Below are 135320 nucleotides of genomic sequence, written 5' to 3'. Positions count from 1 at the left end.
GTGGGACTCCCTCGGTTCTGTTTATTACTACGTGGTATCTCGGGTCTCGCACAGTTGATGGAATCCTAGAGTGTGGGTTGATCCATGGTTCCTGTATTGCTATAATGTGGTGTTCCTCCGGGTCTAAGGCTTGTAGAAAGCTCCTTTGGACCTTGTCTTTGCTTCTGTTCACATTATACTGAATGATTGATAGTCTGTTAGTGTGAGGCATCAGGACATGTTTGTGTCTGGGTCCGTTTGGTCTTGCTGTTGGTCTTGCTGTTGGTTTTCCCGTCCCTCCTCCTGTTCTTCCCTTTGGGGTTGGCTCCCTATCATTTGGTTGATTCTCATTTGTCCATTGCTCTGCGCTGCCTTGTACAAGAACGTTGGTCTCCCTATTGCTGGCACTATTTGTGGCTCCTCTTGTGGCCGGGGTCTCTTATTCGGGTGGGTGGTTCTCTCTGGTTGTTTCTGTTCACCTACTAGGAACCTGGTTGGTGTTGTTACCCTTGCTTCCCGCGCTCTCCACTGGGCTGATAGTCTAACTGGGCATTGGTTTGACCATGCCGGGTGTTTTCTCCCACATGCTGCGCATCTTGTGTCCTCCTTCCGTTTTTGGCACTCTTGGGTCGCGTGATCACCAGCACAGTGTGAGCAGACTGGTGTGGCTTTGCTACACTTTGGGGCAATATGTCCGTACTGTTGACAGTTGAAACATTGAAGGATTCTGTGGTTGCTCTGATGGATTTCTACATCCAGCCTCTCAAAGTCCCAGTACAACCCTTGGTCTAAGACCTTGTTCGCTTGCTCTGGTGTTGCAACCCATAAGATCAGCGAGGAGGCCCTCTTGCCCTCCTCTATCTTCTTCTTGACCCACGCTGTCTTTGTGATCTGTAGTCCTGGTGCTGTTACCTGGTTTTGCCTCTGGAGGTTTGGTGTATCCCTTTGTGTATCAAAGGTTCGTGGGACCCCATGCGCAATTACCATGTACTGTTGATGGGAGACTTTCGCTGTGCTCCCGATCTTCAGTGTCCACTCCTTGTTTATTTCGAGGGCCTTCTTGTCCTGTACGTGTGCTGTAAACAGCTTGACCCCTTTGTTGTCTGCCCTTGCCCCTACTATTCCCTTTACTCCGATCTTCTCGACTATCTCCCTCCCGGTCATCTTTCCTATCTCTTCCTTCTCTTTCTGGTCCGTAATATGGACTCGTAGTACTGTGCTTTGAGGGGGGGTGGGTTGGCTCGCGATTGTTGCCCAGGTCGTTGGGCCCTGGGTCTGTCTCGGGTCTCTTTGAGGGTTGTTTCTTGCGTTTCGTGTTGCTGCCTCGATTGCCATGTTGATCGTAGTGCTTGTTTGTCGTTTGAGCGCCTTCAGTCCCCCGAGCAGTTCGCTCATTACTCCTTTCAGTGCTCTCTCCGGAAACCTCCCTTCTTCTGCCGCTACCATCTCTTCCGCCTTCTTGCAGAGCGTCCTCCACTCGTCTCCCCCTTGCTCTCGGTCGTCTACTGCCGTCGTCGTCGCCATTTTTCTAACCTATTAAATAGGTACGAGTTACGTAGTAGTAGAAGACCAGCACGAGTATATAGTAATATATTAGGAACTAATATATTAATTATGTTGGATGTCTATCTAAGCTAAAGGGGAGAGAAGGTATCTCCCTATAAGCTAAGTTATTATAGATGCCTTAGGCTGCTAGATCACTTCCTAATTGTTGACTCCTTTTAAGATGCTATATCTTAACAACTCGGCACCTTAGCGCCTAGAGCTATTAGATCACCTATAACTTGACCTTATTGCTCTAACGAAGCCGGATAGCGCTTAAGATATATACGGTATTATCTACGCTATCGAGACACGCTAGAATAGCTATATCGATAGTGCCGAGAGAGCCGCGTACCTAATACTAGCTATCGACGGGTTTATACGCCGAGAAGTCGATAGCTAGTATAACTACCTACGCCGCTATATAGAGCGCGGTATAGAGCCTAGTCGTAAACCTCCTTCGATCGTATACGATGCCCTTACCGCTAACGATTAGACTATTATTAAGCGATATATCGAGATCCTTCGGCCGTTAAAGGACGTAACGATGACTCTATAAGGTGATACCGGCGGCAACTTCGGTATAATCTAGTAGGTACTACCTACTTTCGCTCGCGTAATATAACACTTCGAAGAGTAGCGAGAGAGGTATCCACTTTAGCCACTACGGCGTCCACTACCGCGGTCTCGAATGACGGCTAATATAACACTTAAACGAGTGTCGGATAAGGAGCTCGAGCTGCCCTTAACCGTAGAGGGTCACTTCTCTATAGCGATCAACCTTGCTTAGTAGAAGATAAGTGAATACTTTATACGATTAGACGATATGCCTATGTACGAAGCAGTAGTCGTATTACACCTAAGAATAAAGTGGCGTTAGCTTGAGTATAACGAAAGCGATAGCCGCTTCGGTCCTACTAATACGTAGATTATAGGCCGTAAGAAAGAGGTAACGAAGCTCTAGCTAACCTACAAGCTAGTCACGATCAAGAAGAAGCAGCTATAACAGTCCTTACACCTTGCCGTCGATAAGGGCTTCGTCGAAGATCACGAGAGCGACGAAGATTGCGCTTAACGAGGGCTCGATGAGATAGAGTAGTATATACGCCTACCGCGGTGCTCTGAAGCTAAGCTTGCTATTACTGATTCACCTATCAAGTATTAGGTTGATAAGCTACCGTAATGGCCCAATCTAGCACGAATAGCGCTCGATATCTACTACTGCCCTATAATAAGTAATGAGCCGGAGCGACAGTTTAGTCAAGTAGGTGATATTCTTACACCGAAGCGAAGGCATATAGCAGCAAGCACTATCAACAACCCAATGACCTTGAAAATCTGGTGCAAGCAAGGGGTGATAAAGATTGAGAAAGAGCTGTTCAATAGGGTGAGAACTCCGGCAACAACACCTCCGACAGCAATACCAGTAACGACGACGATATAGGTCTTGGCACGTCACAAGTTGAGCAACCAAGGCAAGTCAGATGCTGTGTATTCACTTGCAAGGCAAGTCACGAGCTAGCAGGGTACAAACAATCAAGTCATTCACCTCATTTTTGACTCGTTTGTTTGTTGATCAGTCTGTTTGCAGCGTCTCTACCAACATCGTCGGGCGAGTCTACATGGCCATCTGCCGGTTGTTGCAGCGTCGATGCGACTTTCAGACGTAGTTTTGGGAGTTTGGACGGTAGGGCATCGACGTGCTGCTCGTCGGTATGTTCCGCAGCCGCAGGATGTCGAGCATGCGCTTGGCGATGACTGGTGGTATCACTCTGAGCAGCGTTGGTCGAAGATATAGTGCCTGAAGGGCCCGAGGTGGAGGTTGGAATTGGTGTTGTACCAGCAGCAGATCCGCTGGCACTTTTCGCAACTAGAGCAATGCTCAGGCGACCTGCAGCCTTTTCGATACCATCTCGCGCCCATTGTCTTACCGCCTTTTCCTCCGAAGTGTACTCGTCCTTGATGATCACCTGCGTCCACATCTTTGCTTTACGGCCTTGATACTCCTGACGGAGCTGACTATCCTTGGGCAAAGCCGTTCCTTTCCAGTCAACCTTGAATATATCACCAAATATCATCGCGATCTGCTTCCACGGAAGTTCGAACTCACTTCTGGCAACGTGAACCACATGTCGCTCTGCAGGTTCCCATCGCGCTGGCATCTTGTTGCTTATTGGTGATGTGCATTACCTGTTCCATGCCCTGGCGATATATTTGGAGCCATGATGTTTGCTCTAAGAGTAGCCAGAAGGTGGAAGATCGTGACGGGAGGACTCTGGTCGTTCGTAGAACAGTTTCCGAACATTCGATCAGCAGGTGGGATGAGTTACTCTACTCTGCGAGAATGACAGCTTGTGGTCTGGCAACGCTTTCGACGTCACTGCCACTTCCTGTCAGCGATGTGCACTTGGTGAACGAGGCAAAAGGCAAGAGCGAGCTGTGCTCGGCCCGCGTAGATAATGAAAGGCTTTGATTTGGGAAGAGCAACCTCGTTGGAGCTCATACCTCAGAAGTTGTTTCAACTTCACTTCATCTGCCAGCAACGAACTGGTCTACTGGTGCAACAATGTTAGCACAGATGGAGGTCAAAATGGTCCAATACAACGCACCGCGCGCAGACTGCGATGCAACGAGGCTCCGTTTGTGCAATACAGCACGGGCGTGAACGATCGATCCATCATGTTTCGTCGTGGTCCCAAAACAGTGTTCCACCATCTCACTATCGACTCCGACCACTTGTCGACTGGCTGCAGGCGGCTATGTATAGTCATGTCTGGACCCCTGGACCCTTAGAAAAACAAGGGATATTCATGCGGCTCGGCGGCTACACGACAGCTCCTGCATCGTCGATTCGCTGGCTTTGCGCCAGCACGATGACGCTGCACTGCGGCTGCAGGCGGGCCGTGTCCACGCTTCTGAGGAGCCACAAGCTTCGCCGCACCCCAGCAATCGCCGCACCCCAGTGACGGTTTATCATCAACACCACCAATATTGCTCATATCAACTTGATTCTTTTCCCAATGTGTTCGCAGCTATCTGTTTCCAGATGCTTCATACTCATATCGCGTAAAAACACGTTGTGTTGCCGAGAGGTTGGTGTTGACGCTTCGGCATGGGATTTTGGTGAGAGCCCCACCAAAGCTTCATGCGCCCGTGTCGAGATTCACGCGTTTCTTGCTTTCTCACCACCTCACCACATACAACAACACACCATAGAGCCCACTATAGTGCCCACAGGCTCTCAAATTCAATATAAGGGTGATCTACTATATGATATTGATGCTGCTCGTCCGATTCAGCGCGTTACGACACCTACAACACCCTAGGTATTCCCTATACGACACCCGTCTCGACACCCATCTCGAAGGCTCTTAAACTCGGCTGTTAAGGGCTTCATAGCTGTCCGAATACACCGCTCAGCATCATGCCCTCCTACGCTTGCCTATATAGATGAAGAGAAGGAGCCTAAAGAGATGCTACTACTAGACAATAGAACTTTCGACTTATTCGAGGACCTTATACTATAGCTATTAGGATAGGCTCTTATATAGGGCTTCGACCTTAAGAAGCAGAAGTAGAAGAAGACAGGCAACGATAGTCCTTTAGGCGATCGATATAGGCTCGAGATACGCTATTATCGTAAGGGTTTACTTAATAAGCAATTATAAGCTAAATAGGCTACTAAGCTAAGTAAGTACCGGTCTAATAAGTATAGATGTCTATAGAAGATTACTACTGTTACTATACAGCTCAATTCACCTATCGTTAATAGAAGAGTCACTAGGCCCTATAAGTCACGCCTACCTTCTCAATCTTAATATCTAGAGTATAACCACCCTCCTTCTAAGCCTATTATATTGCCTAGAGCCCGTACTAACTCTCGTAACAACATAATCGGTATTCTTAGTTAGATATAGGGTCTGTCTCGAATAGGCGTACGCCCTACTTAGATTAAGGCCTTTATCGACGATAACTACCCTAGTATTCTTATCTATAAGAGAGATATTAAGTATTACGTTAGAAGTATAGGAAGTTATTATACGGGCTTATATAGGGTGTTTCAAAAGTAGGTTATATATTATATATGTCTATCTAGAATAGATAAGTATTGCTCTTAAAGAGGCTATAGGTGTAAGGGCGCGCGTATTATAGGGTCCGAACGAGATAGTTATTATTCTACAAAGCTACGAAAGAGGGGCGCGAGGCGCGGCGAAGTTATAAAGTAAAGCTAAGCCGCGCTAACCCGATACGGAAGGTCCGCGGTTTAGCCGGGCCGACGTAGCTATAGTAGGGGGTCGCGGGCTACCCGTGATAGTATCCCCCCTTCTAAAACACGCCTTAGTCCTCTAAGCGTTATCTACCTTATAAGGCCACTTGCCTATCGAGCTCTATAATCGCGCGAACGCCTAATCATCCTCTAGTACCCTATCGTTATCCGATAATATCGTATTCGCTCTATTAAGACTATCCTCGACCGGCTTCCTTCGAGAAATATATTGCCTAGTTAGCTAGCTTGCCCTAGACCTACGTCTATCTTCGGCTAGTACTCGCGTATAATCCTTATAACTAAGGTTAGGTATTATTATAGGCTCTATAGGCTCTACTCGAGTATCGAATATATACGGAGTAGATTCTATTAGAGGTAAGGCTCGAGGCGACTTATTCGTAACGGTGTCTTTCGGAATGACCCTAATCGTGTTAAGCCCGAGCACCTTAGTAGCTAGTAGGGACTAGTTAGATAGAGCTACGAAGCCTATAGGCGTAGACAACTCCGGCCGGTTATAGTAAAAGTCTATAATAGCGGCGGCCGCGTGTTTAGGTATATCCTCTATAGGTTACTAGGTCTTACTATCCTCCTCGTTCTAATATCTAGCCCATTTCACCTTATACTATATATCTACCTTACGCTTATGCCCCTTCTTTACCTTACCTATCCGCTTACGGGTATATATATTAAGGATCTTTCCTACCTCGTATATATACGTAGGTACTACTACTATATCGGCTACTATATTAGCCTCGGTAGTGTTAGGTTCGATAGTTATCGGTAGTAGCGGCGCTAGATACTACCCTTTAAGTAGTAGGAAATCGGGGTGGTCGGCTCGTTATAGTAGTAAGGTATAGAAGTAGTTATTAAGTCCTGCTAGAGCGTCTAATAGTTTTAGTCGATAAGAGAGTCTAGCCGGTATGACTTCCGTAATCTAGTAAGGGCCGGCATATTTCCTATCTAGCTTCTTAGATAGTCGAGTCGTACGGATGTTCTTAGTACTAAGATATACCTAATTACCTACCTTATAGTCTAGAGGAATGCTTCGGTAGCGGTTTGCTACTTCTACTTAGAGAGCTTATAACATTCGTATATTCTCTTAAAGGTACTTATAAAGCTCGTAAATTCGACGTATAAAGGTTTCTACTAATCGCGTATCTAGTCGCTAGAGAGTGGTTAGTCCTCCCTCCTTTCTAGCGTTTAGGTCAACTCGCTCTATAAACTTAGGGTTGTAGCCTAAGGTAGCGTAGAACGGCGATATACTAGTAGTCTCGGACAGGTGATTATTAATCGCAAACTAAGCAAGGTATAGCTATTCTACCTAGTCATCCTATACCTTATTAGTAAATATACGAAGATACTGTTCTATTACCTAGTTAGTACGTTCTGACTGTCTATTAGTTTCTAGGTAATACGAAGAACTTAGCTTACGATTTATACGGAGTATCTTATAGAGTTTCTTCTAGAAGGTAGCAACCTACTACTTACTACGGTCTGATATAATAGTGTTAGGAAACACGCGCCGACAGAACATATGTTTAAGGAAAAGCCTTGCCGTATTCTATACTGTTATTACGCTAATAGGGATCAGCTCGACTTCCTTAGTAAGCCTATTAGTAACGGTCATAATGTTGTTATAGACTATACCGTTAAGAGTACTATCTAGGAGTCCGATAACAAAGTCGACTATAATATGTTTCTAAGGCCGATCTAGAATAGGAAGTAGCTATAATAATCCTAGTAGCTAGGAGTATAGAGATTTTGTTATACGGTAGGTACGGTAATTCGCGGTATATCTACGTACGGATCTCGCTAATCTAGGCTAGTAGAATTTACGTGCTACGAGTTTATAAGTACGAGCTCGTCCTAGATAGCCTACTACTAGAGCGTTATAGTTTATCTTGATTATCCTAGTCTATAAGGCTTAGTCATTTAGTACCTATAAGCTCTAGCCGTCGTATTGATTTCGAATATATAGTAGGTCGCTATCTACTTTATAGTATACTAGGTGAATCTTCGCTCTCTATAGTAGTGTAGGAGTACGGTCTTTCTATAGGTCCTTAATCGCGGTCTTAAGCTCGTTATTAGTTACGTACGCCGTCGACATTCGATACTCGAGTTCGGCTTCCCGCTAACTTTTACGCGTCGCCGGTTATTTAGTAGGCGTATCTCGTTCTATAGGCATAAACTCTTTAGCTTTAGGGTTTAGCGGTACTAGTTCCTCTTCTTCCGGCGTATCTTCTACTATTACCTATAGTAAGGCGATCTTAAGGAATCGCTTAGGAGGTAGTAATATCTGATGCTAATACTAGTTCCGAGGGTCGTCTACCCCCTACGGAAGGTCCTAGCTACGTCTCGTTAGGCTATCTAGCTTTATCCCTTAAAGTCCTAGACGGTATATTATCTTAAAGTTAAACTATAACAAGAACTTAGCCTAACGCGCTTATCGCCGATTTAGCTACTTTGTCTTTATAAAGTATTCTAGGTTCTTATAGTCGGTATAAATCTTGACTAGCTATAAGTCCTTATTATCTACCTCGTAGGCAAGCTCGGGTCTCTATTCCTTAAAAGCCTTGATAATAGCTAATAGTTCCTTGTTATAGATTTTATAATTGCACTCCTATAGACTTAACTTCTTCGAGTAGAAGGCTATAGGATGTAGTACACCCTTCTCGTTATACTACGAAAGTACGCCGGCGTTCATAAAATCTAAAGAATCTGTCTCTACTACCGTTTCCCTACCTAGCACATAATGTGCGAGTATACCGGCTTTACTAAACGTAGCTTTCAAATTGTTAAAGGCTCGTTAGCAATCTAGTGACTATTAAATCCTTCTGTTCTTATGATTACTTGGTCCGTCCGACTTAGTTAGGTTTATAAGAGGAGTAGCTATACGCGAAAATGCTTCGATGAACCGCCTATAGAAGTTGGCAAATCTAAGGAAGGCCTAGACATCCTTTAGGTTCTTAGGAGCTTCCTATGTCTAAATACATTCGAGTTTCTCGGGGTCTATCTCGATGCCGTTAGGGGTTATAATTAGCCTAAGATACTTCACCTTCTATTAGTAGAATTCGCTTTTGTCGATGTCTACTATAAGTCCTATATCGCGTAGCTTAGTAAGAACCTTCCGTATATATTTAATGTGCTCCTCTAAGGTGTCACTAAAGATAAGTACGTTATCTAGGTAGGCCGACATAAAGTCGTCTAGGTGTTCTTATAAGACCTTATTAATATATAATTAGAACGATACTAGTCCGTTATACAAGCCGAATAGCAATACTAGACACTCGTAGATGCCGTATCGTATCGTAAACGCTATTAACCACTCGTATCCTTTAGCTATCCGTAACTTATTAAAGGCTACTATAATGTCTAGCTTTATAAAGTACTTCTTACCGTATATACGGTTAAGCGTCTCTTATATTAAGGGAATCGGATACCGGTTCTTAATAGTGATCGTATTCAATCCTCTATAGTCGATATAAATACGTAGCCCACCTCTAGGCTTACGTACTACTAGCACTAGTATAGGAGACTAGTTCGTCTTTTGCCCTACTTTCCGTACCTTCCCTTTAGATATTTGCTCGTCTAGCTATTTCTTAACTATCTCGTTCTCCTTCTTAGCTAGGCCGTAGGGCTTACGGTATAGTAGCTCTTATAGACTATTAGGCTTAATATAAATCTTATGATCTACGCCTAGTCGGTAAGGTAGGAGTCCTTTATAATCCTTAGCTAAGAAAGCGTCCGTAATATCGTAGTACATTAGCGGTAACTTCTCCTTCGGGTTGTGATTAAACTACTTGTTCAAGAATTGGTCTAGATTATTAGTAGCTATTGCACTTAGCTTAAGCTCTCCGCCGTCGCTCTTACGCCTAGTAGGCATAATATAGAAGTACTTAGCCCTAGGCCGGTACGCGTACATCCCCTACGCGCGTTAAGAAACGCCCTAGTAGTCTACTTCTTCATCGTCTATGTCTTCTAGGTCATATAATAAGACGTTCAGCTCTACCCCTCCTGCTATAAAGCTCGCTACTTCTCTAGTAAAGGGCTCTAGTCCGTACCGTACTAGTACCTACTTCTTCTTCTCGCGGTAGTTTAGGGATTATACTATTATTGGTGTCTTATTCTATAGATAGTGACCAAAGTAGTAATCCGACCTAAATGCTACCTCGCCTATCTCCTAGAAGATGTTTAGGTTGTACGCTATAAGCTACGGTAGGCTAAAGACGATGTCGTATTCGAGGTCGGTAACGTAGTATAATATTTACTCGTAATAATCGCCTATAACTACGTCTATAGGGGCCGCGTGTATAATCTACCGCGTAGTGGCCGTTCTATCTCCTAGTGTTAGTCGTCGGCTTTACGTTAAAGGGATTAGGGGTATTGTATATTTACGTATAAATTTCTAGTTAAGAAAGAGAGAGGTAGAAGTAGAATCTATAAGGCCTCGAGCCTTTCTATATTATATCATTACGGGTAATACTATATAAGGGTGTATAGCTAGCTATTACTTATCTAGTACGTATACCAATATCTTAAGCTCCTTACTATAGTCTATTACCGTCTCTTACGTTCCGTGTCTCTTAATCTTATACTCTTTCTATCCTAGGAAGTTCGGATAACCGCTATCTACTACGCTTAGGTAGCGGTCGTACTATTTCCCTACCGCGGATCGGCGGCTAGGGAACTAAGGTTCGCGTTCGGATTCGGCGTAGTATTACGTAGACGCGGTAGGCAATAGTCGCTATCGTACCTATATATTAGGTATTTAGGGTTAGTCGATACGTAAGAACCTATACGGTAGCGGTAGTACTTACCCTACTTCTTAAGGTCTTCGCGCTACTTACGGTTAAGCGTAGGTAGGTTCTATAGATATGTCGGCAGATCCTCCTTCTTCTTAGTACTAGCGTACTATAGTAGGCGCTATACTAAGGCACCTACTATACCGGTAGCGGTACTAGTAACTACGTTACCGTTATTCTAGTTATTCTAGCCGCTATTACCGTTCGAGTTACTATTACTACGGGGGCGCTCCTTCTACGGGTATAGTCGATCTGTCTCGTAGAAGCTCTCGTCTAGTACGGTATACTCCTTAATAACGTCTTATATACTATCTAGGCGGCGGTCGACTTCGCGGTCGCCGAAGGTCTTAATAAAGTACTTACGGTTTAGTCGGTTACGGAATAGTATAAGCTCGGTCTTATCGGTCTATAATATCTAGGCGCGTAACTTCGAGTAGCGTATATAGAAGGCTATAAAGGTTTCGCCTTGTTCTTACTTATAGGTAGTAATATTAACTATAGCCTTAGTTCCCTTATTACGTATACTATATTAGCGTGTTATCTAATCTAACAACTCTTCTCTAGTCTTAAACTCGTTAAAGGACTACTGTCTAGGCATAGGGATCCTCGGCTTAATACTTCGCTAAGGATCACCTTACGTCTACCTATATATAAAGCGTAGACTATCTGCCTTAGTACGGAAGGTTACTATAGTTAGCTTTAGGAGAACACTACTATACTAGCTATCGAAATTAGGGTCGTTATCGTTCTTAAAGTGCTTAGGGTTAGGTATACCCTTACCGATCTCTATACTACGAGTAAGGGTACGGTTAATAGTAAAGAGACGTTCTAGAAGGTTAACTAGTAGTGTCTAGGTACGGGTATTACGTATTCTCGAGTCACGACTGTTATTAGGTCCTAGTCGCGGACGGTCGTTATTACGTCCTCGGCTATTATCGCTACGGTCATCGTCGTCTCTATCGTTATTACTACTACTGCTACCGCCCCCTCTACTAGTAGCTTCGCGATACCTACGTAATAGCTACTCGAGTAAGGTCTCGCGTAGGCGGGAACGAGAGGGTCGGCGGCCTAAGCGGCCCCTACCTCCGTTCTATATAGTATCTCCTACTTGAAGCCGAGCCTTTAGGTCATCGACTTCTTCTTATAGGGCCTAGTTCTTCGCCTTAGCATCTTATGCCTTCTTCTTCTCCTTCTCGTAGATCTCGCTAAACTGCTTATATAGGTTATTAGCTTCCTTATATTTCTTCCCTAGCTCTTATAACTTAGCTAGGTCGTAATCCTTCTTACTCTTAAGATCTACTACCATTTTCTATATAACAAGCTCTTCACTTCGTAGCATCTTATAGATGCGGTCGTATTCGGTATATAGCGTAGTATACTAGATGTTCTAGAGGTCGTTAGCTCGCTCTATTATATCGAGTTGTCTACCCTTAGTAATCGCCGTATTAACTACTTATAGTACGAAGTCGTAGGTAGTCTTCGGGTATTAGGATATAAGGGTCGTAAGGTTGTCTAGGGTAACATTCTAGTATTCGGATACGAGAATATGTTCTACCTCGTCGAGTAATAGATACACCTCGTCTAGGTCGCCGCCTAGGTTCTCTTCGAGCTTAAACTCGAACAGTTCTATAAAGTCAATCTTACTACCTTCTTCTCGCTCGAAGGCCTTCTAGTAAGCTTTATTAATCTCTTGTTATAGCGCGACACCGGTGTCTACTATAACCCGCCGGTTATCGTCCTATGTCTAACTCTAAGGAAAAGAGGAGAGGTCGGGGAAAAGAGATATACGCTACTTGCTTTTGCCCTTAGGCTTAGGTAGCGGTAGTATACCGCCGTTCGCTATTTATAAAGTTATATTATCTAGGTTTAGGGGAGGCGTAACGGTGCCTATATCCTGACTGTCTACGAGCGCGCGACTACCTACTAATAGTATCGCCGCGTTACGTTCTCTAGGTATCTACGCGCTATACGCCTTACCGTGTTCTATATTCTAATACGGCTCTACGCGTTCTCGAGTTCTACGGTTCTGTCTGTTCCTATTATTACGCGTCCCTTACCTAGATCCGCGATCTAGGTAGTAAGGTAGAACAAACTATAAGGGCGCGCGTACTATAGGGTCCGAATGAGATAGTTGTTGTTCTACGAAGCTACGAAAGAGGAGCGCGAGGCGCGGCGAAGTTATAAAGTAAAGCTAAGCCGCGCTAACCCGATATAGAAGGTCCGCGGTTTAGCCGGGCCGACGTAGCTATAGTAAGGGGTCGCGGGCTACCCGTAACATCCCTATTCCTTCTAAACACTAGAATTGTAAGGTCTGCTCCCTTATAAATATAAGGAAGTTTAAAGGACCTGCTATAGAGAGGAAAGGGGAGAGGCTAGCCCTTATCTTTATTGATATCTATAGGCCTTTTTAGGGCGTAGTCTCTAGGCTAGGATACAAATATTAGCTTAAGATTGTAGACAACTTCTCTAGGAAGAAGTGGGTAATCCCTTTAAAGGCTAGGAGCGACGCTCCTATAGCCCTACGGGATTAGAAGGTCTAGGTAGAACGGTAGTTAAGGTACTTTCTATCTACGATCCGTAGTGATAGTATAAAGGAAATTCTCGCCTTACTAAAAGAGTAGGAGAAGGAGTTTAGTACTTAGATAGACATAACTAATGCCTATAACTCTCTTTAAAATAGACCTATAGAAAGGTCAATTTAAGCCTCTAAGAATATAGTCCGGGCTATACTTAAAGACTCTAGTATACTAGTTAAGTTCTAGCTAGAAGCTTTATAAGTATAGACTATAATTAGAAACAGACTGCCTAATAGTCCGATTATTAATAGTATTGCTCTTTTACTAGAAGAAGCCTTTACTAGCTAAGTACCGTTAGTCGACCATTTCCGCGTCTAGGGATGTAAAGCTATAGTCTATATAGACCTAAGAGCCTAACCTTAAGGCTTAAGGAGAGACAAGTTAATAAACCGAGGAAAAGAAGCCGTGTTTATAAGCTACTTAGAAAACACTACAAAACAATAGCTGTTCTAGGATCCCGACATAAAAGTAATAAAAGCGTATAGTCACGTCGACTAGTTTAAGAATAAGAAGGGGGGAGATATAGATCTTGGTATCACCTGTACTAACTAGCTGAGTCGAGCGCTATAGCGTAGTCCTATTAGGAGGAAGCCCTTTAGGGCGAAATTTTCCGATAGGGGATTATTAGAGACACCGTTACGAAGGCTAGGAGAAAATATTAAGGCGGTTTTAATACTATCGAAGGCCGATAACGGTAGATCTATACAGAACCTACCTAAGTCATTAATACTATAGTAACCGCTATTTATATAACTTTCCCCTCCCCTAAAGGACATTAGGGAATACTAGAAGTTTAGAGATTAGGATACTCTAATAAAAGAAAAAGAAGATGTCGTTCAGTTCGACCTATCCGAATACCTAGCGCCACCTTAGGTTGTAGGTAATAAGAGGTTAAGGGGGGACGGAGATAATAACTCTAAAGAGTATAAGGCTAAACACTATAAGGCTCTTATAGCCTAGATGTTCTATCTAGACCCTATAATAAGCTAGGTAGAGGAGATTCTAAACGACGTAGAAGAATATACATTTGCTACTATTAGGCAGGCTATAGCCTATTAGTAGGAAGTGCTAATTCCAAAGTCCTATAAGGTAGCCGTAGGAGACCCCGAATAGGGATATATATATAGAGAGAGGCAATTGAGAACGAACTTATTGCCTTAGTAAGCAACAATACCTAGGAAGTAGTTATACCGCTAAAGGGTACGAATCTAATTACTTCTAGGTAGGTCTTTGATATAAAAAGAATGATTAGTAGAGCTATTAAGAAGTTTAAGGCAAGACTAAATATAAGAGGGGTTTTATAGAAATATAGAGTTGACTTCGAAGAGACCTTTGTACCTACTATTAGACATAATACTCTCCGAGTATTTATAGCAGTAGTATATAAGAGAGATCTCGAGATGCACCTAGTAGATATAAATAATGCTTTTACCTAAAGTAGCCTTCTTAAAGACATCTATATAATCCTACCCCTAGGAGTTAAAGCACCTCTAAATATAGTATTTAAGGTCCTACAAAGCCTTTATAGACTTAAGCAAGTAGCTAGAGACTAGAACAAGCTCTATATTACGAAGCTAGAGAAGATTAGATTTACCTAGTCCTAGGTAGATCTATGCCTACTTATCTATACGGATAGAGACCTTATAGTCCTTACCTATATAGATAACATACCTATTATAGCTCCGAAGCTATTAGATGTTTAGTGGTTTAAGGCTAAGCTTAGAAAGGTGTTTAAGATTAAAGATCTTAGTGAACCTATAAAGATCCTTAGAATAAGGATTATAAGAGATAGGTCCTAAGGCACTTTAAAGCTTGATTAAGGACACTATATCTACGCTAACTTAGCCAAGATGAACATAGCTAGAGAGAAGGCTACGCTAACCTACTCACCTATAGAGAGCTACGAGCATTTAGTACCTACGGCACCTATAGATAAGAGGTGTAACAAACAGGATTACTAGAGCTATAATAGTACCTAGATGTAGCTAATAACAATGATAAGGCTAGACTTAGCATTCCCCCTTAGAAGAATTAGCTCATTTGTTGCTAATCCCTCGTAGTAGTATATAAAGGCTTTAAAGAAGCTCTCCCGATACCTACGGTCATACCTAGACCTAGGTCTTATATATAGAAAGGGAGGGGGCAATCTCTAGGGATACTCGGACTCTAACTACGCTATAGACAAAGTGGATAGAGTCTTAATTCTAGGATATATATAGTTCCTTTATAGATCACCTATGTCCTAGATGAGTAGGAAGTAGAAGTCTATTATAACATTAACAATAGAAGCTGAGTTTATAGCTATAAACGTAGCTATAAAGTAGTCACAATTTCTTGCTACTGTCCTTAGGGAAATAGGTTGCCTAGAACTAGTGGGAAAGAGCTCTTTCTAGCCGAGTATAAGGGTAAGTAAGGGCACTGTTAACGAGCTAAGGCTAGTCAAGCTTATAGGTAATAACTAAGCCGCTTTGACACTTGTTAAAGATGCCTATATATATAAAAGGTCAAAGCATATTAATGTTATATATAACTATGTTAGACATCTCTAGTAGTAGAAGAAGATTATAGTAGACTACTACTATATAAAGGACATAGCTACTAATAGGTTAATAAAGCCCCTTAATAGCTAGTAGTTCTAAAACTTTATAAGGTAGCTCTAGCTTACGTAAAGGGATTGTAGGAGACTATATAGCCTAAGTAGGAGTGTTAAGAACATATAGGCCGTAGGACAAGTATGTAGGTGTAGGTGTATTATATAACTAGATCACGTGACTAGGGTTTACTAGCCTATAGGCTAGTAAATATCCGGACACCTAGTATCTACCTATACTAATACCGGCGATACTATATATAGATACACGCTATTCTATTAGGTCCTTCTTTGTCTTTCGTATAATCCGCCGTCTTCTACTACTACGTAACTCGTACCTATTTAATATATATTAATAAGGACATCTAGGCTAAGCTTTATAAGCTCGGCGGTAACTTCGTATAGGTACTACGGTAAGATATAGCGGGTAGGACTTATTAGATTAAGTTAGAGCTTAGTAATTAATTTATAAGTAATTAGCAAGTTATATTAAGGTCTACTAACGAGTAGTTATTTAAGGAATAGCGTAAGGAGCTTTATTAGAAGTATCTATCGATAGTAACCTACCTTTAGACCTAGTAGTAGCTATATATAAGGCGGTTTACTTATTACTATACCTCGGAAGTCTATTACTATAACGAGAAGGCTATATCGCGTTATAAGGGTGCTTATGTCAGGGCGAGAGCCTAGCCTATAAGATATAAGGGTGAAAGCGAGAATGTAGGTACGAAGTATAGATATAAAAGGGTATAGTATGATTACTACACAAAACAAAAGACGAAGGAAGCAAGAGAGGCCTAGGGAAGGCCAGATATTTATACGCGACCCTCGCGAGTACGTGTCCCCGTATTAATAGGGCTAACCCGTACGAAGCCGCGCTTAGTAGCTTTGCTCAAAACCTTATTCCAACCTGCCCTACGTTCCGAGTCTTCCACGTGCTTCTTCTAGGGTCTAGCGCAGTCGCGGGTACTCGCGGGAGTGCCGTGAGTCACATAGTTACGAGCCGAAGTGAATCTATTAAGGTTTAGTAGAGGGGTGAATTTAGAGGGCTAGGTCCCGTAGTGAATATTACGGGGCATATAATTCTTAGCGCTTATACACTAAGCTAGACTATCACTTCTTAACGACTTCTAAGTACTCTAAGGCTCTTCTGTCCCTACCTTCTGTACTCTCTATAGGGAGACTATAATAGTAGCCCCCCCGAACAAAGCTCAGTTCCTACGAAGCCGTAGTAGTTCTATATATCGAGGATGTTCAGCTTTAGTACTAGGCCTAGGCCTAATGTTATAGTCGATATACTATTAGTAAGCCCCGTCGAAGAGCTTAGATTCGAAGAGCCTGCCGATGTTGACTTCTAGGCCGTCTACGCGGGCGTAGTATTCTTCGATTGCTTAACGATTGAAGATGATATATTAGATAGGTTCCTATAAGGTATGCTACTTAGGGCAACCTTACTATTCGACTTTATACTTAATCGGCGGTAGTCCTTTAACGTCGTTAGGCTCTACGCGGATTCCCCGGATCTTACGGACGGTATAGTCGTTAGAAGGTAGGTTAATAGGCTCGTCGACTTCTACTTTATCGGGAGGACCTAGTATGTCTTAGTTTTGGTTCGGGAATAGGTCCTTAGCCGACGGCCGAAGGCGTACGGGATAGAAGACGTCGTAGATCTTTATGTTCGTAGGAAGAGCTAGACGGTAGGCGTATAAACTAATACGCTCGGTGATCTTAAAAGGACCTAGGTTCTTCTAGTTTAGCTTCTTAGAGGGGCGGTCTGTCTTGATGTTCTTAGAGTTAAGGTAGACTATATCGCCTACTTAGTAGTCGGGAGCTAGCTAGCGACGACGATTAGCTTGATCCTCGTAGATTGCTTATACGTACACTATCTCGTCGTGAACTTCTTTATAGATCTGTAAGAGTATAGTAGCGAACTCGTCTACTACTTGCTCGTTTACGTCTTCGGTAGGCGGGAGAGGTTCTTCTAGTTCTATACCTATACGAGGGTAGTAACCTCTCGTAGTATAGAAGGGAGAGTAGCTAGTAGTCTCCGAGTCCTAGTTACGAGTAGCGAACTCTACCGTAGGGATATGCTAAGGCCAATCCTTCTAGTAGTAGTCGACGAAGTAACGAAGGACCTACTCGAGGATAGCGTTCGTAATTTCGGTCTAGCCGTCGGTCTATAGCTAAAAACTGGTCGAGAGGTTATACTTAATACCTAGGATAGTATATAGACGCTTCTAGAAGTGCGAGATGAACTAGGTGCCTCTGTTAGAGGTGATACTATCCGGGAGGCCTTAAAAGCGCTAGACGAATTCGTAGAATAAGCGAGTAGTCTCCTTTACGGTTATGCTCTAGCACGGGATTATATACCGGTCCTTAGAGTAACGGTCCACGATCACTAGAAGGGCCTTTACTTTTACGCCGCTAAAGGTCTTACCGTAAGGAAGATCGGTGATAAAGTCTATAGTAATGTGCTTCTACGGACGATTAGGAGCCGGGAGAGGGTGTAAGAGACCGTAGGGACGGTAGCGGTTAGCTTTAGCTCTTCGGTAAGTAGCGTAGTTTAGTACGTAGCGGCGGACGTCCTTCTAGGAATACGGCCACTAGTAATACCTGGCGAGGAGCTTATAGGTCTTAGCTACGCCTAGGTGACCCCTAGAGGCGGAGTCGTAGATAATTTAAAGAATCTTAGCTCGGATATTAGAGCCTTCGGGCTACGGTACGTAAAGCTTCTTACGGAAGTAGACGACACCTCCCTAGAGCTCGTACTCGGATAGCGAGAAGCCCGGGAATGTCCTCGCGCTAGATTCAAGGGCCTAAACTAACTCTTAGGCGTCTATGTCGGCATCGTACGCTATTCGTACTCGTGCTATAATGCCTTCGGGCTGCTCCTTATTATTAAACCCCTTAAAGTCTAATTCGGATAAGCCGTCGGTCGTTACTAAGCCCTCTTTATCGTTGTTCAAGTCCTTAGCGTCCGAGGCGTATTCTTTAGGCTCGGATTTATCGTTACTCTCGTTAAGGTAGGTAGGAGCGAGTACGAGAGTAGTAAAGGAAGCGGCGAGCGTAGGCTAGCCGTTCGATAGGTACTCTCGAAGCTCGGAAGAGAGGTTATGCTCTTTAATGACTTGTTGCCCTACGATTTGCCGGCCCCCTCTTCGATTAACTAGAGAGTTACTAGGGCGGCGGGTAAGGGCGTCGGCTATCGAGTTGGCCTTACCGGGCGTATACGAGATCACGAAGTTAAACCGGGAGAGGAACTCGCTCTAGCGGGCCTAGCGACGATTAAGTAGCTTGCTCTTTATAAAGTAGACGAGGTTCTTATAGTCGGAGCTTACTTAGACGGGCATAGTAGAGCCTTCGAGCTCGAGGCGCTACTCTTCGAAAGCTTTAACGATAGCGAGAAGCTCCTTATCGTAGATCTCGTAGTTATACTCCGTAGCGGTCATCTTCTTAGAGAGGAAGGCGATAGGTAACTAGGGGGATTTAGGCGAGCGGCGTTATAGCAGGACACCGCCTACTACGCCGTCGGATACGTCGGTCTCTATACGGGTCTCTAGTTCGAAATCGAAGTGCCGTAGAAGCGGGTTCTTAATAAACTTCGCTTTAAGCAAGTTAAAAGCCTCCTAGCATTCGTCGGTCTAGGCGAACTTCTTACCCTTACGCGTAAGCTTCGTTAAAGGGCGTACTACGCCCGAAAATGCGTAGATAAAGCGGCGGTAGAAGTTAGTAAAGCCTAGGAAACCCTAGACCTCTTTGACGTTCGTAGGAGCATCCTATTCGACGATAGCGTCGATCTTCTCTTAGTCCATCTTAATGCCGTCTACGGTAATAATTAAACTAAGGAACTTGACTTCGGTCTTCTTAAACTCGTACTTATCGATATCGAGCTATAAGCCGGCGTCTACGAGCTTCTAAAGGACCTTATAGACGTGCTCGCGGTGCTCCTCCTTAGTCTCGCTATAGACTAGGATGTCGTCGATATAGGTAGTGTAGAACTGATCGAGGAACTCCTAAAGGATATCGTTAATAAAGTTCTAGAAGGTACTAGGCCCGTTATAAACGCCGAAGGGTATAACGAGCGACTCGAACAGCCCGTAGCGAGTACGGAAGGCTATAAGATACTCGTGTCCTTCTACTATTCGTAACTTGTTAAACGTAGCGATGACATCGAGCTTAGTGAAGTACTTAGCCTTAGAGAGGCGCTCGAGCGTCTCCTAAATTAACGGTATTAGGTAGCGGTTCTTCTTTATAATAGCGTTTAAGCCTCGGTAGTCTACGTAGAAGCGTAGACTACCGCCGGGCTTCTTAACGAACATAACGGGACTACTAGCGCTAGAACGGCTCGCTCGAATAAACCCCTTCTTTAGGTTCTCTTCGAGGTATCTCTTAAGGACGATAAGCTCTTCTCGGGACATAGAATATAACGGTCCGAACGGTGTCTCTATACCTTCTTCTAGCTCAATCTTATAGTCGTAAGGGCGATAAGGAGGTAGCTCGTCTACGGCTTTAGTATCGAATACGTAGAGGATGTAGTGTACCTAAGGAGGGACCTTCGTAGTAGGGTCGGTAGGTATACGCTTCTTATCGAGCTTCTTAAGGGCGATGTCGATATCGCGGAGAGAGGCGGCGAAGACTTAAGCTTTAGGCTACTTAGTAGTAGTAGTGAAGGTAGCGGCGTTCACCTAGAAGATCTTAGTATACTTAGGACCGCGCTAAGGCGGCGGAGAAGGCGGAGGTGCCGGAGGAACTTCTAGAGGGAAGCTAATAGTAAGGGAAGTCTAGTCGATAATAGGTCGGTGTCGTCTAAACTAGGGGAGGCCGAGGATAAACTTCTGATACGGTAGGGACGTAAGGAAGCTAGTAATCGATATACGCTTGCCTCCGAGGGTGATTAACGTGTATATAACATAAGTAATCTTACTAGTAGTAGTCTCCGTGCCGTTAAAGAGTTTAAGGGTACGAGGGTACTTTAGTTCCTAGGGTTCGAGGTTAAGAGAGGTCGCGAGTTTATAGTCTATAAAAGACTCGCCTAGTACGCTAGTGTCTATAAGAGTGAGATTAGAAGAAGAGAGTTTCTTTGAGCCGATATTTATATTCGTAACGAACGGTTTATAAGCGTAGTCCTTGCCCGTCTCGTCGTATAGGTCTAGCTATACTATATTGATCCTCAACTTCTTTCCTCTCTTTACTTTCGGTAAACGTTATTCTTAGTCTTTATCGCGTCGATAAGGAAGACCTAGGCTTTTTCCTACTTAGCGGGAGTAGTAGGAGTAGGCTCGATAGCGCCGATAGCGCCGCGAACCGGGTTACGGGCGTTACGGGTAGCGAGCTACGGATAGTTAGCTACGATATAGCCTAGACCGCCGTAGTAGGTATAGAGTCCGGCCTAGCGACGGCGAAGCTTCTCTTCGGGAGTGAGCTTACCGTTAACGAGGCCCTAGACTCGAGGGACGGCGGTACTAGCGCTAAGATCTATAGCGTTACCTATAGAGACGGGAGGGAGAGCCGTAGGAGCGGCGGCGCCTAGTAGAGTAGCGAAGTGGCTTCCGGGACTACGAGGCTAACGACCTTAAGAACGGGAAGCGAGGAGAGAGGCGGTATGTTTTATATTAGAGTCGAGGCGCTAGTAGGTCTCGACGAGCTTACGGAAGCTTATAGTACCGACGTCCTTGTCCTTAAGGGCTCGAAGAAGCTCTACTAATAAACTACGGCGGAGAGTGCTCTTCTTAGTCTCTTCGTTATAGCCGGTAAACCCGATGTCGCGGTTAAAGGCCGCGAGGTACTCGGCGAAGCTCTTGTTCTTCTAGAGGAGGTTATAGATAGCGTTCTAGGCGGTGGCTCTACGGTCTAGATCACTAAAGGTAGCACGGAGGTCCTATATTAAGGTAAGGACGTCCGGGCAGCCGATAGTCTACGTAGCGTTATCGATATAGTGTTATACCTAAGCCGCGGCGTCTCCCCGAAGGAGGGAGAAGACGTACGTGACTTTGTCCTTCTCTTACGGAAAGTAGTCGGCATTAGCTAATAGCTTAATAGTGAGCTATGTCTTAAATGCCTTAAACTTACTCTTGTTACCGTCGAACTCGTCTAGGTCGTTAACCTTCTTAGAGAAGTGCTAGCGGCGGTTATCGTCGGCGTACGGGGCGAGGTTCTAGAAGGTGTTTATAATACCTTAAAGGTATATTACTTAGTTGTTTGCTTGCTCGACCTACTAGGCGGTCTCGCGGAAAGAGGAGACGGTACGGTTAATAAGAGCGTAGGCGGTATCGGGGTTAGCGTTTGCCTAGGTACCGAAGGTAGCGGCGTTCGAGAAGGGGATATTAGTCTACTCACTAAAGTGGAATAGAGTGTCTTAGTTGTCGAGGTTAACACCTCTATCGGTAGCGTAGTTACCTATAAGGATGACTCGAGTAGTTAACGGTTTGTTAGTCTTTTATAATGTTAGGGCGAGAGCCTAGCCTATAAGATATAAGGGTAAAAGCGAGAATATAGGTACGAAGTGTAGATACAAAAGGGTATAGTATAATTACTATACAAAACAAAAGACGAAGGAAGCAAGAGAGGCCTAGGGAAGGCTAGATATTTATACGCGACCCTCGCGAGTACGTATCCCCGTATTAATAGGGCTAACCCGTACGAAGCCGCGCTTAGTAGCTTTACTTAAAACCTTATTCCAACCTACCCTACGTTCCGAGTCTTCTACGTGCTTCTTCTAGGGTCTAGCGTAGTCGCGGGTACTCGCGGGAGTGCCGTAAGTCATATAGTTACGAGCCGAAGTGAATCTATTAAGGTTTAGTAGAGGGGTGAATTTGGAGGGCTAGGTCCCGTAGTAAATGTTACGGGGTATATAATTCTTAGCGCTTATACACTAAGCTAGACTGTCACTTCTTAACGACTTCTAAGCACTCTAAGGCTCTTCTGTCCCCACCTTCTGTACTCTCTATAGGGAGACTATAACAGCTTATAACTAGATAAAGCTCTAGCTCAATTATAGTGCTCGGAATGACCTATATAATATATTTAGTTAGCTCTAGCCTATATAGTAGTAGGCTTATAAGAACTACCGTAGGTTACGTAGACGAGTATTAGTATATACTAGCAACTACTACCTACTAAGTCGATAAGTATATCTCCTCGGCCTATTTACTATTAACTATACTTAACGATATATAAAGTAGGCTACTACCCCTAGGACTAAGGGAGTTCTACCTTATTTAATCTAGATAGCTTAAAGCTCTCTTTACCCTATTTCTTCAGCTCTAAACGCCGCGGAGGTGCCTAGCTACATTAGGCAACTCCTAGGTAATAGTAGCCTAGGCTACGGTACTAACGGCGCCTACGGCCCTATAGGCGAAGCCCCCCTAAGACAACTAGTAGCAACTTATAGAGGACGTAAAAAGTATAGAAACTAACGATTAGCTCCCTTACCGGTCTCTATAGGTAATGATCACTTAGCTACGTACGGCGCTTATACTATCGTATTACCGAGGGCAACAAGAAATAAGGACGACGTCCTAGGCGATTAGTAAGGCCACCCGGAATCAACACCCCTATAGCTAGGCATCAGTCGCGGTATCGATACTAGGCCCCCGCCTAACGTACGATATAGTTACGATCCGCATTGTAGTAAAGGAAGACTAGGCCGAAGTTACGAAGCTATCGAACAAGGAGCTCGCCTAACGAATTAACTAACTAGGGGTGGTCGTAGTGAACTAACAGTCTAACGGTACTCTATAGATCTATACTAGCTCTACTACTACTAGGAGGCACCTAGAGGTATAGCTATAGTAGGCATCTAAGGTTACGGTATTAGCGAAGGTCTTAACGAAATAATTTACGATCCTAGTCTACGATATACCTAAGGAGTTTGACCTAACTAACTAGGGTCACCTACGCGCTCTCTAAGAGGGCAACCCGGTCACTCTTAACTCTCTAATCTAGAAGGCGACTTGGCTCTATAGGAAATGGCCAGAAGGTAAGAAGGCCTCGGCGCTAATAGTATAGCTATAAGACGCGAAAGCGGCGGATCTAGCGATAGAACAAGGCCTAGTCTAGTAATATAGCCTTAAGATAGTAGAAAAGTACTCCTTATCCTTTCGTGTCCTCTAATACTTCAAATGCTAATAGTATAGACACCAAACCTATACGTGTATAAATAAGTAGGCCTACTTAAACTATATAGGAGACTATATATCTAGGGACTATATATCGACTACGAGACGGTACGCGAACTATCCGGGGCACTACCTATCGTATAGTACGGAATGCCTATAGCGGAAACTAGCGAAAAACAAGGCAATCATAAACAGAACCGTCGCCCTAAGATTCTACGGCGACCGTAAGGCTAGCCTATACCGGAACTAACTAGCGGCGGTCGGGTATAAGCGCCCTAGGGCCGAGAACGATATAAAGGATACGTAACCTAGGGCGTACGGGAGGCTACGTACTCTACTAGCTACGGCGAGGGAATCTAACTAGGCCCGGCTCCCCTTTAGTATATAGCCGATAGGCGTAGACTAGGACGTATAGGGCAGTAGGACATAGGACGATATAGAGGAAATGATTGTTAATACCGATAACTAGCCTCGACACGCTTAGTATTATCTAGTATAACGTTAACTATAGCAAGGATATAGTCTAGAACCATTTCCTATACGAGGCGGACCCGCGCGTCTACTACGTCCTTATAATCTAGGAGCTATAGATTAACCCGTACTATAAGAGACTAACGACCTATAAGTCACTAGGCTATACGATATACCTACGAGGCGACGGCAGACCCCGTACGTACTTCTATGTTAGTAAGGATATACTAGAATCCGACTAGGAGGTAGTATACTACGTAGATAAAGAAGGCGGGGGCGATATTACCTCCCTCTACGTAGGTAGTACCTAGATATACAACCTATATATACAACCGCTAGCCTCGAGGTCTAGCCGCGACCTAGGGGTCTATAGACACCTAGACAGTACGCTTAAGAGACAAGGGTGCTATATCGTAGTAGGAGACTTCAATATATACTACCCTTCCTAGGAAAGCCTTATATAGTCGTACCCTATAGCCGACGAAGTACTCGACTTGATAGCGAGTAACGTAATTACCCTTAATACCCCGAAGGACCTAGGTACCTAGAAGAGAGGGGGACTCTAAGGCACGATCGACCTCTCCTAGATCTTAGATAGCTACTACTATACGGTAACCTACTATAGGATCGAACATAAACTCGAGGCGTCGTTAGACTATATACTAGTTAGGACCTCTATTACGATATAGATATAACGTATACTAGCGAGAACCCCTAAGCTAAACTAGGGAAAGGCCTACTAGGCTAACATCTAGGCGTACCTCGATAACTCTAAGAGGCTAGTCTAGATCGCGTAGCAGTAATACAATAGTAAAGACGAGATAGACGAAGTAGTCTAGGGGTTGATAGACGAAATAAGAAAAGCGACCTTACTTTACGTTCCGCTTACCTAACTAACGATATAGTCTAAACTATACTAGACGCCGGAGTGCACTACGGTAGTAAGAGAAGTAAGGAGAGCCCGCCGGGTATAGACGAGCAGCTATAGCGAGGAGGCCTAGAACGTATATAGGGAGGTATACTAACAGAAGAAAGCTATAATACGAAGGGAGAAAGTAGTCTGCTAGAGGGCTATAGTAGAAGAAATCGCCGGCAAGCTAGAGAGGATATAAAAGCTAGCAAAATGGGCCCGACAGGACCCTATATAGGGCCCCTCCTTCTCTATCCTAGCGCTATAATCGCCTAGTGGCCCGGTTAGCGACCCCGAGGCTAAGGCGCGTCTACTAGCTAGCAAGTTCTTCCCGCCCCTAGTCGAGGCTAATCTAAGCGACATAAATAGCTCTACTCCCCTAGCCCCTAGTATCGCGGTCTAATAGGAGGTGTCCGAGGGAAAAGTTGCCGCTATACTAAGGAAGTTACCGGCGAAGAAAGCCCCGGGGCCGGATAGGATCCTAAACGAGCTACTAAAGAAGTGTAGAGATCAACTAGCCCTAGTAGTTATAGCGATCTTTAACGCCTACCTACAGACCGGGTACTACCCGATAGCTTTTAAACAATCGACGACAGTGGTCCTACGTAAGCCGTAGAAGGAAGACTATACGTAGGTAAAGTCGTACCGCCTAATTGCGCTCCTTAACACTCTTAGGAAGGCGCTTAAGAAGCTAGTTATAACGAGACTCTCCGAGGCGGTAGAGGAACACTCCCTACTCCCGGACACCTAGATAGGTGCGCGCCTATAGCGATCGACGCTATCCGCGATAGAACTTATTACCTCTTAGGTAAAGGCCATCTAGTATAAGAATAGGGACAAGGTGGCTTCCTTACTTAGCCTAGACATATCGGGAGCCTTCGACTACGTGTTATACCCGCGGCTACTCTATATCCTAAGGTCGAAAGGACTCCCTAAGTGGCTTGTTAACTTCGTACGGTCCTACCTCCAAAACCGTAGTACGTCGATCCTAGTCGGCTAGTATAGAAGCCCATTTTAAGTAGTCTATACTAGAATCCCGTAAGGCTTAACGCTAGTACCTATTCTATTCCTCTTCTTTATAGCGACGCTACTCCTAGCCCTAGAATCCTAGAACACCGCTACGAGCGGCTTCGTAGACGACACAAACATCCTAGCGTAGTCTTCCTCGACTAAGGAGAACTATAGGCTACTAGAAGAGAAGTACAAGATCTACGAGGACTAGGCTAGGAGGCACGGGGCTCGGTTTGCCCTAGAAAAGTATAATCTAATACACTTTACGCGCCGGCCACGGTTCTACAATATGCAAGCTTCTATCTAGATATAGGGGTATACGACTAACCCGGCAAATTAGCTTAGGATCCTCGGACTATAGGTAGACCCGGCGCTACGGTAGAGGAAGTACGTATAGGCAATATTACGGAAAGCTAAACAGAATATAGCATTATGCTAGAGGCTTACTACGTCTATATAGGGGGCGGACTTCCGGTAGTTACGACTTCTATATACGGCTATTATACGGCCAGTCCTTACCTATAGTAGCTAAGTGTAGTCCTTAGGCGAGAGGGCCTACCTATCGAAGGGACTCGTCGCGCCGCTAGCGAAGATCTAAAACTAATGCCTAAGGAAGGTTACCGGGGTATATAAGTCGACACTAACGAGGATACTTAAGTACGAGACCGCTATACCGCCGATCGACCTATATATCTAGGGACTACGGACCTCCTACTTAGGCAAGTCGGCATAGTACCTAGTATAGAAGGTCATCGCTAGTATAGTTATAAGGGCCCGCGAATCAGTACTAGCGTATAGGGGCATTCGACCCGGAAACGAGCCGAACTACCGGGTAAGGGACGAATAGCTAGTAATATAATAGGAAGGTAAGAAATCGTTTGTAGAGTAACTATAGAAAGAGAGGTGGAACAACTAGGTTGTAGGGTATAGTAGACGCCCTTAGCTAGCGGGACAATCTAAGGAATAGTTAGCTATAAAATCCGCGGTTAAGCACCCCCCGAAGCTTATCTACTACCGCCTTACGAGGGTATAGAGTAGTATAGTAACCTAACTACGAAGCGAACATATCGGCCTCTAGGGGTACCTATTATAGAGAAAGGTTCTAGGATACACGAATACTAGCTACCCCTACGGCTATCGCTCCTAGAACGTACGGTACGTACTCCTCGTCTATCCGAGGTGGTCGCTAGGAAGGGGGGAGTAGATAGTAAAGGCGAGGAACCGGACGATTAGGGCACTTCTTAATAACGCTAAGGACCTACGGCGCATTACGAACTAGATACTAGAGAAGGGCTAGCTAGAATAGTACCGCCTAGTAGGAGCAGTATAGGAAGAGAGGACACGACGTAGCGCGACGAGACCGGCTAGGAGCGGGGGCTAACGGGGTAGTAATATAGACTACGTACGTTTAGAGGGAAAGCTAAACTAGATAAGGAGTAGTCGGGGGCGGGAAGGGTTTTCACCTATTCGGGTTTCCCTTTGTACATAATAATAGATATATACCTATATAGGCCGGATAGGGTCCTAGAATAGGGGAATAACAAATCTATCTATATACTAGCAACTTAGTTAGCAACTTCTACTCGAAAGTAAGGCCTATCGTGTCTAAGATAGGTGTCTACGGTATCTACGACTACGTATTATAGGAGGTTACGAAGACAGTCGCCGAAGCTAAGCGTAGGCTCCGTATTAAAAGAGATAAGAAGGGCAAGCTATATAAGTACTCTACATTTACCTATACGTGTTATCTTTATACGTATAACGGCTACTATCGCCGTACGACTAGTTTGCCGTATATACACCGCAATATATAGCTACTTAAGAGAGGAGGTGTTCTATAGATAATAGACTTCGATATTTACTAGTATATCGATCGCGCTATAGTAGGTACTATACTATATAAGCCTCTAATAGAGCCTAATCGACGATCTAATAAGCGTAGAAGAATTGATCTACCTGCTCGCAATCTAATAGTAGGTGTTATAAGCGTATACCGTAGTAATATAGCCTTCGAGCTTACTAATAGGAATGGCGTACGGAAGGCTAAGGATCTACGGCTATCGAGCTTTTTACTAACACCTTAACCTACTACTTTGTAGCGGAAGGCTATAGTACCGGATAGTGTGTTCTATAACTATAAGACTAGCTATACGACTCGAGCGTACGCGTGTCGGAAGTTAATACGTAATTACGGTCTATAGTATTATAAGGGAGATGTTACTTATAACAACGTTGAAGGCAATCCGAGTGCTATATTACCTAGAGGGCTATCTGTAGCGAAACTACCTGATCGAATGGACGTACTAGAAGGACAGTTAAAGCAGCTCACCGAGCTACTAGTAAGTCAATAACAACAATAGGCTTAATAGGCGTAGCAAGATCAGTAGTATTATATATAGTAAGAACGACTATTGTAGCAACCGTACGGCTACGCGTCCACTACGCCTATGCAGCAGTTCATTCACCCTTAGTAGTAGCAGCAGTATTATAACGACAGCTACGTATACGCGTTAAATCCTTCACGCTTTGGTAAGAGCTGTGGTAGGAACCCACTATAGTAAGTATTCGTATGTGATTGACAGCTATTTCTAGCGCTCTCATTGGCTGTCGCTGGAAATGCGCGCAATCGCGCCGTTGCAACGTGTGTCAGGGGTTTTGCCGCTGCTTTTGAGGTGGTGAGAAAGCGCTGCTATCGCGCTGATGTCGCAAGCGGGCTTACAGTCCTGGGCATAGTTTTTACAACCCCTGTATTTACGCTAACCACTTCCGGCTATCCATGTCCATCTCAGAAGGTGTTGCTACCTTCAATCTCACTATCAAGAATGGGCCAAGCTCACACCTCAGGACATACAACGTATATGCAAGAGTATGCGAGAACGCTGCGAGGCAGTAGTAGCCAACAATGGAGGACACACCAGGTGGTGAGCTACGCCAAGCAGTGGATACATTCTTCCTAATGAGGAAAGGTGGAAGAACAGGGGTTGTAATAACTATGCCCAGGACTGTAGAGACGGGAATTTTCGACCACCCCCCAAAGAACCAACAACGCATTGCCCTATGACATTCATATTACCTGAGCTTCATCTTCACACCTATATCTGGCTGCCTGGTAAGTTTGGTGTTGATGCACCGTGTCGTTGTGGTGCAGTGTCGTGGTCGCCCAAGCCCATATCTCTGGCTTGGCGCCGGGTTCAAGCTCCCAAGCTGGGAAAGCTGGGTCAGAAACCCGAAGTTCAGCCGATGCGGCTTCAGATTTCGCACCTCAATCTGAGCCCATCAACAACACCACAACGCAGCGATATATCAACATGAAACATAATTATTCTGTATTCGCGATGCTATTCTGAGCAATTTGAGCTACATATCGTGTATTTTGAGCGTGTGTGGCAATTGATACAAGCCAGCAACACCATGTGTCGGAACGCGAGAATCCGAGCTGGGGTGCGGCGATTGCTGGGGTGCGGCGAAGCTTGTGGCTTCTGAGGATCGTCGTCGATGCATCGATTCACCGATTGCTGACTTTGCCCAAATCTCGTGGTCGGCTTGCATTGATGTCTCTTCTTTTCGCCGCATCGGTATTAGCAGCAGCCACTGCTATGCACTGAGCGACTCGTAGTATTGTAGTCATAGGCGAGCGGACGAGTTCTCGATCATCGTGCGTGGTCAAAGTTCTAGCCAATAAAGTTGTGCATGTCTCGGTAAGCAGCTGACCGGCGCTAGCATCATCGGTTGAACGACCCTCGATCAGCGTCCGCCAAGCATGCTGTTCAGATCGAAGCTGCTTTGCACCTATCGAGCCGATCGTGCGATATGACTTCTCATGCATCGAGCTTGGAGGGAGCCTTCCTGCAGCGACCGTGTCCTCGCGGGCGGACTCCGCTGCGGCGCTGCCTTACTGGTAGTACCATGTGTCCGATGTGCTCCCTGTTGCAAGATGCAGCGCGTGATGGCTGTACCAACTGACGTTGCTGGAGCCCTATTCTGACCACCCAATCTCGATGGCAGTGACTGCGCTCTATCAGACGCGGTTCCCTCAGTCGCAACTTTTGCCTCTTTTCGCAACAAATCGCATACCATACCCACGCCTTCATCACGACACCCATACCCGTACTATACCAAGATTACCGGAGAGGGTCCCGATCTTGTCTTGCGAGGTTATCTGACCCTAGACCATATGGATTTCCAGACGTGGCGAGAACATACCTAGCAGAACTCATGGCCGACCAACTGCCTCAGCCGATGATTGTTATGACCCCGCCAGAACAAGCGCACACCTCATCGTCGTCCCATCCCCGCCGACCGCCAGCCCATCGCTCTGTATCCCTCCTCCACTCACCGAGGACGAAGCCCCCGACGCCCGTCAAGGACGCCAGTGACTCTTCAAGCGACGATCCCGCAACAGGTTCCCGCGCCACCGCCGGCAGCAGCGACTCGCCGTCCAGTCTCGCACCGTTAGGCAGGAACAGCTCGGGCGAGAGCAGCAACGCTGACAAGTGGTTCGAGAAGTCCAACAACGACGTTCGCGACACCTCCTTCGCCGATAATGAGCCGCCATTCTTCATGCGCAACTCGTCCTCGTCGCAAACACCACCAGAGGCCCAGCAACAGATGCGACAGTATCTCGGCATTAACGATGCATCAACTGCCCTGCCGATGCGAACAGGACTCGCTCATCTCAACACAGATGGTAGCAGTACAGAGGACTTCCGAGGTGTTATTGATGATCTCACAATCGAGAACAAGAAGCTGAAGAGAAAGCTGAAAAAGTATCAGAAGCTGCACGATTCGCACCTCAAGGACGAAAAGCTGTTCGAGGTGCGCATACATGGCCTGCCTGCGGAGAAAAAGCGAGAGCTGGAAGACACGCTACGCAAGTTTGCCGCCAGTCTGGGAACTGGAGCTTTCCCGGCGAATGGATACGCAGGACTGAAGCCTCTGCTCGAAACGCAGAAGACGGCCTCATCGCAGACCTCGCTGCAGAACACTGATTCTGCCTATGCCTCGATGTCCATGTCAGGCCAAGGTTCGAATGCTCACTCCGGAAACGAGAGTAGACATCAACCAGTGCCCACGTCGACAACACGGAGAAGCATGCGATCCAACATACAGTCGTACCTGCATCATATTCCGGAACGATTACTCGTGCAGCCGAACCCTGCGAACATGACGGAGCGCGCGAAGAAAAAGCTTGTTGCCAGACGACTTGAGCAGCTCTTTGCTGGTAAAGGGGCGGTTGGCGGCCATCAGCAACCGATGCAGCAACAGGAGGTTTCGCACTCTGCCGCGCGGGCAGATCAAGTCGAGAGCGAAGCACAAGGTGGAAGCGCCAGCTTGGAGGGCGTTCGAGAAGCCCATATGATGTCGCGAGCACACGTGGATCCAGATGCTAAACAAGACAGCTATGGTGATTCGCCAGAGAGAGATTTTGCAGAGAATCAACCAGGCAGGCAACACTCAGTCCTCTCGAGGAGCAACCTTGCAAAACAAAATGAGCAAGATCTTAACGAACAACGACCCACGAGGCCGCTGGATCTGGACCCGGAGCGTGCCCAAGTTCCCGCTGAGAACATCCGGTATATGCGCCACCTGGGGTTTTCTCCCCCTGACCCAAACGACATACCCGAGGATGGACACGGCTGGATCTACCTCAATCTGTTACGGAATATGGCACAACTACACACCATCAACGTGACGGCCGATTTCGTGCACAAGGCTTTGACAGAGTGCAGCTCAAAGTTCGAGGTGTCTGCTGATGGCAGAAAAGTCCGGTGGAAGGGAGGCCGTTCCATCACACATTCAGGCAGTAGCGCAGGCGGATCTTCCATGGATCGCACCAACACACCGGACGGTCAAAGCCCACGAAAGCGGCCAAAATTGACACACCGCGAGAGCGCAAAATCGTCGGGATCGTTGGCTAGGACACTCCACCAGCGCGATCAGCCTGAGGCCAACAAACTCAACTACACCCCCCTCTTCTTCCACAAGGACAGCACTGATGAAGCCGACTCCTCCGACGACTACGATGACAGCGATGAGTCTCCATTCCTTGCACCGGCAGGCGACTCATTAGGTATGACCAGTTCTGGCGTGCGCACTATGTCGTCCAAGAAGCAAAAGACTCGAGAGGACGGGCCAATTATCTTCTACAATAACGCCCGCTTCTGTACCGACCTCAGCGGCGATCGCAAAACCGTCGGCAATGCCAATGCACCTCCTTATACACCTGCCACTGCAGTGCCGCTTGGGGTTCCGCAAAGGAAGGCAGAATCGTCGCGAACAGCTGAGAAGCGTGGTCCTCTCGCAGAGGCTTCTGAGTTGCCGGAGCCTATGGATCTGAGCGATAATCCAATCCCGGTCGATCTAGAGCTATCTTTCCCGGCCCACAGTCCACGAAGAAATGATCTCGAAGCTTCACTGAGGAAGAGCGTCCAAATGGAGGTCACCGGCATTGGCGGTGTTTGGCCAGCCGATCACTTTGCGATTGCTGTAGAGAGCCGGCAGGCTCGTTTGGATCACACTGCAGCATCGTTGGAAAGCCTGTCGAAACAACGCATCCCTAGCAGGCTAGCTGGGATCTTGCAAGATGATACTTCGAAGCAGAGAAGCCGGGCTGCCGTACAGCAACGAATCATCTGGACCAAGCAGCAAATCCTCCCACCTGCGGAACTACCGCCAGCACTGAGCTTCATGCCATTTGGCGAGGATTCTTTGGGTGATGATTATGAGAGTGATGCGGACGAGGAACTTTCCATGTCACCCGGCTCCCTCCACGATTACCCACTCGCTGCATCTCCGCAGCCCATCAAGCTCAACTATGCAGCCGAAGAAGAAGAGTACAGCGAGGACGAGGAGTCCGACGATGGTTCGCTCGATCTCCTAGCTGCTGCTCGTGAACTTGACCCTGCTGCTATCCAAGCGCAAGAAAGAGAATATGACGCAAACATGGCTGATCGCTTAGCCGAAGAAATCCCAGCTGGCAGTAGTGCTGCGACGGCGGGAGGAGGAAGTGGCTTCGCCAGCCCTGCGGCGGATGTCAGTCGTGAAGAGTATCGCCGCGCTGTGCGTGAGGCTCTTGCGAAATGTCCGGGACCGAATCTGAAGCGGTCGAAGACTGCTGACAGTATAAAGGTCGAGGACCCTCGTCATGCATCGTGCAGCGAGGACGAAGACGATGACATGGACGATGTTGCTTCGTGAATAGTTGTTTAGCGTGCACTATAGCATTACAGATATCATTGTATACCCTTGCGGAACTGCTCCTAGCATCGTCAATCTCGACCTGATGTTCAATGCCATGTGCTCAGTCGGGCCTCCGTGTGCGGTTCACTAGCGAGCCGAAGAAGTGGGCCGTGTATATCTTAGAGTTTGACTAGCCGTTGCGCCCACCTGCAGTTCTGGCAAAGCATTACAGTATCGGCTGAAGCACTTCACCAGAACATGTATCTGCAATCAATCACACATGGCTGTATCTCCTCAGCTGTACGCATTTGTTGCAAGTCGTGTTCGAAGCTGTTGCATGGACGCGTGTTGAGTGCGGCAGGAGCCCTCTAGGCGAAACGTCGGCCGACCGGTGGCGCGGAGCACGACCACTAACATCTCCTCGACTGCACGAAGCGATTCCCCGACAAACGGTATCAGGCTGTCTGCCTCTGGAGTCACACGAAAAGTCGCCCAGAATGGATCCTCAATTGGCCGCAATGGATACGCCGCCATATGGCGAACCCGTTCCGCCGCAAGCAGAGGTCGACGACTTTCTACGGAAGAAGCGCAAAGCTCGGGAGCACAAGGCGTGTTATCCGTGTCGCCAACGAAAGGTCAAGTGAGTCGCAAACCCTTGAATCATGGTTGATTGGCATCGATGCGCAGTCCACTGATCTTGAGAAGGTGCGACCTTTCGCGACCATGCCAGACGTGTCGCGATCGGGATCATCCCGAGCTGTGTTCTTATCATCCTCCCAACAAGAGGCAGAACCTCGATGGCAACCAACAGGCCCCCGTTATGCGACAGGATGATGGTCAATTCGGCGGTCCAGGTGGCAATTACGTGACCCTTGGCAGGCACGAATTCGATATGCTGTGCCACAAGCTGAATGGCTTGGAGAACTCGATAGCAGATCTCAGGCGCGAGATTCGGCGCAATGCGCATGATCAGAATGGCCACCAGGACAGTGATGGCGCGCGTAGGCAAACGTACACTGATCTTCATGGACTGCACACGAAGAATGAATCAGTAAGTGTGCGTTGGGAGAGTTTGCTCTTTTGCACTGACATTGTGATAGGGCGAGATAGTGCACCTGGGTGGTGGATCTGTCCCAGCAATGCTATACGCGATGAGCCATGGCCAGGCTTTGAACGGCGGAGAGCAGAATCAGCTCCAAGAGTTCTTGGGCAAGTCTGTGCTGCCTCTCTTTGGTCTAGACAACGAATCCGCAACGTACCCATTCGTGGATCTCTGGGGGCTTCCGCACGGGTCTCTACAACGCGCTCACGAACTCGCCAAAGCACTGCCTGGAGATAACCAGATGCTTAGTCTCTTCCGCAGCTACCGCGATCTAGGCTACATTATCTATCCTGGTATTGCCGATCTGGGACAGCTCGAGCAAGATCTTTCATCCTTCCTGATTGCTCGAGGCGCATACGTAAATCCTGAGGATGGTGTTACTGAACAGCAGATTTTCGGAAAGAGCTTCTACTGGTTGGGCATGCTTTTTGCAGTACTCGCAAGTGGTGCGCAGTGTAGTGCGCTGACTCGAAAAGAGCGCGAACTAACATCTCAAGTCTACGGTACGTCCCATCACCCATCATTGCCACCATTGCAGTACTGACCAGCGCAGTGTGTTGTGGCTTCGAGTGCTTGCGCTTCACTAACTTCCTTTCTCAACCACATCTGGAGAGTATCCAAGCTCTCTTGATCATTGGCAATGTCATGACGAATAACATGGTACGCCTTGTCCCATTAGAGCCGTTCCATCGGCCAGTGTCTAATTTCAGACAGAATGCTGGCACTGCTTGGTCCTTACTCGGCTTGACAATAAGACTTGCTCAAGGCCTGGGACTGCATCAAGCGTGCCCTCCACACATCCCCGCCGATATCGTGTTCCCACGATCGAAGGTCTGGTGGGCCATCATTTGGCAGGATAGCTACCTCTCCATTACGTATGACCGGAACGCCGCTTTGGATGTCAACACCATGCCGATGCCGCATCACTTTGGACCTGTCAGCTCATACCACTCGTCAATGTACCGCATGTGCAAGATCATGCTCGACATCGTTAGAGACCGGTCAAGAGTCTCGAGCTCTCGCGAACAAGTGGCGCGTGTCAATCAGCATCGCGAAGAAATCGCAGCGGTCATGAAAGACGCCACTGATCATCTGCGAGACTCTCGGTTGTGCACCACAAGCCAGGAGACGCTCGAGCACTGGGCTCTTTACCTACACACGAGTTACTCCATGTCAGAGCTGTGTCGACCTGCAATCAGCCCAAGCACGAGCAACGAAGTCATCAAGTCATTTAAGCAGGTCTGCATCGAGAACCTCATCAACACAGTGGAAGCATTCCTCGGCCTGAACAACATCACCATCTTCGCGAGACAGTCTTGGGCCGCGATACACCGAGGCTTGAGCTGCGCGCTACTACTTGGCATCCTGGGCGAACACTCTCGCAATGAGCGTGCAAGAAAGCTCATCGGACGCTTCGTCACCCTTATGACAGACATAACATCCACGGTCGACCCAGGCGAGATATCGGCGCCTGTTCAGAGAGGTATCGCTGCTTTACGAAAGCTCAACATTGAAGAACCTCGCCACTCCAGCTTCGACGGCGTCAACGACGGGACATCGATCACCACCGATGGCGTGATGAAGATTGATCAGACGCAGATGTTCACGCCTTCGAACTCTGGGACGGAAGCGGGCGGAGGCGAAGAGGAGCTGTCGCCGTACTCTGTATTGAACACGATTCTGTGGGGTGGTAGTGATGGGGTGCCTCCTGGCTTGGAAGTGCCGCATCCCCAGTAAGAGTATTGTCAAGTTGATCGAGGAGAAAGGCGTTGCTGGATAGGTGCCTGAACTTGCTGGAGCGAGGAGTCTGGAGGTAATCGAAGAAGTTGGGAAGCGTCAGTATCGCCCACAGTGAGTGTATAGTATATTGCTATGAAACATTGTCGTTTCAATCTCTGCTCGGACAAGTACTCTGTCCTTCGACCTAAGGCACTCTCCTGGCCAGAGCACAAAGCGTGGCGACCATGGGGCCCATTGAGATGTTGAAGACTCCACAGTGAGATAGATAGCAATTGGCGTGCAGTGTTTGTCGCTCCTACCTTCAACATTCACTCTACCGTTGCCAAGAACCCGCTTGCAAGGATACTCGGCACCTTGAACTATTTCGGCAGTGGTTGTTACCAGGTATTTAAGAATAGCTGTTTTTTTCGAAATTTTCATCGTATTGATCTCGATACAACAGCGGCCTATACCTATAGGAATCGAGTCTACCTAACATCCACGGGCTGCGTGTACCATGAAGGCTTCGGGAACTGCCTCGCGCAAGAACCGATTCTGCCACGCCACATGCCATGGCATGAAGCTCGCTACCCACGCGATATCTGTGACGACGAAACATACCAACAGTACCTGAGCGGCGCTACTCTGTATAGAACGGACAGAAGTCTTGCACAGGCACGTCGAAAGTATGAGCTCTGGAACAGACCGGAGTCCTCAGTGCATCGCATGCTCATCTGCCAGCCGCCCGCGGTCGCCGTCGATATCCTTTTTCCGTGCAAGCACAAGTCTGACAATAACGCGGCTCCATTGTCGTTCCATGCTGGTCGCGGTGCCATAGGCGTTACGGCTGGTGAAGTGTTTCAGTATGTGGTCCGGTCAGGTAAAGGGGGCGGCGAGCGCAGTGGATACTTCCTTCCAGAACCGTACAAGGTCAACAAAGCTGTCATGCAGTCGCTGCGGGGCTTCTGGACGAAAGCATACACTGCTGGATATGACGCTATCGATGCTAAGAAGGACTGCCACGAAGGCGACTATGGTGACTCCAGCTCTTGCAGCGATACTTCGAGTGAGAGCGAAGATGAAGATGAAGAATAAGAGATCGAAGAGCGTGACTTCACTGCGACAGTCCTGATCTGATCAACGATGGTCATCAAAGGCTGCTTCGGAGGTGCAAGTATGGCTTGGAAGGCTTGTCGACGAGTATCGTCGCCTTGGGTACTGGCCAGGGCCACCCTACGGGCTCTCTGCAGCGCGGTGCGGCTACGCTGAAGGTAGCCCAATTCTCCATGTTCGCTTTGATCTCACCGCGCGCAGGACGGCCTCTACGTCCTACGCTCTGCCCAGTCCCGTGCGAATGCCTTGGGTATGGTCTCATCCCTCATCTCTCATGTCGCGTGGTCTCGTCCTCAAGAAGTCTTCTTCATCTCCACTTCACACCTCCACTTCAACCATTCTTCTTCTTCTCCCACTCTTCCGGCGTAAAGCACTTCGGCGTCCAAGCATGTATCGCAGCAATCTCCTCCTTCAGCGTCGCATTCACGAGTCGATGCCGTGCTAATGTGGTCTTCTTCGCGAACTGCAGCGACACGATAATCGCCTCGAACATCTGTCCACAGCCACCTGCGAGGGAATGTTATCAGCCATGTCGTGCCCTTCCTTGCATCTTTTCACATGATCTTATCAGATCCTCCCGGACGCACCTGACAGATCAACGATCTCGACGTGCACGGCGCTCAACTTCTCGCGCAGTGTTGCGCCGAGCGAATCTGGTGTAATGCCCGAGGACATCCGATTCTGCTCGGCTTCAGCGTCTGTTCTGGCGCTCATGTTGGTATATGTTGGTATAGGTCAATTGTGAAAGAGAGGGAGTGGTTGTGGTGATCGAGGCTCCGAAGATCGGCCAGCAAGCTGTGACGTGCGATGTGCTGCTGGGAGAGCTCTCAGCCACACTTTGAATCTTGGATGCACAACAGCACCAGCCTCAAGCATCGATTGTTTCACTTCTTCGCAGAAATATTGGTGTGAAAGTTGTTGATGTTTGCACCAACGGCGAGAAGACTGTACAGCAAGATGAGCTACCCAGCGGTGTCGGCACCCTATAGTAGGGCTGTCGTCAATGCCATGCGCAAGCTGTGAGTTCATCGGTCAACAGATGGGAAGATGTGGATGCTGATATGTGGTTGAAGGTATCCTGAGGCGTTGGCGGATAAGAGCTTCGATAATACTGGCTGTACGTTATGGACGGTGGTGTAAAACAGGGACAAGTATTGATATGCTTCAGTGATGCTGGAAGCACCATTCGACCCCCTCCGCCGGCAGATGAACTCTGTCCTCCTGACCGTCGACCTCACCAAAGCAGTCGCGGACGAGGCCATTGAGCGCCAAGACTCTATCGTCATCGCATATCGTGCGTACACCCAGCAAGAATGCCCTCTGTAGGAGCCTGACACGAAATGAAGCGTAGATCCCATCATCTTCAGGGGTCTCAAGAGTTTGACCCTACAGGACACCCAACAACAAAGCCTCCTGCGCCTCGCAGCTGAGGGCATCAGCGTCTACAGCCCACACACAGCAGTGGACTGCGCTCGAGGAGGCCTGGGCGACTGGCTCGCAGACATCGTGACAGGCACACCGACCGATCCCTCTGAGCTCGACGATGGCAACGTCTCAGCGCAGCATTCACCTGAGAAAGGACAGACACCCGCCGAGACCTCCAACGATTCCTCCGAGAAGAGCTCCCTCCTCGCCCCAAAGCGTCCCGTCTACATGCTGCGACACCACCCCTCCCAACTCGACACCAACGACCGCGCTCTCAAACTCAACTCCGGCGGCCACAAACGCTACCCCATCACCAAACCCGGCGTCGAAGGCTACCCCGGCGCCGGCATGGGTCGTATCATCCGCTTCGCCGAACCCGTGCCCCTGACCGAGATCATCGATCGCATTGGCCTCGGCCTCGGAAACCCCAAAGGCTTTCCCATCGCCGTGCCTCAAGGAAAACAAGCCTCGGACATGCAAATCTCCTCGATCGCGCTCTGCGCAGGCTCCGGCGGAGGACTATTCTCGCAGGCTGAGAAGAATGGGGAAGAGGCGGATCTGTACTTTACTGGGGAGTTGTCACATCACGAGGCATTGGCGGCGATCGAGAAGGGCAAGTGTGTTATCACGCTGTTTCATAGTAATACCGAGAGAGGTTTCCTGCACGGGGTGCTGAAGCAGCAATTGGAGAGGCAGATCACAGAGGAGTGGGAGAAGCTGAGAGCGGAGGAGACGGCGAAGGACTGGGGCAGTGAGGATTTGAAGGAGGCGTTCAAGGAGGCGTTGGAGGATGGGCAGGTGGAGGTGTTTGTTAGTGAGGTGGACAGGGATCCTTATGGGATCATGATCAGTAAGGATGAGATCTGAGAACGTGGGATGAAGATAAGGTGATGGTTAAGGGGATGGTGTTCTACGTGGCGGAGTGCATGATCTTTGAGCAAGGATGGATGGGCGGACGACTATGGAGCAGGCACTGCTTTCGGTAGATACCCATCAGGCGAGGGACTGCGGGTGTGGATGTTTTGCCCTCTGTAGCGAAACACGAGATCGGCGGATCAAAGTGCTTCCGAGATCGAGAGCTCAGATGTGTTGACCACCCGGGCACTTTGTGAACACTAACAAACCCTGCCATCGCATTGACATTCCGGCCATCGAGCCAGACTTCACTGCCAGGAGGCTTGTGCACGGCGATGCTTGGTCGCTTGAGCCCGCTTCGCTCTCTCTACGTCTTAAGACAGATACTACAACATCGCTCTTTCACCCTGAGTACGCAGCGTTTGCAGCGTATCAGTAGCGGCGATGCGAGGGTACATGACTTCGCAGAAGCCTTCGAGTACATCTCCGGCCGGTGGCTGTACGTACATTGCTCCATACCCGCCCTTACCTGACAGTTGCTTATACGCTGTAGATACAACGAACACCTGCGCTTGAGCGAAAGACGCCTCAAGTTCAACATAACTGCACTCCTGGATGCTGGAGCACGATCGATAGGACGAGTTACATCCGATGTTCGATCATTCAGGAAGCTGGCTGAGGGCGGCTTCAACCGAGTCTTCGAGCTTACAATGCATGATGGCGTCCAGGTCATAGCACGGTGGCTGTACCCAATGACTTAACCCAAGCAACTCACGACCGCAAGTGAGGTCGCTACGATGGATCTCGTTCGAAGTCACGGTGTCCCAGTGCCTAAGGTGCTTGACTATTCGACTGACGCTGCTAATTCGGTCGCTGCGGAGTACATTTTGACGGAGAAAGTCTGTGGCCGGTCTTTGGGTGATGTGTGGTTCACCATGTCCGACAAAGAAAGGCTCAAGGTTCTGTCTGCTGTTGTTGACAACGAGGCGAAGCTCTTTGCCATCGATCTCCCAGCGAGCGGTAGCATTTTCTATAGCGAAGATCTCCCACGGACCATGGAAAGGGTGGCACTTCCCTCCAACGAACGCTCATCGAAGACGCTATGTGTCGGCCCTGATATCTCACCAAAGTTCTGGTTCGCGGAGCGCAGCCAATTGGGTATACAGAGAAAACCATGTACGTCCTTCCCCCCTTTGCTTGATTATCTGACTGATGTCTTTTCTTCACAGTTGCAGCCGTAACAGAAGCTCTCCAAGGCGCCGCTCTCAAAGAGATTGCTTGGCTGGAGACGTACGGAAAGCCTCGCTTCCCCCGGGAACGTATGTACCGAGACATTACGAACTTTCAAAAGTCGCAACCTGAAGAGCACCTGGAAAGTCTCCGAAAGTACTTACAGATTGCACCATCTCTGGTGCCGAAAGAATCGTGGCTCAGCAAGCCAACACTCCGTCATCCCGACCTCAATTCGAACAACATTTTTGTGTCCGACGACTACGAGGTTGTGAGTATCATTGATTGGCAGCACAGTAGAGCACTACCATTGTTCCTACACACTGGTATAACTCACCACTTCCGAAACTTCGGAGACTCGCAATCGGAAGCCCTGGTCAAGCCTGAACTACCAGCAGATCTTGATGAGATGCATGACGACCGCCGAGGATATGAGCTCGAGAAGTATCGTAGACGACATGTACATTTCTACTATGCGGGCGCCACTGCTACTAAATACCCGCGTCATTTCGATGCCTCAATGCACGAGGGCGGACTCTTTCGACGCCGGATCGACGAACACGCCGCACAACCCTGGGAAGGTAACAGCATACCTCTCAAGGCAGACCTCATCCATCTGACACAAGAGTGGTCGCAATTCGCGGAGTCACAAGACGGCCCACCTCCTTGCCCACTCAGCTTCGAAGCGGAAGAGGCCGAGCGAGTTCTGCAAGGAGCCTTGAAACAAGAAGAAGCGGACAATAAGTTGGAAATTGTGCGAAACTACATGGAAGCTGGAAGCGACGGCTGGGTCTCACTGGAAATTACGAGCAGGCTAAAGTCGAGTCTGCACGAATGAAGGCACAGGTACTGGAAAACGCCGACAATGACGAAGAACGTGAAGAGGTAGAAAGGTACTGGATGTTTGACGACTTCGATGAGGAGGAGTAGAGTAAGACGCAACGCCGGATCATACGGATAAGCGGACTTCTTGTCGGATGCACAATGCCTCAGTCACCATCTGCAAGTCCTTTACACGCCATTGTAGAGCAAACGGTTTTGCTCTCCCTTCAAGTTCGAGATGACGTCCTTGGTGCTCAACTCCTGGATACGGCTGCAAAGTTGCGCACCATTCCGACTTCCCTCCATACCCAACAAGTAGGCTCCAACACCAGCGACGTGAGGGCAAGCCATAGAAGTGCCAGTGATGGTGTTCGTGGCGGTAGTCAATCCGATCCAAGCAGACGTGACATCAACTCCAGGAGCCAGCACATCAACGAGAGGTCCGAAGTTGGAGAAGTCTCCGCGACGATCGTTGCGGTCGGTGGCGCCGACAGTGCAGACTTGTGGGACACGAGCTGGGGTGAAGAGGTCGGTGTCGACGTTGGCATTGCCAGATGAGACAGTGACGAAGACGCCAATGTCTGCAAGGGCTGCAGTAGCCTCGTCGAGGAAACCGGTATCGCCTGCACGGCGATCGGCGCCAAGAGACATGGAGACTACAGCGCGTCCGATGCGGCCCTTCGAGCGGACGTCGTTGGCGATCCAGTCCATACCGGCGACGAGGTTGGAGAGCGGGCTGCGGCCTGTGCGGTTGATGACCTTGACGTCGATGATGGAGGCGCTTTTTGCGACACCGTAGGTCCGGCCTGCTGCGGTTCCAGCACAGTGAGTTCCGTGACCGTTCAGATCGCCGTTTGCTTCGTCGGTGACGGCGGAGAAGCCGAAGGAAGCGCGGCCGCCGAAGTCTACGTGGTTGAGGTTGATTCCCTGGGCAAATCAATGTTAGCAAAGGCTTTCACAATAGCACGGCAAGGTCTCAAACTCACAGTGTCGACAACATAGACGAATGTCCCAGCGCCAGCCGAGTCATCGTACTTGTACGAAGTCGTGCCTCGAGTCCTGCTCGAGATCCTGGCAAGGCCATATGGTGGGTCTGTTTGCTGCGTAATAGCCTGAATCTCCACCATAAAGTCCTGCTGAACTTTCTCGACCGTGTTCAATGCATTCAATTGCTCTGCGACCTCAGGTGCAGCTTCAACCTTGAAGCCCTCGAAGACATCGTTGATACGGAACTCCTCGTCTGGGACGAACTCTTCGACACCGAGAATGCGAGCGACGTCCGCTTTGACGGTCTCAAGGTCTGCACTTGGAGAGGCCTTGATGAGGTATTGGTTGGGGATGAGGTCGGCCTCTTGGCGCTTGACGCGGACGAGGTTGGAGTGCTGCGATGGAGCTGCGAAGGCTGCTGGCAGAAGAGCCAGGAGATTGAAGAGGCGGAGCATGATAGCTACTGTGCGTTGTGATGTACTGTGGAGTTGTGCTGCTTGATCTGATTGAGGTGCTCCTTGTGGCGAAGGCCATGTTTATATACCACATTCTCGAGTCCTGAATGTGTGCTCCTCGCTTTGAGCTCGCTTGAGCACATCTCTTTCCATTGCAGTGTCGTCTTGGAAGATCGACAAAACCACGAGACTGTTGTTCTTGCTTCCTTCCTGATCAGGAAGGAGTGAAGCATACCATTCCTGGGCGCTGCTACGGTTCGTATCGGATAGCGCTAAGGACCTTCTCCAAAAGCTTCGCATTCCACCTACCAGAGATTTCCACAGAATGGCGCAACTCTCCGCACGGTTCCTTGGTGCTGATTTGTGGACCGACGATGATTTTCTCGTCTTGGGTGCTACAAGTGTCGACTTCATGTCTTGTCAGTGTACTGGGCGCATGGAACCGCTCAGGCTTGGCTCGACTTCCTACAGCTATGCTCTTCTCCGATTGGTCAATGACGATATGAACCAGTTCAATAAGGTACCACTGCCTGCCGGCTTTCACCAAGTACCTATAGATCAACAGCAGAACAGCTGTGTTCTCTTCTGTCGTCACATCTGCTCGCCTGCTCGATCGATTCCGGAATTGTGCCTTCGCAAATTGCTAAGGCCGCTGCTGCATGTTTATCCCGGCCACCTTCTGTAATCGTCGAAGCGTAGTTCCTCAGCTTGAACTACTCTCTGCTCTCGTGAAGGATCATCCAATCTCAATACGAGGTCCAGCATCGATGAGAGTGTGTGACTTCACCTGATGGTGCAACTGTGTGATTTACACCCAGGGTGTGTCTTTTTCAGGAGAAGACTGAAGCTGGCGCTTGATTAAAGCCGTGGCGAGACTCGTAGAGGACTGGCTGGTCTGTCCAAGCCAACTGTCTGGTCTTGACTGTCCACCTCCTATCTGACATGACTTTTCTCCCAGGCATCCCGTACCTCTTCCGCAGGGTCATGTATGTACGCCCATCTCTGAGTTGTCGGATCACTCCATTGGTTCGGTGAAGCAGTAAAATGCTCTCCCCTCGCCTCGGCCTCCATCAACTAGTCCCGTGCCCTTTGCTGAGATCCATCGGCAAGGTGAAGTGTGTACATGTATCGGTAGCTGGCCTCTTGCATGGCGTGAGCGCGAGGGATGCGAACAGATTCCCAAGTCTTGATAGCATCCGGTAGCTCGCAAGGTGACTTAATCAATCGAAGTGCTTGAGCCAGACCGTAGGCGTCTTCGATGGCGATCGAGGCGCCTGCAGCCATAGAAGGGAGCATGGCGTGCGCGGCGTCGCCAAGCATGATCATCTTCTTGCTCGGATGTGACCAGCTGTCGAGCTGCTCTATGTCTTGGACCGGCCACTTTGATATGCTTTTGACTAGCTTCAGGATCTCCAGTAAACTACACCATCAGACGTTAGTGCCAAAAGTGCAAACGAAGGGGCGAGGAGCTAACGTTGGATCCCAGCCTACATAGTAGGAGCGCATGATCACGAGAGACTGTCTTGACCAATTGTCCCATCCGCACCGGTCTCTTTGGTCTGGTACAGTAGTGACCATATTCCAGTCCTCGCCACCCTTGATAGGATATGACATGACATGAGTCTGATCGCCCACCCTGCCTTAATCATTAGCACACGTCTATACTGTGTTAGTACATAGGTAGCCACCGACCACAGACATAGACTGTCGAAATCCATATTCTTCGCGATCAGAGGATTCTTTCGCATTTCTTCTACCGAAACGCACGCTCTGTAAGCAGCGAAGCCATGATTTCGTAGTGAGATTTGCTTCCCTGTGATAACGTGCCTCGCGGACGATTTGAGACCTGCAAACCCAGGGTTAACAGCGTGCTCTTCGACAATGACACAAATTGTGCACCTACCGTCAGCAGCAATCACGAGGTCAGGGAAGACCTCTCCTCCGGTCTTGAACCTTATAGACGGCCGCTCTGGATTATATTCCTGAACCGTGCGACCGAGCTCAATGTGCACTCCCAGTTCAACTGCTTTCGCGTGTAAGGCTCCATGAAGGTGAGCTCGGTGAATGACCCGATATGACACACCAAAGTCCTGTTCGAAGTTTGGCTTGTACTTAGTCCGAGCAATGATCTTCCCATTGTCCCAACGTTTCCACCAAAGGTTCTGAGGATCGACTGACATGGCCGTCAGCGAACCTGCCATGCCCCATCTGTGCATGATTGTTAGGGAGTTTGGAGGGACCTGTATCCCTGCACCAAGCTATACACTCGTCAGCTAGTCGTGAACTCAATCTTCAGGTCTGGAACATACCTCGCTCAAAGCTGGTGCGTCCTCGTAGACATGCACGGCATGGCCATCTCGGCGCAGATCAATGGCAGTTGCCAGACCGCCGACGCCTGCTCCAACGATAGCGATATTCAGACGCACCGGTGCTTCGACTGGAGGCTCGTAATCAGATGGCTTTTCACCTCTCTTACTTTCTTCTGCTCGTTGAAGGTATGCCCATGAGTCGGTGGGAAACGGAGCAGGCTGCTCAGGGATTGAGTGTCAGCGACTGTAGTTGAAATGTTGCCACTTCCTACTTACTGTCGTGGGGCAATGTATTCGCGGCATTGTGGGCTGTGCGATGCGACAATATTGAAAGGCGAACAAGGCTCGAGTTTGTGAAGCTGCACAGGGTCTCGGCTAGCGCTGTCAGTTGGGGTTTATGTTTCGGCAAAAGCTTAGAGAGGCTTCGTGCTCTTGTCGATCATCTCCATCCTGCATACGCCACGCTTCCCCATGGGGTCATTGCGATGATCAGGTCGCTAGGCGTGTGGTTCGCAGATCGATTCTAAGTCGTATATCGGAAGCCTAATTGGCCCACAGACTTTGATATTACTTTTTGGAACCATGCCCAGCTATCGTGTGGCGATCCTGGCCTATTTCTGAGCCCCGATAGCTTCGTATCATGCAGCTTTCACTGCAACGTGCGTCATGGGCACACCAACCAACGTGGCTCTCGTCTCAGCTGATGGCGGGCTGGATACATGCAAGGTGTGCAGCCAGAAGCAAGAGGTCTAATCACAGCGTACCGAGTATATCATTGACTAAAACATCAGAGCGAAGCTTGTGGATCGTGTCGCATTGCTTCGAATAGTGCCCTCGACCTGATCGTGGCTTTCGGTCTCCAGATCTTCACAACCTTGAGATCTGCCTTCTGCAAGAGATCGACCCACTTGTTCCGTGGGTTCGCGGGAGGAGAAGTTCAGCACCATCGTGAAGTCTATGTGCGCTACGACTGGTGTATCATCAGAAGTGTCCTCAGACAGGACATTCTCGTTGATCAGAAGGATCGAGTGCTTGCCCATTGCTTCTCGTGTCTTCGCCAGCACTTCGTGCGCCTGTTTGTCAGGCCAATCGTGGAGTACAGTCTGCATGTAGAAAGCTCCAGCATCCTTGACAGGTTGTCGCTCGAACATGTTGTGCGGCATTACTTCGATCCCAGGCAGCGATACGCCTTGCACGACTGACGGCAAGTCCTGGAGAATCATATTGCAGGCAAGGTCGGGGAATTCCTGCTTTAGTCTGGCAACGTCGTGTCCAGACCCGCCTCCGATGTCCACGAAGGCGCCGGATGATGCGCTAAATCTATCTTGCACCGGGAAGATGTCGAACCATTGATTGTGGTCATCATGTCGAGGCAATGACATGGTTGCGTTGAAGGGCCGCTGTCTTTCCTCTTCTTCGCAAGCCACTCGAAGTAGTGCTTTTTGGTATTGTTGGCAAACTGATGCGGAGCATCATAGGCATCATCTGGAGTGATGTAATTCCGGGCTTGGAGATGCATTATCTTGTCGCCTTGTGTTTGTTCGTCTAGCTGGTACAGCGTCAAAGGTTTGTTTGAGGCAGCAGCAAAGGCGTCGAAGATGCCCATGCCCTGTGCAATCCTGACTATTGGTAGCGTCCGGGAGGAGAATATAACCCTGTTCACGGTCTGCTCAGGGCGCTCCAATGCGACACGCAGACGCTCCATTGCATCAAACAGCTGTTCAGCTTCACCATCCTGTTTTGCTTCTTGAGTAGGCCGTCTCAACAAGGAGCCTGGCTTCTGCGAGATTCATGGCCATTCCATGTGTGGGAAATGTGTTGACGAACGCCATTTGCCAGTGGCTGAGGAGGATGAAGTGGACGGCAAGAAGATGCGACTATTGACGGTGGCGGCTCTGCGATCTGCATAATGAAGAGCATCGAGACAGTGCGGTGTAGATGGACATGGGGATGATGGAGAACGGGAAGCAGCAGACTGTGTGTCTGAAACATACGCTAGATCGAAAGGGCGAAGTGCCTTGGCGGCCTGAGCAGTGTGAGACATGCCTGCCAGCATCCTCGAGCCAATTCAAGCATCACTTTTCCATTCACCAACACCCAAGGCACGTGCTTCCATGCATGTTCTGTACTACCACGATTCGACAAGATGACACCACTTGACGGCGAAGGCTTCCTGCCAATTACAGTTGTGATGCATTATGCAGCTCATCTGCAAATAGGCCACGATCCCGCGTTCATCGATCGCCCAGCAACGAGCAACACATGTATTCTGCCGGCCGAACCACTTCGGTAGAGGACGGCGGAGCATCAATGGTCGAAGGAGGTACGAGTCAAAGTAGAGACGCGAGGACCATAAATGATCATGTGCAAAGAGTCGCTTGCTGCGTTATATCCCCGATCGTCAGGGTGAATGGATGCATTGTCAGATGGCTTACGGTTTAGCCTCTGCATGAGATCTGGCGACTTCGGTATAGACAATGTGAGTGACTGCAAGCAATTCAGCGGCATAAGAAACCCTCCCTTCTCCTCTCCTTGTCTTCCTTAACTTGTCATTAACACCACCAATTTGCCCTCTCGATACCACCTATCAACACAATTTACGCCCCACACTCCACGGTATATAGACAGCAAGATGAAATACACTATGGCAGAGACTCTGGAAGCCTTGGCCTCGGAAGACTTTGTCACCGTCGGGCAGGATAGCACTATGCAGCCGTCCAGCAGCTGTCGTCTGCACAGATCAGACACCGGCCCCACTGATGCCACGGGTGAAGTACTCGAAAATCACATGACCATCTTCGCTCCTCCCTCGCCTCCATATTGGACGCTACCCCAAGCGGGCGAAAGGAGTTTGTACACAAGCCAGCTTGGCTACACCTTTCCCGGCGACGAACACCTGCTGCGAAGCGGCATTGGCTTCGAGAATGCCGGAAGGGATGCTGGGTCAGATCGAGACGAGAGGCGGACACCAGTTCAGACAGACAAAAAGCTCACAATGCCAGAAGCGCCTCCAGCAGATAGGCACCCAGAGCAGAAGATGAGGAAGAAGCAGGGGAAAACGCACGGTCATTTCAAGAATGGCAAATTCGTGCGCGACGACGCTGCCGCTCTGGCAGAGCCTGGTTCTTTGCAGAGAGGGTGGATCTATGCCACGGGAGGACGCAAGCTGAGCAGGATCGTCGCGCGGTGCAAGATCGCACCTGGCATCCTATGCTTCTACATCGTGGCCAGATCTAAGGACACTCCGGCAGACGTGGTAGTGGCCTGCTTGCTCATTCTGATTGGTAGCATCTTACTACTCACCTCGGAAGCATGGATTGAGAAGGCGATTGATGACGGTAAGCTCACATGCTGAAGGTTCGAGTGAATGCGCAAAACTGATCACATGACAGGGTCTGAAATGGTGAAAGGCATGGGAGGATCAACAAGAGAGCGCGTCGCACGGTAGCGCTTCAGAATTACAGCAGAATTCTTCAGCGTTCACCAATGCTCCCGGTCTTCGACGCTGTTTTGATTGCCGAGTGGTTGCTGAAGCGCAGTTCACATGTGAAGCACGCGAGCAGACACGTGGCTGACTCCACCTCGCGACTTTCATCACTGGCTACACAAGCATCAGACATTTCTTCTCATTCAATTTCTTTCTTCGTGTTCCACACATACTACTGATCACTACACCTCCGACCGCCATCATGACCATCAACAAGCCGGGTCCACCACCACACGCCGCTTGCGACACTACCATGCATACAGACGTACCATCTTCACACTACATCTCCGCGTCTGAGACGGAGGACTCCATACACACAGTCAGTGAATATGACTCTGCGGACGAGTCCGATGCAGCATGCGACACTCCACCAGAGACACCACCAGCGTCACCAAAGCTACCAAGAGCAGCACCACAAGACCTAAAGGAATATCCGATTCGCACATGGCAAGATTCTACAGGCTATTTCAGAGTCGAAGGATGCTTCGTCGAGCTGAGGGGCGGCAAAAGCCATATTCAAAAGGATGACGGAACCATACTCGCCCTTCCGATCGACAAGCTGGCCGCGCAAGATGGCGAGTACATCGAGAGCATCACCAGTGGCCAGCCAGTGCGCAGCAACCTCTCCGAGCCTGTGGTCGGCAAAGCCACCCTCCCATCTGCCAGCACGTTGCCAACTGCACCTGACGGACCGCTTCAAGCCTCAGTAGAGGGCTCTGTATTGCCCGTGCTGCCATGTGCTTCCACGATGTTACTTATCACGGTGTCCCGACTGCTGATGCTCGGCACAGTGGGCATTGCGGCCTTGCTGATATTCGGCCCACAGAACATCTCCTACGTGGATTCTTGCCTCCAGCGCCTGGCAGACTTGCGACACATGAGCATTATCCTCAAGGTCTTCTTCCCGTCCTTCGCGGCATTGGCATTAATCCTTGGCGAGACAGACCTCCTCAAGTCACTTGCGAATATCAGGACGCAGCATAGAGACCTCAAGGACAAGAGGCTCTATAAGACAGCTCCATCGGCGTATACCATGGAGTCCACCCTCTGCCAAACGTTGATCAGCAGCTTTCTGATGCGGTACTTCGTGGGCATCTGGGTGGCAGTAATCATGCTAGTGGTTTCCGTGGAGATACTGAGCATGCATTCTCGCGGCGTGCTGAAGCAGACGCTCACGCAAAGCATTGACTTCATCACAAAAACCAGCTTGTCATTAGGAGCATTCGTGGCTCGCCACAGCCGTGCGGCATCACGCAAGATTTACTCAATCTCCAAGCGAACGCCAGCACTCCTCTACTTCATCCTCGCCCTTGTGATCGCAGGCCTGGCCATGTTCGCCAAGGGTATTATGGCAGGACAACGAGGCAGTGCTAGGGTGAGAGCTTGGCGATCAGGGACATACCACCACAACAGACACGCGCAGTATCAGCGGCGGTTACGGCAAGGACAGCACAACAGTTTCAACTCAAGCGGCTGCAAAGACTGCTACAAATGTCAAGGCTGTAGTGGGTGCAAAGATTGCATCAACTGCCTGGATTGCCTTGGATGCAAAGACTGTAGAGACTGTCGGTCCTGCAGTGGCTCCAAAGATTGTAGGGACTGTGCGAACTGCCGCGGATGCAAAGACTGTGTGGGATGTGTGGGCTGTAGCGGGTGCGTTGACTGCGTGGACTGCTACAACTGCGTTGGTTGCCGTGGTCTTCGAGGCGTCTCCAATGCCGTTGGACAGCGTGCTTGAGAGGTTCTAGGGGTGAGAGAGCTGCCAAGGTCATGGATCAGCGTTCTTATGAGAGAGCCACAAGGCTTCGAACGGGATATTGTCGACGACAGACGAGGTAGGTGCTTACTCGCAAGGGAGTTTACGGAAGGTGAAGATCGGGTATCACTTCGGCATGCCGAGAGACCAGCGTAGCTTCTTCTTTTACATTGCTATACCTAGGTATGCGAACATACCATGATCCTTGACACTTTCCGCGCAGCTGTGCAGCCGTCCATCGCACCTACTTCACCCCACCGCTGCCACGCGTCAACACACGTTTCCACTATTCTGCGGCACTTCATTCCGTCTCATCCTACACCATGATTCCCAAGCATCAATCCGAGCATGGCTAACACGACAGACATCCTCGAATGTCATCACCACCGGCATCCTTCCTCAGTGCATCCCTGCTCCATCTGCCGAGTGACCAGCAGCAACCGCACCTCCCGCGATGGTAATTCACCCACACGCAAGTCCATGAACAGTCAGTATGACGGCGTGTCCGCCATTGACTTCGACACACCAGCACGGCCGCGTCGCACCTCGATCGAACCAACCCAACAAGTCACCTCACCTCGCCCGCGTCCCTTGGGGGCTATTCCGCATGGCGAGCATGTTGACTTCTCCCAAGCATAGTATGCTAAGGCGGACCCCTGCCGCCAGTGTGGACGACGAGCTGCCTGTGAGCATCGACCTATTGTGAACCCGAAGCCGACCTCAGCAGTTGCGACGCCGACCTACTACCTCTCACCTAACGATTCGCCCACTCGCCACAGCGATACCCTCGATGACTTGGCCATACGCTGCTCTGGTGAGGAGCCCACGGCGCCCGACAGCGCGGTTGACGAGGAGGAGGAATTACAGAAAGTGACGGTAAGCGCGGCGATGCCAGTGTTGGCATATACGCAGACCATGATTAGCCCTCCGCCTCCAGGACCATGCTCGAAAGCATCCAGCACTGCACCACATATTCAACGACCGTCACATCTGAATGGGGAGAACTCCAACCGTAGAAGAAACCCGCCGATTCAGGAGAATTCCAACCGTAGACATGACCCGTCGGAGGACGAGAACCCCAACCGCGAAAGGGACCCATCGGAGGAGGAGAATCCTAACCGCAGAAGAGACGCCGAGAGCCCACCACCCACGACACGCACCGGTACCACCGTACGGAGGAGGAAACGTGACAGATTAAAGAGATTCTTCCGACGATTGCTCTTCCCCATTCCCTCTTCGAAGCCCCGCATGAAGTCCTTGAGTTCGAGAAAGAAGAGCAGGTCGAACCCCTTCTACCAGACGCCCAACTCTTCCTCAACTGGAAGCATCTGCCAGGAGCCCGATCGCAACGCAAGCTTCTCCACTCTCAACAGCCTTGAGAGACTCGAGGTAGAGATTGAGGTCAAGTACGTACCTCATAACTCTCCCGCCGCGTCAATGCTAACCACGTGTCCAGGCGCCGGAAACGCGAAGCAAAGATGGCAGCAAAGTACGCGACTACCTCGTTACCTCAAAGCTCACAGTGCGCGCCACTGATCGAGACGCCAGGCGCGACAAGAGTGAGCGTCGAAGAGCCAGCCGCGAAGCCAGCAGAGCCAACAGAGGGGCAGGCAGAGGCATCGACAGCACCGGTAAGATCTCCAAACTTGCATCCATGCTCGGGGGCATCCGACCTGAGCTGATTCAATCATCAGCCATGTTCATGCTCATGACAATGTCAATCTAAAGACTGACGGACCAAAGCCACAGGGTGCTGGACCGAAAACGCAGACTACTTCCCAGCATCTTACAGCGGACTCTTAACACCAGAAGAGCAGCGAATGCCGACCTCAGAATACCGTGTACGTTCATCACGTTGTCGTCGTGTGGTGATATGCTGACGGGATAGTAGCGTCTGGATGAAGAAAGATTTTACGAAGCCCAAAGAATGGTTTTTACGATAACGGGTAGTCTCGCAAGGCGCAGAGAGGCCAGAAGGAGGGAGATGGGCTGCCATTCTTCAGATTGTCCAATCCTAGATCCACTGCCTGATTGCTCTGAGCATCGTCGAATATGTGCATGTTGACACGGCATGGTTAAATCGTACCTACATCAACAATTTGGTCCTGGAGAAGTACCTCTTTGCTGCAAGAAAACTGTCATTGCATCTCGTATCGGTCGTAATCAGTTGCTACAAACCATGTGCTCGAACCATAGGTACCAAGCTCAACCAACATTATAACCAGCGCGCGCATACAATCATAGGTATCTTGCCTTTCAGTAGGAAATCATCTCTTCTTTGGTCAACCTTCAGCATACGATCTGGGCATATGGGCTACTCCCTAGGAAGCCAACGCCGCATTCTCCGTCTGCTTCTCAGTTGGGTAGGGTGGAGTGACTTGGCTCGTTCCCTCCTCCTGTGCCCTCTCCATCTGCTCGACTCTCTGCTGGTGAGCATCAACGCTCGTGGAATCGGCTGAAGCCACTCCAACGTTCTGCTGTGCCTGCTGGATCGGCAGTTCCTGGCTCGCCATTCCATTGCCACCAAGCTTACTCGCGTTCGTCCTGATCGGCTCCAAGTTCGGCTGCCATGCCCTCAGATCAGACTCGGCGTCATTGAGCATCTGGCGGCCATTCTCAACCTCGGTAAAGGCGGGACGATCTTCACCGGGGACGATGGGGGTGTCGTCGAGGAGGTTGATGAGGTGGCGGGCGCGTTGGGCGAGGATGATTTGTTTCTCGGCGCGCTCGATGACGGCGGCGGTGTGGAGGTCGAAGGCTTCCTTGAACTTTTGGCGGGTTACGTTGGTGAGTTGGGCGTCGGCGACGAGGGATTGGGCTTCGGCGCGGACGAGCTCTTGTTCGAGGGTGACGAGTTTGGTGGATTCGGGTTCTTTGTACTTGAGCTTTTGGATCTCGTCTTGGATCTGCAAGGGGCGTTAGTAAGGGTGCGTTATGCTGGGTGTTGGCGGTGTGGTATGCATACTTTCTGCTTGTTGGTCCTTGTTGGCTGCACGCTGGCCTCAACATTGCGGATCTGCTTCAGCACGCCTCTGCTCTCCTCCAAGTTCTGAGCATAGACGTCCTCCTGCTCTGCAATCTCGGCGAGCAAGACACCGAGCTTGTCGCTGATGTCGCTGACACCATCGTCGTCGGTGCTCTCGCCCCACTCGCTCAGCTGCGATGCTATGCTCTGCGTCTCACGTCCCGCCTGCTCGTAGGCGCCAATCGCGTGGTTCTCCGTCTTGATCAGCTGGTACAGCTTCTTGGACAGCTCGGGCTGGCGGATGCCGCGCAGGGAGGCCATGGAGAAGTGGTGCCTGGAAGCGCCGCCATCTTTCTCGCCCTTCTTCGATCGAATGCTGTGGGAGCGTCCGATGTTCCTGGAGAGCGATCAGCGGGTGTTTCTTGCACGCGACGAGCTCTGTTTGGGGCAGCTCCGGTTGACGTGTTCTATGACTTGGACTTACATGGTTGCGGTCGATCAGGGGATCGTTTCAGGTTCCTAGTAAGCGTTCTGTGACAATGCGTCGTTTCGTACAATACTGATCGCTCCGAGCACTGCAAGAAGTGATTGAGAACCAAGAGAGATGCGGTCAAGGTCTTACTGTGTGCAAAAAGCTCACCAGAGTGTGAATGACGACGTTCCGAGGCTTCCTTTGCCCACAACGGCCATACGTCATAGGAACGCGTGAGGCACAAATGTCATAGGCAAGGACATGTAGCGAGCCAGTCGTTGCATAGCACTGGCTCGATTGGATGGCATACCGCATATCGTTCAATCGTACATTAGAAGCGTATCTCAACGGAAGAAATGCAATCGAGACTTCACGTCAAGTCCACCCCTAGAAATACCAACCCGAACATTATCCGCAATGAAGCGACCACCACATCAACATCAGTCTCCATCTCTCAAACCTCGTGTATAGTACATAGCCTCTCACAATCCAAAGCATACATCAGTCCAGTCGTTCAGTTCGTGCGCGTGCGCAGTCGTCTTCGCCCAACTTCATCACCGCACGATTGTGCGGCTGGTCTTTCTGTACACCTCCCTCGAGCTCCTCGGATGACTGTCATACGAGCTTCGATAACTGACAGGGCCGCTCGTTCTCTTGACATAGACCGCGCTGTTCCGGCGCCCGCCGTGATAGTTGGAGACTGGCCGAGGTGCCAGATAGTCGCGTTCACGGACGACAGTCTCGCGTCGTGGGGAGCTGACGAAGCACATCTTGTGTGACTGTGTTGTGCTGGAAGTGTCGGATCTTTTGGTAGGAATATTCGAATGTGGAGGAGTGTATAGTCGCACGAGGACGAGCAGCTGCTTTTGATAAAAGCGCGGCAGCCTTGAGATTGGATCCCTCGTACGTTCAGCTGAGTAGGCTGTGCAACAGAGTCACATCCACGAACGGTGCCTGATAATGGTGGTAGTGGTGAAAGTTGGCACGATAGAGAACCCAACAGGACCTGAGCCTACATGGAAGTAGCTTGCTTTTCTATACTTATCCTTTCACCTGTCCCGCCTGACATATGAGGGCGGTGCAGGGCGGATGGTTGCCTTTCATGCTTTCCGAAAATCACGTCAAGCTCTCATCCTGGTCCGACGGCCTGGTGATGTCAGAGCCAAGGACTCCATCACATGGGAACGCGGTTGGAGCGAGATAGTTGGCTGCAATGCCTTGAGACACTTTCGTCACTTTGGGATCATGATGCAGATTGGCTGCAGCTGTGGTGTAGGCGAAGTTTGTGGGTCCATACACTTGATGCATGCAGTCAGCATTAACTCTGCGGTAGCTCTCGGGTGTGTTGAAACAGCGCCTGTCAGATAAGAAGTTCGAAAGATACACTATCGTCATACTGCTATGTGGTATATGTAACCGCCCAGAACGCCTTTGCTTGAATTCGCGTAAATCATCATCTTCTCCTAACGCCCGGAGAACTCCCTCAAAATCCAACACTGCCTGGTGCTTCACTGACCAGACTGTGTTTGCTTTGTCTGCTCCTGATGGGATCATCAATCTCCATCGCACCAGACATTACTCTAACGACTTTCTTGCCTTTGCCTCCGTCGTTCTGAACCAGAACTTGGGCAGGACAGACCACGATTTCCTCCTCTCCTTCACCATAATCATCGCCTTTCTTCACCACAAGTGGGAAGAGGACAATCTTCACGACCGCATGTTCTGCGGCCAGCTCTTCGTTGGAGCTGAAAAACCCAGAGCGCTCGTTCATGAGCGAGGCATTGAAGTGGACCTTGCGGACAAGGTCGCCATTGGTATCGTACTCTGGCTGTAGCGGAGGCAGCATGATGTACTCCGCGCGTTGTGTGCGCATCTCGATCGACAAGTCGACCGCAATGCGGATGACCTTCTGCAGCGAAGTCAAAAGCTGCTGCTCAGAGTTTGAAGGTGGTGGTAACAAAGAGCACAGCACGCCAAAGATCTCGTGACATACTGCTTCAGTATCCATAGTGCATTGCTTGTCGAAGGTCGGCCTCTTGGCGAGAAGGGTAAGTGTGGTAGCGCGCCAGTGGGACACTGCACGGGGCGGTCCAACTTCCGCAAGAAGTTTCTCCAGTGCCTTCAGCTTTTGTCGCTGTTCGCGGTCCATGCCGAACAGGTAGCGCGTGAAGACGTACTCCCAGACCATCGTCATGACCACAGACATGAAAACATCTCGTCGGCGTACGCGGTCTCCAAGCAGTTTGTCGACGTCTGAGCCATCAAGGACAGCATTGTCAAGTCGGGCCTCGATGTTGTCATCGTTAAGATCTGTCGATAAGCGGCAGATGCGATTGTCGGAAAGCTTCGAGAACCGAAGCACCCACTGCTGAACGTGCTGACAGAGTTTTTGACACGAGCCGTCAAAGTAGTCCTCGTCTCGCTGACTGAGGAAGTCGCTTGACTTTGACGACTGGATTTGAACCTGCAAGGCTCGAATCTGTTCAGCAGCGATATCAAGTTGCTCACGAAGTCGAAGGATCTCGGCGTTCTTGTCTGCCAGAGCAGTGGCGATCTCGGCTTCGACGATGTCCTTCATGCCGGACGTGACTCGACCATGCTCATTTCGCATGCCGTCCAGCTCTCGTGCAGCCGATTGCCATTGCTCATGGGCGTGAGCATGTTCGGCCTGGAGTGTGGCGTAGCGGCCATTGGTGTCGTCGACGAGATTCCTGTTGGCCTCAGTGAGGCCGCCATTCATCTCAGTCAGTCGAGCCACTTCTTGTTGCAACGGCTGCAGCATAGCTTGGATTGCGCTGATCTCATGGTCCCTTTGTTGCAGCTGCTGGTCCCGTGCAGCTAATGCTTCCTCCAGTGCCTGGCCGTTGACTTCGCGAGCAGCACCATTAGTCTGGTCGGCATATTCATGGGCTTCACGAAGTGCGCGGTTCTCTGCGGCTAGTTGTCCCAGCTGCGATTCAAGGTCTGTAATGTGCATGCTTTGGCGCTTTCGCACGCTCGGCGGTCGCGTCGGCGACACTTGCGACTGTTGTGCATCGCCGTAACCCTGCTGCGCATCGTTAGTAGATGCGCCATCAATGAGGTGAACGTGACTTACGAAGACATCGTCATTCATATCCATTGCGCGCGAGGCGCTGCCCGTCATCAGCTCATCGTCGTTGGGTGGTGGTGTTGGCGGAGCTTCGAAGGGAATTGTTTTGGGTGAGTCTCGAGCGCCAACAGCCGATCCCGATCCCGTTGTCGATCCGTCGCCCCGCGCGCTAGCGGCCCGCAGGTCACCTGACAGGCTCGTTCGTCTGAGCACTGGAGTTGAGCTGCGATTCGAAGTTCGACTGTAGGTTCGCAGCTCCTGTGGTGACTTGAAGTGCGTGCCGCTGTTGTTTGATCGGTTGCTAACGACGCTGGGAGAGCGTGGATCGGGGAGCGCTGGTCTTGAGTGTCTGTGGCCGAGGTGTCGATCGATGTTCACTGTGTCCGTCTGCTCATCGATATCTGGCCAGGAGAGACGGTTGATGAGCGTGTCGGTGGAGAGGGGGTTACTTGTCGATCTGGCGTTCGTCTGAGGGATGTTGATAGAGGGCCTGATTGACGGTGAATGTGTTTGCTCTCGGGCACGCATGCCCTGAGGCGTTTCGGCACGATTGACAGCCTTAATGTGCTCAGGACCGCCGAGATCAGTCTTTGATTTGCCACGCTTGCTCGTAGGGCGCTCTTCTGGGATTGAGTCCAAGGCTAATCTTGGGCTCAAAGGACCATTGACTGGCGAAAAGGCCGAACGCTCCCGAGCAGGATCGACGTTTGTGGCATCAGGGGAGAACATGGCGCGAGGTGCTGAGCTGTCGCCATGATGGGACTCGCTGAACCTTGGACTCGAAGTCTTGAAATAGTCGTGGTTCTCTGACCTCTGAGGTGTCACTGGATTTCCACTATGCGAGTCAATGTTGCAGGAGCTCTGCTCGCCAGTCGAGGCTAGTGCATCAGGCGGAGATTGAAAGAGGTATGACACGCGGTCCTTGCTCGTTGGCTTCAATGGCGTCTCCGCACTGGGTGTTCGCGAGCGTGTCGCAGATGCAGAGCGTTGTCCATCACCGCTACGTTGCTTAGGGTTGTTGATCTCCCAGGAGTCGTCTGGGCTAGTAGCTAGCTTGAGTGGTTCAAGAGATCTTCTTTGTCGAAGGCTGTCCTTGGAGGGAGATTCGCGGGGAGACGAGCCAGTGTGGACAATATCTGGGATCTCGCAACTGGTCCTTGATGCTCGGTGAGGTGATCGCGTGCCCTCTTGGTACCCACTGTCTCGAATTACTTGATACTCCTTGTTGTCGAGCGACAGCGATCCATTGTCAGGCTTCTTCGTCTCGTCCAACGCATCGAAGGACCAGCCTGGCTCTTGCTTGACCGTCTCAAGTATGGCTTTGGACGCCTCCTGACGTGCTTTTCTCTCGCGTGCCGCTGCCGCGACGACTGCAGCCATACCAGCTGTGCCAAACTCGGGCCTTGGGTCAGCTAACGCATCAGTACTTGATTGTCTTTCTTCTGTGGAGCGCTCTTCAGGCTTTGGCTTGGGCGGTATGCGCCTCTTGACACGCTCACCGAAGATGCTATGAGCTGGCGCCGAGCTACTTGGGCTTGCGACAGACTCTGCAGGTGGCGCGACTTCTTGTTCTGGCTGACTGATGGCCGACAGCTGTCGTCTCGTCTCGTCAAGTGTCGACTGGGGAGACAAGATATCATCCCTCGTGGTCATGGCCGACAAGCCTTCGGTCTCAGAGACCATGGCAGATTGTTCAGTGGCACTTTCAGGATTGTCAGAAAGACCAGCTGCTCTGGCAGCACCCTTAAGCTTCTTTTGCTTGCGTTTATTTTTCCTGTACTCCTTGTACTGCCGGTCCATCTCGTCCATATCCATCTCATCACGGCCTACACTGAGTATGTTGACAAGCTGTGGCTCTTCTTGACTGCCAGTCTGTTGTGGCATATCTGTCTCGGTTGCTCGCGTCTTTGATGCTGACAAATGTGACGGTGCAGTATCTCCGTCTTCACGATCAACGGTAGGCTCATCGCCTGTCAGCTCGTGCAGGGGCTCACTCGGTGGCTCTGCAGCATGTGTTGGAGCATCCGTGGTAATTGGAGGGCCATCTTGATCAGTTGGCGTTTCGCTGAACTGGTCTGCTTGGGATTTTTTGCCCTTCTTCCCTTTCTTGCGCTTGGTAGTCGTGAAGGAGATCTCGTTTGGATCTTCGGTTGCAACCTTCGATGACTGGTCGTTACCTGATGCCAGAGCTTTCTCCAGAAGCGCAGGGTCAAAGCCTGTACCTTGCAGGCTCTGAGTTATGGCATCGTTGAAGTCATCAGCCGGCGCGCTGTCGGTAGCCACTTCGTTTGCAGGGGTCGCTTGCTCGTCGGCGGGGCCTTCGGAGATCTCGGTGGACCTCTTGTTCTTTTTGCCCTTTTTGCGCTTCGTGGTGGTGGTTGAGAAGACTTCATCAGGATCAGCTTCGGGAATGGTTCCTGGTGGTGATGCTCGACGTTGGAAGACCGGATCGTTGATGACCATGTCGGGATTGAAACCACTGTCGGCAAGGCCTGCGGCTACAGTAGCGGTGAAGTCTATATCCTGTGATGGATGATGTGGCGAGGTCGTTCTGGTCTCTTCCGCATGCGTCGACCAGATGTGCTCATGATCGGCCGATGTGTCTGCAGCCTCACGCTCTGTAGCGGCATCGACATCGTTCGCTGGGGCTGTTGTCTGATCCTCAAGGTGAGCCGTTGGCGCGTAGTCACCGACGATGTTAGCAGTCTCCGGCTGCGCTTTGAGAATCTCAAGTGATCGCGGTGAGAGCGCATCGTCGGGATTATCCTTCAAAGTGTTGAGATCATCGTTCTCTTCGGCGACTGCTGGCGGGTCCTCCACATTCACGGCTTGCGCCACCTGGTCCTTGAGCCCAACATCTAGCACTGGCGCAAAGTCCGTAACTTCAGTGTCGGCTGGGACGGGCAGTTCGTTGCTGTCGACGACAGGCGTAGCAGTGCCGCTCTTCTTCCCCTTCTTCTTGTCCTTCTTCGACTTCTTTGAGGAGAAGCCTGCCCAGTCCTCCTCTTCTGGCTTGTCATCGTTGGACTGGGATGCCACTACACCAGCTAGAGCTGCAGTTGCGACTGCCGCTGCGCCCAAAATCTTGCTGTGATCAGCTTCCGCCAAGTCGGTAGTAGCTGGCATATCGCTGGTCGGCTCTGGTTGGAAGTCATCTGCCATTGAGGCGCGGGCCTTTGCCTTCTTCTTATCGTTTTTGCTCTTCTTGGAAGGAAGCAAAGCTTCGCTGCCCTGCTCCTCCGTGACTGGGGCCTCACCTTCCATAGTTTGCAGAAGCCCCGGAGTGATGGTCTGATCGGCTTCTCCTGGTTCAGCAGAGAGTGGTGCTTGTTCCTCCAATGCATTGTTCTGGTGCTCCACAATGCTTGGGCCTTCCGGTTTCTTTTCACTCTCTTGTTCGTGCAATGCATCACCAGCCATTTTTGGCTCTTCAGGCCACTCTGGTGCGTCAACTAGCTCGGTAGTCGACCTCGAGTCTGCTGTGGCGTCCTGGCCGTCTGTCGTGCTTGAAGGCACTTCCTCGTCCAAAGCGAGCATTGCTTTGCCCTTCTTGCCCTTCTTTCCCTTCTTGGCTTTGGTTGGCAACGCCCAGACATCATCCGATTCTGCCTTCGCAGGTTCTTCAGAGTCGATCGACGTGTGCGTGGCGGTAGAATCGGGTGTCTCTACGGGAGCCGAGGGTTCGCTGCTTGGGGTCGCATCGGCGGCAGTGTCGTTCTTCAGCGCATCAAATGCATCGAGCTGGGTCTTCTTTCCCTTCTTTCCTTTCTTCTTGCCAGCCTTCGGTAATGCCCATTCATCGTCAACGATGGCACTCTCTTCTCGCTGTTCAGGGATTGCATCACTTTGGTCAACCATTGGCTCGACCACCGTCTGTGCCTGCGAACCAGCATCGACAGTAGCAGGTTGCGTTGGCTCGTTGTTCGTGTTCTCGGTAGAGACATCTGCTGCAGTGTCTTCAGCTGGCGAGTCCGCCCAAGGGTCCGTGGTCTTTGACTTGTTCTTCTTGCCTTTTTTCTTGCTGCCGCTTTCAGTTGCCCGAGGATCGACTTCGTCAATCTGCTCTGGCTCTTGATCGATATTTGTAGGTGCCGTTGTAGTGTCATCAAGGGAATCGTTGACTTCAGGCTGTGCGACATCTACGACCTCGCTTGGCATGTCCCTGGTGCCGGTATTGATCTCATGTGATGTAGTGGTGTGAGGGACCAGTTCAACGCCTGCGTCCTCGTCCGTCGGCGCAAGAGCAGGAGTTTCGATTGAGGGCTCTTGCCTTGCAGCAGATAGTGACTGATCGACAGGCGAGTCTGTATCCAGCGCTTGAGTGTCATTGCTTAGAGATAGGCCGGCTGAGGAGCCCTTCTTACCCTTGTTCTTCTTCTTCTTGCCCTTCTTGGATGCGGGTGTGTAAGAGCTTCTAGCGTCTTCAGCGGGCTCCTCAAACAGATCCTGCACTGTAGCGGTGTCCTCGTGAGTTGTGATGTCCTCTTCAGCCCAGACATCGTCAAATGTGTCATGAGCCGGGCCCTCGTGGTCATCCGCGTACCCAGTCTGAATTTCCGCTGTATTTTCGAGATCATCATGGGTCATGACGGCGGGCTCGTTGGACGTGACCTCGAGACCGCTTGTGATATGAGTGTCATTGCTGGACGGCGCGACGTCTCTCGAGGATTCTGCCAGATCGGTCACAGGTTGCGAAGACTCCAAGTCGAGATTCTCCGCAAGCGGAGTTACGATGCCTGACCCCTTCTTGTTCCTCTTGCCCTTTTTCTTTTTCGATGTCGTGGAGGCCCATAAGTCCTGCGGGTCTTCTTTAGCGGGTTTGTCGTTTTCAGCAACGGCGGTTTCAAGGTCGACCGCTGGATCATTCTTAGCGACGGTTGTTGAGTCCTCTACTTCATGTGGCGTAGAAGTTTGCAGGTCGCGTACGACCTCTTTCTCGCTCAATGGTGTTTCGGCAGGCTCGAGGTTAACAACCGGCAACTCGGCAGCTTGATCAATCACGTCGGGTGTCTCCGTGACAGGCAATGCAGCCTCGACGCTAGGCTCGGCAGGTTCGCTGATCGGCGTGGCGAGGCCGGAGCCTGACTTCTTACCTTTCTTGCCTTTTTTCTTCTTCGAGGCAGGTGCCTCCCAGAGATCGACTTCAGCAGGTGTTTCTGTAGAAGAAGCCACTTCTCCAGACAGCGGTATCTGGTCGTCGGAGGCTTCTTTGGTACCAACGTCAGGCCCTGTGCTTATCTCCATTGGTGTAGCATAGTCCTCGGTTGACTGGTTGATGAAGTCATCTTGCTTGATGTCTTGAGACTTCTTCCCGTTCTTGCCCTTCTTCTTGGAGCTTGATGCCCAGGCGGCGTCATCTGGTGTAGCATCGTCTTCCTGTACAACTTCGCCAGCTTGAGGCTCAGGATCAAAAGATGTAAGTTCCGTGGGATTAACCTCCTCGTTGAACAAGATCTCTTGCTGAGACCCACTCGCTGGTAGATCTTCGCCGAGCGTAGTGCTGTCCTGCGCAGGTTGTCGCTCCGTAGGTGGAGATGCAGGAGTGCTTGTTGCCGACTTCTTACCCTTCTTCGACTTCTTCTTCGAGCTTGTCGAAAAGCCCCACGTATCATCTAGAGGTTCTTCTTCGGCAGCGTGGGCGGTCTCTGCGACAAACTCGCGCGATGACTCATCCTTCGGAAGGTCAGAAGCCTCGACATGTGGTAGATCTGTCGATTGCTCCGTGGATTGTTTCACAGCTTGCGGTACTGAAGTATTATCGTTGACGTCTTTTTGGGACTCGTCTTGGTCTTGCTTGGTATTCTTGCCTTTCTTCTTCTTCTTGGAGCTTGGAGCCCAAGTCAAGTCCTCTTCCTGCTCTACCGCTTGCGTAGGCATTTGGCTGTCGTCTGAAGAAGGCAGCACAGAGTCTGGCCTCTCGATTGAAGTCGCCAACGGTGCCGTGACCTCGGAAGGACTATCTTCATGTTTCTGCTGGCTCGTCTCTGGCTCGAGAATGGTTGCAGACTCTTCGAGCACAGGTGGAGTGCTAGGTAGCGACTGTCGAGATTTCTTTCCTTTCTTGCCCTTCTTCTTTGAAGTGTTGACCCAGGCCGAGTCGTCCTCTGGGACTGCCTCGGCTGCTTGACTTTCGATCTTAGCGACAGCCGGAATTTCTTGATCTGTTGCGGTGACTTCGTCGTGACCTGATGCCGTAGGCAATGAGGTGTCCATCTCACCAATAGCTTTAGAAAGGTCATCGAGAGCCGGTTGCTCGGGTTCATCTGGCGTGACACGGTCATCCTTGCGGCCTTTCTTGCCTTTCTTGCTCTTCTTCTTGGAGCTCGAAGCCCATTCAACGTCGTCTTGAGGCTCATCTTGAAGTTTCGAAGTAAGCACATCGCTTTCAACTTCACCAGTAACCAACTGCGTCGAGTGGAGCGCTGGGGCTTCTGTTGCTATGTCGGTGGCGCTATCATCAGCAGGTTGAGCCTCAGTTTGCGGCGGGTGGACGCCCATTTCGGCTGATGGTTCCACGACTCCAGTACTGTCAGCCTCTTGGGAAGCCACATCCAGAAGTGGCTTCTCAACGGCAGAGCTGCTCTGCTCGAGCTCTTCCTTCGCGGCGTGCTCGTCCTCTCCAGTCTCCGACTCGAGATTCCAAAGAGACTGCTGGAGCGCCTTCTTCTTGTCCTTTTTGCTCTGCTTGCGCGAAAGACTTGGCTTGAACGCGTCGTCAACTGGTGCTTCCACCAATAGGTCCTTCGGGGCATCAGCGATTTCGTTTATGTCTCGGCCAGACTCCTCGACAGCCTCTTCGCTTGAAGGTGCAAAGATCTTAGCCTCGCTGCTGACCTCTTGATTGTCCACTGGTGCGATAGATGAAGGTTGCTCTCCAGGAGGAGCTGAGGCTGGTGCCTCCCCGGGCGCAAGGTCCTCCAAATGCTGTTGAAGTTTCTTCTTCTTGTCCTTCTTGCTCTGCTTGCGGGAAAGTGTAGGCTTGAACTCCTCCTCGATGGGTGCATCGACCAGTGGCTCTTCATCTTGTGGGCGGAAGTCCTCAAGGGTGTCACGAGCAACATCCTCAGTCAAGGCAGGCTCCGTCTGGTCAGGAGTGCGTTCTCTGACGGGCAATGTCCCATTTTCATCGACCTGGTCAGCTCGAGGCGGACTGACGTCCGCTGCGACAGTGACGTCCTCTGTCGGTACAGACACGGGCTCTGGCACAAGCTCTGGTGCCGGCTCGAAATCATCCCAACCGAGGCTTTGCTTTTTCTTCTTCTTGTCTTTCTTGCTCTTGTTGGTCGACACGGATGCAAGGTCGTGTGCTTCTGGCGCGGTCTCGGTGATGGGTGGCTGTTGGTCCTCTTCGTTGATAATCGGGCCCTGGGCAGACTCAACCTCCTCGTTCGGCGTTTCAACGTTGTCCGCCGTATTCTTCTCGACCTGACCAATATCTGTCTGCGACGTTGACACGGGCTCAGCTTCTGGCTCATCCCAAGCAAAGGCTGATTGCTTCTTCTTTTTCTTGTCCTTCTTAGCTTGCTTTGCAGAAATTGGAGCAGAGAAGTCTTCAGTGGCGGGCTCTACCGCGGCGGCATCTGCCTCAGTAACCTCGCCAGTAGTGTCTGGTGATTTACTGACATCAGTCTGTTCTGCCACAGCAGGAGTGCTGGGCTCGGAGTCATCGCCCTGGGGTTCGAACACTGGCGCAGTAGTCTCAACGTCAGGTGCTGGCCCGTCCGCAGCAGACTTTCGCCTCTTCTTATCTTTCTTGGACTTTTTGGAACTACCTGCAGGCGTGAGGTCATCTACGGTAAGCTCTGCAGGCAATGACACCTCCGCAACATCGCGATGGTTCTCCTCCTGTAGAGGCTCCTCAGAAAAAGTAGCTGCTGGTGTAGGGACGTCTTCGGGGCTTGGATCCTTGGTCGTGTCACTTACTGGCACAGAGCCTAGCTCATCACGCGACTCTGGTACTGGAGTGCTTGCTCCAGACTCTGGGTCAGGATTCTCCCAATCGAAGGTGGTCGATTTCTTCTTCTTCTTGTCTTTCTTGCTCTTCTTGGAAGACTTGGCAGGAGCGGAATCGTTCTCCGGCACAATCTTGGGTACCTCTTCAGTCTCAGTGAAGGCGCTCGTGTCTTGTGCACCAACGGGACCAAGATCGAAATATCCACGAGCTGCGTCGTTCCCTGTTAGGCCGGCCTCGAATGCTGTTGTATCTTGGGCGCCGACTGGACCGAGATCAGGGTTCTCTTCGCGAGTATTTGAGTCCTCTATCGCGCGACTGGCATCAATCGCGGTGGTGTCTTGAGCACCGACGGGTCCTAGATCAAGTTTGTCATGATCTGTCGCCATGTTTCCAGGTGCAGCCCAAGCATCGATTGCTGAGGTATCTTGTGCACCGACGGGTCCCAGATCGACTCGTTCTGGTGAAGATGTGCGCTTCTCTGGTGTGCCGGGAGCACTACTATCAAGGCTTGCCCAATCGAAGCTTTGTTGCTGCTTCTTTTTGCTCTTTTTCGCCTTCTTTCCGGGGACTGGCGCAAAGGATTCGAGGGTATTAGAAGAGGGTGGCTCTCGAGACAGACTATCTCCCAAGCCGTCTTCCTGCGCAGCAGTCTCGAACGTAGGCTCAACAGTCGCCGGATCTTGAATTGGCTGAGGCATTTCCGAGACATCTTCAGACACCTGCTGTTCACTCGCGTCAACGAAGGCAGACTCGTCAGCTGGCACTCTCCTCGATTGAGACACGCTCCGAGTCGCCGACTCTTGCGGTATTTCTGGCTCGGGCTCGAAGAATGCCGCGGACTTCTTCTTTTTCTTGTCTTTCTTGCTCTTCTTGCCAGATACAAAAGGTGTGTCTTCGATGACAGAAGGTGCAGGCTCCGCGACAGGACTCATGTCCAAATTGATCTGCGCATTGACTGCGTCTGGCTGAGCGGCACCGAGATTTTGAGATTCCTCTGCGTCGACAAAAGCACTATCATCCATGGACATCTGTCGCGAAGCGGAAGGGCTCTCGGCTCGCGACACAGGCCCAGAAGATTCTGCCTGGTCTGCCATTTTCTTGCTCTTTTTGCCTTTCTTCTTCGACTTGATCGGGAAAATGTCTTCTGCAACGTCTGGCTCGATTCCTCGAGACATCTCAAGTGTCTCGGCACCTCTCTCGAATGCATCAATGTTGGTCGCGCCAACATGACCAAGGTCAAGCTCTGGCGTGGCGGCAGCGTCTTGTTCGCTCGAGAACTGAGCAGGTTGGTCATAGAAAGCATCGATGTCTCTTGCGCCAACAGGCCCGAGGTCAAGTTCTGGTGTAGCTGCGACCACCTGCTCATTAATAGTATCGATAGCTGGGGTCTCGTCTTCGATGATTGGGTGCTGAACAGCTGATTGTGGGCTCGGCTGGGGAACCTCATTGAAGTCCTCCCAGGACGCAGACTGTCGTTTCTTGTCTTTCTTCGCCTTCTTCTTGGACTTCTTATCCAATGGCACGTCGATGCCGATGGCCGCTGCAGCAGCGCCAAGACCTGCAACCAAAGCTACACCGGATGACTCTTGTACTGGCTCGGTCGTGCTTGCTTGTTCGTGATCCTTGGCCTGCCCGAAGGGCTCCGAGGTGGTGTCTTCAGACCATGTCGGAGTTTTGCTCTTCTTGCCTTTCTTGCCCTTCTTCTTTGACCCGGCTGGCTCGAAGGAAGTATCTTCCGACTCGATGCGTTGTCCTTCAACCACTGAAGTCATGGAGCTCGGCTTCGATGTCATGGAGTGTTGGAAAGCTTGGGCTTGAGCATCTTGCCAGTTCGTGCTGTTGCCCTCCGCAAGCTGATTGAAGTCGTGTGTACCAAAGTTGAACTGTGCTGCGACAGGAACGTCCTGACTTTCGGAGGAGCCTTCGGCCAGCCAAGGTTGTGCATCAAGCCCGGCATCGTCCTTTTCAATAGCAGTCAGCGGCTCCTCTGGTACATCTGCCAGTTCGCGGCTAGTGGTGGCTTCAGAGGCTGTGTCGAGCTGCAACGGCTGTTCTGTGGCTGGCTCGCTTGACTCTTCCTCCCAGAGCATGGCGGTCTTGCCGTTCTTCTTGCTCTTTTTTGACTGTTTCCGCGTGAGCTTGGGTGCTGAGACTGGCTCTGATGTCTGTGGCTCGGCAGCCTCGACATTGCGTTGTTCGATCACAAGCGGAGCGGGTTCGGCCTTGGCAGTCGGCAGATTGTACGAAGTAGCTGGCCGCGCCTGATCCTCCTTCGACATGTCGCCATGCAGTTCACATTCCACGCCTTCTTCGGCAGGGGTGGGTACAGCCATGAATGGCGTTGCTACTCCGCTGCCACTGCCGGATGTGGACTTGCCCTGCTCTCCCGAGAGGCGGGAGAAGAAGTCCTCGTCATATTTTGGCAGAGTATGAGCGGCAGTGGATGGTAAGAAGCGATCATCCTCCGTCTTGGTCTGATTCTGTCCGGCAGGAGAACTCGCATCGAGAAACGCGCCTGTCCCGCGTCGGTCGGAGGACCAAGTCCCAACTTCTGTAGCGGCAGAGTCTGGTACACTGTCTTCATGATAATCTCCGATGTCGCGAAAAGCCTCAATGTCCTGTGCTCCCGCAGGCCCAAGCTCAATATCAGGCGTAGCACTTGCGATGATCTCCGTGACCTTCTCAGGTCCAAGAGACGGTTGAGCATCAGAAGTCTCGGGTTCAGCCTCTTGCCAGAGCTGCTTCTTACCCTTCTTGCCCTTCTTCTTCTTGGACGAAGTTGTACGTGACAAAGGTGGAGCTTCCTCCAGTATTGGCGCCTTTGCAACCTCTCGCTCTCGTGCAGTCTCTTCGATTGGTGCCGGAAGTGGATAGTCATAGGTTGCCTTGGATTGCGGCGTCTTGTCGTCGTGAACGACCCGCTCAGGCGAGCCGTCGTGGCTCTTGTGATGAGCATAAACTGCAGCAGTACCAAGCATAGCCGCAGCAGCGGCCGACTTGAAAGCGCTCGACTGTTTGCCCGGCGACTTCGATCTACTGCGCGAGAATTGATCCTGTTTCATGATAAGGCCTGGAGTGGCTTGGGCGAGCGATGGGTCAGCCGTCGCCTCTTCAACAGGCTTGGTGTCTTGTTCATGCAAGCGCTCGTCCTGCGCGAAGTCCTCCCAGGTGTAGAACTGCGGCTCTTGCTTCGGTGCCTTCTCACCAGAGCCTGGAAGACTGTGGAACTCAGAAGCTTTAGGCGTAACCTCTCCAGATCCAAGAGGATCATCTCGATAAGCATTGGCTTCTTCGGTATCGAGAGTGAGTGTTCCAGCTCGTGATCGGTTCGGCGAGTCGAAGTCCAGCTCCTCGACAGCGGACTGGTAGTTCTCATCACTGCCCTGGATACTCGAAGCACGACTTGAAGGCTTGCTTGATGGTAAGCTCGGTAGAGCATCTTCCACATCTGGAGTCTGACGATTGCGCTCCACAAGGTATAGTGGGCGAATCTCTGTTGATTGAGGACGACCTTGGCGAGTTCGCGTTGCATTCGGCGACACGGGCGTCGCGGGCGATCGAACAGCCGGTGAGCTGAAGCTGTGAGCTCGATCTTTCGCACTCCCAGGTGTCTGCGGAGCACGTCCTGGGAAGTGCAAGGGCACTGCAGTCGAAGACGATGGTCTGCCCATCGACACCGGACGCGAAGGTGTCTCTAGCATAGGAGATGATTCAAGGGTTGGAGCAGCGTGATCGGCATGCTCATCGTTGTGGTGCTCTTTAGCAATATCACGCTGAGACGGTGCCCTCGTTTCCTGATCACGATCAGCGAACGCAGCCCCGACAGCAGCACGTAGGTCTGCAGCAATAGCAGCACCTGTCACCAGCCCGACGCCAGATTTGGCCTCAGCAGAGCTGCCTTCTCTCTGCTGTTTGGCGGCCGATTCTGGACTTGCCGGACGACTAACGGGCAGAGGCGGCATTTCCTCTACCCGCATCCCTAAAAAAGACTGATCTCTTGATCCTGCGCCGTAGGCGTCTTCGTCAGTCCTTCTTCGGTGGTGATGACGGCCTCCGCTTTCACTAGCTGCACCACGAGACTCTCGGCTGTCGCGTCTTGACAAGCTGTCGCCGACATCATCAGTTCCTCGTCGACGGTGGTGCCGATGTCCAGACTCGCTGCGAGCGGGCGATGATCGATCGTAGTCGTCGTGCGTGCTGCGTCTTCGACGCTCTTTGCTGTCTTCATCGCTGCCCTTCTCGGATCTGTGGCGTCTGCTCTTGCCGGATGACTTGACACTCTTTGTGTCATCATCGTCGTCGCCATATTCAGATCGGGAACGATGTTTGCGACGGTGCCTAGACTCTTCATCTTCATCGTCACGCTTACTGTCGCAAGTCGAGGTTCGACTGAGTGACGTATCGTCCTTAGACGACTTTACGACATCATCAGTTGACTTGGTGCGAGCAAAGAGACCAAAGAGGCCACCCTTCTTTTCTTTCTTTTTGTCGGAGGACGATTCGTCCTTGTCTCTACGAGATCTGGTCGATACGACCGAACGAGTATCATCGTCGTCGGCGGCGTGTCTAGAGCGTCTCTTCGACTTGCTAGAGCGCTCGTAATCACCGCCAAGCTCAGTACCGGCAACTGATGCAGTCTCGTAGGCGTACGAGGGCTCATCGTAATAGTCGCTACCTCTCCGTGCTTCCTCGCGTCGCGATTTGCGTTCATCGGAAGTTGAGGAGCGCGTGTCTTCGGGCGAGGTCTGCTTTGGGCTATCGCTTCTTCTGCGCGGCTCGTCAAAGTAGCCTGTGTCGCGCGATCCGCTGCTACTAGCTTTGCCAAACTCGCGGGATGATGCCAAATCTTCTGTTCGTGAAGACTCGTCATCCTTGCTGTACCCATTGGTATACGGTTCTGGGCCCGCTTTCCTGTCGTTGGCGCTCACATAGTCGTCAAATGGGATTTCAGAACGGAGCGGTGAGCTAACCTCTGGGATGTTGAAAGCCGCGCTGTTTCGCTTGCTCTTCTTCTTCTTCTTCTTCGATTCCTTCGATGACGATGTAAAGTTCGCCCAGTCATCCTCGACTGGTGTCTCCGGCTCGACAGTCTTGGTACTTTCCTCTGGCATCTGGTACTGAGACGGACCTTTGGAGGATTTTTCGTCGAACTTTTCTGTGGCCTTTTGTGCGACATCGTCTTCAACATTCTCCTCGGACTCGCGACGATCGCTGTCCCAACCACCTGGCATGCCATGTGGCTCCGAACGAGGCGGCTCAGGTGCCGGAGGTAAATCACTTGGAAGATCGCGAGGGTCATCGTAGCTTGGCTCGCCAAGCTTTGACTTCTTTCCCTTCTTCTTCTTGTTGGATCCGGACGTAGAGTCTTCTGTGCTGTCGAGGACCGCCGCAGCTGCAGCAATGCCTCCAGCTGCGATAGCAGCGTCTGCAAGGCGCTCTTTGTCACGCTTCTTCTGGTCCTTCTTGCTGAGAGGATCCTCCTGTTCATCTGCAGCAGGCTGATCGCTACTGCTAGATTCTTGAAGATCGATCGGCTTTGGCTCTGCAGGCAGATCATCAATAGAGTGAGCAAGATCACCAGATTCCTTCCGTGCCTTGTCGCGCTTCTTCTTGTCTTTCTTGCTGAGGAAGTCGTCGCCTTCAGGTTCGATGGCAACCTGTTTCGTTGGCGACGGCACAGGCTCGGGCTCCTTAACAGGCGTTGGAGGATCACTTTCTGCCACGCTCGAGCGCTTGGCTGCCTTCTCGCGCTTCTTCTTCTCTTTAGCAGAGAGCGGTGGTTCCCACGCGGGCTCCTCGACAACGGTCTTATTATCGTTAGCTGGTAGCGAGGCGGGAATGTCGTTATCTTCGACGATGCTTTGACGCTTGGCTTCTTTCTCGCGTTTCTTCTTCTCCTTGGCAGATAGTGGTGGTTCCCATGCTGGTTCACTTGCAACGACTGCAGGCTCAGCGACCGGGGCAGGCTCTTGCGATTCAACTTCCTCGACGATACTCTGGCGCTTGGCTTCCTTTTCACGCTTCTTCTGCTCTTTCTTGGACAGTGGTGGCTCCCAAGCAGGCTCCGCGACGGGCTCAGGAACAGGCTCAGGCTCAGCAGCGAAGTACGTGCTAGGCTCACTTTCGACCACACTGCTGCTTTTCTTTGCCTCCTTCTCGCGCTTTTTCTTCTCTTTCTTGCTGAGAGGTGGTTCCCGGTCGCTGACTTCTTCTGCGGCGCTAGCAACGGCAGCAGCGGCTTGCTCCTTCTGGATCTCGGCAGTGACGGGATCATTATCGCGCTTTGGTCTCGGTCTGTAAATGTCATCCATGTCATCGTCAAAGCCGCCGGGGATGCGAGGTTTCTTCTCTTCGACGGGCGTAGGCTCGTCTGTCTCGCCCTCGACAAACCCTCTTGCAGGTGGCGCATTCCTAGTGCCAGGTGAACTCACGTTGAAGATTCCTGTGCCCATGTCGGAGACAGAGTCAAAGAACGGCTGTTGATAAAAGTCGCGAGGTCCTGGTCCCGGTGATGGGGTGATGTCTTCGACATCCCTATCATCATCCGCGCCAGCCTGAGTATCACGCTCCTCATCACGCAGCCATTCCTCTTCCGTGTAACGACGCTCACCGCCGCTGGGGTCTTCGACGACGATCTCATGCAGAGCAGCACCTGCCGCTGCCGCACCTGCTACGCCAGCTGCAGCTGTGGTAGCACGGTTGTTGCGAATGTCAGGACTGGTGATGTACGAGTCGCGATCTGGGTGCGAGTCCGGTGTGTCCACATCATAGTAATGCGTGCTGTCATCACCCCAAGAAATGCTTCGACTGCGCTCAGAATTCTCGCTGCGAGATTGCGAGACGGACGACTTGTTCAACTCGTTGGCAAGTTCTATGACCTGTTCCTTCGACAGTGGCGACTTAGTGTGCTCTTTCGATCGCAGCGGACTGCTCTCTGCGGAGCTAGGGGGCGGAGTTGGCGCAATGACATTGAGTCTCGGCACGCCATGTGGTGCAGACTTACTCCTGCCGTGGCGGTGGTCTGGGTCTGAACCGAAAGAAGAACGAATCTCAGTATCGCGCAGGTGGAAGACCTGCATATCCATGTCACCATCTGGGCTGACAGGTCTGGTCTTGCCTTCTGCTTCTTTGGCAAGAAGCTCTTTGGGCGCGAAGAAATCTGCGTAGCTCGTGTTCTTGTCGTCATCGTATGCATGTTCTCTGTCATGGACGACCTTATCAGCAGCCTTGCGTGCGAACTCCGCGTAGCGAGCATTCTCGACCGCAGTATGCTTCTTCTTGAAGAAGTCAGGATCGTAGATGTCATCATCCATGAGTGGCTCGCCCTCGTGCTCGTTCTTTGGCTTGATTTCGGCAGCTGCATACCCATCGCGAACCTCGACACCCGTCTGCCCGCGACCATATTTCTCGCTAGCTCTGCGTTCAAGTTCAGCACGTCCTTCAGGTTCACGGGAGGAAGCATTCTTCTCTGCCGACTCCCAAGAGGTGCCGTATCGCTGTTCAGAGTGATCCTGGTGGCCTTTGTCGGAATAACCATCATCGCGACTCTTCTTGCGATCACGTTTCTTGTCATGCTCGCGACCAGCCATGACCGCACCAACAGTGGCCGCAGCTGCAGCACCTGCCGCCACGGAGCCCCAACCAGAAGAATACTTTCGCTCACTCTCTGGACTCTGACTGCCGTACTGCGGTGTCTGCTGCCGCGCCGACGGCCATTGCTTGCGCTCCTCTTCCGGACTTTGGCTTGGATATCGTTGAGCATAGGCATCATACTGGTTCTGCTCTTCTGCCTCACGTCGACGCTGGTATTCATCAGCGAGTCGTGCTTGCTCACGAGCGTAAGCATCATTTCGTTCACGACGCTCACGCTCTGCAATCTCAGCACGTCTCTCAGCTTCTTCTCGTGCTTTACGATGCTTTTCGACCTCGGCGGCCGCAGCACTCGCAGCAGCCTGTCGATCCCGAGCCTCTTGCTCGAGTCGCTCACGCTGCACACGAGCCGTTTCTTTCTGTCGCTCGCGTTCGGCTCGCTGTTCAGCTTCGCGCTGTGCAGTGCGTTCTCGCTCGAGCCTGGCAACTTCATTTTGTCGCTCGCGCTCAGCACGCTCTTCAGTTTCGCGCTGTGCAGCACGGTCCCGCTCAAGCCTGACTTCAGCCGCCTTGCGATTTTCTTCCTCACGTTGGCGGCGGACTTCTTCTTGTCGTGCTTCCTTCGCAGCTCGGTCAGCCTCTTCCTTGAGTGCCCTGGTCCGGTCGGCTCGGCGCCTCTCTTCGTCAGCCAGCTTCTGCTCACGACGATGCTCACGGTCTTCCTTAGCCTGTTGTTCTTCGGTAAAGCCAAAGCTTACCCGGCTAGCCTCCTTGTCTCGACCAGATCGGCCGGAGATGCTAGACATACCAGCAATGGCTCCAGCAGTGGCGAGCGCTGCACCACCAATAAGCGCAGCATCTTGAGCGAAATGCCCACGTGTTGGGCTTGAATTTGCACGGCGTGGATGACCTGGACGATACTGCGTAGGACTTTCAAGCTCTGGCGGGCTCTGCGTGAACGCTGGCTGCGCGGGAGAGATCGGTTGTGGTGCTCGGAGAATATCTGGACCAGGTCGCGAGACAGGGACGCCTTCATCGAAAGAACCAGGCATCGAGGAGTACCTTGACGGCGTGCCGACATCTGAGATTGGTGCTGGGTCAACATACTGCAGGGGGCCAGTAGGTCCACTTGCGGTAGAGGTACTGGCTGGACTTGGCAATGGTCGGCCTGTATCATCGAGGTACACCGGCTTGTCCATCGGCCTACTTGTGTCGAACGCTGCAGCTGCACCAGCGCCAGCGGCCAGGCCAGCAAGACCTGGAGCAGCAAAAGCACTACCAGTGCGCTGATCGTACATTGGTTGTTGAGAAGAAGATTGTCTTGATCTTCTCTTCTTGTCCTTGCCGCCCCATCTCCAGCCCCAAGCGCCAAGGCCACCGGCAGAGGATTGCGATGCTATACTGTCCATGCTTTGACGACCAGAAAGACGTCGATCTTCGTTGCCGTATGCAAGACCACCCTCAATACTCGACGAGTCATCGACGTCGGATGGCAGCTCGTCTTCCCACTCCTCGTCGGACGAATCAGCATGGCTGTGGCGAACGTCTCTCCGCCTGCCAAGCTCCGGTCTGCTCGTGCGCTTGCTGATGCGATGGCCTCTCTGTGCGGCAGCCAATGCTGCCGCTGTAGCGCCAATGCCGGCAATTGTGGCACCAAGGTGATCATCTGACCTCTTCCTGGAAGCTCGACCAGAAGTTCGCCTGGCAGATCTGTTCGACAGGACGGAGGATTTTCTGCTCAAGCCAAGGCTTGATCTGCTCGCAAAGCCTTCGCCAAACGCGATGTCAGAGTTCGAGGAAGACGCAGAGCTATTGCTGAAAGTGAAGAAACCCTTGCGCTTCTTCTGGTGCTCAGGAGAATTTCTGCGCTTCGGTTCTTTCCGCGGTGGTGAGAAGAATCCACCGAACAAGCCCGAGGACTCTTGCGGTCTGTCGTTGCGGGAGATGTCGTGGTAGGAAGATCGGGTTGGAGATCTACGGCCACTTCGCCTCGACCTTGTCTCAGACGCCCCGAAGCCGCCGATGACAGTCGGACTGTGACTTCGAGATCGTGACCGGTGTCGCCTCGAGCTGGCAGCCATTCCGGCAGCCTCCAAAGCTGCACCGGCGGCGGCAGCTCCAAACATGCCAGATGACTTCCGCTCTCGAGAACTCGAGCGTGATTTGCGCGAGACTTGTCTCTGCTCGATGCTACCATCCTTCTTGCGAACAGTAACAAATTCGTCCCTGTCAGGCCTGATGACACCATATTGCGACTGGCGACGCTGCTCACGAGACGAGCTTCGACTCCGTCTTCGTACTGCTGAGCTCTCACGATGACCAGACTTTACGCTGTAGGTGTCGTCAAAGTCGCGCCTGTCACTGCGTAGCGCATTCGCGGCGGCTAGACCTCCTGCTGCAGCAAGTCCAGCCCCAAGAATACCAACGCCTCCACTCTCGCGCTTCCGCCTGCTGCTTTCTGAGGCGTAATAGCGGTTGTCTTTGTCAACACGCGTGCCGCCCTGCCGCCTCAGAGACTCGCTGCTGCCCATCCGACCCAATCGTTCGGCAGATCTACGTTTTCGCAGGCTCTCGAAGGAGTCGCGTCGTTTGTGGTAGTGGTGGACTCGAGGTGCATCCCATGCAGAGGTACGAGGGTCGAAGCAGTGCTTGCATACACCAATGTATTCGGTGTACATTTCCATCTTGGCAACATCTTCGGGCGTCGAGATGATGTTGAAAAGGCCGTCTTTGATGCGAGTCAAAGGACCTTTGTGTTCGTGGAATGGCATCTGAGCCATGCCGCCATTTTGGCCTGATGGTGGACCGTAGTATGCTCCACCGGGTCCAGCTCGTGGTGATCTTGGTGGACCCTGGCCTCCACCACCACCATAACCGCCTCCAGATTGCGTGTTAAATGCAGCATTCGCGTGTGCACTATGTTGGTGATGTTGGTTGTAGTCGTGAGCTGCCAAGCCTGCGGCCCCTGCTGCGGCAGCTGCGTAAAGGGGAACGTTCGAACTAGAATTGTTAGTCTGTCTGCCTGGTGTACCGGTGTTAGTAGTCATTGCTGCTCCGTAGCCATTGGTGGATGGAAGTGTCGGAGGGTAGGTGCTGTTCGTTGATGGTGCCGTGTAGTACGCGCTGCCTTCAGAGTTGTGCCTGGTTGGTTTCGTAGGCTTCGAGGTGAAGCTAGTGCCTTGCTGGTAGGACGAAGATGACGTGTTTTGTTGCTGCGACTGTGAGTGTTGATGTGAAGAGCCGCTCAATGCTGCGATCCCTGCACCTGCGGCTACTGCGGCTGCGGCAACTCCCGTGGATGAAGTTCGAGATGACTTTGTCTTTGGTTTCGGCTTGCTTGAGCTCGAGGGGGCAGACGCGGAAGTCTTCCCAGTCTCCGAGGGCTTCGATACCTTCGCTGGAGTTGTCGGCGCTGTTGTCGGGATCTTCGAGTACGGCACGGGGCTGACTTCGCCACCGTAGAAGTCCGCAGCAGATCCATGGCCAGTATCCTGAGCAGGATTTGCCTCGGCCGAGGCTGCGATCAAGTGAAGATCGGGGTTCACCAGCATATTTGGTGTAGCCGCACGATGGCCAGGCTGATGTTGCACACTCTGGCCTTCATCAAGATAATAGTCCGCGGCATGTCCATACGAATCGGCTCGGCTGGGCATGGAGGGTGGCATCTGAGGTCGTGCATATGGATCTTGGCCAGGGAACTGATGTTGGTATGCATCACTGGGCAATGCGCCAGACATGACTGCAGGGTCAGAGGGTCCCATCTGGCCAGCAGCATACTGGCCGGGAAACTGTTCGAAGCTGCCGGGCATTGGCATCGCCCTAGAACCCTCTGACACCAGTTCCGGCTCTCGTCTTGATCGTTCCCTGTCCTTGTCGCGTGGCTTCTCCGTCGTCTTGTTCTCCTTGCGCTTCTCTCTCCGCTCCCTAGAATGGCTTCGCGACCTCTCCTTCTCACTGCGCGCACTCTTCCGTCTCTTCTCGTCGCCACTTCCCCTCTTCCCGCTCTTCCTACTCCTCTCACTGCGCGCATCTTTCTCGTCGTCTTCCCACTCCTCTTCGTCATCCGGGAGCATGCGCAGAGCACTTGCAGTCAACGCACGCACCTCTCCCACACGCGAAGAAGGCGCAGTCACGTACTGCGACGGGCCAGAGGAAGTGTATGACGATCCAGTCTCATATTTGGAGCCGCCGCTGTCATATACACGGCCGGCTCTGCCACTCTTCCGTCGTTCGCGGTCTCTCTCATCGTCCCGGGTTGAGATGACTGACTCGGCGCGATGGCTGTGGCTGCCGCTCTTCTTCTTCCGCGATTGCGACTCGTCTTTGGTGGGCTTTCCCGCGACACTTGCCTCGCCGCCCTTCTCAGAGCGGCCCTGAAATGCCGCTTTCCACATGGTTAAATCGTTTCAAGGGAACCAGAACGGGGTAATGGATGGATTATCGATTATGGACTCGTGCAAGAGTCGCGTCGCACAAGTCCTGCGGATTCTCTGTCGGTATTGGCCTCCGTCGTAGCACTCGGGACTGGTCGTAACGTCGGTGTCGTAGCAAGCTCGTTGCAATGGAAAGCTCGTCTGTTTGTCGTGTCGTCGTCGAGATCGTGTCGCGTAACTAATCACACTATACACATGCAGTGTACAATATGATGGCAGGAATCGCTATACCACACAACCACGAGCAATGCACATTATGCAGTACGGTCACAGCCGGCCGCGACGATTGGTCGGTTTCGTGATGTGTTGTTCGCACAGCTCCAGTCTCTACACTCTAGACTGCAGGGATCTAAAGGCGGTGGCTAGCACAGAACCCTCGGTCGCCACGGAGACTTTTAGCGAAACTCTGTCATGATGTCGTATACTTTGTTGAAGGTCATGAAATATGCGTGAGCATGTGTTTGCAATCTGGAAAGCTATAATATGCAGTATCGGGCATGATTGTGTGTAGTGGATCGTCGGTAATACCTCGCACATCGGTGAGCGCCCAAGCTCCAGATCGGATCCTCGCTCACAGCAACGACACGGGCCACAGACTGCCCAAACATATTGACAGCACATGCTGGTGTCCTGGAGCGCTGCAGACATTTGACAGAGTGCCCACCTAGCCTGTGACAGATGTTGGCTCACACCTCCGGCACTTCATACTCCCTCTCACCCTCCGTACTGAACAGCACAACCGTCGAGTTCGCCCAGTCTCGCGAATCACCTGCCTCCCTGACGTACTTACGCAGAGCGGCCAACGTAGCCGCACCACATGGACCCGCCTTGACGCCTTGAGCCTTCAAGTCCAGCACACTTTGATGTGCCTCAGCATCAGTCACTACGACTGCTGCGCCAACGCCGTCTCGCAACACCGGCCACGCAATCTTCGAAGTGGTACCACAGTTCATGCCTGCCATGATGGTATCGCCGGTGACGATCGATCTGATCTCGTTACAGTGCAGTGACTCCTTGAAGGATGGTGCGGCGTCAGGCTCAACTGTCATAATGAATACGCTTGGATCGGCAGCTTTGTAGTGCGCGACAACGGAGTGTGCCCAGGAGCCTACGCCAACAGACGTAATGTATACTGTATCTTGGCTGTGGCATCCCAAAGCGATCCGAAGCTGGCGATCGGTCTCGGCGAGCATCGTACCGTAGCCTTGTGTGACCCACTGTCAGGGATGTTGTTAGTGACCTGAGCTGTCGGCGGAGAGAAGTGCTTGGAGTCTGTAACATACCCGTGGTACCTCTTCATAATCATCCCAGCTGGTGTCCATGACAAGTAACGCTCCAGTCTCTTCAGAGACACTCCTCGCTTTCTCTATCGAATCGTCGTAGGAGCCATTCGGCAAGCGAATGACTTTAGCTCCTTCACTCTCGATGAGTTGCTGCGTGTACTCGCTCATGAAGCCGGGAACATAGATGACCACTTCTAGATTCAAAATCCTCCCCATCCTTGCACAAGCACGACCCCAGTTGCCCTCGGTGCAAGTCACGACTTGCATATTCCTGGCCGATGCAATAGCTTCCCTCGCTTCGTTTATAGACGAAGAGAGTGGAAGATCGAGCTTTTGACACACAGACTTGAAGATGGCCCAGCTAGCACCAAGAATCTTGAAGGCTGGCAGTCCAAACCTGATGGACTCGTCTTTGAGGAACACATGGCCGATTCCGAGCTCGGCTGCTATGACTGGTCGGGCGTGGAGTCTCGTCTCAGCGCAGTCGGGTAGCTTCTGATGAAAGGCCTCCACGGCGGGATCGACTACCGTAGGATGTGGCCATGAGGAAGTGATTACTTGCGCATTGTTCAGAATGAAATCTCGCTTGAACTCCTTCCCTGTGTCAAGATGTCGGACTAGGTATTGCTGTTGGGCCATGGTGGGATGAGTGTCAAAGTTTCTGCGAACTTGATATCACGTGTCCTGAAGTGATCATGGAAGATAATAATGGTGCTGGCTTCCTGAGGTACTTATATCCAAGCGCAGAAAGCTGGTTGCCTTTAGAGGTTCAAAGGTTCGAATTGCCTCCAAAGGTTAGAGCAAGGTGGTTCTGCCATGCAATACGCGAAGATTTGCTCCGCTACGCTTTCATCAATGGGCGTCGAGCATTCATGATGCAGCTTATGCCTGTTGTTGACAATGAAAGGCGCGACGAAGTGTGGTCTGTGTCGGGAGCGGCCGGGTCACAATCCCATTGCGTCTTGCACACCTTCCATCTCATATGGACCTCGTTGACATGCAATGCCAACCGATAGGCTCGATATCGATATCCAGCGTCCCGGGGTGAGCGATCGTTGTGATAGCAAAAGACAGCCCGTGTCGTCTGTGTGTCGTGGCCAGCACTTTCCCACGGCAAGAGTCGGACCCCCCACACCGGGCAACATCAGATCGGCCGAGTTCGTGATCGGCTTCTGCTTGTGCTGCACGATCCCACCTGACACCACACTCTCACTAAGGTGAGATGGTCCGCGTCAAAACTTAACTGGCGTTACCTGGACAACAGTTGACTTTGGTTAAGATGGGACTGTGCGCCAGGTGGGGAAGGCTTGTAGGGCGAAGGGCGAGGGGCACCTTTGCAGGCAAGACGGCATCGTGACAGCTCTCCTCCATGGATTAGTGACACTGCCATTGCTGACCACAATCAATCCATATCATACTGACACATCTATGTAAGAAGCTAAGTTGCCCAATGCTTACCAGCTAGCTTTTCCCTTACCTCCCTCTCTGCCTACTGCTGAGCATCAATCCCTCCGCTCAACACAGCTCTGCGCTGCTACGCTCCCCCTCTTCATAACAACATAGACACCTCACTACAGCCTGCCCAGCATGGGTGACGCCGGCTCTCCCCCTCGCGGCATCCGCATCGCAATCGACCGCGGCGGCACTTTCACAGACTGCGTCGGCAACCCGGGCACAGGCAAGATGGAAGACGATGTCTTGATCAAGCTCCTCTCCGTCGACCCGCAGAACTACGAAGATGCACCACTAGAAGGAATTCGTCGGCTTCTGGAGAAGTTCTCAGGCAAAGAGATCCCTCGTGGTCAGCCTTTAGACACCAGCAAGATCGAGGGTATACGGATGGGAACCACTGTCGCCACGAATGCGTTACTCGAACGAAAGGGCGAGGATATTGCCATGGTCGTGACGAAAGGCTTCAAGGACTGTCTAGAGATCGGGAACCAGAGTCGGCCGAATATCTTTGATTTGGGTATCCGGAAGCCAGAGGTTTTGTATAAGAAGGTGGTTGAGATCGATGAGCGAGTGACGTTGGAGGACTATGCTGAGGATCCGGAGAGGCATAGTACGGAGGCAAAAGCACTAGAAGAGGCGGGCAAGGACGCTGAGTTGGTGAAGGGGTTGAGTGGAGAAGCTGTGAGGATCTTGCAACGGCCACGAGAAGAGCAGATAAGAAAGCAACTACAAGAGGTGTACGATTCTGGATTGAGGAGTATCGCAGTGTGTTTGATGCACGGGTATACATATCCGTACCATGAGGCGGTGGTGGGCAAGGTCGCGAGGGACATTGGCTTTGAGCACGTGTCTCTATCGCATGAACTTATGCCTATGATCAAGCTCGTACCGAGAGCAACGTCTGCGTGTGCTGATGCATATCTCACGCCTGCAATACGGAAGTACATTGATGGGTTCCAGAAGGGCTTCGAGGGTGGCCTGGGCACGGAGAGAGTGAAGCAAGAGCAAGGGTCGAAGGGTGCAAGATGCGAGTTCATGCAATCGGATGGCGGTCTTGTAGACGTGGACATCTTTTCAGGTCTGCGTGCTATCCTTTCTGGTCCTGCTGGCGGTGTGGTTGGCTACGCACTAACGAGCTACGACCCTGAGACGCGAACACCAGTCATTGGCTTCGACATGGGCGGCACGTCGACAGACGTAAGCAGATACGGCGAGGGACGATACGACCACGTTTTCGAGACAACCACGGCCGGCGTCACAATACAAAGTCCACAACTAGATATCAACACAGTCGCTGCTGGCGGTGGCTCAAGACTTTTCTTCCGGAACGGCCTATTTGTGGTTGGACCAGAGAGTGCAGGTGCTCATCCAGGCCCGGCATGTTATCGCAAAGGTGGTCCCTTGGCCATAACAGACGCAAACTTGTTCTTAGGACGACTACTTCCTGACTTCTTCCCCAAGATTTTCGGCAAGAACGAAGACGAAGGTCTGGACGAGCAAGCAAGCGAGAAGCTTTTCAAAGAGCTCACTGAACAGATCAACAAAGAGCAAGGCAAGAACATGAGCCCAGACGAGGTAGCGAATGGCTTCATCAAAATTGCGAACGAGACAATGACGAGGCCTATTCGCTCCCTCACCGAAGCGAGAGGCCATGACACAAGCAAGCATCGTCTTGCGACTTTTGGTGGTGCGGGCGGTCAACATGCTGTAGCCATCGCAGAGGCGCTTGGCATTGGTCAGATTCTCGTCCACCGCTACTCTTCAGTGCTCAGCGCGTACGGCATGGCTCTAGCGGATGTCGTCGATGAAAGGCAGGAGCCTGAATCCAAGGTATGGTCGGATAAGGACCAGGACGTCAAGCAATATCTGCAGGACAAGATGGAAGAGCTGAAGAAGAAGTCCGCGGCGACGTTACGCGATCAAGGGTTCGACGGATCCAACATCCATTTTGAAGAGTATCTGAACATGCGGTACCGAGGCACAGAGTCTGCGTTGATGATAATCAAGCCAACAGGCGAAGAGGCTGATGGCGATGAGTGGGCGTTCGGCAAAGCGTTTGTGAAGCAGCACGAGCAAGAGTTCGGCTTCACTCTACCTGATCGAGACATCATAATCGACGATGTCCGAGCGAGAGGCATTGGCAAAACGTTCGAAGGTCTGGAAAAGACCGTCGATCAACAACTAAAAGAGATCACGCCCAAAGACCTGGGCAAGGATGCCAAAGTCTACGGTCAACGGAAGGTGTATTTCGAAGGCGGTCGTCAAGACACTGCCGTCTACAAGCTTGGAGAGCTGGCTGTTGGTGATCGGATTCGAGGTCCTGCAATCATCGCGGATGGTACACAAACGATTGTCGTTACACCAGAGGCAACCGCTTTGATCATCAACACGCACGTTGTGATCAACATTGGTGAACCCGACCACCAGAACAAGAAGGTGACCACGAAAGAGGTCGACCCTATCATGCTAAGTATCTTCGCCCACCGCTTCATGGCCATTGCTGAGCAGATGGGTCGCGCTCTGCAGAAGACGAGCGTCAGCACGAACGTCAAGGAGCGCCTAGATTATTCATGCGCACTATTCGATGCCGATGGTGGTCTTGTCGCCAATGCACCACATCTGCCAGTCCACCTAGGCAGCATGTCGACTTGCGTACGGAAGCAAGCTGAGATCTGGCGTGGGAAGCTGAAAAAGGGCGACGTGTTGGTATCAAACCATCCAATGTTCGGTGGAACACATTTGCCAGACATCACTGTCATCACACCTGCATTCAGTGGTGACAACATCGTGTTCTACGTCGCATCGCGAGCACATCATGCAGATATTGGTGGTATTCTACCTGGCTCTATGCCACCTCACTCTCGAGAGCTCATCCAGGAAGGAGCGAGGATCAAGAGTGAGAAGCTTGTGTCAGAAGGCCACTTTGATGAGGAGCGCATAACAGAGCTATTGCTCCACGAGCCAGCACAACATCCTGGTTGTAGCGGCACGCGATGCCTTCCCGACAATCTCAATGATCTGAAGGCACAGATCGCGGCTAATCAGAAGGGCATCAACTTGATCTTAACGCTTATCGAAGACTACGGCGAAGACGTCGTTCAGTTCTACATGCACAACATCCAGGACAATGCCGAGCTCAGCGTCCGCAACCTCCTGAAGGATGTATCGAAACGCTTCGAAGGCCAAGATCTGTCTGCAATAGACTACATGGACGATGGCAGCCCGATCCAGCTCAAGATCACGATCAACGCAGAAAAGGGCGAGGCAGTCTTTGACTTCACTGGAACAGGACCCGAAGTCTATGGCAACACCAACGCCCCGGAAGCCGTCACCTACTCCGCCATTATCTACTGTCTACGCTGCCTGATCAGCGAGGACATCCCGCTGAACCAAGGCTGCCTTAAACCAGTTGAAGTCATCATACCGCCCAAGTCCTTCCTCTCTCCATCCGGGACTGCCGCCGTTGTGGGTGGAAACGTCCTCACCTCTCAGCGTGTTACGGATGTTGTCTTGAAGGCCTTCCAAGCCTGCGCCGCAAGTCAAGGCGATACCAACAACCTCACCTTCGGCTTTGGCGGCAATGTCGCAGGGCAGGACGCAGAGAAGGGATTCGGGTACTACGAGACTATTGCCGGTGGCAGTGGTGCAGGGCCAACTTGGGATGGAACGAATGGTGTGCATACGCATATGACGAATACGAGGATCACTGACGCGGAAGTCTTCGAAAGAAGGTACCCAGTGATTTTGAGAGAATTCAGTCTACGGCCTGGAAGTCACGGCAAGGGGCAGCACAAAGGTGGAGATGGAGTCGTGCGCGACATTGAGTTCCGCATACCCGTGCAGGTCAGCATTCTCTCAGAGCGACGAGTCTATCATCCATACGGCTTAGCCGGAGGAGAGGACGCCTCTTGTGGTCACAATACTTGGGTACGAAAGGTGCCGAAGGTCAAGGGCTCAGATGCCGAGACGAAGCCGCAGACGAATAGTGACGTGAATGGTGGTGAACAGCAAGACTACGAGGAGTTGCACGTATCGCTCGGCGCGAAGAATACTGCATCGATGCAGCCTGGCGAGAGGATTATTGTGAAAACTCCGGGTGGTGGTGGGTGGGGACCTGTTGGGAAGGGCTCTGAGCACAGGCAGAGTGAGGATCCAAAGAAAGCGTGGAAGGGAGGCAGTGTTGCGAGTAGACAGGCGGAGGGCGAGGCTAGCGCATAGAAGATTGAGCCAGTGAATTGGCGAGGCGGAGTGAAGTGAGACGTCGGCACATGACTCACACCAAATTTTTGGCGTTCTTCGCCTTAACTTTTTCTCAACTCACCACATAACTGCTTTGCACCCAGCGACCGACAATTGATCCCCCACAACCATCAACTTCAACCATCAACTTCCAACAACCCACAACTCGCGATGGAAGATCTCCCGACAGCTTTCCAGCGCTTGAGACTCGAGGCGACTACGAAGAAGTTCCCCTTCCTGAAGTTGCCGGCCGAGCTTCGTTACAACATCTACGACGAAGCACTGGTCCACGATCGAGCCCCAGGTCGTACGGTCAACCTCGCTCTCCTTCAAGTCTCGAAGCAGGTCAACAATGAGGCCAAGGGCATCTTCCAGAGCCATAGCGCACTACGTCTCACCTATCACGCGGATTACAAGCCCAAGCAGATGGAGAAATGTCTCCAGCATCCTATCATCGAGACGATCGACGACGAAATTACATGCCGCGAGCTCCAAAAAGTTGCGGTCCTGCAGATCAATGTCGGCCTGCAGTCAAAAGGCCCCTGGCCCTCGGAACACCTCCCAAGCATTACGGCTACGCTCTTAGACGCGTTCAGGGAGGGAGACGAGACTGAGAAGAGACATGTTCAGATCAACGCCTTCGACGCTGAGGAGCACAGTGACGAAGGATTAGAAGAACTGCTGTTGTCGGAGTGCCGTCTCCGGTGGGAAGAGGATAAGGAGTTTGGCGATGTCGAGGAACATGAATTCATCCTTGACACTGTTCCACATCAGCTACCACCGGCTTGGACTGTTAATGTAAGACGTATGCCGATTGTGAAGTCGTGGATGGAGCTTAGCAAGGAGGGACGGTGTGAGAAGATGCTACTTTATGAGGACCACGACCAGGAAGTGGAGGTAGAGGCAGAGGGTACCGGCGATCAGAGCATCCGTACGGTATGAGCGCTCAAGATCAACCACAAAGCGTGGAGGCGGTGCTTGGGGCTGTGCACACAAAGGAAAACTCGCGGCAAAGTATGTTGTGGGAGCAGTGACATGGTCAGAGACGTCAGACAGATGTCGCGGGTCTTCACGCGACTACGAAATATTCGCCAAGGTACTTCAGTTTTCGTGCCATCCTATCCCAATAAGTGGATGACCAATGGCCTCGTCAAGACCTCTTTCTCACAACGCCATGATGTCTAACTCCCACCCGGATTTGTCGTACCATTTCCAGTACACTGGAACCCTATGGGCTCATCCACATTACTACACAAATACCTGTACGCATTCGGAAACGTAGCATTCGCAGAACTTCCAATATTTTGGACCACCACATCCTCGATCTGGATGTCATCGCAGCCACCGGCAGCTTCACTGCATTGCATGATAGCGACGGTGTTGGCATTGACAGAGCCTTTGATGTTCGTCAAGGAGATGTCAGAGATTTTGAACGTGCTTGTATCACAATCGCCAGGTGTAACGCCGCCAAAGGCTGTGCACTGCGTGATCGTGAAGGGCGAGGCTCTGCCACGGTCAAGGGTGATGTCTGTGATCGTAATGTTACGGATCCCTGCACATAAGTCAGTTCATTGCTCCGCTCACCTCTTGGAGAAAGACACTACTCACGCCCATTGCCACCGCCACCCCCATTTGGTGGATAGCCACTCCTTTCCCCCGTCCAAGTCTTCACATAGGCCGCATACTTCGTCTCAATATTCGTCACGTTCCTAACCACGACATTCTCAATCACTTCAACCCGATCTTCATACTGTCCAATACTACCCAAAGCAAAGCCCTGGCCTGTACGGAAAACACAGTCTTCAATGAGCACATTCGTCGAGTTCCCTTTAAGCGCAATGGCATCGTCGCCATTATCGACGCTCCAGCGCCGCATCGTGATGTTGTTCGAGTAAAGCGTATCCGCACCATCGGTGTTGCGGGCGGGACTGTTGTTCTCAGAGGTACTGTTGACTGAGATGTCTTGCATCAGGAGATTGTTTGAGTGGATGATTGCCATCGTCCACATTTGGCTCTGACGGAAGTTTAGACCTTCGAATGTTGAATCGTTTGCACCCCAAATTGTGAGGCCCATGGGTCTGTTGGGATAATTTGATTCGCCCTGGACGAAGTCATACCAGGCTTGGCCGTTGCCGTCGAGGGTCCCGATGCCATGGCCGTTGACGTGGATGTTGGAGCCGCCGAGGAACCAGGCGGAGGATTGGTTCTGGTAGCCTACGGAGAGGGAGTTGCTGAGCCAGTAGTCTAGGTCGGTAGACCAGAGGAGTGTGCCGTGGATGTCGATCGTGACATCTGATAGGGCGGTCGTGTTCATTACTGTGGCAATATGGTAGGTCGTGTTCGGGGTGAAAATGATGTGGCCGCCATCACCACATTCTTTGGAGGCTGTTAAGATGGCTGGGGTGTCGTCTGTGCCATTGCCATGAGCTGGGATGGTACAGGTCGTGCGGCGGGTGAGAGTTGGTGTTGCTACAGTTAGTGACAAGAACCAGCAAAGGATCGTCGACAGAGCGAAAGTGAGTTTTGCCATCATTGATTTAGACTGACGATTGTCCGAATACGATGGTGTTCCATCTGAGTTGCTTTGCTTCTTCTATACAGCTAGTACGAACGCAAGTCTCGTCCTTCGGTACAATGTCCACCGAGCTCAGTGTCGTTCCTCCAACGGATGCAGGTACACAGCATCAGGTACTGTCTCTAACAAGTATGATCGCCATCAATCTAGTGCAGCAAAGCACAGCTCCCCCCTCCCCCCTCATGCGTACGTCAATCAAGACTGTGCCTGTCCTGAATCGTGATGCCGAGCTCGTCCATAGTGCTCCTCCACTTCAGGTGGTCACAATGCGCGACAAAGTGTCGGGAAGGTGAGTGTGTCTTCCCGTGCGACTCCTCGAATACGGGCGTTCCGAGTAGAGTCTAAACGTCTTTCGTAGTGCCTTGACTCGGTGATGTGGCCTACGAGACGTCTCTCGAACCGACGGAACGGATTGAGCGGCTGACGATCGTGGGCATCACCTCCTGGTCGATCAGCATCTGTACGTGCTGAGTTACCCGCTTCCAAGCGGCAATGTAAACAATACTCCTCGGCGCCCATCTCCATGACGCCGTTGTTGGCCATGCGAATGCGCGCGCTTCCACAGTGATCTCCGTGGTAGTAGGTAGGCTGTAAAGCGGCTCGAACATGAGCTGAAGGCCCAGTCGCTCAGGAGCCAAGCTTGAACGGCGAGGGTCTGGTCCGCTGCATCTATTTCGTTGTAACCGTCTCTGAAGATCTGCCAGCATTCATGCAAATGCGATTCTCGAAATAGGGCGAGTGTGCGAAGTACAGATGAAGGTTGCGGATCCTCATGGTATCTGCTGGGAGCGGCTTGCACAGCCCGAGGCTATAGCAGAAGGCACTCTGCCAGGAGGTGCCGTAGTAGATGATGTACACCATGCGAACGACAATCTTCCTGTCCTTGAGGAAGGAACTGTACCAGTGGTCGATCTTGATGGAGAGCATACTCTGTGCATGCAGAACCTGGATCGCCTCGGCATAGATCTGCTTGCACGTACGCAGTAGCGCCGGCGTTGCCTTGCTGCCAGTTTGCCGATCATGCTTGAGTGTCAGGAAGTAGATCTCGTTCCTCATCTCGGCGGGTAGGTCGAAGAACCGGCAAGTCTGGCTCGGGATGGAGCTGTTGTTGCCCATACTGAGCTAATCGGAACGTCCTCGAAGTTCTTCGTGCTGGTGTCCAAGTGTGTCGGAGTCCTCAGCGAGTCGGGATGCGATATGTGTGTCGCAAGCTTTTGGTACCAGGCAAGTGGTGCAACGCGATGTGGTAGTCTGTGAAAGGAATCCGGGACTCTAGTGAAAGCAGAATGAGATTGTGAAGTTCCCTTTTTGATGTCTCTAGCGTCTGAGCACGGACATCAACAAAGTGAATCAGATGCCATTGGAGCATACAGCTTCGATCGATTCCAGATCGAGGATCTGCACCTGGTGAATGGCCTACTCGGTTCCGTGAACATAGCCCGCGAAGCGTTGCTGAAGTCATGATATCGCCATCGGCCTTTGATGCGAGTACTGAGGCTTCGTGGTGTTCAATTGTGTGCGGGTGATCGGACTGGTGAGTCGAGTCAGCATATGGAGTGTGGTTCGTTCACCCACTCATGCCCAGGCCGATACACCAGAAAGGCGATCGCTCGCTGCTGTGGCCACACTGTAGTAGGCCTGCCTGCAAAAGGTGTTGACATTCAGCTCTTGCCATCAATTATCATATACATTCTCTCCATCAAGCCTTGAACCGCCCTTCAAAGCCCGGTCTACCTTTCTTCTTACCACCACCACCACCACCACCTTTCCCGCTTGACGGCTTCTTCTTGTTGCCCTTACTGCCTTTGTCATCCCTCCTCTTCGCCAGGTTGGCTTCCCGCTTCTTCTGCTTCATCTCCTTGCCCTTCACCACGTTGTCTTGGCGCTCCCTCCACTCCTCAGCTGACTTGCCCTTCTGCTTCTCCTTGCGCTTCAACGCCTTCTTCAGCAAACTGGTGTCGTCTCTTACCCGTTCTCCATGCGCGTGCTTCTTCGCGTTGAGCCACATGTCCTTCTCTGCAATGTCCTTCCTCTTCTCCTCATCGAAGCTGTTGATCCGTGCCTGCTTCTTCTCCGCTGCTTGCAGAGCGGTCCTCGGGTCTTGTGGTCCCTTACGCTTCTTCGCATCGCGCACCTTACTCAGCGAAGCATCCGCAGCACTACCATCAGCGAACGCGAGTCTGCTGAAGCTGAAGTTGTTCTCTTGCGGCCGCGGAGACGCACGGCTGAAGATGTCTGTCGACAGTGGGCTGCCAGATCCACGAAGTTGTTCTTCCCGCTTCTGCGCCTCCTCTTCCTTAGCCTTTTGTCGCAACTCTTTCTTGTGCGCCTTCCGTTGTTCCTCCTTCTTCCGCCGTTGCTCGAGAAGTTCTTGTCTGCTCTTGGCCGGCTTGCCTTCACCGCCATCTGCTTTCCGCCGTGCACGAAGCTCGTCTATTCGCTTGCGCAGTCGTTCTTGGAGTTGTGTTTGATCGATGTCTGGTAGTTGAAGTTTTGGTGATGATGTGCCGGAGGGAATGTCGTCAAACTTTGGTAGAGGCTTTTGCATAGGCTTTGACTGTTCGGAGAGGTCGAGCTTCAGTCCTGGTTTGCTGGATGTCGATGTGCTTCGCGCAGCCTTTTTGGGCTCTTCGGACGGCGGCACTATTGATGATGAGGATGATGCTTCAGAGTGGTTTGTGGCAATGTCGAATGCAGGGCTGTCGACCTGCGGACTCGTCGGCGCAGATGAGGCTTCGGCGGCGTCTCCCTGCCCGTCGTCGTTCTCCTCGTCGTCTGAGGCTGCTAGACCGGAGAAGTCGACCTTGCCAAGCTCAGAGGCATCCATCTGCTCCAGTGGTGCATCATCGTCGTCGTCGTCTTCAGATTCCGCGCCAGCAGTTGCTTCATTCTCCAACGCTGCTTCTGCCCGATCCCGATCGTGTTTTGCGGCCTTTTTCGCCTCAGCTTTCTCAGCCTTCTTCAACTTCTTCTCTCTGTGCTTCTCGCGCTTCTCTTTCCGCTTCTCGACATATGCCTTTCGCTTCGCCTCTTCGTCCTCTGCGCTCAGCTCTTTCTTCTGCCTTTTGTTGGTCTTCGTCGTTTCGTCCGCCTCAGCTTGCTCAGCATGCTCCTCGTCGTCCATACGCAGCTCGCGCTTTCGCTTCTTTTCGCGGTCCTTCATGACGTCTAAGGCGGTCTTTTGGTTCGCAGGGTCGAGCTTGGCTTTCTTCGCAGCTTTTTTCTGCTCTTTGGTCTGCTTCTTGCGGTTCCATTGTTCGCTCGGATCCAGGCCGTCGTCTATCTGGCTGCCGTAGTGTTCACGTGCTGGTGTTAATGCGAGTAGCGATTCGAAGGCCTTGGCATGGCTTTGCAGGCGCTCCTGCGAAAGTCGTGTTAGATCGCACCGATTTTACTGGTGTCTGTCCAAGAGCATACCTCGAGACCATCGAGCGGGTCTGTCTCCTTTTCAGCCATGATATCAGGATGTATGAGCGAGGTCAGGCGTAGCGATTGTGATGGTGCGAAATTCAAAATGATGGAATTCGAAACATCTTCGACGTTAGCGCCAAAAGTGGGGTCCCGTCCTGGCACGCGCCTGGTCAAAGCCCAACGCCTCGGACGACGAACGCGATGCACTACGGCGACAATGTTTATGCTGTGCAAGGTGCATGTAAGCCCAATCGACGAGATGATCGTGATGTTCTCCACTATTACTTTGCGTACACATACAACTCGCTGGCGGTGATCAACGCGACAAGGACGCGGTCGCCTTACATGGCCTGATGAACACAGCCACTCGGGTCCTCCTCGCGAATGCGCCTGCCTGGACGCAGGATATACTCGCACCTTGGACTGTTCAAGCAGACTGCACCTGACCGCCACCCAGCAACATCGCGACTCTTTCCTGCACAGCATGACATACGACATGGATACAGCGGTAGAAGCGACCTCGCTATCACAAGTCACAGACATTGCGACAAATCCTCCGGCACATCCGAACGCGCCAACAGATTACCCACGCCTACCGCTTGTGCTGTACATTGCACGAGTGCCTGGAAGCCGGGACGTCTTTTTAACGCCGATAAAGCCGCGGGAGAAAGTTGTCACGGCAGAAGATGTGCAAAGCTCGCTTTACTACGTTCACGTCAGTTGCCAAGAGGACTATGAGGACACCCCAAGACGACCATCGTCCGTCAACACCGAAGCATCGCAGCTACGGCCAGTACCTCATGACAGTATCAGAAGGAAGCCAGCACTACCTGCACGACCACAGGCGCCGTTGACGCCTCCCTACCCAGTAGACGACGACTTCTCGCGCGCCCAACAGCGACCTTCAATGCCGCCGACCACCAAGCAGATTGCAAGGAAGCCCATCGGGTCGAGCAATGATTCTGGTCCACCGGTGCCTCAACATGGTCTTGGTCTACGTCAATCTACTCTTCAGCGCAGGCCGCTCCCGACGCCACCTCCTGAGGAGCATTCTGCGCCACCTTCAACTTTGCATGCCGATAATGTTCGCTTGTTGCGACGAGCTGAGCATAGCGATGATGTGAATCCCTATGAGTGCAGGTACGAGCCGGCCCCAGAAACTGCTGATCCACCTACCCGGCCGGACCCAGGCTCATTGACAGTGATCCGGCGAGATCCCGCATCGAACGAGCAATGGAACGTGGCATCGATACACGATCCACCTGTTCACGAAGTCAGCTCTGATTCACTACGTAATCCGAGTGCAGCTCAGCGGACAAAACGGGGTGGTGCGCCACTATATCTACACCTCTCGAATCCTTCTTACATGCAGTTCAGTAGTCATGAACGAACAGGATCTCGGACGAGTATTGCATCCTCGACCTCGACTGATAGTGATCCTCCACCCGAAGGCATATTTCGCAGACGTTTATACATGCCTGGGTCAAAGTATGGCGAGCACCACTATGGTCACAGCAGATTCGGCTCAACAGGCTCATCTCTAGGCGAAGATTTGCCCATAAGGAGGACAGTGCGCGGTCCGCTTGATATGAGCATCAACAACTCTTCTTCGCCAAGCTACGATCGTCGAAAGGGCTACACCTTCACCAGTCCGTGGGATGGCAGATGCGAGTTCTCTACTGGAGCGACCGGCAAAAGCTTGAAGTGCCGACACGAGCTGCCCATGAATCATGGCGGTAAGATCGCCGAAGTCAGCGAGCTTCGATTCAACTTGCCCACTGCTCAGAGGAATGCGGCGACCGTGCTTTCAGAGAAGCGCTCTTCGTACTTCCACCGACTGCATGGGCGGACACAATCGAGTGAAGACGCGAACGATACCCCTAGCTTCATCATAGGCGATGATGGGAAGCTCGATCTTACCCTGGGGCAGGAAAGGGCAGGAGGTGGATTTGGGGGCAAGCAAGCAAAGCTAGGCAAGTTGATCATCGAGCCCGAGGGGCTGAAGATGCTAGATCTGTTAGTGGCGGCCAACATGGGATTGTGGTGGAGAGCTTATGAGAAGCTATGAAAGATGTGCATAAGTAATGTACAAGTCAATGATGATAGACGAGACGAACACATTTCGTGCGCAGAGCAATGTCAATGTACCCTTCACTAGTCACTGTCCTCCTCAGCATCCTCTCCTTCTGGATCCTCCTCATCCTCTGCATCGGCCTCCGCCGCATCATCGCCCCCCGTATCGTCCACTTCTGCATCAGTCTCCGCTGCACTGTCCTCCACATTATCATCCTCTGTGGCGTCATCCGCCACTTCCTCGTCGTCACTGTCTGCATCATCCCACGACTTCATCTGGGCCAACGCCTGTATAGGTACAATGTGCTTCTCTCTAAATGCCAACAATGATGACACAGCCCGACAGATCTGTACATCTCTTGCTTCATCAAACTCGACTGGAAGTTTGACCAAGTCAAGAGCTTTGTCGCACGCCAGTCTGTAGACATGAAGCATGTTGGACACTTCGTCATCAATGTTGGATTTGGTGCCGTGATTGTAGAGACGGCGAGCCTTGGAGGCGAGGTCGTGGGCCGTGATCGCAGCGTCGCATGGTAGAGCGACGCCCTTGGCTGGCTTCAGATTCGACAAGTCTTGCTTGATTTTTGCATCACTCGCGTGTCCGAGATGTGTAGAGATGGACATGGAGACGTCTTCGGTCAGTCGAGAAAAGCGAGTGATGGGGTAGAGAAGAGTCAGCCAATTGGGCGGTTCATGATGTCCGAATCGTCCTTCTGGTTGTGGACGCTCGATAATCCTGATCTCGACATGCTTGGACTTGGATGGAACGAGAGTGCTCAGGGCATACAGAATATGGTTGGCAAGCACGAAGCGACCTGTTGGGATATCGATATCTGGAGAGCCGGTGTTCGTATCGATCTCAATTTCAATTAGGAGATTCTTCGCATAGCGGAAGGGTGAAGCTGTCTTCACGACTTTCCCATGGCGGTCGTAGGAGTCGTATTGGCGAAGACGGGCGAGCACCGTGAAGAAGTCGATCTCGCCGTCGTCGTCGAGAGGGTCTTCGTTACGTCTATCTTGCATAGTTCGGAGGTTTTGCTGGTGATGGAAGATCTGATGAATGCTAGCGCCAAACATTTCTACGGACGTTCTTATGAGCAGACCACCGTTACTAGCAATGTCAGCAGCAGCTACGACTTTGATGTGGAGTTGATTCAAGTTGTAGAGGATCAGATCTGCCTCGCCATGGATTTCGGGAAGGATGCGGGTGAGAGCAGTCAGATTATCGTGTGCTGATGGAGCGAACACATTGCCATATATCTTGACTCGCAGTCCCTGGTGGAAGACGCAGGAAGGGCGAGGGTTGAACCTCGACGCCTTCAACAACCCGTGGCGTCGGTTGCTTGCGCGGTTCACTCTGTGCCTCTTTAGCGTCGGCAATGCGCTCAAGCCATATCTGGTTGCTTTCATTCAAGGCAGCTGGCGCGGCTTGATTATAACCATGCTGTACATTGTTCGCTCCCGACTGTTGTGGGAGCTGTTGGGCCTGGTGCTGTGTCGACGATGAAGGCTGAGAGGCTCCTCGAGGAGGACCAAGCTGGTTCGATGTCGAGGGTGCTGCTGGTATCGGTGCTGGTGCTGGTGCTATTGCCGGTGCTTGCAGATTCTGGTTCGCTTGGGTGTCCAGCTGCTTGAGCCTACTGATCCAATACTTCACGGTCCTGCCCCGGCCGGGCCTCTCATTCTTGTCACTGCGGCGGCTGTAAGTGATGCGAAGCTGGTTTAATGACAGGTTGGCATAGTTGTTCTGATTGGAAGAAGCCATCGTGGTCTGGAGGTATCGTAGAAAACGCTGAAGTGTCTCATTTTCGTAAGAGGTCTTGTATAGTTCGATGTCTCAGCCTCACAACCGCACAAGGCTACTGCCTACATGTCGCATGCTCTGCCTCTGCAGAGCTGAAGGACTCTCCATTTCTCGCCATTGTCGGCCTGAGACATTGACAAGTAGATACTGGTGTATTCTTGAAGCTAATGACATGCGTCTGTCGCACCTACACAGCCAGAGGCTACCGGGCTCGCGCTCCAGACAAGAGCGTCTGCGAGTTATACAGAAGCTCATTATGTCTTCAATATGTCTTGACCTTCGGCATACCAATACCCAGCACAAACAACGTCCTCACGATCCCCACAAAGCTATTGATGCCAACATTGCTCCACTCCTCAGGCCTCCACTTCCCAGCATCAAGTCTTCCAGTATTGCCCAGCGCTCTCACAAAGCCTCCAACCATTCCAACATCAACCAAAATCGTCGCTGCTTGCACGCACTTCCATACAACCACATCGTTCGGTCTCGCTCGGAGTAATACGGCTTGGAGGAACACAAGACCGGCGAAGAAGCCGGTCAGAGCATCGAGAACGAGGCGCGTCTCGGTCGCTGGTGGGATTGCTGGCGTGAGGGCGTAGTTGGGCAGAATCTTGGCCGATTGGAGGTGCATGATCACGCCGAAGGAGGAGAGGACCGGGTCGATGAAGGTGAAGAAGATGCGGTAGTAGGAGGGGATCGCCGACATGTTGGCTGTTTCGTCTGCTTGGAGTTGTAGGATGAGGTCTTTGGCTTTTCTGAGGAGTCGTTCGTGGACGGCGCGGGCTAGTGGTAAGGCTGATATCTTGCCTGTTGAGGCTTTTCTTGGACGACTGCGATTAGGATCTTTTCGATCAAAGGGACTTACAGCACCGCACCATGCTGTGCATACCTCAGCTCTCTTATAGCAACATGGTGTTTATGCTTTGCGGCATGGTTAGCGCGCCAGGCACGCGTTGATCGGACACCGATATGCTCCGTCGTCAGGATCCTCTAGACTTCCTTCATCTGAGAACAGACAATGGAGCCTGACGCTCAGCGCCGAGACAGGCGGTGCCATGGCGGATTTTCGATACATCGAACTACCAGGGTGGTGGCTAGGAGGGAAGAGAACGGAGAAACGCGCATGCCCGACGTGAAGTGAATGTCGCTGAGTCAGCTAGCACGGACATATCGCTTCCAAGTTCCTTCTTCTTCGATAACGCTCTTTCTCCTTGCCACCACGCCCAATATCAATGTCTTCCTTCCATACATGTAGTTTTCCCCGTGGCGCTCTGCCATGCTCTGTACAAGTCTGCCTCCACATCATTGACCGGAGTTCTGTAGAAGCCCACACTGGATCACCTCAGTGCGAGAGCCATCCTCTGTGTCGATACGCGTGGAAGGCCGTGGATACGACAGGCGAAGCAGGTCGCTTCGTTGCCCGTTTCATCTTTGGCAGCTCGCCTATTCACCCTTTGGGAACACAGCTGTGGAGTCAGGAAGATTCGGATCTTACAGCAACTGTTGTGGTCAGTCTGTCTGCGTCTGGGAAGACGGCGAGATTCTTCCATCATACGCTCATCCACCAGAGTATAGCTGAAACCGGACCGCTGCAGTCACAGCACGCCAAGCTACCAACCTCATACCCAATGCTGTATTTCCCACTTGGATAGCATCCTACAGCAAATCCACTACCGACAAGACAACGGTCTTGGTCCCTCAGCACAAGCCAGCCAGAATCGTGGTCGTCGACTTAGGCACTCGTGGCACCTCAGTCCAAGATCTGCAATCCTCTCTCCAGCGGTCGATACAGGCGAAGGTCGTAGTCCTCGGTGTTGGCGCGGAGACGAGAGCAAAGTCACCAGAGGAAGTGACTGCTTTCCGGCAAGGACGAGCTGCTGTGAAGACCAGGATTCAGATGAATGCTTCTGATATTCAAGATAGGGCGATGAAGCTGCTAGGAGTATGAAGTTGCGTGGAAAGGCTACGTACAAAGAGGTAATCTCGATCTTGTGAGGCTGGAGTGGGTTGATGTTATCGCTAGTGAGGAGGGTATATCCTCACAACCTCTTACCATGATCATGCGAATTCACATGGTTGCAAACTCTGCCCACTGGGATACCTTCGTTCTCCAACATGCTATTCTGCCGCATCTAATCCGCACCAGACAGGCCGCACGATTGGCTACACTCGTTGCCTACTTCTCTCGGGCACGACCGACACTTCGATCTGTTCTTTACGACGACAACCACCATTTTTTGCATCTGAAGTCGTAAACGTCCGTTACGCTGACTTTGAAAGGCCTCGATCGGCGGATCTTCACATGCACAACGTTCCTATAACCGGGGCATGAACCGGTGCATCCCAAGTCCACCAATAGTCTTCCACTACTGTTTCCAGATCAACCACCAGCGCACGCAGACGCATTCTTGCCAGCCATGCCTGTCTCCCATTCTTACTGGACGAGGCTTGCTTCAGAACCTCTTCAACCAGGATATTGACCTTGCCATAATAGAGATCATCCTCGTCTCCGACCCAGCCCCAATTGTTCGTCTCCAGTATCTTGCTCAGATAATTTCGGGCGTTACGAGCTTGGCGTATGACTTCAATTGGATAATTTTCGGATGTATCGTCGTCGTGCGTCAGGTTCTCCAACCTGTCCAGGTTCTCGACGCCTTTCTTCAGGATGTCGTTCTTGATGACGCTAAGGCACTTGTCGTTCTTCACCAGCCCTGCACGGTACTCGACAGATAGCTCAGTGTCGTCAATCACGACGCTGATGTTGGGAGGCATTTTCAGTAGAGGATAGCCATAGTACGTGATCTCGAGGTCAGAAACTCCAGCAAGGTTGAGCAGAGTGATGATGATCTTTTGCTTCTTGGACGAGGAGCTGAGATGTGAGAACAGGGAGTAGAGGAGGAAGTTGAACCCGCTGAAGTCGGACCGATCCATACTCTCGTCGGTGGCGAAGAGCGGATCGAGTTCGAGAGAGATGTTGAGGTTCAGAGTCGGGATGTCGCATAGCGTTGAGGGCCAGAGCTCGTTGGCTTGTCGTAGAGTTAGGGGTTCGGCGCGTCGCTGGATATCGCCAGTCAGCAGACAAGGCTTGTAGTAGCTGGTTCCTCCGATGCTTGCGAGTGGGTTACGGCGTGGAGATGGTGGAGGGGCATAGCCTGTTGCCTCGAGTTCCTCCTTGTCGATGTCGCTCATCTCATACCACTCGCGCCATTGCTGATCTTGCTCGCTGAATGCCCATCCAGCGTGCTCCCTACCGCCGTCGAAGACATCTTCGGAGATGAAGAACTTGGCGTCTATAGTCAAGGAGCTGGAGACGTATAGCAATCCCTTCGCTTCGTCGTTGATCTGTCGACATGTGCGCAGTAGCTGCGGAGTCGCGAGCCTTCCACGAGTGCGGTTGTGTAGTAGCAGCTCCTCATACACCTGAGATGACCATTAGCCAAACTCGATAAGTGTATGTGGTGCCTTCTACTACCAGAGTACGTACCCGATTTCTCAGCTCCGCCGGCAGGTCGAGGAACCGAAAGGCAGGCTTGCGCGTCTGAAGGGCGTTGCTGTCGGAGTCGGAAGCCATTGTAATAGACTCGGGGATGGACTCGATGAAAACGACGCACAAGAGTGACAAAGCGGGATGAAAACCAAGTGGCTGGGTTTTTGATGAAGTGGCGGAGCGAGAAGTGGGGGCAACTGCAAATGCAGGATCGGATTTTAAGAAGGCACGTGCTCGGCTAAAGCGTAAACTGCAAGTGAATGTTCGTAATTGGGCTTCCGAGCTGTGGCATGAGTCGGATAGTGGTAAGCACTGGCCAAAAAGCTTCGTTCTAGTCACAGTCGCCCGGTCTCAAGGCGTGCATCAACATGTCACTACTTTTTTACTACATGTTGCTATGAGCGCATGTCGCCATACTTTAGTGCCTTACCTCCGCGTGGTTGCTTGGCGTGTAGGTCAGTCTGATGATCCTTTCACATTGATCACTCTATCTTTCTTTGGTTCACGGTCGTGGACCGCTGCGGGCCCGCCGTAGGAGCTTGCGGTCTCCCCTTACTGTTGGTATCATGCATGCATCTCCATCCAACTTGACATGGTGTAAACCCAAGAAACAAGTCTCCTGGTCTGAACCCAGGCGAATAGTCGGCGAAACTGGGTCTGAGCCCCAGCCCGCCTTTCTCAGGGTGTTACCATCTCAGATGGCACCGAAGTACCTCAGACCGGCCAAGGCAGCTGCTCCAGTAGCGGCGTTGATGGCCGACGAGAGGTAAGCTGAAGTGGGGGTAGGATGTCCTTGACGGTGCTGGTTTGTTGACAGTTCTGTATGTGTCAGACGAGCCCCAAAAACGTCTGCAGGAGGTACTCACCTGCCATAGTTTCTGTCGAGTATGGCGAGACAATGGAACTGAGAAGCGCGACCGTACGTTCAGCTGTACTAAGATGGCTCGAATGGCCTCGGGCTTGTGTCGATAGCTTGGATGTCGTGTTATGGCTGTAATGTGGCGAGGCGAAGCGATCGCTGTACTTCGACCCATCAACAGCAGCCAAGTCATCAATTTGTCCTTCCCACAATCCTGAACCTCTTAGTTCTTCTAACTTGACCCGGTAGCACGCTACGCCGTCCCAGTATCCTCGTCATCGTCGTCTTCCTCCTTCTCAGAATCGTTTCCAGAACTTGAACCTGTCCCAGAACGTTCTCCGGTTCTCCTTCACGTCGGTGGGGAGCCCGCAATTGGGGCACAACGGTCCGTTGGCCCCCTGCGATTGCCAGATCCAAGAGTCGCGTCCGCAGCAGTGTTGAAAGTGTTGCCTATCTTTCCAAGACCAAATCCTTGGTGCATGTCATGACTGACATGAAGCAAAGCGCCGCGAGATCCTCATGATTCCAGAACGAGCGCTGTACGAGACGTATGCCATTCTTCCCCTGGGTATGCAGCCGCGCGAGCAGCGCTGACGCGTCCCTGCCTCCTGCGGGGAGACGACAATGGGGGCAGGGGGCCGTGACCGTGGCTTTTGCGTGCGCAGCAGGCTGGCGCTGAGCCCTGAAGGTGCTGGAGGCGCATGGTAATTTATGGGTTGCTCGCCAAGTGGTTGATATGTCTGCCGCAGCGGTGATGAGCGGAGGCCGCGATGGATGCTGATGTAGTGGTCATTCGGAGCCGTGTGCACAAGGTTGTACATGCGAAATGCTGCTAAGCTTGCTCTGCCGGAGTCGTGCGGATCACGGATCTCTCCCATCATGATGCCGCTCAACCGCATCCCATCACAATCTACATGTCAGCAGCACGCCAACAACTCTCCACTCACGTGTCTTACGTTGAAGGAGTGATCGATCACTGCCGTCCAACGCCACGAGCTGCTGCATCGGAGGACTCCTATGAAGAAGCAACCTCGCCGCCATACGTCGCATACCACACGACTTCTCGACCACACACCAAGCCGACCGTCTTGAGCTTGACCCGATCCAGGCCACGACGTTGCTCGTATGGCGAGCTCGTCGGCGAACCGAAGGTTGCTCGATCGGCAGCGACATCGCGCGAACGTAACAAGGGCAATCTACAGCTCATCAGCAGACAGACCACCCTCGGCACCACGCCCTCGAAAGCGGCGGCGGCGGCGATATGGCTCGCGGACACAGAACAAAAGCATTGACGAGAGACAAAGAAAGAGCAGAGGTCGAGGGAAGCGAGGCAGCCAAGACCCGACATGGCGGAAACAGGCAAAGCGGGAAAGCCTCGTCCAACATCGCGCTCCTGCGACATCAGTCCTTCCTGCCGCACAACATCGAGAAGCGACGGATCCGAGGACAACAGAGACGAGGAAGAGCACAACAAGTCGTTAGCCTCTTGAGGGCCTCTTGAGGGACATGCCATAGGGGCGCCGAGATGGACAACATGATATTGCGACGAAGGAATCCCGCGGAGCGCCGACGACACGTCCGTGATGAGAACATCGCGACGACACAGACATCCCAATGCACGCACTGCCTGAACAGTATACCAGCAGATGGCCGGCGAGGTCATATACTGAGCATGCCTCATGATGTTCAGCACAGTACTGTGACTAAATATGTCCACCTTGCGGCACACCATTGCAAGCAGGAATACCGGCGACCTGCGCAAAATCCGGGCAGAGGAAGTCGGCCTTGGACGAGGAGAGTGGGCAGTATGTGAGGTGGTTCTTGAAATCCCACATATGTCCATTCATGGTCACTGTGCCGACGACAACGTGCCGACCACAAGGACAGAACGAGAACCGAGACGGAACGAGAAGGACTATGCTTTTGTTGAGGAGTTGACACTAGTGCAGCATGCAGCATACAGGCCACTAGACTGCCGCTCTAAAGATCGCTGCCAAAGAAGATGTAATCGCTGTGCCGGCTCGCTGCTGGAGAACAGGCAGCCACCGCGAGAAAATGGTCAGCAGAAGAGAATGCCTTCGGCAAGAGCAAGCCGAATATCCCATCGCCAGTCTTCGTCGGCTGAGGTGAGCCGTATCGTATCCATCAGGAATTGTCGAAAAAAGAAAGCGTTCGATGCTGTCGAGAAGAAGAGCCAGCAGTAGAGAAGAACAGTCGGCGTAGGAGAGTTGCGTGTTGGGCTGAGACCAGGGCCAAGAATGCCACCAAGAACCTTTCCCTCGCCGGCCTGGGGATCATAGCAGCTGCGTTCCATGCGCTTTTCCCCAAGATGACCGGAGCCATCGTGAAGGGAGTCGCAATGCTGTCAAGAATCATGGATATGATGAGCGGGCATGCATCTTGCCTGTGCAGATGAAGTGTACCTGCTGTCGATCATTTTCTTGTACAGAGCACGCAGAAGATCGGTGCTTGGACCGGGCATATGCTATGCAAGAGAGACATCCTGGGGTCGAAGCAAGACAGTCGAAGGCCAGTCCCAGCACGACTTGCATGAGCCCTTCGCCTTGTCCGACTGTATCTGTCTACACGGAGATCAGACACGCACGAAGTACAGGGTGTTGAAAGCATCATTGTACTGGCCATGACCTCTTGCGTCTTCGTCAGATCAAACGTCGCCTTGTCATCTGGCCTTACTCTGGAAATGAGCAATCTGGCGCTTGAGACTGGCGATCTTGCTGCGAGAACTCTCAAGAATCGAACGATCCGATGTCGTCAAGGGCATGGGTGCGGACGCTTGCGCAGCCTGGTCCGGGATGATCTGATCATTGTAACGATTCCCTAGGCCAGCCACATCATCTCTGAGATTACGGATATCTCCTTCGATCTCCTCGGCAAGACTCGGTACTGGTGCTCTCTGGTATGAGTTGATCATTGCGTTATAACGAGCTTCCACATCGTCCACCTGATTGCTGAGGTCCTGGATATCGGGATGGGTATCTTCGTCGCTATTCTCCTCGCTAACCTCCTCGCTGGACTTGTTGTTGCTGTTTCTCCCGCCATTGCCCAATTTTAACACCTCGACTTCACCCTTTCTGCGGCCAGATATGTGGGTGATCACGGCGTCGCCGAAGCTCACCCTCATCCTCCTCTTCCGCGAAGCAAGGTCGCCCTCCTCTTCTCCGCGTCGTCGCTTCTTGAGGCAGCTTCGAGGAGCAGTTGGCGGAGGGTTAGACTCCGGGGGCCCATCGAAGAAGTTGTAGCGGTGGACGCGTCGGCGTGGTGGTCGAATGATGGGATCAGTGCGTCCAAGGCGGTCTTGATCAGAGCCCAGTGGTGCTGCCGTGCTGTTGGGCTGCGCCACCTCATTCTCGCGCATCCGCTCGTACTGTGCCCGACCCTGCTGGCGATGTGTCTGCTCCCAGCGGCGTCGCACAAGGTGTTCCCGCGTCAAGCGGTCCACCTCCGCAGACTCCGCCTGGCGGTCGCGGTGAAGATCCGCCTGATACCCTGGGTAGGGCTCACGGTGGCTTGGTGCACCTGCGCCGTCGGTGTCTTCGCCGTCCTCGTCGCGCTCGTGCTGCTTGCCATTGCCCTTGCTGTTGTCTGCCATTGTTGCGCCCTGCCAATGGCGATTGCTCTGCTCTTTGTGGGTGGTGGTTTGCTGCACGGAAGGAATTCTGCTATCGAAGCGTCGCAGGGGAACTTTGTGCCGCACGAACTGGCGGCCTTGGCTCGCTGCTTGTCGGAGCGCTGGCCTTGTCGCGGCCTCTGTTGCTCGTGGAGGTGGGCAAGTACGTCGCTGCGCTTCGCGGTACGCTGTGCTGTGTCTCAATTGCCTGCTGCTGTCTGTGCTGCCTCGAGGCGCTGGGTGTCGTTGGCGGCTCGAATCGGTTGCGATACGTTTGTACGCCTCTGAGATGTCGCTGGCGCTTCCACCAGGTGCAATGACTCCTCCTACAGCTTTCAGTGCCACGCTGTACTCGCAGAGCTGTCGCTGTAGATCTCGAGCAAGGCCTATCAAGCGGTATGGGTGTTGGTGTCGCTGGCCAGCCCGACAGAGAATGGATGGCCCTCCAACCTCAGGCACTTCCGCCACTCGCACTCAGCGGAACATCAACACGACGACGACTTTGCCCCTACCATCGATATCTCAACAATCACATGACGGATCATCACCAAACTCGACACGGAGCATGCATACACCTCCCTCTCAAACCTCCGAGTGTTACGGTATGTGAGGGTGGCCCACAAGCGATGTTGCAACTTGCTGACCCAAGACAGGAGCCGGGCTTATTGAGACTACATAATGGGCTATCAATTTCTGGCTCTCGTCCCAAGTGGACTGTTGGAGATTGTAGATTTAGGTGACTCAAAAAATGCTCTGCTCTGCCCGCTGCTGAGCCACCTATGTAGCAATGCGATACCATCAAACCGTGATTGTGACATGCGGAGCTATTGATTAATTACGGTCGCTAACTTTACTTGATAGACCTCCTTACCGATCGATCGAACCGAGCGAGATGCGATCGAATATCTCCCACCGCGAATACCCTCCTTCGAGCGAGATACCGATCGAAAATCTCCCACCGCGAATACCCTCCTTCGAGCCAGATGACGATCGAATATCTGCCACCGCGATTAAGCCACATGACGATCGAATATGTGCCGCCTAGCTTCGACAAAAATCCTCACCGGAGGGTTCAAGTGCCACACCGTCCGAGTGGTAATTGTTTTGCCATTCCTTTTGTCCAGGCTGAGATGAAGCCCCATGGGTATCATATCACGCCCGCGATTCTTTTTGCTATGCCGGAGAAGAGCATACTTTTTGCTGGGCTGCTGACCATCGCAGGATTCATACAGGACACAAGGATCTCCTTGAGGACCCGAGCAGCATGGTCAGGAGCCTGGCCGTAGCCACTGCATGGTATCGATGCGTACTGCAAGACAAATACTGACGCGAGTTCGTCAGCAAACAGCTTCCAACGCTAACCGTTACCATGTCATTTTGCTTCAACCAAGGCCAACAATGCCGCAAGCGTTCGAAACGGATTAATGTAGGAATGAGCTCTTTTTCCATGCTCATCATGACCTCCTCCAGGAGCTATGGTAGTGACACAGGCCGTGGTGGACGCAACATGACTTGTGCACACAAGAGTGATTTAGTGCAAACCTTTCGGCCGCTGCAAAGCCTATGCCGTTTGCCTCGCCCGCCTACAGAACATTCACAATCGTCCACGGACGATCAACACATAACAGAGCTCCATCTTCACGCTGTTCACTAGCTCCTCCGAGTATCACAGCCACGATACAGAGTGTGTGGAATGCGTGGTGACTTTTGCCACGAAGATGGGCTTTTCGTCGTTGCTGGGCTTCAGCTGCGAAAAAGCTTGGCAGCGGAGAAGAGCATTGCCGCATCATGTCCAGGAAATCCACAACACGATAGTGCCATGCACAACATCAAGACTACCGCGACCACCACAACCACACCTCCAACAGCACCTCACACACACCAACGACAATGGCAAGCATGATGAAGGCGATCGCAGAGCGCGTGAAGCGCTACTACAAGAAGATGAAGAAGATGGTGAAGAAGGAGAAGCCTCAAGCAAGACCCGAGCTCACCGAAGAGGAGTTTTCCTCGCACGTGGCGGAGGCGATGGCAATCCTTCGCGAACAGGGACACGTTTGCGCGGGCTTCGTGATCCACGAGTAAGGCTCTGAAGAGGCAGCTAGCGGTATAACGACAGCGCCAATAGCATGGTATGCACGCAAAGCACGGCGCGATCTACACACTCACTAATTTAGCACCAGTACCTCATCATCCGACGGCTTCGATCCTCCTCCCTCTCTCACCTTATAATGTCCACTCTCCCGCGCTCCAACCCCCGTGTCAATAGCCTTAATCTGCAGTGCCAGCAGCCTCGAATAGTACCTACACAACGGGAAATTCCCACCAAAAAACCAGAACCCAGGGTGTCCACTACGCCGATATATCGTCCTGAACTCGCCCTCCTTGTCGAGACCCCGCACATCTCCTACACGATCCGTGACTTCATCTCCGACCGTGATACGAGCTTGAGAACGCATATTCTGATACCCAGTGGCGAAGACAATCTCGTCAGCTTCAAGACTCGTGCCGTCTGCGAAGCTGAGCCCGTGCGCTGTGATCTCGGTGATTTCCTGGCCGTGTTTGACTTTGATCTTGCCGTCTGCGATCATTTGGGAGGCGCCGACGTCGATGTAGTAGCCCCCGCTGCGTTGAAGATACTTTACAAACAACCCGCTGTCGTCTGTACCATCGTCGCATTTGAAGCCGGCTTTCTCCAAGCCCTTCAGGATCTCAGAGTCGGTATCTTTCTGCAAGCCAGAGACTTTGCTTTGCTGCGCTTTGAAGAGTTCAGGTGGCATTCCCCAGAGCCAGAGATCTGCGTCTTCGGGAGGTTTCGTCGTAGAGACCGGCGAGGCCGACGTTGGTTATGCTGGAGCTGGTGACGACGCAGGTTGAGGATCGTTGAACCATTTTGACGGCATAGCCATGTTCGTAGTAGTCGCGATAGATGTCGTGACCCTATTCATGAGGAGTACTGCATACCTGGAGATGGCGAGATAGAGGCTAACCGAGTTACAGGCACCGATCACGACTGTTTCTTCCCTTTGCCACGCACCTCTTGCGACACACCGGTGTAATCCGACGAGTGGCATAGTACATCACCTTTGAAGCTATCCATACCCTTGATTTCAGGAACCAGTTTCTTACCGGAGTGGCCTGTACACTGCACTATGTGCCAAGGACGAATCGTTCTCTTTTCGGTCTTACCATCACTTTGGGTTCGCTCGAGCTCTACAGTCCACTTCGACTCGCCTTTATCCCATTGCGAGGACACGAGCTTCGTCTTAGTCCAGATATTCAATTCCAGTGTGCTAGCATACGCCTCGGACCAGTCAGCCAGCTTATCCTTGGGCGTGTACAATGGCCATGACTTCGGGAACGGCATGTACGGCATCTGGTCGAAGTACACTGGGTCATGAAGCACAAGCGAATGGTATCGTCTCCTCCAATTCTCTCCAACGCGGTCATTGGTATCAATTGCAAGCGTATCGACACCAAGCATCTTCAGCCGCGCTGATGCCATGAGCTATCATCAATGAACATCAATACTATACCCACACCAGCCTGACCTGCGCCCACAACCAACGCAGCCGGGTCCCTCTCCTTGAACTCATTCGCCTCCGTCCGTCGATCCTGCCAGTTTCGGATTTTCTTCTCCTCATCATCGAAGGGTCCATCAGGTCTCTTCGTTCCTTCTGGTTCCTGATCTCCTCCAAGTTCCTGCAACGACAGGAAGACAGTGGAGATCACCCATCCTGTGCCTTCATCTAGCAAACGGAAGACACCTCGTCCTGTTCCATGGCTTGCGCGGAAACTGACGTGAAATGTAATGTTTTCGGGATCGCCATTTAGATTAAGCGGTCCGAAATGAGGTTTGCGGAAGTCTGTGTCGCGCTCGATGATGATTTCCTCGACCGCGGAATTGTCTTGTAGGAAGAATATGACATTCGAGGCGCCTTTGACGGTCCGGAAGTCGAGAGACGATGCTAAATGATCACGCCAGTGCCCGTCCTTGAGGACGAGCCTGGAGACGCCTTCGTAGTCCTCCTTGGCGAGGCAGGTATCCAATGTGTCTACAACGATTGTGGCGATCTTGTCGGCGTCGGCATTCTTGTCCCGTACTGCAGCCTTGGGGAATTATGCTTTCGGAATATTGATTGAGCCTTGTTCGGCGTGGAGAGGGCTTATCTGAGACAAAGTAGAGATCGTTAGAGCACTATGGATACATGAGCAACACACTATCGCAGTCTTCCTACTGCACAAGTCCCATTCTCAAGAACAACGGATCCTTCTCAACTCTCCTCTTGAGCTCTAATAGCTCATCAACACCTCATCCCACTGCGCCCACACATATCGACCATGAAGGAAAGTGCTCTCGTTTCCAGCCAGCCAAAGAGCGAAATGTCCCGGAACAGTGATGTCTTCGAAAGCAAACTCATCTTCGGTATGTCCAGATGCCTCCGCGAGCGGAGTCCACAACGTACCTGGGTGGAAGTTTAACATACGCACTCCGTCCTTCTCTGGGGTGTACTCAGCCGCCAGATGAGATACCATCTGCGTGAAAGCAGCCTTGGACGGGCCATAGCCTGTCAGGCCGGGGACAATGAGTTGCCCGCAAGCAGAGCTGACGTTGACGATGGTCTTCTGAGCACCGGCTGGCTTCGGCATAGCGAGGTGTGCCATAACGATCTTGTACTGTGCTAGAACGTTGATGTTCCAGTTCTCCTCCATCTCATCGTCCGGGATCTGGATTGTTGGGACGTGCTTGTGCGAAGTCGCTGCACTGAGGACCAGCACATCTGGCGTGCCGACTTGATTCAAGATCTCTTTGATCCGATAGATGTTGTCGATACTGCCTTGGAAGAGCTCAACTTTGGTCTTAGGGTGCCGGTTCTGAAGTTCCACCCTCGCCTTCTGCTGTGAAGTTGCTGAGCGAGAGATGATCACGATGCGTGACGTTTCAGCCTCAGCGAAGGAGTTCGCTACAGATAGACCAACGCCTGTAGCGCCACCTGTAATCACGACCGTCTTGCCAGCGCCATCAAATGTCGCATTTCGTGGTGCGATACGGTCGTAGGGCGTGGAGCGGTACGTCTTAACCGGATGTGGAAACATATCTGGTGAGCAGGACATGATGAATTGGGGGCAAGGACTCTGCAACTTTGGTGGTCGTGAGATGTTCTGGATTCATCGTTCGGCGTGATATTGCGAATGCTGCAGTGCTTTCTGAGTCTGTTCCTCTTGCTGCTTCACATCGTTGATATATGTTGGTTAGCCCGAGCATTATTCAGCAACTTACGTCCTAACACGGCGTCTGGAGAGGCCTGTCACTGTGGCGGAGCAAGCAATCGTTCTGAGCGGCTTCGTGACAGCCACTAGCATAGCATATCGTCAGGCATTTCGACTCGAAGCCAGGACACGGGATGCTCGGAGGAGGATTCCGTCGCAAAACGCCACTTCGTGTTGTTGAATGAAGTAAGCATCACCAGCCCTGTCTGGACAGCTTAGCAAAAGCGCGGTAGTATTGTTCCAACGGGCAATCAAGAAGCTGTAGGGCATAAAGGCAGCGGGACTCATGTGGGAAGCCTGCCGCCGCTCAAAAGGTTGGATGCCGTGGAGACTCTCCCGTGCATTGTACGAATGCGGCAAGACTGCGGTTTATGGCAGACCTCGGTCGCAGTATACGGCAAGGTATCGAGATCGTTTGCCCGGGGGCAAGCAGCCTGACTCTCACGACCGCATTGCTGTAGCACAGAAGGGAACGGAGCTTCATATTGCGAGGGGTTGCCGTCGACTTGGTGCACCCTGGTAACGAGCGGTGCGGCTGCCTAATTCATGATAGCACTCAACAAGACTCTCTCACATGCCGAACAGGGTAGGAGGAATAGGTTTTGGAGCCAGCAAGAGCCACTTGGCCAGGAGGCCACACAGATTTGCCTTTGCCAGAACGGCAAGACCGTGGGCCCGGAGTCCAAGGCTTCAACGGGTGTAGAGCCAGGTCCTGTGCAATATCCAGGACAATTGCGTCGTCAATCCGTGCCCCGACGAGTCGGCCATAGAAGAAGGACAATCGTGCATCTACCGATTCCGGTAGCGTGTTCTCTGGTGACGATTTTCTGTTTCTGCGTCGATGACTACATGATCTGATCAGCTCTTCATCGCTTGCATGTCCGTTAAGCGGAAGGACGACTCCCAGTGGATGTCTAACAAGTGTCAGACATGTCGAATATCGTATGTCGCGGGCGAAGATGATGATGCTGCCGGCAACGAGGGCTCGATGAATCATGAAGGTGAACAGGAAGGTGACATTGACGCCAAGACCATCAGTCATCATCTTCATCAAGGTGTAAGACATCCATGTATCTCACTTCGCTCAGCACACCCTTGCTGTTTGCACTCCACCTTGGCGCCACCTTCTCCGACGCTCACATCTGGCGAACGCAGCTGTATGAATGCGATGATAGCATGCAGCGAGATCGAGTGCCTAGAGCTCGTCATCCGCCCACATGTACACAACCTGAATCATGGATCTCCCGGGAGCAGTCTAGCCACGGACATATCACGCGATAAGGCACATCTGTGACACTTGCGTCTCCAAGGCCTTCTAAAAAGCGATCCGTATGTAGAAGACTTGCGAATGTAGCTGGCCCCGAGCTGAGTCCTCGCCGAGCGGCGAAGGATCTAGCTTGGAGACGACAAAAGGCGGCACAGTAGGTGTCCTTCAGCTCTCATTGTCTAACGCATAGCACATCTTCTCCGTGCAGCAACATTGGTTTCAAGCCAGCAGCGGAGAACGACGACTGTTCATTAACGATCATGGCAGCCTCAAACGATACCAGGAGAAAGGTCAAAGGTTCTTGTCTTTGCGGGTGAGCTGGAGAGTCCAATGAACTACACTCGCGATGCTGACCTAGCAGACACCTGACCTACGAAGCCTCCATTGGCGAAAGTCCCATCACCGCAAACCGCTGCAACTGCGCCTTCTGTCGAAAGCGCGGCATGACCACCTACCGCCTACCAGACGCCTCACATTTCAGGCTACTGTCTCCCGCTTCACAGGCCGACATCGGTGACTATCAAGGGTGGGGAGATGGGCATCGTTGGTTCTGCCAGCAGTGCGGCGTGCATGTCTGGATGGAGGCACAATATGAGATACAAGGACACAAAGTCGAGCTGTTCGCAGTGAACCTGGCAACGGTGGATCAGCCCCAGGGTGGCATCGACCTGAATGAGGTCAAGATAAGCTATGTTGATGGACTGCATGACAACTTCATGCAGCCGGGTGAAATGCCGTTCCCTGGTGGGCTGCTCTAGCCATGCGCCTAGATTTTTGCAAAAGTCTTGGGTTTTAGCGACGAGATTGCTTTCAAGTCCAAAACTTCAGTTCGAAAGAGCAGAAGCAAGGACACATGGCAAGTCACGGTTTGGTTGACTTTGCATACAATCAGGAGTCGGTCGCGCAGCGCCCAACATCAAAGCAGATTGAACAGGCGTCCATGGAAAAGGCCGGGGTCTACGAACAAGGCTGTTTTCCTAAATCTCTGAACGAATCGTGTTAGCTGCAAAGGATAGCTACCGGCAACTTCCAGTTGCAGGCACAAGCACGTTACATGTATGACAACTCATCGACTTCCTTCTGACGCTTGCGTCCATCAAGCCCGCTCCAGGTTATCATTGCCATGATAATGGTCGCCATTGCCCTCGTGTGCCGTGGCAGCTGCGCCGATGTCATGTTCGTGCTTTCTTTGTGAAACAAGGTGCTGCCATCTATGAACTTTGGATGACGGTCGAGAGGCACAGGCCTACATGTACGATTTCAACCCCTAATACATGTACCTGAACACTCCTGTGCTTCGTGGAAGGACGACCATTCTGGTCAGCAAGTGACCCAATGGCCCGGGATCTGCCGAACGCTAGTCTCAGATAGGGTCTTAGCGGCAACTCCATGTCGGCCTCTCCTTCATCAAGACAACTTGAAGAAGACGACAACATCAACGAAACTTCATGTTGGTGAAGCACAATCATCATGGAGATCTGCGGCCATCAAATCTTTCCAGAGCTGGTTGAGAAGCCAAAGCCGCGCAAGTCTTCCAGCAATTGCCTTGGCGGCATGATCAAGGACCTCGAACGCAAACAACGCGAAGAGACAGCTGCACGCATTGCCGCGGTACGGGAGGCGCAACAGAAAGAAGCAGATTTCCATCTTTCTGACGCTGAAGACTACTTCCCAGACGATATCCGAGATGTCAGAGTGTCCGGCCATACGTCTTGCAAACTCCTGGAGTTGCCGCCCGATATTCTCAACCTCATCGTGGACCATTCCGTACCTCAGAAACAATCGAGAAGCGGAGATGGTCAGACTTACACAGCAGCTCTCAAACACCTCCGTCTGATACATCCTTGTTTCGCGAATCTGCGCTTGCTTCTGAACAGGCTCTTCGGCAGTCTCACGCTCAGAGCAGACCCAGATCAGCTTCGAGAGCTCGATAAGGGCATAAAACGTGTTACCCCGTTCGTGAAAAAGGTCGTTTTCTCCACAGTCAAGGTTAAGCGCTCGACTTTGGCCAAAAGGAAACGGAGAGATCACAGCAGCGAGATAAGGAGAGTCCTGGGCCGTCGAACGGAGAAGATTGTCGAAGATGGGAGTCTACCAGCGGCTTGGTCTAGCTTGATGAAGCAGTGTCCGAACCTATCAGAGTTTCGTATCGCTCAGGGCCTCGTCGACTCAGAAAACATTGATCTCGGCCCAAGGTAAGTCATGGGTAGTGTGATCAGCTCAAGCCGCCGCAGTGCACAGTCCACCACATCCAGCACGAGCTATTAGGGCGCCAGAATCTGCTTCCCGACCATAGCTAATGTTCATCCTTCTTGCAGTGCCCGAGACCTGTTTAGAATCGTGGTGAAAAGCATCATCGCCGCCAGCAAACAGCCGCACAACCTCTCTATCGACTACGTTACTGACGAAGACAGAATCTGGATCACCTTGGCAGCATGGCAAGAGCTCGACTTCACGAAGCTGACGGAGCTTGATCTGTCTATCACCATGGAACACGGTCATAAAAATTGTGCTCCTGTTCTGGCCTTCAAAGAGGAAGCGCGGGCGCTGCTTGCACATGTGCTGCAGGAATCTAGCGGGTCATTGCAGAAATTGACGGCTTCTGGGCACGTCTTGGAGGCACTTCTCGAGATGGATGTGCTTATACCAGATCTGCGCGAAGTCTGTCTGAACGGTCGTTATCGGGGCATCGATCTTGTACGGTTGGAGAGACTGATTAACGACCTCGGTGGCTTGAGGACTCTGCGCCTGAAACAGCTCAGCAGCGACCGAGAGAACGGCATCGAGCATTGGCGGCCAATCTTTGCAGCCATTCGACATCATACGAATGATCTTCACGTCGAATTCAACAGTGTCCACATCTACGGTCACTCGACATTCCAGTGGAGACTGAACTACAACCATCAACCGCTGCAGCCTGCAATTAAGGTCAACAAGGGCGAAACCCCTGGCGAGGCCATGAATAAGATGGCCAAGAACTACATGTCGAAGCATGGAGACTGGTATGTTCTGGAGTCGTGGAATGCTGTGTTGCACGAAAACAGTACAAACAGCGATCTACAGCTGTTTGGGCAGGGTTGGCAAAGCGATGAGGATCAATGATCCTCTCCAAACGCGATCTCGCTTCACTGTCTAGCAACATCCATCCCAGTGGTGTCCGTTGTATCATCCTCATCCACATCGCTTCCCTGGAGATTTTATTCGTCTTTATCTTCGCTCTCATGCTCATCACCGATGCATTCGCACTCTTCGGACTCCAATGCACCACACGCGTAGCAAAATTAGGCGCCGCAGGTGCAGCTGCGGCAGTCAGTATGTGCGCAATATTGGAACAAGGTAGCACTTACGACATGTGGTTGCAGCCACCGAATCTTTCCACCACGTGACCACAAGTTGGGCACTGCTGGAATTTGTATTTCTGTCTGAGCTGCTCGATGGTGTTGCTGCACCGCCCGAAATGCTCTTTCTCTCGACACTTGGCGCATGTGACCGCGAGACACTTCTGGCAGTACCCATTGCTGTTGTGGATGTGACGAGGTGCGACAAAGACACCGCAGTTCGGATTATGGCAGTGGAGTCTCTTCTTAGTGGTGAGTTCGAGGAGGTTTGTCTGGATCTGGTGTACAAGCCTGGCTGGGAGCAGCGTTTTTGCTGACCTGAAAGACAGCGCCTCATAGCAGCACCTTGGCGGATTCTCGAACGCGTATTCAACCCTGTTCCGAAGGCATGCCGGGCAGTAGAAGCACTGGCATTGTGGCATCAGGAGGCCAGACTTCGCCTCCACCTCTTGGCTGCAGCCGACACAGACGTCTTTTGGTGATGCGTTGTCGACTGACATTCTGCTGGTCGTGTGTGTTGCAAAGATTGTGGCGAAGAGTGTCAAGTCGTTGGTACTTCATATATGCGTCATCGGCTTGCTCGGACCATTGAGTCTGGCTTCAGAGCGAGTGAATGCAACGTCGCTGCACGTGTGCCCCACTTGCAAACACGTGAGGCATCAAGAAACATCGGCCATGTCGGGATCTGCTGGATCGTATTGTCTGAAGACTTCTCGACAGTGGCATAACTAGACACAGTACGACGCTGTACCATGTTGATGGCTCACTAGTCACTATTGCATCTGGATGTTGGAAGCAGTGTGACACAACAGGATCAGATATCGTCCACTGATCAATCGCCATCTTGCAAACAACAATTTTCACTTATTGAACGAGCGCGATGCGCAGCGACGACAAAAGCACCAGATCTTTACTTGCGATCTGTTTGCAAGCTTTGAACCATAGTGTATAGCCTGCTTCACGCCACTCTTCCTTTCTTGAATGCGTTTGGCCTCCGCAGCACGGATCATCTGTTCCATACTGGACTTCAGTGACTTTAATCTCTACCCATGCCCTTCCGACGTTGGTTCAAGATCATCCTTGGAATTTCCACCACCACCACGTCCCAATATCACGTGCCCACGATCGCAGAACGAGATCTCTCAACATCATCAGAGTCCCCGAGCGTTGACAGCATCCACAGTTCTGTGCTCAGCCAGCATCTTGAGGTATCCCAATATCTGGTTCCATCCAACACACCAAGCCTCGAAAGCACCAACGGTTTACCTCAACTACCAGAGTCTCCTCAATCACCAGGGTCTGTCCGCGATAGCACATCGTCCACTGCCTCATTCCGCACCACACCGAACACGCCATTTGCTGGCGCCCCTGATCGCCCTGGTACTCCACGCCCTCCACGACTACCACCAGTAGGATCACCCTCACCACTCCGGAGGACCATGATGCCTTTTAACAGAGGCCGTTTTCCCGCGAACAATCCCATGTTGCCGGCTCGAGGTACTCCCTCACCCGAACCAGAGGCATTCGAAGAGACAACCCAGAACAGTCCCTCCGGCGATGAGCCAATGTCATCAAGAAAACTACGAGACAGATCGGACAGCATCTCGCCGCCTCCAGACTACGTCCCACCCCCACGAGATCACTCTCCTCCACCACCAACGCTCCAGATCCCCGAGCCAACGCTTCCACCGCCAGGATACAAGATACCCAAGTCACCACCACAAGATCCCTCTCTTCCACCATCGACATGCAAGCTTCCCGCCCCGCGCAAGTACTTCAAACACCGCCAAGAACTTGTCGATGAGTACCTCGCCGCTCTCGCCCAGAAGCGCAATGATAGCAATATCGACTATAAACTTCTCAGCGAGGCCGCTGCCATTATGACGAAGCAATTGAAAGCGCAGCATGAGTGGCTCAATCCTAATGCTCAGCTGAGGCTGTCACTTCCTGGGTGGTTTGTACCAGGGGTGGCCGAGGCTCAGGATCATCTGTTGCACCGGATGAAGTATACGGGCTGGGCTCAACGAGGTCCTGAGGCGATAGCGCAGCAGTGGGTTCACGGAGTCTATAAGGACGGTCCAGGACAAGCAGCGAGGGATTTGGCGATAAGGAAGAGGGGGCTGATCAGTCCGTTTTGAGGAAGTTCAAGCTTTGATTGAGAGTCTGTTTGAAGTCTTTGTTTGATTCATCGTGATACTGGTTCCCGTGGTTACGGTATCATAGTCCCTGAGAGCAGTGTCTTCGTTGTCTTCCAGAGCAGTATAGCGAGCGGTATCCTCAAGTATTGAGCTATGATATCCAGACGAATGAGCCACTCTGACCCTGACATATCTTCGTAATGGCACACCTCGAGGCCCTTTCTACATGATCATATCGATTTGAAGGGAGGACGGCCAACATCATTCCGGTCACTGTTCGTTACGCCGAGCTGCGCAGTTGACAGCGTGGACAATGTAGCGTTCAAGTGGGCCAGCTGAAAGCAAGGCAGCATACCTCACCAACATTTTGACGACGATCTGGTAGTTCGACTGCGTTCAATGTGTTGGTCAATTAGCCGTCGTCACTAGAAGAAATCGCGCGCGATGTTAGAAAGTGGTTTGCGAAGCTTGGGCTAAGCTTTTCATGTGCATGTGCAACGCCCGTTGCTAAAACGTCTCCTCAGAGACACCACTGGAGTTAGCACATATAAATGAATGCGGTCAGGTGCACGCTTCAAGCGACGTGGATCGCTTTAGCCATCTCTCCTCCTTTAATCTCTGTCTGGTCATCGCACGACATCTAACACATTTAACACATCGACTCATCCAAAGCTTCACCATGATGCTGCAGCAACTGCTTCTCATCCTCGCGAGCTTGCTATCAACAGTGCCATTAGCCAAGTCCATGTCACCACCGCCACCACTATGGAAATCCAAGATACTCTCGGCCCTGTCGGCAGAGCTCTTCGAGAACCCATAAACAACTTGCGAGTACCACCACCTCCAGCTCAGACACGTCACCGTCAGCCCAAACGCCGACTGGCGGGATGCAGAAGACACTATCGCCAGACTCGAAGCCTGCAATGAGACGCTGTCGAACACAAGGGATTTTCTCATTGACATTGCACCTAGCACATCACTTCCTAAGGCGAAAGATACAGACACTTCGTTGCATCACGATGTTCCAGACGACTCCGCGACTGGGCCGTCGTACGATGTCTTCGGCAGACTGATGCGTGTGCCGGAGCACATGACGAACCTGGAGAGTCTCACCGTCAACATGCCAAATGAGCATGCGAGGTTGCTTTGGTACGCTTTCCATCCCAAAGCGACTCCAGAGCATCTCTTGCTCTACCAGATGTCCTTTCCAGACCACGTTGTCGCTTTAAACTCCGTGAAGAGCCTCGCAATTCCGCCAACAATGGACTGGCTCCGCGATCGATGTCCCAATGTCGAGAAGATAGCGCATTACAAGCCTGGACAGCATCGCAGCACTTTGAAGTACAAGTCGATCGCTGAGTGTCCCTTGACATCCGAGCAACTTCAAGATGTCTACATTCACTCTTACAGAGAATGGGAAACAGCGAACAAAGGTTCAGCCAGAATCGAACCATGCCTAAAGCACCTTCACAAAACCCGCAAACTCTCCATCAATATCTATATGTTGCAGCAGAAGGGTTGCGTGTTCCGCGAAGATCCACCACCACAGGACTTGCCGTCTCGACTTGCCCGTGTGCTGAGAGCAATGACTGGGCTGGAGGAAGTGCATGTGACGTTACCGCAGACGCACGAGGTTCTGTTCGAGAATGCTTTCAAAGACTCAATCGGAGGAGATGAAGGAGCAAGAGATGAGACCTTGTGGGATTGGGTACGCCGCGTGAGACGGCGAAGTTTGTGTCCGCGAGACGAGGAGGTTGAGACGGGTATGTGCTCTGGTGTTTGGATGGGTTTCCTGACGCTGATGAGATCGAGCACGAGGAGTTGTGAGCTGCCATAGTGGGTGCAGTGATCATGGCAATTGCTACGGAGTGTCTACATTTCATAACCCTTAGCAAGCTCCGGCGAAAGCAAGCTTAAAAACAACGGTATCAGATCTCCCGGCTCCTCAAAGAAGTCAAACATAACAATCCCAAGTCTCTTCCCCTGCAAAGTCTTCAGAATCGGCACAAGCTGCTGATTGACACCACCCTTCGGCGTCAAAGTCCCATTGCCCAGAGCCTGAGTCTGGGGTGTATCAGGAGGATCATTCCCAGTATTCGTGCTTGATGCGAAAGACCAGTGCAGGCTGTCCGCATTTGAGATGGAAGCACGTCTCAGAGCCGCTTCCGTGGCATTCAGCTTGTATTGTATGTTCAGCGCAGCTGATGAGTTCTTCCGAGTGTTGGGGCTGTAGTAGTCCTCGATGTATGCGGTCTCGCCTGTTGTTTGGTTGTAGACCAGGGTAATGTTGGCTCCATTGTCAGTCCAGTTCTTGGGCGAGAAGTGGAGGCCTGGCATTGCTTCTTCGTATGACGCTGGTAGCAAGTCCAGATCGAAGCGGCGGAGGAGTGTGATCTTGCCACGAGCCTCGCCCAAGGTCCCTAGACTGCCTCGTGTCTGTAAAATGTACTTCTTCGCTGCTGGGGTTGTCAAGATGTTATAAAACATCAGCTGTGTCCCCAGGTCATCATTACCACCCTCGTGCTGGAATGACAGGAACAATGCTTCGCTGGGATGGCCGTCAAGCCAGTCGTAGAAACTGTATAGGACGTCGTCGACAGTCGCTGTTTGCGACTGCAAGGCATTGCCATGCCAGAAAACCAATGTGGACTTCGTTACATCGTAGGCGTATCTCAAATCGAAAGCGCGAATGCCGGCGTTGAGCATGGTGCTCATCGACTGGTTCTGACATCTATAAAATGAGGAATCGACCTCCGTAATGTTGATCAGGTCCGTCACTGGCTCGAGATACTCTTGCGTGGTCTTTGAGAAATTCCAGGTGGCGGCATCGTGCGTTCCTGGGATGTTCATGTGCACGATCTTGGTATCATCGTGGTATGCTTTCATCCATGTGGCAGTCGAGGCCTGGGTGGTCGTCGGTAGACCAAATACTGGTGATCCATCGCCAAGGACTTTCTCCAATGCTAAGCTAGCCAGAGAACTTATCGATCCAGATGCATCCTGATACCGAGACGATGGCCTAAACAATCCTGCTGCTGGCTGACTCCAGCTAGCCACTGCTGCAAATGTGATGAAGAAGATGCTCATGCCAGCGAACAGGTAGAGCGCTATTCGCCCTTTTGACAGCGGGGGTAAAGATGTATGCATGATCGGCCATATCTGCTGTCGACTGAGGTCTCATTGAGGTTGCATCGTTATTGAATCCTTCAGAGGCGAAGTGGATTGAGGCTTGAAGTCAAAGTTCGACCGCTCCCTAGTTTCATGCGTGGCAGGGCAACAGGCTCATCATTGGCTGAACGCAATACTTGACGCGACGCGTCCTCGAGTTGCTGTATGCTCATCACATTTTGACCACTACAGTATGTGGGCTTTTGGAGTGTTGTGCGGATTCGATATGGATTACTGCGCGCCCGCGCCGTTGCCTGCTATATCAGTGGCAAGCGAGCTTGTTAAGCGGTGAATTGGTCAAAAACAAGAAGGTATCAATACTTGAGTGGCTGAGATGGGAGGCATATAGTACTGGTGTCTCATCACCTTGCGAATTCTGCGGGAGTGTGAAGCATTGTAGGGAAAGCAGAAGTCGAGCAGATAAATTAGCGGTAGACCAACGCTAAAGTACAGTCGACCAATAATTACAGTTAGTATCCGTGTATGGCCGTACGTATAGGTTAGCGTTATTTAGCGCCTATAGATCTACTTTTAGGCAAAAAACCTTAATAGCGACACTACTATTAACACTATTACGACTATACGGTTAACTATTAGAATAACTAACGAAATACCTATCTAGTAGGTCGTAGAAGGCCCTAATAGTAATAGAGAGCTTTCTCCGGGTAGAAACGATATAGTCGTAAGTAAATAGGCATAGCTGCTTAGTATATATATATAGATAAGGATGTCTATACATATTATTATCGTAGAAGACGGTTAAGACTACTAACCTACGAACCTCAAAAGTGGCCCTAAAACACGACACATTCGAAAGCTCTTATCAAGGCCATTCTAACGATATACAAAGCAGGCTACTGCCCCTAGAATTGAGGGAGTTCTACCTTATTCAATCTAGATAGCTTAAAGTTCTCTTCACCCTATTTCTTTAGCTCTAAACGCCGCGGAGGTGCCTAGCTACATTAGGCAACTCCTAGGTAATAGTAGCCTAGGCTACGGTACTAACGGCGCCTACGGCTCTATAGGCGAAGCTCCCCTAAGACAACTAGTAGCAACTTATAGAGGACGTAAAAAGTATAGAAACTAACGATTAGCTCCCTTACCGGTCTCTATAGGTAATAATTACTTAGCTACGTACGGCGCTTATACTATCGTATTACCGAGGGTAATAAGAGATAAGGACGACGTCCTAGGCGATTAGCAAGGCCACCCGGAATTAACATCCCTATAGCTAGGTATCGGTCGCGGTATCGATACTAGGCCCCCGCCTAACGTACAATATAGTTACGATCCGTATTATAGTAAAGGAAGACTAGGCCGAAGTTACGAAACTATCGAACAAGGAGCTCGCCTAACGAATTAACTAACTAGGGGTAGTCGTGGTGAACTAATAGTCTAACGGTATTCTATAGATCTATACTAGCTCTACTACTACTAGGAGGTACCTAGAGGTATAGCTATAGTAGGTATCTAAGGTTACGGTATTAGCAAAGGTCTTAACGAAGCAATTTACGATCCTAGTCTACGATATGCCTAAGGAGTTCGACCTAACTAACTAAGGTTACCTACGTACTCTCTAAGAGGACAACCCGGTCACTCTTAACTCTCTAATCTAGAAGGCGACTTAGCTCTATAGGAAATGGCTAGAAGGCAAGAAGGCCTCGGCGCTAATAGTATAGCTATAAGACGCGAAAGCGGCGGACCTAGCGGTAGAACAAGGCCTAATCTAGTAATATAGCCTTAAGATAGTAGAAAAGTACTCCTTATCCTTTCGTGTCCTCTAATGCTTTAAATGCTAATAGTATAGACACTAAACCTATACGTATATAAACAAGTAGGCCTACTCGAACTATATAGGAGACTATATATCTAGGGACTATACATCGGCTACGAGACGGTACGCGAATTGTCCGGGGTACTACCTATCGTATAGCGCGGAATGCCTATAGCGGAAACTAGCGAAAAACAAGGCAATCACAAATAGAACCGTCGCCCTAAGATTCTACGGCGACCGTAAGGCTAGCCTATACCGGAACTAGCTAGCGGCGGTCGGGTATAAGCGCCCTAGGGCCGAGAACGATATAAAGGATACGTAACCTAGGGCGTACGGGAGGCTACGTACTCTTCTAGCTACGGCGAGGGAATCTAACTAGGCCCGGCTCCCCTTTAGTATATAGCTAATAGGCGTAGACTAGGGCGTATAGGGTAGTAGCATATAGGACGCTATAGAGGAAATGATTATCGATGCTAATAACTAGCCTCGACACGCTTAGTATTATCTAGTATAACGTTAACTATAGCAAGGATATAGTCTAGAACTATTTCCTATACGAGGCGGACCCGTACGTCTACTACGTCCTAGTAATCTAGGAGCTATAGATTAACCCGTACTATAAGAGACTAACGACCTACAATTTACTAGGCTATACGACATACCTACGAGGCGACGGCAGACCCCGTACGTGCTTCTATATTAGTAAGGACATACTAGAATCCGACTAGGAGGTAGTATACTACGTAGACGAAGAAGGCGGGGGCGATATTACCTCCCTCTACGTAGGTAGTACCTAGATACACAACCTATATATACAACCGCTAGCCTTAAGGTCTAGCCGCGACCTAGGAGTCTATAGACACCTAGACAGTACGCTTAAGAGACAAGGGTGCCACATCGTAGTAGGAGACTTTAATATATACTACCCTTCCTAGGAAAGCCTTATATAGCCGTACCCTATAGCCGACGAAGTACTCGACTTAATAGCGAGTAACGTAATTGCCCTTAATACCCCGAAGGACCTAGGTACCTAGAAGAGAGGGGGACTCTAAGGCACGATCGACCTCTCCTAGATCTTAGATAGCTACTACTATACGGTAACCTACTATAGGATCGAATATAAACTCGAGGCGTCGTTAGACTATATACTAGTCAGGACCTCTATTACGATATAGATATAACGTATACTAGCGAGAACCCCTAAGCTAAACTAGGGAAAGGCCTAGTAGGCCAATATCTAGGCGTACCTCGATAACTCCGAGAGGCTAGTCTAGATCGCGTAGTAGTAATATAATAGTAAAGACGAGATAGACGAGGCAGTCTAAGGGTTGATAGACGAAATAAGAAAAGCGACCTTACTTTACGTTCCGCTTACCTAACTAACGATATAGTCTAAACTATACTAGACGCCGAAGTGTACTACGGTAGTAAGAGAAGTAAGGAGAGCCCGCCGGGTATAGACGAGTAGCTATAGCGAGGAGGCCTAGAACGTATATAGGGAGGTATACTAATAGAAGAAAGCTATAATACGGAGGGAGAAAGTAGTCGGCTAGAGGGCTATAGTAGAGGAAATCGCCGGTAAGCTAGCGAGGATATAGAAGCTAGCGAAATGGGCCCGATAGGACCCTATATAGGGCCCCTCCTTCTCTATCCTAGCGCTATAATCGCCTAGTAGCCCGGTTAGCGACCCCGAGGCTAAGGCGCGTCTACTAGCTAGCAAGTTCTTCCCGCCCCTAGTCGAGGCTAATCTAAGCGACATAAATAGCTCTACTCCCCTAGCCCCTAGTATCGCGGTCTAATAGGAGGTGTCCGAGGGAGAAGTTGCCGCTATACTTAGGAAGTTACCGGCGAGGAAAGCCCCGGGGCCGGATAGGATCCTAAACGAACTACTAAAGAAGTATAGAGATCAACTAGCCCTAGTAGTCGTAGCGATCTTTAACACCTACCTATAGACCGGATACTACCTAACGGTATTTAAATAATCGACGATAGTAGTCCTACGTAAGCCGTAAAAGGAAGACTATACGTAGGTGAAGTCGTACCGCCTAATTACGCTCCTTAATACTCTTAGGAAGGCGCTTAAGAAGCTAGTTATAACGAGACTCTCCGAGGCGGTAGAGGAACACTCCCTACTCCCGGACACCTAGATAGGTACGCGCCTATAGCGATCGACGCTATCCGCGATAGAACTTATCACCTCTTAGGTAAAGGCTATCGAGTATAAGAATAGGGATAAGGTGGCTTCCTTACTTAGCCTAGACATATCGAGAGCTGTCATGGTCTCCCCACAGAGAGTACAGAAGGTGGGGACAGAAGAGCCTCAGAGTGCTCAGAAGTCGTCAAGAAGTGACAGTCCAGCTTGGTGTGTGAGCGCCAAGAATCACATGCCCCGCAACATTCACTACGGGACCCAGCCCTCCAAATTCACCCCTCTACCAAACCTTGACAGATTCACTTCGGCTCGTGACTGTGTGACTCACGGCACTCCCGCGAGCACCCGCGACTGCGCTGGACCCTGGAAGAAGCACGTGGAAGACTCGGAACGTAGGGCAGGTTGGAATAAGGTTTTGAGCAAAGCTGCTGAGCGCGGCTTCGCACGGGTTAGCCCTGTTGATGCGGGGACACGCACTCGCGAGGGTCGCGTATAAATATCTGGCCTTCCCCAGGCCTCTCTTGCTTCCTTCGTCTTTTGTTTTGTGTAGCAATCATACCATACCCTTTTGCATCTGCACTTCGCACCTGCATTCTCGCTTTCACCCTTGCATCTCACAGGCCAGGCTCTCGCCCTGACATCACAAAAGACCAACAAACCGTCAACCACTCGAGTCATCCTCATGGGTGACCACGCCACCGATGGAGGTGTCAACCTCGACAACCAAGACACTCCATTCCACTTCAGTGAGTGGACTGACATCCCCTTCTCGAACGCCGCTGCCTTCGGTGCCTGGGCAAACGCCAACCCCGACACCGCCTACGCTCTCATCAACCGCACCGTCTCCTCTTTCCGCGAGACCGCCCAGCAGGTCGAGCAAGCAAACAACCAAGCAACATACCTTCAAGGTATTGTGAACACCTTCCAGAACCTCGCCCCGCACGCCGACGACAACCGCCGCCAGCACTTCTCCAAGAAGGTCAACGACCCAGACGAGTTCGACGGCAACAAGAGCAAGTTTGAGGCATTTGAGACACAGCTCACCATCAAGCTGTTGGCTAATGCCGACCACTTTCCGCAAGAGAAGGACAAAGTCACGTACGTCTTCTCCCTCCTTCGGGGAGACGCCGCGGCTCAGGTACAACACTACATCGACAACGCCACGCAGACTATCGGCTGCCCGGACGTCCTCACCTTGATGCAGGACCTCCGTGCTGCCTTTGGTGATCCAGACCGTAGAGCCACCGCCCAGAACGCCATCCACAACCTCCTCCAGAAGAACAAGAGCTTCGCCGAGTACCTCGCGGCCTTCAACCGCGACATCGGGTTCACCGGCTACAACGAAGAGACCAAGAAGAGCACTCTCCGCCGTGGTTTGTCAGCAGAGCTTCTTCGAGCCCTCGAGGACAAGGACGTCGGTGCTATGAGCTTCCGTGAGCTCGTCGAGACCTGCCAGCGCCTCGACTCCAACATGAAACACACCGCCTCTCTCCTCGCTTCCCGTTCTCAAGGTCGTCAGCCTCGTGGTCCCGGAAGCCACTTCGCTGCTCCACTAGGCGCCGCCGCTCCTACGGCTCTCCCTCCCGTCTCTGTAGGTGACGCTATGGATCTCAGCGCTGGTGCCGCCGTCCCTCGAGTCCAGGGCCTCGTCAACGGTAAGCTCACTCCCGAAGAGAAGCTTCGCCGTCGCCAGGCCGGACTCTGCACCTACTGCGGCGGTCCAGGCCACATCGCAGCCAACTGTCCGCAGCTCGCTGCCCGTAACGCCCGCAACCCGGTTCGCGGCGCTGTCGGCGCTATCGAGCCTGCTCCTGCTGCTCCCGCTGAGCAGGAAAAAGCCTAGGTCTTCCTCATCGACGCGATGAAGACCAAGAACAACGTTTACCGAAAGTGAAGAGAGGAAAGAAGTTGAGGATCAATACAGCACAGCTAGACCTGTACGACGAGACGGGCAAGGACCACGCTTGCAAACCGTTCGTCACGAATGTAAATATCGGCTCAAAGAAACTCTCTTCTTCCAATCTCACTCTCATGGACACTGGCGCACTAGGCGAGTCTTTTATGGACTATAAACTCGCGACCTCTCTCAACCTCGAACCCCAGGAACTGAAGTACCCTCGCACCCTTGAACTCTTTGACGGCACGGAGACTACCACTGGTAAGATTACTCATGTTGTACACACGTCAATCACCCTCGGAGGCAAGCGTATGTCGATCACCAGCTTCCTTACGTCCCTACCGCATCAGAAGTTTATCCTCGGCCTCCCCTGGTTCAGACGACACCGACCTATCATCGACTGGACTTCCCTTACTGTCAGCTTCCCTCCAGAAGTTCCTCCGGCACCTCCGCCTTCTCCGCCGCCTCAGCGCGGTCCTGAGTATACCAAGATCTTCCAGGTGAACGCCGCTGCCTTCACCACTGCTGCTAAGCAGCCCAAAGCTCAAGTCTTCGCCGCCTCTCTCCGCGATATCGACATCGCCCTCGAGAAGCTCGACAAGAAGCGTACACCTACCGACCCTGCTACGAAGGTCCCTCCTTGGGCACACCACATCCTCCACGTATTCGATGCTAAAGCCGCAGACGAGCTACCTCCTCATCGCCCTCACGACCACAAGATTGAGCTAGAAGAAGGTGCAGAGACACCGTTCGGACCGTTATATTCCATGTCCCGAGAAGAGCTTATCGTCCTCAAGAGATACCTCGAAGAGAACCTAAAGAAGGGGTTCATTCGAGCGAGCCGTTCCAGCGCTGGCAGTCCCGTCATGTTCGTCAAGAAGCCCGGCGGTGGTCTACGCTTCTGCGTAGACTACCGAGGCTTGAACGCTGTTACAAAGAAGAACCGCTACCCAATACCGTTGATTCAGGAGACGCTCGAGCGCCTCTCTAAGGCCAAGTACTTCACCAAGCTCGATGTCATCGCTGCGTTCAACAAGTTACGAATGGCAGAAGGACACGAGTATCTCACAGCCTTCCGTACTCGCTACGGGCTGTTCGAGTCGCTCGTTATGCCCTTCGGCGTTTGTAACGGGCCTAGTACCTTCCAGAACTTCATTAACGACATCCTTCAGGAGTTCCTCGATCAGTTCTGCACTGCCTACATCGACGACATCCTAGTCTACAGCGAGACCAAGGAGGAGCACCGCGAGCACGTCTGTAAGGTCCTTCAGAAGCTCGCAGACGCCGGCTTGCAGCTCGACATCGACAAGTGCGAGTTTGAGAAGACCGAAGTCAAGTTCCTTGGTTTGATCATTACCGCAGACGGCATCAAGATGGACCAAGAGAAGATCGACGCTATCGTCGAATGGGATGCTCCTACGAACGTCAAAGAGGTCCAGGGTTTCCTAGGCTTTGCCAACTTCTACCGCCGCTTCATCCACGCATTTTCGGGCGTGGTACGCCCTTTGACGAAGCTCACGCGCAAGGGTGAGAAGTTCGCCTGGACCGACGAATGCCAGGAGGCTTTTGACTTGCTCAAAGCGAAGTTTGTTGAGAACCCGCTTCTACGGCACTTCGATTTCGAACTGGAGACCCGTGTAGAGACCGACGCATCCGACGGCGTGGTGGGCGGTGTCCTGCTACAACGCCGCTCGCCTGAATCCCCCTGGTTACCTGTCGCCTTCCTCTCCAAGAAGATGACCGCCACGGAGTGTAACTACGAGATCTACGACAAGGAGCTTCTCGCCATCGTCAAAGCTTTCGAAGAGTGGCGCCCCGAGCTCGAAGGCTCTGCTATGCCCGTCCAAGTAAGCTCCGACCATAAGAACCTCGTCTACTTTATGAAGAGCAAGCTGCTCAATCGTCGCCAGGCCCGCTGGAGCGAGTTCCTCTCCCGGTTCAACTTCGTGATCTCGTACACGCCCGGCAAGGCCAACTCGATGGCCGACGCCCTTACCCGCCGCCCTGGTGACTCTCCAGTTGATCGAAGAGGGGGCCGGCAAATCGCAGGGCAACAAGTCATCAAAGAGCACAACCTCTCTTCCGAGCTTCGAGAGTACCTATCGAACGGCCAGCCTACGCTCGCCGCTTCCTTTGCTACTCTCGTGCTCGCTCCTGCCTACCTTGACGAGAGTGACGATGAATCCGAGCCTGAAGAATACGCCTCGGACGCTGAGGACTTGAACGACGATGAAGAGGGCTCAGTAACGACCGACGGCTCATCCGAATCAGACTTTGAGGGGTTTGATAATGAGGAGCAGCCCGAAGGCATCATGGCACGAGTACGAACAGCGTACGATGCCGACATAGACGCCCAAGAGTTAGTTCAGGCCCTTGAATCTGGCGCGAGGACATTCCCGGGCTTCTCGCTGTCCGAGTGCGAGCTCCAGGGAGGTGTCGTCTACTTCCGTAAGAAGCTTTACGTACCGCAGCCCGAAGGCTCTAATATCCGAGCTGAGATTCTTCAAATCATCCACGACTCCGCCTCTGGGGGTCACCCAGGCGTAGCCAAGACCCACAAGCTCCTCGCTAGGTATTACTGGTGGCCGCATTCCTGGAAGGACGTCCGCCGCTACGTGCTGAACTGCGCTGCTTGCCGAAGAGCCAAAGCTAACCGCCACCGTCCCCACGGTCTCTTGCACCCTCTCCCGGCTCCTGATCGTCCGTGGAAGCACATCACTATGGACTTTATCACCGATCTTCCTCACGGCAAGACCTTCAGCGGCGTGAAAGCAAAGGCCCTTCTAGTGATCGTGGACCGTCACTCCAAGGACCGGTACATGATCCCGTGCTGGAGCATGACCGCAAAGGAGACTGCTCGCTTGTTCTACGAATTCGTCTGGCGCTTTCAAGGCCTCCCGGATAGCATCACCTCTGACAGAGGCACCCAGTTCATCTCGCACTTCTGGAAGCGTCTGTGTGCTATCCTAGGCATCAAGCATAACCTCTCGACCAGTTTTCAGCCACAGACCGACGGCCAGACCGAAATTACGAACGCTATCCTCGAGCAGGTCCTTCGTTGCTTCGTCGACTACCACCAGAAGGATTGGCCTCAGCATATCCCTGCGGTGGAGTTCGCTACTCGTAACTGGGACTCGGAGACTACTGGCTACTCTCCCTTCTATACTACGAGAGGTTACCACCCTCGTACAGGCATGGAACCAGAAGAACCTCTCCCGCCTACCGAAGACGCAAACGAGCAAGCAGCAGACGAGTTCGCTACTATGCTCTCACAGATCCATGAAGAAGTTCACGACGAGATGGTGTACGCACAAGCAATCTACGAGGATCAAGCCAATCGTCGTCGCCAGCCAGCTCCCGACTACCAAGTAGGCGATATGGTCTACCTCAACTCCAAGAACATCAAGACAGACCGCCCCTCCAAGAAGCTGAACTGGAAGAACCTAGGTCCTTTTGAGATCACCGAGCGTATCAGTTCACACGCCTACCGTCTAGCTCTTCCTGCGAACATAAAGATCCACGACGTCTTCCATCCCGTACGCCTTCGGCCGTCGGCTGAGGACCCATTCCCGAACCAAAACCAAGACATGCCAGGTCCTCCCGATGAAGTAGAAGTCGACGAGCCTGTTAACCTACCTTCTGACGACTATGCCGTCCGCAAGATCCGGGGAATCCGCGTAGAGCCCAACGACGTTGAAGGACTACCGCCGATCAAGTATGAAGTCGAATGGCAAGGTTGCCCTGAGTGGGATACCTCATGGGAACCTATCCAACATATCATCTTCAATCGTCAAGCAATCGAAGAATACCACGCCCGCGCAGACGGCCCAGAAGTCAACATCGGCAGGCTCTTCGAATCTGAGCTCTTCGACGGGGCTTACCAATGGTGTATCGACCATGACATCAGGCCTAGGCCTGGTACTGAAGCTGAACATCCTCGATATGTGGAACTACTACGGCTTCGTAGGAACTCAGCTTTGTTCGGGGGGGCTACTGTCATGGTCTCCCCACAGAGAGTACAGAAGGTGGGGACAGAAGAGCCTCAGAGTGCTCAGGAGTCGTCAAGAAGTGACAGTCCAGCTTGGTGTGTGAGCGCCAAGAATCACATGCCCCGCAACATTCACTACGGGACCCAGCCCTCCAAATTCACCCCTCTACCAAACCTTGACAGATTCACTTCGGCTCGTGACTGTGTGACTCACGGCACTCCCGCGAGCACCCGCGACTGCGCTGGACCCTGGAAGAAGCACGTGGAAGACTCGGAACGTAGGGCAGGTTGGAATAAGGTTTTGAGCAAAGCTGCTGAGCGCGGCTTCGCACGGGTTAGCCCTGTTGATGCGGGGACACGCACTCGCGAGGGTCGCGTATAAATATCTGGCCTTCCCCAGGCCTCTCTTGCTTCCTTCGTCTTTTGTTTTGTGTAGCAATCATACCATACCCTTTTGCATCTGCACTTCGCACCTGCATTCTCGCTTTCACCCTTGCATCTCACAGGCCAGGCTCTCGCCCTGACAAGAGCCTTCGACTATATATTATACCCGCGGCTACTCTATATCCTAAGGTCGAAAGGACTCCCTTAGTAGCTTATTAACTTCGTACGGTCCTACCTCTAAAACCGTAGTACGTCGATCCTAGTCGGCTAGTATAGAAGCCTATTTTAAGTAGTCTATACTAGAATCCCGTAAGGCTTAACGCTAGTACCTATTCTGTTCCTCTTCTTTATAGCGACGCTACTCCTAGCCCTAGAATCCTAGAACACCGCTACGAGCGGCTTCGTAGACGACATAAACATCCTAGCGTAGTCTTCCTCGACTAAGGAGAACTATAGGCTACTAGAAGAGAAGTATAAGATCTACGAGGACTAGGCTAGTAGGTACGGGGCTCGGTTTGCCCTAGAAAAGTACAATCTAATACACTTTACGCGCCGGCTACGGTTCTATAATATATAAGCTTCTATCTAGATATAGGGGCATACGACTAACCCGGTAAATTAGCTTAGGATCCTCGGACTATAGGTAGACCCGGCGCTACGGTAGAGGAAGTACGTATAGGTAATATTACGGAAAGCTAAATAGAATATAGCATTATACTAGAGGCTCACTACGTCTATATAGGGGGCGGACTTCCGGTAGTTACGACTTCTATATACGCCTATTATACGGCCAGTCCTTACCTATAGTAGCTAAGTATAGTCCTTAGGCGAGAGGGCCTGCCTATCGAAGGGACTCGTCGCGCCGCTAGCGAAGATCTAAAACTAATGCCTAAGGAAGGTCACTAGGGTATATAAGTCGACACTAATAAGGATGCTTAAGCACGAGACCGCTATACCGCCGATCGACCTATATATCTAGGGACTACGGACCTCCTACTTAGGTAAGTCGGCACAGTACCTAGTATAGAAGGTTATCGCTAGTATAGTCGTAAGGGCCCGTAAATTAGTACTAGCGTATAAGGGCATTTAACCCGGAAACGAGCCGAACTACCGGGTAAGGGACGAATAGCTAGTAATATAATAGGAAGGTAAGAAATCGTTTATAGAGCAACTACAGAAAGAGAGGTAGAATAACTAGGTTATAGGGCATAGTAGACGACCTTAGCTAGCGGGACAACCTAAGGAATAGTTAGCTACGAAATCCGCGGTTAAGTACCTCCCGAAGCTTATCTACTACCGCCTTACGAGGGCATAGAGTAGTATAGTAACCTAACTACGAAGCGAACACATTGGCCTCTAGGGGTACCTATTATAGAGGAAGGTTCTAGGATATACGAATACTAGCTACCCCTACGGCTATTACTCCTAGAACGTACGGTACGTACTCCTTATCTATCCGAGGTAGTCGCTAGGAAGGGGGGAGTAGATAGTAAAGGCGAGGAACCGGACGATTAGGGCACTTCTTAATAACGTTAAGGACCTACGGTGTATTACGAACTAGATACTAGAGAAGGGCTAGCTAGAATAGTACCGCCTAGTAGGAGTAGTATAGGAAGAGAGGACACGACGTAGCGCGACGAGACCGGCTAGGAGCGGGGGCTAACAGGGTAGTAACATAGACTACGTACGTTTAGAGGGAAAGCTAATCTAGATAAGGAGAAGTCGGGGGCGGGAAGGGTTTTTACCTATTCGGGTTTCCCTTTATATATAATAATAGATATATACCTATATAGGCCGGATAGGGTCCTAGAACAGGGGAATAACAAATCTATCTATCTATATATAGATAGATATATATTTCATTAAGCTATTATAGTACCCTTTAGCCTATATAGCTATACTATCTTATTTTCGTATATATAGAGGGGAAACCGTATTAGTAAAAACCCCTCCTCCTTCCCGTCCATCTTTTCCCCCTCGTTATTATCTTAGATTTCCCTTATTAAGGGTACGCTAGTGTTATAGGCCTACTCTAATAACTATACTATCTATAACCCCCCTAGCTTCCGCCTCTTATCTATCTACTCCTCCGTCTCGCTAGCGAGGCTAAACTACTAGAGGTATCCTTACTATAGTATCTACCGAGAGATTTAGCGAATGTTATCTTTGTCCCTAATAATTGACTTATAGTCTCTCCTCTCCGCTTAGTACCTCTAATTTCCCCTACTACTCGCCTACTACGGGCATCGTAGTAGTATATATTCTAGGTTTTACGATAGGTAGCTATACTAGTAGGCTAGGCTTTAGATGTCTAGTACGCGTCTCCTAAATAGGTAGGCCCTTAATCTAATATATTCGGACCTAATTTAGATCGCTATACTTACTTCGGCCCTTATTAGGTCCCTATATAGCTAGTAGTTATATCTCTAGAAGGCTCGGAGTACCATCGGGCCTATTGTCTTAGGGGGCTTCCTTTTCTAGTCCTACTCCTATAGGTAGCTCGCTATCTATTCCGCTAGACTTTAGGTCTTAGCCTTACTCCCGCCGGCCTAGCGAGCCCTACGCTCCTCCTCTTTTCGTACTAGCTACTCGGTACTTATCTATACGGCCGTAAAGGTAGTACGGTTATCCTCTTTTTAGCTTATCCGCTATCCGGCCCCTCTCCGGTAGCGGCTTTCTATCTTATTCTTTACCTCCTAGATCGTAGTTTATACTAGGTAATCTATCGTCTTTACCGCGTATTAGATTCTTATTCCCCGGATATATTAGCCGATTAATAGTGTTCCCGTCTCTATTTCTACCGTACTTATTAACGTTGTCTTATATACCCCTAGTATTCTACGTAGGTTGCCTACCTATATCCTATTTAGGGGTTGCTCTATCTCTTTCGAGATCGGCTTACCTACGCCTCCTGTCCTCTAGATCTATACCCCGTATAATATAGCTAGTTTGACGATCGCCTTATATATTACCCTTACCTTATCGAATATTACTCCCTATATAGACGCTATAAGCCTCTTTATCGAGGCTTTGTTAACTTATGCTCGACTCTAGGCTTTCTTAATCTATACGTTCTAGCTTAGCTTCGGGTCGAGCTAGATCCCTAGTACTCGTAGCTCCGCTAATAGCTTAGTCTCGTATCCTTAGATTCTTACCGCGGCCTTTATATTATAGTACGTTCTCGCTTTACCAAAGTATATAAGCTAGTACTTTTTAGGGGCGAACCGGGTACTATACTTCTTTACCTACTCCTCGCATTTCTTATACCTATCTTTAAGGAGGCGATAGTTCTCCTCCGTCGAGTCTAACTAGGCTAGAATGTTTATATCGTCTATAATCCTAATACTAAGGTTTGTAGAGAGGTAAGTAGGGGGAGTAGATTAGACATAAATATTAGTAATAGAATAGGGGAGAGAGTAGTTCTCTAAGGTATTCTAGCCTCTACCTTTACCGGGTCGGACGTATACCTCCCTAGGACTAGGTATGTCGTCCGTTCCTAGAGAAAGGAGTAGACGAACTTTGTTACCTACCGGGAGATGCCTTTCTATTATACAATATATATTTTAGCCTTTAGTATAAGACGTTATCGAAGGCTCCTATAATGTCGAGGGGAGCTAAAGAAATAGGGTAAAGAGAACTTTAAGCTATCTAAATTAAATAAGGTAGAACTCCCTTAATTCTAGGGGTAGTAGCCTACTTTATAGATCGTTAGAATAGCCTTAATAAGGGCTTTCGAATGTGTCGTGTTTCGCGATAGCGCTAGTTATCGTTCCGAGCCGATTCCCTTTAGTCGATCCTCGAAATATTAGCGGATCGAAAGCTATTTATATAACTTCCCTAACCTCCGGAGAACGTAGGGGAATTTCAGAAAATCGATTAGCTAATTAAGACAAGCTCCCTAGATCCCTAGGAAATAGACGTTACTAGGTTATAAGTGACGGTCCCTAAATCATCCCTTAGAAAGAGAAAGGCTAACTATAATGTTAAGGGCTATAACATGAAATAGAAAGCCCTAAAATGTATAGTCCCTAAGCCTAAACTAACTACTAAAGTAGGAGAAGTAATAGACCTCTTAGAGAACCTTACTACTTTTTACTAAGCTTTCTTTATAGCTATATAATTAGTAGACAGTTCAATACTATAGGATAGCAAATTCCTAGAGGAAGTTTAGGAAATAGCCTTTATAGTAACTATAGAAGCTATTATATATAAGTAAGAGATCCAAATTCCAAAATTCTATAAGGATACTATAAATAATAGATAGATAGATAGATTTGTCATTCCCCTGTTCTAGGACCCTATCCGGCCTATGCAGGTATATATCTATTGTTATGTACAAAGGGAAACCCGAATAGGTGAAAACCCTTCCCGCCCCCGACTACTCCTTATCTAGATTAGCTTTCCCTCTGAACGTACGTAGTCCATGTCACTACCCCGTTAGCCCCCGCTCCTAGCCGGTCTCGTCGCGCTGCGTCGTGTCCTCTCTTCCTGCACTGCTCCTACTAGGCGGTACTATTCTAGCCAGCCCTTCTCTAGTATCCAGTTCGTAATACGACGTAGGTCTTCAGCGTTGTTAAGAAGTGCCCTAATCGTCCGGTTCCTCGCCTTTGCCATCCACTCCCCCCTTCCTAGCGACCACCTCGGACAGACGAGGAGTGCGTGCCGTACGTTCTAGGAGCGATAGCCGTAGGGGCAGCTAGTATTCGTGTATCCTAGAACCTTCCTCTATGATAGGTACCCCTGGAGGCCGATGTGTTCGCTTCGCAGTTAGGTTGCTATACTACTCTGTGCCCTCGTAAGGCGGTAGTGGATGAGCTTCGGGGGGTGCTTGACCGCGGATTTTGTAGCTGACCATTCCTTAGGTTGTCCCGCTAGCTAAGGGCGTCCACTATGCCCTACAACCTAGTTGTTCCACCTCTCTTTCTATAGTTGCTCTATAAACGATTTCTTACCTTCCTATTGTGTTGCTAGCTGTTCGTCCCTTGCCCGGTAGTTCGGCTCGTTTCCGGGTCGAATGCCCTTATGCGCTAGTACTGATTCGCGGGCCCTTGCGACTGCACTAGCGATGACCTTCTGTACTAGGTACTATGCCGACTTGCCTAAGTAGGAGGTCCGTAGTCCCTAGATGTATAGGTCGATCGGCGGTATAGCGGTCTCGTGCTTAAGCATCCTCGTTAGTATCGACTTATATGCCCCGGTGACCTTCCTTAGGCATTGGTTTTGGATCTTCGCTAGCGGCGCGACGAGTCCCTTCGATAGGCAGGCCCTCTCGCCTAAGGACCACACTTAGCTACTATAGGTAAGGACTGGCCGTATAATAGCCGTATATAGAAGTCGTGACTACCGGAAGTCCGCCCCCTATATAGACGTAGTGAGCCTCTAGCATGATGCCATATTCTGTTTAGCTTTCCGTAATATTGCCTATACGTGCTTCCTCTACCGTAGCCCCGGGTCCACCTATAGTCCGAGGATCCTAAGCTGATTTGCCGGGTTAGTCGTATGCCCCTATATCTAGATAGAAGCTTGCATATTGTGGAACCGTGGCCGGCGCGTAAAGTGTATCAGATTGTACTTTTCTAGGGCAAACCGAGCCCCGTGCCTCCTAGCCTAGTCCTCGCAGATCTTGTGCTTCTCTTCTAGTAGCCTACAGTTCTCCTTAGTCGAGGAAGACCACGCTAGGATGTTTGTGTCGTCTACGAAGCCGCTCGTAGCGGTGTTCTGGGATTCTAGGGCTGGGAGCAGCGTCGCCATAAAGAAGAGGAACAGAATAGGTGCTAGCGTTAAGCCTTGCGGGATTCTAGTGTGGACTGCTTGAAATGGGCTTCTGTACTAGCCGACCAGGATCGACGTACTACGGTTTTAGAGGTAGGACCGTACGAAGTTAACAAGCTACTTAGGGAGTCCCTTCGACCTTAGGATGTAGAGTAGCCGCGGGTATAACACGTAGTCGAAGGCTCCCGATATGTCTAGGCTAAGTAAGGAAGCCACCTTGTCCCTATTCTTATACTAGATAGCCTTTACCTAAGAGGTGATAAGTTCTATCGCGGATAGCGTCGATCGCTATAGGCGCGCACCTATCTAGGTGTCCGGGAGTAGGGAGTGTTCCTCTACCGCCTCGGAGAGTCTCGTTATAACTAGCTTCTTAAGCGCCTTCCTAAGAGTGTTAAGGAGCGTAATTAGGCGGTACGACTTCACCTACGTATAGTCTTCCTTCTACGGCTTACGTAGGACCACTGTCGTCGATTGTTTAAAAGCTATCGGGTGGTATCCGGTCTGTAGGCAGGCGTTGAAGATCGCTACAACTACTAGGGCTAGTTGATCTCTACACTTCCTTAGTAGCTCGTTTGGGATCCTATCCGGCCCCGGGGCTTTCTTCGCCGGCAACTTCCTTAGCATAGCGGTAACTTCTCCCTCGGACACCTCCTATTAGACCGCGATGCTAGGGGCTAGGGGAGTAGAGCTGTTTATGTCGCTTAGATCAGCCTCGACTAGGGGTAGGAAGAACTTGCTAGCTAGTAGACGCGCCTTGGCCTCGGGGTCGCTAACCGGGCCACTAGGCGATTGTAGCGCTAGGATAGAGAAGGAGGGGCCCTGTATAGGGTCCTGTCGGGCCCATTTCGCTAGCTTCTACATCCTCTCTAGCTTGCCGGCGATTTCTTCTACTATAGCCCTCTAGCCGACTGCTTTCTCCCTCCGTATTATGGCTTTCTTCTGTTGGCATGCCTCCCTATATACGTTCTAGGCCTCCTCGCTATGGCTGCTCGTCTACACCCGGCGGGCTCTCCTTGCTTCTCTTACTACCGTAGTGCACTCCGGCGTCTAGTATAGTTTGGACCATGTCGTTAGTTAGGCAAGCGGAACGTGAAGTGAGGTCGCTTTTCTTATTTCGTCTGTCAACCCCTAGACTGCTTCGTCTATCTCGTCTTTACTATTATATTGCTACTACGCGATCTAGACTAGCCTCTTAGAGTCATCGAGGTACGCCTAGATATTGGCCTAGTGGGCCTTTCCCTAGTTTGGCTTAGGGGTTCTCGCTAGTATACGTTGTATCTATGTCGTAATAGAGGTCCTGACTAGCATATAGTCTAACGACGCCTCGAGTTCATATTCGATCCTATAGTAGGTTACCGTATAGTAGTGGCTATCTAAGATCTAGGAGAGGTCGATCGTGCCTTAGAGTCCCCCTCTCTTCCAGGTGCCTAGGTCCTTCGGGGTATTAAGGGCAATTACGTTGCTCGCTATCAAGTCGAGTACTTCGTCGGCTATAGGGTACGGCTGCATAAGGCTTTCCTAGGAAGGGTGGTATATGTTAAAGTCTCCTACTACGATATAGCACCCTTGTCTCTTAAGCGCACTGTCTAGGTATCTGCAGACCCCTAGGTCGCGGCTAGACCTCGAGGCTAGCGGTTGCATATATAGGTTGTGTATCTAGGTGCTACCTACGTAGGGGGAGGTAATATCGCCCCCGCCTTCTTCGTCTACGTAGTACACTACCTCCTAGTCGGATTCTAGTATGTCCTTGCTGACATAGAAGCACGTACGGGGTCTGCCGTCGCCTCGTAGGCATGTCGTATAGCCTAGTGACTTGTAGGTCGTTAGTCTCTTATAGTGCGGGTTAATCTATAGCTCCTAGATTGTAAGGATATGGTAGACGCGCGGGTCCGCCTCGTATAGGAAATGGTTCTAGACTATATCCTTACTATAGTTAACGTTATACTAGATGATGCTAAGCGTGTCGAGGCTAGTCATCGGCATCGACAATCATTTCCTCTATATCGTCCTATGTCCTACTGCCCTATACGTCCTAGTCTACGCCTATCGGCTATGTACTAAAGGGGAGCCGGGCCTGGTTAGATTCCCTCGCCGTAGCTAGTAGAGCACGTGGCCTCCCGTACGCCCTAGGCTACGTATCCTTTATATCGT

At 51.4% G+C, this 135320-nt stretch overlaps 33 protein-coding genes across 33 annotated transcripts; 15 read left to right on the top strand and 18 right to left on the bottom strand.

The window, feature by feature from the left end:
* Window positions 1–3181: 3181 nt before the first annotated feature.
* CLAFUR5_09192 (uncharacterized protein) lies at window positions 3182–3683 on the bottom strand (the record flags this gene model as incomplete). The annotated part of the gene is made up of 2 exons (XM_047908340.1): window positions 3182–3391; window positions 3453–3683. 2 exons carry the CDS (start codon window positions 3681–3683, stop codon window positions 3182–3184), a joined length of 441 nt encoding a protein of 146 aa, XP_047766687.1.
* Window positions 3684–30480: 26797 nt separating this feature from the next.
* Window positions 30481–33462, top strand: CLAFUR5_09191 (Frequency clock protein; the record flags this gene model as incomplete). Its single annotated transcript, XM_047908339.1, has 1 exon — window positions 30481–33462. One exon carries the CDS (start codon window positions 30481–30483, stop codon window positions 33460–33462), a length of 2982 nt encoding a protein of 993 aa, XP_047766202.1.
* Window positions 33463–33941: 479 nt separating this feature from the next.
* CLAFUR5_09190 (uncharacterized protein) lies at window positions 33942–36283 on the top strand (the record flags this gene model as incomplete). The annotated part of the gene is made up of 5 exons (XM_047908338.1): window positions 33942–34084; window positions 34150–34495; window positions 34545–35049; window positions 35100–35206; window positions 35261–36283. The coding sequence occupies 5 exons, from the start codon at window positions 33942–33944 to the stop codon at window positions 36281–36283; spliced, it is 2124 nt and encodes a 707-aa protein (XP_047766689.1).
* Window positions 36284–36832: 549 nt separating this feature from the next.
* Window positions 36833–37360, top strand: CLAFUR5_09189 (uncharacterized protein; the record flags this gene model as incomplete). Its single annotated transcript, XM_047908337.1, has 1 exon — window positions 36833–37360. The coding sequence occupies one exon, from the start codon at window positions 36833–36835 to the stop codon at window positions 37358–37360; it is 528 nt and encodes a 175-aa protein (XP_047766212.1).
* Window positions 37361–37709: 349 nt separating this feature from the next.
* Window positions 37710–38092, bottom strand: CLAFUR5_09188 (uncharacterized protein; the record flags this gene model as incomplete). The annotated part of the gene is made up of 2 exons (XM_047908336.1): window positions 37710–37885; window positions 37966–38092. The coding sequence occupies 2 exons, from the start codon at window positions 38090–38092 to the stop codon at window positions 37710–37712; spliced, it is 303 nt and encodes a 100-aa protein (XP_047766211.1).
* A 207-nt stretch (window positions 38093–38299) lies between these two features.
* Window positions 38300–39670, top strand: CLAFUR5_09187 (NIF3-like protein 1; the record flags this gene model as incomplete). The annotated part of the gene is made up of 4 exons (XM_047908335.1): window positions 38300–38397; window positions 38452–38495; window positions 38547–38672; window positions 38730–39670. 4 exons carry the CDS (start codon window positions 38300–38302, stop codon window positions 39668–39670), a joined length of 1209 nt encoding a protein of 402 aa, XP_047766289.1.
* A 323-nt stretch (window positions 39671–39993) lies between these two features.
* CLAFUR5_09186 (Altered inheritance of mitochondria protein 9, mitochondrial) lies at window positions 39994–41818 on the top strand (the record flags this gene model as incomplete). The annotated part of the gene is made up of 5 exons (XM_047908334.1): window positions 39994–40157; window positions 40212–40386; window positions 40426–40834; window positions 40888–41678; window positions 41714–41818. 5 exons carry the CDS (start codon window positions 39994–39996, stop codon window positions 41816–41818), a joined length of 1644 nt encoding a protein of 547 aa, XP_047766218.1.
* Window positions 41819–41899: 81 nt separating this feature from the next.
* Window positions 41900–43152, bottom strand: CLAFUR5_09185 (Cuticle-degrading protease; the record flags this gene model as incomplete). The annotated part of the gene is made up of 2 exons (XM_047908333.1): window positions 41900–42637; window positions 42697–43152. The coding sequence occupies 2 exons, from the start codon at window positions 43150–43152 to the stop codon at window positions 41900–41902; spliced, it is 1194 nt and encodes a 397-aa protein (XP_047766217.1).
* A 1074-nt stretch (window positions 43153–44226) lies between these two features.
* Window positions 44227–45764, bottom strand: CLAFUR5_09184 (FAD-dependent monooxygenase OpS4; the record flags this gene model as incomplete). Its single annotated transcript, XM_047908332.1, has 6 exons — window positions 44227–44572; window positions 44627–44788; window positions 44845–44998; window positions 45056–45410; window positions 45462–45680; window positions 45738–45764. 6 exons carry the CDS (start codon window positions 45762–45764, stop codon window positions 44227–44229), a joined length of 1263 nt encoding a protein of 420 aa, XP_047766216.1.
* A 476-nt stretch (window positions 45765–46240) lies between these two features.
* CLAFUR5_20273 (Demethylsterigmatocystin 6-O-methyltransferase) lies at window positions 46241–46843 on the bottom strand (the record flags this gene model as incomplete). Its single annotated transcript, XM_059463109.1, has 1 exon — window positions 46241–46843. One exon carries the CDS (start codon window positions 46841–46843, stop codon window positions 46241–46243), a length of 603 nt encoding a protein of 200 aa, XP_059319108.1.
* Window positions 46844–48093: 1250 nt separating this feature from the next.
* CLAFUR5_09183 (uncharacterized protein) lies at window positions 48094–48909 on the top strand (the record flags this gene model as incomplete). The annotated part of the gene is made up of 2 exons (XM_047908331.1): window positions 48094–48799; window positions 48854–48909. The coding sequence occupies 2 exons, from the start codon at window positions 48094–48096 to the stop codon at window positions 48907–48909; spliced, it is 762 nt and encodes a 253-aa protein (XP_047766215.1).
* Window positions 48910–49150: 241 nt separating this feature from the next.
* On the top strand, window positions 49151–50696 carry CLAFUR5_09182 (uncharacterized protein; the record flags this gene model as incomplete). Its single annotated transcript, XM_047908330.1, is given in 2 exon segments — window positions 49151–50323; window positions 50343–50696. 2 exon segments carry the CDS (start codon window positions 49151–49153, stop codon window positions 50694–50696), a joined length of 1527 nt encoding a protein of 508 aa, XP_047766214.1.
* An 896-nt stretch (window positions 50697–51592) lies between these two features.
* CLAFUR5_09181 (uncharacterized protein) lies at window positions 51593–52507 on the top strand (the record flags this gene model as incomplete). The annotated part of the gene is made up of 3 exons (XM_047908329.1): window positions 51593–52110; window positions 52161–52335; window positions 52433–52507. The coding sequence occupies 3 exons, from the start codon at window positions 51593–51595 to the stop codon at window positions 52505–52507; spliced, it is 768 nt and encodes a 255-aa protein (XP_047766288.1).
* A 518-nt stretch (window positions 52508–53025) lies between these two features.
* Window positions 53026–54155, bottom strand: CLAFUR5_09180 (putative sphingolipid long chain base-responsive protein pil1; the record flags this gene model as incomplete). Its single annotated transcript, XM_047908328.1, has 3 exons — window positions 53026–53610; window positions 53670–54066; window positions 54154–54155. Coding segments are annotated over 3 exons (984 nt in total).
* A 1469-nt stretch (window positions 54156–55624) lies between these two features.
* On the bottom strand, window positions 55625–77170 carry CLAFUR5_09179 (uncharacterized protein; the record flags this gene model as incomplete). The annotated part of the gene is made up of 2 exons (XM_047908327.1): window positions 55625–57187; window positions 57239–77170. 2 exons carry the CDS (start codon window positions 77168–77170, stop codon window positions 55625–55627), a joined length of 21495 nt encoding a protein of 7164 aa, XP_047766728.1.
* A 725-nt stretch (window positions 77171–77895) lies between these two features.
* On the bottom strand, window positions 77896–79131 carry CLAFUR5_09178 (Diaminopropionate ammonia-lyase; the record flags this gene model as incomplete). Its single annotated transcript, XM_047908326.1, has 2 exons — window positions 77896–78426; window positions 78493–79131. 2 exons carry the CDS (start codon window positions 79129–79131, stop codon window positions 77896–77898), a joined length of 1170 nt encoding a protein of 389 aa, XP_047766370.1.
* Window positions 79132–80079: 948 nt separating this feature from the next.
* Window positions 80080–84162, top strand: CLAFUR5_09177 (uncharacterized protein; the record flags this gene model as incomplete). Its single annotated transcript, XM_047908325.1, has 1 exon — window positions 80080–84162. The coding sequence occupies one exon, from the start codon at window positions 80080–80082 to the stop codon at window positions 84160–84162; it is 4083 nt and encodes a 1360-aa protein (XP_047766724.1).
* Window positions 84163–84354: 192 nt separating this feature from the next.
* On the top strand, window positions 84355–85125 carry CLAFUR5_09176 (uncharacterized protein; the record flags this gene model as incomplete). The annotated part of the gene is made up of 1 exon (XM_047908324.1): window positions 84355–85125. One exon carries the CDS (start codon window positions 84355–84357, stop codon window positions 85123–85125), a length of 771 nt encoding a protein of 256 aa, XP_047766725.1.
* A 239-nt stretch (window positions 85126–85364) lies between these two features.
* Window positions 85365–86716, bottom strand: CLAFUR5_09175 (Alpha-L-rhamnosidase rgxB; the record flags this gene model as incomplete). The annotated part of the gene is made up of 2 exons (XM_047908323.1): window positions 85365–85735; window positions 85792–86716. 2 exons carry the CDS (start codon window positions 86714–86716, stop codon window positions 85365–85367), a joined length of 1296 nt encoding a protein of 431 aa, XP_047766723.1.
* Window positions 86717–87427: 711 nt separating this feature from the next.
* CLAFUR5_09174 (uncharacterized protein) lies at window positions 87428–87874 on the bottom strand (the record flags this gene model as incomplete). The annotated part of the gene is made up of 1 exon (XM_047908322.1): window positions 87428–87874. The coding sequence occupies one exon, from the start codon at window positions 87872–87874 to the stop codon at window positions 87428–87430; it is 447 nt and encodes a 148-aa protein (XP_047766367.1).
* A 583-nt stretch (window positions 87875–88457) lies between these two features.
* Window positions 88458–90214, bottom strand: CLAFUR5_09173 (Ribosomal RNA-processing protein 14; the record flags this gene model as incomplete). Its single annotated transcript, XM_047908321.1, has 2 exons — window positions 88458–90119; window positions 90176–90214. The coding sequence occupies 2 exons, from the start codon at window positions 90212–90214 to the stop codon at window positions 88458–88460; spliced, it is 1701 nt and encodes a 566-aa protein (XP_047766727.1).
* Window positions 90215–90653: 439 nt separating this feature from the next.
* On the top strand, window positions 90654–92237 carry CLAFUR5_09172 (uncharacterized protein; the record flags this gene model as incomplete). Its single annotated transcript, XM_047908320.1, has 1 exon — window positions 90654–92237. The coding sequence occupies one exon, from the start codon at window positions 90654–90656 to the stop codon at window positions 92235–92237; it is 1584 nt and encodes a 527-aa protein (XP_047766369.1).
* Window positions 92238–92323: 86 nt separating this feature from the next.
* On the bottom strand, window positions 92324–94007 carry CLAFUR5_09171 (uncharacterized protein; the record flags this gene model as incomplete). The annotated part of the gene is made up of 2 exons (XM_047908319.1): window positions 92324–93517; window positions 93552–94007. 2 exons carry the CDS (start codon window positions 94005–94007, stop codon window positions 92324–92326), a joined length of 1650 nt encoding a protein of 549 aa, XP_047766726.1.
* A 301-nt stretch (window positions 94008–94308) lies between these two features.
* CLAFUR5_09170 (uncharacterized protein) lies at window positions 94309–94752 on the bottom strand (the record flags this gene model as incomplete). The annotated part of the gene is made up of 1 exon (XM_047908318.1): window positions 94309–94752. The coding sequence occupies one exon, from the start codon at window positions 94750–94752 to the stop codon at window positions 94309–94311; it is 444 nt and encodes a 147-aa protein (XP_047766368.1).
* A 1592-nt stretch (window positions 94753–96344) lies between these two features.
* CLAFUR5_09169 (uncharacterized protein) lies at window positions 96345–97617 on the bottom strand (the record flags this gene model as incomplete). Its single annotated transcript, XM_047908317.1, has 2 exons — window positions 96345–97466; window positions 97531–97617. The coding sequence occupies 2 exons, from the start codon at window positions 97615–97617 to the stop codon at window positions 96345–96347; spliced, it is 1209 nt and encodes a 402-aa protein (XP_047766257.1).
* Window positions 97618–101072: 3455 nt separating this feature from the next.
* On the bottom strand, window positions 101073–102002 carry CLAFUR5_09168 (uncharacterized protein; the record flags this gene model as incomplete). Its single annotated transcript, XM_047908316.1, has 1 exon — window positions 101073–102002. One exon carries the CDS (start codon window positions 102000–102002, stop codon window positions 101073–101075), a length of 930 nt encoding a protein of 309 aa, XP_047766256.1.
* A 2186-nt stretch (window positions 102003–104188) lies between these two features.
* CLAFUR5_09167 (putative indole-3-pyruvate monooxygenase) lies at window positions 104189–107135 on the bottom strand (the record flags this gene model as incomplete). Its single annotated transcript, XM_047908315.1, has 5 exons — window positions 104189–104823; window positions 104849–104960; window positions 105058–105528; window positions 105561–106123; window positions 106487–107135. 5 exons carry the CDS (start codon window positions 107133–107135, stop codon window positions 104189–104191), a joined length of 2430 nt encoding a protein of 809 aa, XP_047766248.1.
* Window positions 107136–108818: 1683 nt separating this feature from the next.
* CLAFUR5_09166 (uncharacterized protein) lies at window positions 108819–109316 on the top strand (the record flags this gene model as incomplete). The annotated part of the gene is made up of 2 exons (XM_047908314.1): window positions 108819–108871; window positions 108920–109316. 2 exons carry the CDS (start codon window positions 108819–108821, stop codon window positions 109314–109316), a joined length of 450 nt encoding a protein of 149 aa, XP_047766247.1.
* A 712-nt stretch (window positions 109317–110028) lies between these two features.
* Window positions 110029–111660, top strand: CLAFUR5_09165 (uncharacterized protein; the record flags this gene model as incomplete). Its single annotated transcript, XM_047908313.1, has 2 exons — window positions 110029–110753; window positions 110877–111660. 2 exons carry the CDS (start codon window positions 110029–110031, stop codon window positions 111658–111660), a joined length of 1509 nt encoding a protein of 502 aa, XP_047766250.1.
* A 95-nt stretch (window positions 111661–111755) lies between these two features.
* Window positions 111756–112396, bottom strand: CLAFUR5_09164 (uncharacterized protein; the record flags this gene model as incomplete). Its single annotated transcript, XM_047908312.1, has 3 exons — window positions 111756–111812; window positions 111846–111858; window positions 111906–112396. The coding sequence occupies 3 exons, from the start codon at window positions 112394–112396 to the stop codon at window positions 111756–111758; spliced, it is 561 nt and encodes a 186-aa protein (XP_047766249.1).
* A 939-nt stretch (window positions 112397–113335) lies between these two features.
* Window positions 113336–114034, top strand: CLAFUR5_20272 (uncharacterized protein; the record flags this gene model as incomplete). Its single annotated transcript, XM_059463108.1, has 1 exon — window positions 113336–114034. The coding sequence occupies one exon, from the start codon at window positions 113336–113338 to the stop codon at window positions 114032–114034; it is 699 nt and encodes a 232-aa protein (XP_059319107.1).
* A 765-nt stretch (window positions 114035–114799) lies between these two features.
* CLAFUR5_09163 (uncharacterized protein) lies at window positions 114800–115861 on the top strand (the record flags this gene model as incomplete). Its single annotated transcript, XM_047908311.1, has 3 exons — window positions 114800–114826; window positions 114882–115742; window positions 115847–115861. The coding sequence occupies 3 exons, from the start codon at window positions 114800–114802 to the stop codon at window positions 115859–115861; spliced, it is 903 nt and encodes a 300-aa protein (XP_047766252.1).
* Window positions 115862–115906: 45 nt separating this feature from the next.
* CLAFUR5_09162 (uncharacterized protein) lies at window positions 115907–117181 on the bottom strand (the record flags this gene model as incomplete). Its single annotated transcript, XM_047908310.1, has 1 exon — window positions 115907–117181. The coding sequence occupies one exon, from the start codon at window positions 117179–117181 to the stop codon at window positions 115907–115909; it is 1275 nt and encodes a 424-aa protein (XP_047766251.1).
* Window positions 117182–135320: the final 18139 nt, after the last annotated feature.

The sequence above is a fragment of the Fulvia fulva genome, chromosome 9 (assembly GCF_020509005.1).
Source record: "Fulvia fulva chromosome 9, complete sequence".
NCBI classification, from domain to species: Eukaryota; Fungi; Ascomycota; class Dothideomycetes; order Mycosphaerellales; family Mycosphaerellaceae; genus Fulvia; species Fulvia fulva.
Note: the sequence above shows the minus strand (reverse complement) of the source record. Positions and strands in the feature narration are given on the sequence as shown.